At 37.8% G+C, this 144,179-nt stretch overlaps 1 protein-coding gene and 6 long non-coding RNA genes across 9 annotated transcripts; 3 read left to right on the forward strand and 4 right to left on the reverse strand.

Moving 5' to 3' along the window:
* Nucleotides 1-4,632: 4,632 nt before the first annotated feature.
* Nucleotides 4,633-6,560, forward strand: LOC132132343 (mucin-12-like). The gene is made up of 4 exons (XM_059544721.1): nt 4,633-4,730; nt 4,798-4,850; nt 4,932-6,386; nt 6,475-6,560. The coding sequence occupies exons 1-4, from the start codon at nt 4,711-4,713 to the stop codon at nt 6,558-6,560; spliced, it is 1,614 nt and encodes a 537-aa protein (XP_059400704.1). The 5' UTR covers nt 4,633-4,710.
* A 28,396-nt stretch (nt 6,561-34,956) lies between these two features.
* LOC132132766 (uncharacterized) lies at nt 34,957-36,074 on the reverse strand. Its single transcript, XR_009429081.1, has 3 exons — nt 35,965-36,074; nt 35,460-35,543; nt 34,957-35,300 (listed from the first exon to the last, which is right to left on the reverse strand). It is a non-coding gene; the product is annotated as an uncharacterized LOC132132766 (long non-coding RNA).
* An 8,993-nt stretch (nt 36,075-45,067) lies between these two features.
* On the reverse strand, nt 45,068-48,791 carry LOC132132847 (uncharacterized). 2 transcript variants are annotated; one of them, XR_009429093.1, is made up of 4 exons: nt 48,672-48,791; nt 47,842-48,003; nt 47,594-47,679; nt 45,068-45,702 (listed from the first exon to the last, which is right to left on the reverse strand). It is a non-coding gene; the product is annotated as an uncharacterized LOC132132847 (long non-coding RNA). The 2 variants fall into 2 exon arrangements; XR_009429092.1 differs by lacking the exon at nt 45,068-45,702 and having other exon boundaries at nt 47,429-47,679; nt 48,672-48,790.
* A 117-nt stretch (nt 48,792-48,908) lies between these two features.
* On the forward strand, nt 48,909-59,573 carry LOC132132848 (uncharacterized). Its single transcript, XR_009429094.1, has 4 exons — nt 48,909-49,126; nt 58,946-58,967; nt 59,120-59,179; nt 59,493-59,573. It is a non-coding gene; the product is annotated as an uncharacterized LOC132132848 (long non-coding RNA).
* A 32,384-nt stretch (nt 59,574-91,957) lies between these two features.
* LOC132132056 (uncharacterized) lies at nt 91,958-93,075 on the reverse strand. The gene is made up of 3 exons (XR_009428993.1): nt 92,966-93,075; nt 92,461-92,544; nt 91,958-92,301 (listed from the first exon to the last, which is right to left on the reverse strand). It is a non-coding gene; the product is annotated as an uncharacterized LOC132132056 (long non-coding RNA).
* Nucleotides 93,076-102,379: 9,304 nt separating this feature from the next.
* On the reverse strand, nt 102,380-106,064 carry LOC132132058 (uncharacterized). Of its 2 annotated transcripts, XR_009428996.1 has the most exons (4): nt 105,982-106,064; nt 105,153-105,314; nt 104,905-104,990; nt 102,380-103,022 (listed from the first exon to the last, which is right to left on the reverse strand). It is a non-coding gene; the product is annotated as an uncharacterized LOC132132058 (long non-coding RNA). The 2 variants fall into 2 exon arrangements; XR_009428995.1 differs by lacking the exon at nt 102,380-103,022 and having other exon boundaries at nt 104,740-104,990.
* A 242-nt stretch (nt 106,065-106,306) lies between these two features.
* LOC132132061 (uncharacterized) lies at nt 106,307-116,435 on the forward strand. The gene is made up of 4 exons (XR_009428999.1): nt 106,307-106,401; nt 115,808-115,829; nt 115,982-116,041; nt 116,355-116,435. It is a non-coding gene; the product is annotated as an uncharacterized LOC132132061 (long non-coding RNA).
* The last annotated feature ends 27,744 nt before the right edge of the window (nt 116,436-144,179 follow it).

A 144,179-nucleotide genomic window follows, 5' to 3' on the forward strand; every position in this document is an offset into this window, starting at 1 on the left:
GCACCTCTGATTTGCCAGTTTCATCATAACAATTGATTTTTGATATCAGGAATTCACATTTTTAAAGGGATAGTTCACCCAAAAATTTTAAATCTGTCATTAATTACTCACCCTCCACGTCATTTCTATTTTCGAAACACAAATTAATATTTTTCGATGAAATCTGACAGCTCTCTGACCCTCCCGTAGACAACAACTCAACTGTAATGCAGGTCCAGAAACGCAGTAAAGACATGGGTAAAACAGTCCATGTGGCATCAGTGGCTCAACTTCAGTTTTGCAAAGAAAACAAAAATAACAATGTATTCAAACTCCAAGAAGTGATTATGAAAGAATGGGTTGCTATCAGTCAGGATTTGGCCCAGAAGTTGATTGAGAGCATGCCCAGTCGAATTGCAGAGGTCCTGAAAAAGAAGGGCCAACACTGCAAATACTGACTCTTTGCATAAATGTCATGTAATTTTCGATAAAAGCCTTTGAAACGTATGAAGTGCTTGTAATTATATTTCAGTACATCACAGAAACAACTGAAACAAAGATCTAAAAGCAGTTTAGCAGCAAACTTTTTGAAAACTAATATTTATGTAATTCTCAAAACTTTTGGCCACGACTATATGTGGGAAGATTTGCATAACGTCGCCCAAATGTTCACACAAATAAAGGCATAATTTTCATACTCACTGTTGCCGTCGCTACCATGTTGTGGAGTCACTGTGTGTTTTGTTTTGAAAGCAAAACTAATTTGTTTGGCCTTCCAAAAGAGGACATGACTAGAAATCAGTGGTTAAGTTGTAGTTCATCCCATTTAATACAGATGTGTGCAGCGAGGAGCAACAATAATGTACATTATGTGAAAAATGTAAACCACATAAACACATTGAATTGCACCAATTATGCAACAATGTTCTTTTTAGCAATGTCATATGACCCCTTTAAATGCCCAGGAGAAAGATGCAACACTATGGCAATTGCAAAATTGAAGCTTACTTGAACTAGTGGTGATACCTCAAGAGTCACTCTTAACCTATCTTTATCCTATCCATGAAACCCATCCATAAAACTTTTTTTCTTTTAAATCAGTCTTCATTTATGACACTTCAGCTTGTGGTTATGGGTTATTATGGTTTGTAATTGGCAAAATACTTGGATTTTTTTTTATCAGATATATACATGCATAATAATTATGCACACACTGTAGATGTTTAGTCATGTGCTTATTCTGCCTGATGTCAGAAGTTGCAAGACACTTTAATGAATAAAAACCAGCCATTAAAATGAATGTGTCATGTAAAATTATTTAAATTTACCAGTTCCATCATTCTCAGCTCCAGATGTTCCCATGAGCTTCTCCCAGGCAGATGAGCCACAAGATGCTTGGGGTGAACACTCACCTGACATTCAAGGTAAAAAAAAACAATTAGTATTTGGTAAATGAAAACAAAAAGGACAATTACTGTACACACATAAGGTAATTCAGCATGTTATGTGCAATCCATCAGAGAATGCATTTTCTTTGCTGAGACCTTCAAGTTCCAAGCAAGAAAGAACACAGCGTAAGTTGTATGACTCACTTTTGGTAAGTACTGTAGGATTTCATGTAGGTGTACTATAGAAAATGTGCTTGTTTAAAGCAAAAATGTAAAGCTAAATAAGCTAAAATACAAAGAAATAGAGAGCACAATTCAGCAGCAGCAGAATGGGTACCTTTTGTAATGTCAATTAAGCTCATTTAACAGAGAGCTTCTCTCATGCTGACCTCCAACTGGAAACTTGGGAAGAACACCCATCCATCACTCAAGGTAAAAAACATTAATTAGTATATGGAGGAAATCAAAAACACAATTGCAAATGAGTCATGGCCTAACACAACCTAATACAATTTTTTTCACTTTTTCTAATTAGAGAACAAATTCTCTGCCTTAAGACTCTCTCAAGACCAAAGACCATCAACCACACAACAAAGAAGAATGCAAAGTAAAAATAAATAAATAAATAAAAATGTCAATTTCAGTCATTACTAGGGTATCACTAAAAGGGGTCATATGCTATTTTAAAGACCATTATTTTGTATATTTGGTGTAACAGAATATGTTGAGACGCTTTAATATTCAAAAAACATTTTTCAAATACTGTACATTATTGTAGTTCCTCTATGTCCCGCCTCTCTCAAAAACCTCATTTTCAACAAAGTCCCTCCTTCCGACAAGCACAGGCTGCTCTGATTAGCCAACTTACCCAATACATTGTTATTGGCTGAACACCGCAAGCACTCGTCGGAAATGCAACGCCCCTTTCCATAATCGCGAGCTTCATCTTTCAAAGTAAATATCAAGACTGTTAATAATGTCATTAGTTTTACCATCAGTTCAAGCCCGAAAGGGCAACAGAGTCATGTGACAGACACAGTGATGATGCAGTCCACAAGCCACGGTTAAGACAGCTTATGTGCTATGATTTCTGACAATCGGTTTACTCTGCTGTGATGTTACCCTCACACACACACGTAATCACACAACACGTTACTCTACGCTGCGCAAAACTGCGCATTTGAACAGTCAATAGCAAACACTTATACTATTAAGAAAACATACTTAAAAGTAGCGATTCAGAATAAGCACCAGATTCAATTCAAGTTTATTTGTGTAGCGCATTTTACAATACAATCGTTGCAAAGATTGTCATAGCAAAGTCGGAATTTACCTTTTTTTTTTTTTTTTTGGAATAGCCTTTGTGCACAGCCAGCCTTGTACTCTCCTAGGTTCACAAAACTGTCATCCATTAAATGTGTTTTAATGTGTTTTAATGGAAACAAATTTGAACATCTGGGTTGTTCTGTTGTAAATAAATCTTAACAATGAATCTTCATTGCATCTACTTTCGGAAGTCCACATAAAGTGCTTTTGCTTTTGCCTAGAAACACAAAGCGTCTCCCTGACATGAATGCTTCAACACTAACTGCAGTTCCTGAAACCACACCTTTTTTTTGAGTGAACACATCTTGACGTAAATGTGTGGGGGCGTGTTTGAATGAGCCGTTTAGCATGGTATGGATCAGCCTTATCTTTTAGATAGAATAAATCCTTTAGTGGGAGACTTTAAGCTTTGTAACTCTTTAGATCTTATACATGTACAAATACCTACATAACACACTGAAGAAAAGGAAAAATAGAAATCACATTATATGACCCCTTTAGGAGCTCTTGAGCCAGATTTACTAAACAGACCAAATTAGCATTAGAGCGCAATTCCATAAATGTGCCGATGGGAGGGAAAATTATGCGTGTGATTTACTGACAATGCAAACTTTAAAGAACAGACGAAGCCAGATCATTCCCACAATAACCAGTGCAATCTACCAAGAGCAGCGCAAATTACCGTCTGCTTTAAGACATGCCTTTTTTGGGTATTAAAAATTTATCAAATACAAATAATTTGAAGAGCACAAATGTTATTAAATCAATGCGTGATTCATCTTAATACTCACCTCCCATAAATTTTGTGTCTCAAAGGAAAACTACTACAAATGCATATTCAAGGTTAAACGCAAAAACAACTGTCCACATCTTTTCAGCACTAATTCTTTACTGCGCCTCTTTAGTAAATCCTGACAGTACTATTTTAACACCAAAAGAAGGTTTGGCTGGTGCAAGCTGATAGTAAATCTAGCCCATATTGTATCAGTGTCATGCATTGTCTATGGGCCACTCTGCAGACATCTTCAATAGGGAACATTTTCCCCAGAGACTCCATCAGGAAACCTACACAGCCCCATAACTTCCCCGAGCAAGCTTGTGCCCAACTCTGCTCCTGAAAAAAAAAAACAACTCCCCAAAACTTCTCTGAATAGCCCTTTTGTCTTTGGCTTGTAAAGCAGGAAGCCTATGTGAACGCCGCTCCTCTCTCTCGCACCTGCAGTGCATTAGCGCTAATCAGGCCGGACAATGTTTCTGCCACACCCCGGAACTGGAGTAGGAGGTGTTGCACACAAATCGTTCCCTCCAGAAACTCGTGACTTTTCAAGAGGGTTCCGCTCGCTGAGCGTTTTTGTCATCCGTGAGACTTGCTTCATGAAATAAACCTTGATGTAGTTTAAATAATCATGCTGATAGTTATCACATATATTTATTGATGGTTTGGTGTTGATCAGTTTCAATACTGATGTCATTTGTGCAAAAGGATGCATATTCATTTCACTAGGAAATGTAGTTACTTGCTAGCTCAGACAATAAGAAAAGGTAATTGTTTTTATCGCAACCTAATTCAGCATAAAATATATGCCATGCATTTGCAAAAGTATGTACTGCGCAAAAAAAGTAAAAGTTTTGCAAAAAGATATATATTAAAAGATAGAATTTCAAACTAATGATTTTAATATAAAAATGTGTTTGATAAAAGTAATTAGCATGCTATCCTATTAACACATTTGTATTTAATATAATGTATATTTTGTATAAGGTGGGTGTATAATATCTAATGTAGACATTGCACAAAGGGTATCAGAGTTTTCACAAAACAAGCATCAATTGTCTTTTAACCAGTTTCCCAGGTGAACAATATTTCATATAATTAGTCATCTGTGTTAATTGGAATGGTGAAGGTATATAAAATACACTTACTTCCAGTTGCAGGAATGTTTGGATTTGTTGGTTCTGTGTGGTGGTTTGATAACGTGAACATTGGGTTTTTGGGGTACTTGTGGGTTTTTTGGCTATGGATCAAGGTTGGAAAAGGTCAGTTTGCTCATTCAATCTGTGTTTGTGCACACAAACATTTGCTAATGTGTCTTAAAATTTGTAGGTTACCCTTGCTACTAGTCGTCTTGTTTTGGAGGAATGCTGATGGACTTAAAAGTGAGTCGTGCTCTCTCCCTCTTATTTCAAGGAATGTGCTTAGTGAGACTTGTGTAAAAGCCTTCTGTTTTAATTCTATAGGTGGCGCATATTCAGATGCCCATCGTGGGTGGGGTCAGCCTTCTGATGCTCGTTCCCATCATGCAGTCCAGTCTTCCATGTCAGAGGTCCATGTGACTAGGACTTTGCCTGTTGAAGAAGTGGGCTCCAGATTGTTCCCTGCTAAGCCCCTGAAAAGCAAGTCGAAATGGAATCTACCTCAGTTTGTCAAAGGTGGTTCCAGCAGTTATCCGTCAATGTCCCATGCCCAAACTGCTCCAAGCAGCTCTGTCTCAGTTTCCTTGCCTCTGTCCCGGAATCAACAGTCTTCAAGCAGTTTAGCGTTCTCTGGATCAACTGTTCCAGGTGTTGCTGGGGGACTACGTTTGGAGACCCAATATGCTGCAAGTGGTTCTGGACCAGTTTCTACCCTAAGAGAGAGTAGTAGCTATCCTGCCCAGCTTGGTGTTTCTGGCCAATCCACCAGTGATGCTTTGCATGTGTCAAGCTCCCAAGAAACCCAAAGTGCTTTCAGTCAGTCCACCAGTGTCTTGAGTTCCCAGAAGCAATATAGTGCTGCCTCCCAGGTCAGCTCTGGGGCTCAGCTTGGGGCCTCTACTGGTTTGCTCCCGCAGAGAATGAGCAGCTCTTTCAGTGGTTCTGTCCAGTCTCCAGGTACCACAAGTCAGTTTGCCCTTGGGTCTTCCCCATATGCTGCAAGTGTGTCACTGTCCTCCCCACAAGCTGGTCCATCTACTGTTCCGGGTCCTCAGAAGCAGCTGACCTCTACCTACACTGGCAGCTCTGGCACCCAGGCAGGATCCTCTACTCTCTTCACCCTGCATGGAAGCCCTGCTTATGGATCACGTCAGCCTCAAGGTACCACAAGTCTGTCTGCCCCTGTGTCTCCATCCTCATATCCAGGTTTATCCCACTCCTCACCCCAAGGTGTTGCCAGTCAATCTAGTTCACAGAAGCGGCTTACCTCCATCTACCAGGTCAGCTCTGAGGCTCAGCTTGGGGCCTCTACTGGTGTGCACCCTCAGAGAATGAGCAGCTCTTCCAGTGGTTCTGTCCAGTCTCCAGGTACCACAAGTCTGTCTGCCCCTGGGTCTCCATCCTCATATCCAGGTTTATCCCAGTCCTCACCCCAAGGTGTTGCCAGTCAATCTAGTTCACAGAAGCGGCTTACCTCCATCTACCAGATGAGCTCTGGGGCTCAGCTTGGGGCCTCTACTGGTGTGCACCCTCAGAGAATGAGCAGCTCTTCCAGTGGTTCTGTCCAGTCTCCAGGTACCAAAAGTCAGTTTGCCCTTGGGTCTTCCCCATATGCTGCAAGTGTGTCACTGTCCTCCCCACAAGCTGGTCCATCTACTGTTCCGGGTCCTCAGAAGCCGCTGACCTCTACCTACACTGGCAGCTCTGGCACCCAGGCAGGATCCTCTACTCTCTTCACCCTGCATGGAAGCCCTGCTTATGGATCACGTCAGCCTCAAGGTACCACAAGTCTGTCTGCCCCTGGGTCTCCATCCTCATATCCAGGTTTATCCCAGTCCTCACCCAAAGGTGTTGCCAGTCAATCTAGTTCACAGAAGCGGCTTACCTCCATCTACCAGGTCAGCTCTGGGGCTCAGCTTGGGGCCTCTACTGGTGTGCGCCCTCAGAGAATGAGCAGCTCTTCCAGTGGTTCTGTCCAGTCTCCAGGTACCACAAGTCAGTTTGCCCTTGGGTCTTCCCCATATGCTGCAAGTGTGTCACTGTCCTCCCCACAAGCTGGTCCATCTACTGTTCCGGGTCCTCAGAAGCAGCTGACCTCTACCTACACTGGCAGCTCTGGCACCCAGGCAGGATCCTCTACTCTCTTCACCCTGCATGGAAGCCCTGCATATGGATCACGTCAGCCTCAAGGTACCACAAGTCTGTCTGCCCCTGGGTCTCCATCCTCATATCCAGGTTTATCCCACTCCTCACCCCAAGGTGTTGCCAGTCAATCTAGTTCACAGAAGCGGCTTACCTCCATCTACCAGGTCAGCTCTGAGGCTCAGCTTGGGGCCTCTACTGGTGTGCACCCTCAGAGAATGAGCAGCTCTTCCAGTGGTTCTGTCCAGTCTCCAGGTACCACAAGTCTGTCTGCCCCTGGGTCTCCATCCTCATATCCAGGTTTATCCCAGTCCTCACCCCAAGGTGTTGCCAGTCAATCTAGTTCACAGAAGCGGCTTACCTCCATCTACCAGATGAGCTCTGGGGCTCAGCTTGGGGCCTCTACTGGTGTGTACCCTCAGAGAATGAGCAGCTCTTCCAGTGGTTCTGTCCAGTCTCCAGGTACCAAAAGTCAGTTTGCCCTTGGGTCTTCCCCATATGCTGCAAGTGTGTCACTGTCCTCCCCACAAGCTGGTCCATCTACTGTTCCGGGTCCTCAGAAGCAGCTGACCTCTACCTACACTGGCAGCTCTGGCACCCAGGCAGGATCCTCTACTCCCTTCACCCTGCATGGACCACCTGCTTATGGTGGATCAAGTCAACTTCAAGACATGAGTCACTATGCTGCTAGCAGTCCATATGGAAGCTTGTACTGCAAATGTTCATTGTCACCTCAAGGTGTAGACCATCCCTCTACTGTTCAGAGTTCACAAAAGCAGTTTACCTCTAGCTATGGAACCCAGTCAGGGTCTTCACCATTTACCCTGCAAGGAAGTGTCACTTTTGATGGCTCACAGCCTCAAGGTGTTGCCAGTCAATCTGTTCGCGGCTCTCTCAAGCAGCTTCCATCCACCTTCGTAGGCAGCTCTGGAACCCAGGCAGGGTCCTCTACTGCTATCCTGCGGGGAGGCACTACTTATGGTGGATCATCTAAGCCTCAAGATACAAGTGAGTTTGTTCCTGGCTCTCAGTCCTCTTATGCAAGTGTATCATGGTCTTCACCTCAAGATGTTGCTGGTTCTGGTACTGCTCTTTCTCAGAAGCAGTTTATCTCTACCTTCACAGGCACCTCTGGTAAACCGGTATGATTCAAGTGCCTTTCAGAATTGAAACTCCAATAAAGGTTGATTTGCCAAGCAGTTTGTGTGTGGGGTGTTGTGTATGGGTTTTTTTTCTCCTCTGTAGCAGTTAAAGGGAGCAATGTACAGTTTAACCCCTTCATTGTCAAAGATCAGTAACCACTTCCGCTTATGTCCGTCTAACAGCCCTCTTTAATTATACTCTTACTTGATCTAAATAAACCACATTGTTAGGCTCTAGCTTTATTTGACCTCAATTTTGATAAAACATTGCAGTGACCGTAATTTATGACAGGAGTGCAAAATCTGTCATTTAGAATAGAAATTCACCACACCTTCATATTTGGTCACATCTGCTTCATATTTTTCACTGAATTCCTTCAACTAAATGTTGAAAAGACAAAGGATATGCAGATTGATTTTAGGCGAAAGTCATCAACTCCACAGACCACGATTATAAATGGGAAGAGGGTGGAATTCGTAGAAACATAGAAGTATTTCGGCAGTTTGATCGACAATAAGTTAACTTTTACCTCTAACACTGAAATGCTTTGCAAAAGAGGCCAACAAAGACTGTTTTGTCTTCGCAAACTGTCAAAATTTCATGTTGATAAGACTCTCATGACCCTTTTTTATAAATCATACATTGAGTCTGTTTTAACATTTTCATTAATTTGCTGGTATGGTAGTCTCACTGTCAAGGCCAAAACTGCCCTTTCCAATATAGTGAAGGTCAGTAGTAAAATTATAGGTGTCCAGCAGAGTAGCCTGTCTGTCCTGTATGATAGACCGGTAGTTAGGAAGGCCAACGCAGTTATCTCTGATAGCTCCCACCCCCTTCATTCTGAGTTCCAGATATTGCCTTCCGGGTCTCGGTACAGATTACCTTCAGTGAAGAATAACAGATATAAGCATTCATTCGTCCCGAGAGCCATCTTGTTTATGAATTCAGCCCGGAGGAGTAGACAGACTATAACTATTAAATAGTGATGGGGTTATTATTATAATATGTATAGTATTGCTTGTTTTTGATGTTGCTGAAATGGGGATGGTTATGGAAATGTTGCTATACTATGAAATTGTCAGATTTTACTTTAACAAGGGCCTGTTACATTAAGTATTTCTTATGTGTTTTTGTGCATCTGTGACTGTTCTGTGTTTATCATGCTGCAAAACCAATTGCCCTATGGGGACAAATAAAGTCTAAAGTCTAATTCTAAAAGTCTAAGTTCCATCTGCGTATTCAAGCACACATTTGGACTTCGCCAGTCACCCATTCCTAGTACTGTGAAAAATAGACGCTTTCAGTAATAAAGTGCGGACAATTTGCTTTTGTTTTAAATTATGCACTAGCATTACTTAAACATGAATATGTGCTTGGTAGGGCTAATTAAACTCTACCATAATATCTCTTAATAGCCTATAGAGATGTTTCTTGGCCTTTATCATGTGAGAGAGATGCTCATGGCTTTCAAACATCTCCAATGCAACCCACATGCATTTTGCAGGTGGACCTCACTAATGAATCCAAGTGCGGAGATACCAGACGCTTTCAGCCACTGCAAGGTGCAGAGTCCTGCAGACAACTTGTTTCATTTTGAGACTGTCCTCCTTCTAAAAATGACCACATAGGTCGTTTGTGCAAGCAGCGTATTATGACCCATTATTAAGTTTTCAAATCAAGCGGCCTTTTACGACAGTCTCGTTTGTCGGGTGTGTCGTCATCTAATGACCTTTGACTGTCGTTACCATGGTTACCACTCACAAAAAGGAGGAGTGACCCAACAGTTCACCGAGCGTTGTTGTCCAGGTGTGTAAACTATTTTATTTTATGGTTTATTTTTTAAGATACTGTTATGATTCTCTGCAATTAATCTGGAAGTAAGTGCAGTTTGACGTTTTCTTAAAAAATCTTTTGCGAACGCCAGTGAACGAATGTGAAATGCCCAGTGACCAAAACACTTACCATATTATTTACCATGATAACTGTTTTAGTGTGGTATTTGTAGTTATCACATTAACCACAGTGCCATGGCTTTAATACCTTTTTTAATGTAATTGTAATTCAGTGTTTTTTTTTCTGTCTTGCAGTTTCTTCATATCACACACATCTCCAGCTCCTACAACAACATTCAGTGTCCAGCAGCTCTTTATGAAGTTCTCTCTCTCTCTCTCTCTCTCTCTCTCTCTGATTTTCCTTCCCTATTTTTCTGAACTGTAATTCATAATTCATTCAAACGTTTCTTCCTTTCTCTTGTTAATCATGGAATATTTTCAAAGCTCAGAATCAGATTTGGATCATTCTGCCAGAAAGCTGCTAGTATTAAGAGGGAACTTGAACTCGAAGCTCAAGCTGAACTTGAAGAATTTGCAAGCTAAGCTGAAGTCCTTCACATTTCACACTTCACAGGTGATGTTGAAGACATTTAGTTATAACTGATTTACTTTAATTTATTAAGTGTTAATAACCTTCCTTATAGACCTTCCTTTCAAATATTTTGTTCACAGATCATTTCTAGCACACTGTCTCAACATGTATGTATTAAAACAACAACAACATTTCAACTTTTTCTGTATTTAAGTTGAAAAGGAAGACCAAAGGAAGGCCTGTCAAACTCTATTCAGACCCGTCTTGTTTGTGGAGAGGGATGAATTTGACCATCTTGTGTGTTTACGGAGAAGACCAAAAGATGCAAAGGCAAACATTTCCAGTGGTACGTCTTTGTTAGTCTGAGCATCTTGACAGAACTTTACTGCAGTTACATTTTGCACCGAATTTGATGTGTTTTTTTTTCTTTTACATACCCCACAACCCCATCAGCCCGAGCCCTGTGCTACATCAAAGTATTAATAATTGATATTGTATGATATTGTACAAACGTACTCTCCAGTTTTTCCTCCTGCTGTCATTGACCATTGCCTCAACTCTCATGCAGACTGTGCCCATTGTAAGTAGTCAGAGCGTTTATATCCTAAAGAGTCCACTGTATTCTTTATTAGTGCCGTCTCTTCCCGTTGTAACAGTACATGATATCTGTCCACACCTCACAGTCTGCCTTTATTTCCATGTTGATTTTAATTGAACACATCTGTCTAAAAGCAAGTGTGGAAATGCTGTTTAACTTGTTATGTGACACATCAGGTCTTCAGTTAATTTGGCCAAATTAGATCATTTAAAATTGTTCACAAGTTAGTAACTACAATAACTATTTTAGCATCCACACCAACACACAATAAAGTAATGTTTATTATTATAAAAGCTGTAGCGATGTTGTTGTCTGCCACTTTAAATGCCTAAGCTTTTTAAACTCAGGTGCATTCTGATTGGCTGTTTGAATTGTTCATCAGCTAGAAAAGCTGCTCTGTGTCATTAAATGTTAAATAGTTGCGGTATGGACTCATCCTTGGTGTGAAGAGGTCTTTAAACGGCTTACAACAATCCTGCTAGCATGTAATCATGTATAAAATACTTCAGAATAATATAGCTTGAAGATACAGCTTTCTTTCTTATCATTTTGTTAAACTTAAACACAAGATTCTGCCTTTCTCTGCCTGTTTCTCTTCATCTTAGTCCTTTACTCCCTTCACTCACACATTCTCTTTTGCTCTGTTAGGTACAAACAAAAGTTCTCGTCATGATCAGCCCTCTTCAAGTAAGGTTTGTAGAAAATTGTAATCAATATTCATTTAATTCTCTAATCTGTCTTAATTCATATGTTTAACCAGCAACAGTAATTAAACATGGGGTTAATAGACATATTTTTGTTTTACAGCTGAAGAGCAAAAACACAAAGAAAATCAGTCCTGTTGGGGAGGAGGAGTGAACATGGCTCTATTGTGCCCAAACAGAAAAGGTGCTTATTCCCATTGGTATATCTTTATTCAATCAATGCAGTAACACAGCATTTGATGTTGATCTCTGTTCAAATCAGCAATTAACATTTTTCCTAGAATGAACAAATCATCAGTGCATCATTTCTGGAATTTGGGCAGAAAATGACTGAATATGATGAGTACTGACACCTGCACCTGTATTTACCAAAACTATTTTTGTTATGGACTTATAGTTTTTGATTTTTTTAAAGGAGGACAAGTCAGTTGATGAAGAAAGGAAGAATGAGGCATGTTGTATGAAGACATCAGATGCAAAAGCCTTTAAGTTCTATCTGAAATGTTCTTCTAAGAAGAATTTTAGAAGAACATGCAAGAAGCCTTTGCATCTGAAATCTTCATATGTACTACAAGTTTTCAATACATTACTGATTTGTTATGACTGCTTGTATTATGTTCTACTTGTGCAGTCACTGCAGCCTGAAACTGTGAAGACTGCATTCCCAAACAGCTCTTTGACAGCACAGATGTTACGCCCATAAAAGAAACTTCACAAGTGAGAGCCCATACCTCCAACAACCTTCAGCAGGAATCAATGGTATGTCCATTACAACAATTCTAAATAATAATATTATATACTGTTAATTGATTTACAACACCCAAAATGAGTTTGTCTCTCCAGGACATCTATGCAAGGTTGTTGTTTTTTTTCTTTTGAGGAAAGCACAGAGGACCGTCAGAGACTCCATCTACATGAGCCATGGATTGTTCTCACTGTTATCATCAGGCAGACGTAATCACAGAACCAGCGGCAGCAGACTGCAAGACAAGTTCCTTCCACAGGCAATCAGACTGAACTGAACTCGTACAAGTAAAACCACACACACACACACACACACACACACACACACCAGCAGCCTCATATATGCACTGCACTCTATCAGTTACGCTGACTGGACTCTGACTAACTATTATTCTTCTCCCTGACATTCTGTTTGCACTAATTCATACCATACTGCACTGCAAAGGTACAGTGATTGTTGTTTATTATTGTTTTCATTCTCTGTATAGTATAATATTGCACTATATATTATTTTATACCTATATTGAGCTCTTATGTATAGTGTGTATATTTTTAATACTGTATATGTGTTGCAAATATATTCAGTACTTGTCATGCTGCAGAGTTTGCACAAAAGCATTTTACCACCTATATACTTGCATTCATGGTATTGTGATAAAGTGATTTGATTTGAATTGGTCACATGACTTGTTCATCAGTTGTACTGTTGTGCTGCATAACAATTGCAAATTGTTTATGACGCTGAAGAAGATTATGATAGGGACATGGATTTCAAGAAAACCAGGAGAGCGCTGATAAGGAAACTGGATGTGATTCTTTGGTGCTCAAGACATTTCACCATGCTTTCATCTGGGTTTCTTCATCTGATTAAAATAATATGCTTTTAACATAACCCATTAGTGTTGGGCGATATGGTCATTTTTTAAATCGTCATATCGTCAGCCCGTGAGATCGACGATACAGAATATTATCGAGCATGGGTGGAGCAAGAGAGAGACTCTTTGTTCTTGTCATAGCATAACTATTGGGTGTTTTAAACCGCGCAGGTGCGAGAGAGAGAGCCTATGGAGTCACCAATAATAATAAAAAAAAATACTTTCAAACATACTGACTGATTTAACTAACGTTAAATATAAAAATACTGTATTTAAAACAGCTAGTTCATACATAGTCGGATGCAACTGTCATATCGCACGTCCGCATCTGCGCAGGGAAGTTATCAGTCTAAATGTTCTGCAAAATCAGTCAACGGTGAAAATCAATAGTAGATTTAATTTAAAGTCCAACATTTTAACACTTATATTGGGCATAAACGAACATTTAAATATAAAGTATTTAAAACAGATAAGTTGATATATTTGTAGTAAAGTTGAATTGAACTGATGCATCAGTCATACACCGCTCCGGACCGCGCGCCTGACGCACCGCCACAGAAACAAGAATGAGATGCAGTCTAACATAACTGTGGCATTAAACTCAGTTAGTGAGGGCTCGTTTAATATATTGCACATACAGTATATAGGCCGTTTAGTTTACTTGTTAAAGTGCAATGAAATACCTTATATCTGCAGACGATGTACGTCTGTTTGTGGATGGAGACTTTGTAACGGCCAAAAATATGTATTTTACATGCATCACATTATAGTGCGGTGTGCATGAAAATAATAACAAGGCGGCAGATTGAACTTATTATCCGTGGTTCTCACGTAGTCCTTCTACGTCATCACCACATAGTGTGTTTTATAAGTTAAGTGATCAGTCTTTAAGAAAAGGACTACGTGAGAACCATGCACTATGGATGATAAATTCGCTCTGCCGCCTTGTTAATTATTTTGTTTTACTTTATTTGTGACACCAAGAAAGGGTTAATCTCTCATGTATGAGAAGAGCGCGTTGCCGTATACCAGCCATTAAATGTGTGGGACACCAACTCGTCATTTTCTATCTCTTTCATTTCATGGATTTAACAAATTATCCGAGTCAAAGCGTTACTACTTCACCGACTACATGCTGTAATCCTCCTGCGCGTGCGAGGTGTGTGTGTGAAATGCGGGCAGTGAAATTAAGTGAAATAGCTGGGCAGTTTAAAAGTCGAATTATAATAAGCAGCCTAATAAAAATACAAATAATAGTTATTATTACTATAATCTAATACATTAATAGGAAAATGAGCCTAATATCGTCTTGACTATCGACAGAGAATTCTGCTTATGTCGATATCTCTGACGATCGTCGATACACGATACTATCGTCTATCGGCACAACCCTATAACTCATTTTATACTTGAATATCGTTTGTCTTAATATGCTACTTTATTTATGCTGCATGATATTTGGATTTTTCCTCAGAGTCTGCATGAATGAGAAAAGTAAGTATATCTGCTGCATTACTCGTGATGTTGTATTTGTCACCTGTTATTTCTGATATTCGATATGGATGAGAGTTAGGAGTTTAAGGGTCGCTACACTATGGAGCTAGACGAGTCTCAAAAAAGATAAATGCACACACTACAACATACGCACACACAGGATTCATACATGCACACACATGATTCATAAATACACACACAGGATACACAAATGCGCACAAAATTCACAAATGCACACACAAAATGTGAAAAGCACAGACGATTCACAAATGCATACAAAATTCACAAATGCACACGAAATTCATAAATACACACACACAATTCAGAAATGCAAACAACATTTACAAATGCACTCAAGATTTACCAATGCACAGGACAAGATTCAGAAATGTATTTCTGATGCACACACAAATATACCTTGATTTACAAACTGCTTGCGGTCTGTGAACTTCACTGCATTTGTGTGTGAATTTTGAGACTCCCCTGACTTGGCTCGACACACAAATGCATTTTTTTAAACAGAGAATGATCAGCAACCAATCAGATATCTCCCTTGTTTTAGCCAATCACAAGAACGCACCCCACGCGAGGGATTGTTTACTTCTAAGCCAATCACATGAACGAGTTCACACAGCGCGATATGCCTGTGTCGCGAGCGCGAGCTAGCGCGGTGGAGTTCTGTCTTTCAGTTGGTTGAGACCTCAACATGGCTTCTGGCAACGACAGGTGAGCGGTATAACTTAAAGTGTTTAGCTAGTTATCTCCTTGTTGTGAGATGTTGTTTAATTGTTAATGTTAACCGGTTTAATTGTGCAACTACCAACATAAGCTAGCGAGCTGGCTAGGGTCAGGCTAGTATCGTTCCATAAAGTTGACATTCTTGTGAATTAAGTGACTGACAGGGTCTGTCGCCCCAATCCGAGGTAGCAGCTCGGGCTTTTGTGCAGTTATTGGCCCCAATTTTGTGTTGTAACGTTAACTTATGTGAAACAGGTGTTTCTAATTCTGACTCCCATCGCGTGCACGCGCATGGCGTCATACAATGGTGCCAGTTGCGAAAACAGACAGTCGTAAGTAATACATTGCAATTTGTGTATCGGTGTTTGATCGTGTATTTAACTAAACGTATCTGATTTACAGCTTGGACTGTCTAGCTGTGTTTTTGTTGTTTGTGTGTTTTACTGCAGTAAAACAAAAAAAAAACACTGCTCGTTTTCTCTATTGCAATATTCCTTTTCATGAAACAAAATGTGTTTGTTAGAGAGCATAGCAATTTCAGGAGTTTTGTTAAATCTGCCCTAATTACTCTGCCCTAATGTTGATACACTAAGTAGACATCCAAAAGGCCCTTTTTATCGCCACACGTACCGCCGCGGCGGCGGTATAAAGTGCATTTGCAGCCTTTGACCGCTGAGTGGCGCTTTAACCACAAGTTATCAAACAAGCGCATCAAAGCACATTATCGCTAATAGACGTCAGTTTTGCCTCACTGATGTGTTAGATTTGATGGCTTCAGTCAAGGAAAATGAAAGAAAAACACTGTAGTTAAAATATTTAATATTTAATATCCACAGACGAAAGTTAGGTACTTATGAAGTTATGTGCATTTCTTAGAACGAATTCAAGCAGGATGTCAAGCCTGTGCCTGAACCTGTGATTATATTTTCTCTAATCTACATGGTATTAAACCATATTTTAGATTTGACACATTTAAAAGGTGTGCAGTATTATTTATATTATATTATGCGTTATATTATTCAAAATAAATTTTGGTTTACTTTGCATTGGAGCATTAAAAGTGGTAGCCTATTTTAGGGGGGTTGGCTACATGGATTAATATGCAAAATGTCAATATAAGGATTACTTTATCACAGAATATCTGTTTTCGGTGGCACTTGTTTAGTTTAAAAGTAGACATGTCAAGCTTTCTATAGATATCTCTCTCATGTATTTTCATTGAGTATTCACGGAGTTACAGTTCATTTTAATGACGTGTTTGTAAATGAAGATCGGCGCAGACAAAGGCTGCAGACAGCACACCTTGTTTGTTATCTTTATTTTATAAGTGCACAAAGTTTTGTTGTTATTATGTCTGTATCCAAAAAAAAGGAGACCCTTTACAGATTCGATTGATGTATTGCTCTTATCTGTACGATTAAAACTGAAAGTGTAATTTAAGTTCTTTTCGGGATTATCAGGAGAAAATGACTCATAACGCGTATCCGCGTTAATCGACTCCAGAGGGTTAATAAAACAACATGCATTCTTGTTATTCATTACCTGTCCTTTAACTTATTGGGAAAAAGACATTTGTCCGTAAACTGATTAAGAAATTGTTGCATGTTTAAATGTGAAGCACTGTATAATGTCGTTCCCATTATTTAGGCCTAATTTGCCTAAAACAAGAAACGAAATAAAATTAAACCGGCATGATTAAATCTTTGAAACTCTAAAGAATTAATAAAACGTCCTCACAATTAAACTCAAGTTCTCTCATTATAATCAACAACATTCACACGAAGTAAAAAAAAAAGCTTTAGTAATTGACAACTAAAGTAATTTTAAAGGGAACCTTCTTTACTTGTTTTTAAAGTAGGGTAATATCATATAGCCTAAAAAAATCCCTGTTTTTTTTTTTATTTTAGAAAAGAAAATCTGATTTATGATTTAAACCGATTTTTAAATCAATATTCAAATGACGAAGAAATTTTACAAGTTTTAATATAGTTCTTTATCATTTATTTAGCAGTCAAATTTATAACTGCAACAAGATGATAAAAAAAACAGTACTGTTATTACCTTAATGCTGGAAAGAGTCAGTGTCATGGACGGAGGACCTGTTAATATTTTTTCTAGTTTATATTTCCATCTCGTTATGCCACTGGTTTAGATTTTTTATTTTTTTATTTTTTTTCTTATAGAACTTATTTGTAAATAGAGCAGTCACTGTCTGTGTCTACACCGGACGCGTCACGCGAGAGTTGTCATCTGTGCCCCACAGCGAAAAGTGTGTCTAAACTTGATGACATCACACTATAGTGTCAAATCATCTGAACACAGTGTTAGGTACAAACAAAAGTTCTCGTCATGATCAGCCCTCTTCAAGTAAGGTTTGTAGAAAATTGTAATCAATATTCATTTAATTCTCTAATCTGTCTTAATTCATATGTTTAACCAGCAACAGTAATTAAACATGGGGTTAATAGACATATTTTTGTTTTACAGCTGAAGAGCAAAAACACAAAGAAAATCAGTCCTGTTGGGGATGAGGAGTGAACATGGCTCTATTGTGCCCAAACAGAAAAGGTGCTTATTCCCATTGGTATGTCTTTATTCAATCAATGCAGTAACACAGCATTTGATGTTGATCTCTGTTCAAATCAGCAATTAACATTTTTCCTAGAATGAACAAATCATCAGTGCATCATTTCTGGAATTTGGGCAGAAAATGACTGAATATGATGAGTACTGACACCTGCACCTGTATTTACCAAAACTATTTTTGTTATGGACTTATAGTTTTAGATTTTTTTAAAGGAGGACAAGTCAGTTGATGAAGAAAGGAAGAATGAGGCATGTTGTATGAAGACATCAGATGCAAAAGCCTTTAAGTTCTATCTGAAATGTTCTTCTAAGAAGAATTTTAGAAGAACATGTCAGATAGATCTTAGAGGCCTTTGCATCTGAAATCTTCATATGTACTACAAGTTTTCAATACATTACTGATTTGTTATGACTGCTTGTATTATGTTCTACTTGTGCAGTCACTGCAGCCTGAAACTGTGAAGACTGCATTCCCAAACAGCTCTTTGACAGCACAGATGTTACGCCCATAAAAGAAACTTCACAAGTGAGAGCCCATACCTCCAACAACCTTCAGCAGGAATCAATGGTATGTCCATTACAACAATTCTAAATAATAATATTATATACTGTTAATTGATTTACAACACCCAAAATGAGTTTGTCTCTCCAGGACATCTATGCAAGGTTGTTGTTTTTTTTCTTTTGAGGAAAGCACAGAGGACCGTCAGAGACTCCATCTACATGAGCCATGGATTGTTCTCACTGTTATCATCAGGCAGACGTAATCACAGAACTAGCGGCAGCAGACTGCAAGACAAGTTCCTTCCACAGGCAATCAGACTGAACTGAACTCGTACTAGTAAAACCACACACACACACACACACACACACACACCAGCAGCCTCATATATGCACTGCACTCTATCAGTTACGCTGACTGGACTCTGACTAACTATTATTCTTCTCCCTGACATTCTGTTTGCACTAATTCATACCATACTGCACTGCAAAGGTATAGCCTATGTACAGTGATTGTTGTTTATTATTGTTTTCATTCTCTGTATAGTATAATATTGCACTATATATTATTTTATACCTATAATTGAGCCCTTATGTATAGTGTGTATATTTTTAATACTGTATATGTGTTGCAAATATATTCAGTGCTTGTCATGCTGCAGAGTTTGCACAAAAGCATTTTACCACCTATATACTTGCATTCATGGTATTGTGATAAAGTGATTTGATTTGAATTGGTCACATGACTTGTTCATCAGTTGTACTGTTGTGCTGCATAACAATTGCAAATTGTTTATGACGCTGAAGAAGATTATGATAGGGACATGGATTTCAAGAAAACCAGGAGAGCGCTGATAAGGAAACTGGATGTGATTCTTTGGTGCTCAAGACATTTCACCATGCTTTCATCTGGGTTTCTTCATCTGATTAAAATAATATGCTTTTAACATAACCCATTAGTGTTGGGCGATATGGTCATTTTTTAAATCGTCATATCGTCAGCCCGTGAGATCGACGATACAGAATATTATCGAGCATGGGTGGAGCAAGAGAGAGACTCTTTGTTCTTGTCATAGCATAACTATTGGGTGTTTTAAACCGCGCAGGTGCGAGAGAGAGAGCCTATGGAGTCACCAATAATAATAAAAAAAAATACTTTCAAACATACTGACTGATTTAACTAACGTTAAATATAAAAATACTGTATTTAAAACAGCTAGTTCATACATAGTCGGACGCAACTGTCATATCGCACGTCCGCATCTGCGCAGGGAAGTTATCAGTCTAAATGTTCTGCAAAATCAGTCAACGGTGAAAATCAATAGTAGATTTAATTTAAAGTCCAACATTTTAACACTTATATTGGGCATAAACGAACATTTAAATATAAAGTATTTAAAACAGATAAGTTGATATATTTGTAGTAAAGTTGAATTGAACTGATGCATCAGTCATACACCGCTCCGGACCGCACGCCTGACGCACCGCCACAGAAACAAGAATGAGATGCAGTCTAACATAACTGTGGCATTAAACTCAGTTAGTGAGGGCTCGTTTAATATATTGCACATACAGTATATAGGCCGTTTAGTTTACTTGTTAAAGTGCAATGAAATACCTTATATCTGCAGACGATGTACGTCTGTTTGTGGATGGAGACTTTGTAACGGCCAAAAATATGTATTTTACATGCATCACATTATAGTGCGGTGTGCATGAAAATAATAACAAGGCGGCAGATTGAACTTATTATCCGTGGTTCTTACGTAGTCCTTCTACGTCATCACCACATAGTGTGTTTTATAAGTTAAGTGATCAGTCTTTAAGAAAAGGACTACGTGAGAACCATGCACTATGGATGATAAATTCGCTCTGCCGCCTTGTTAATTATTTTGTTTTACTTTATTTGTGACACCAAGAAAGGGTTAATCTCTCATGTATGAGAAGAGCGCGTTGCCGTATACCAGCCATTAAATGTGTGGGACACCAACTCGTCATTTTCTATCTCTTTCATTTCATGGATTTAACAAATTATCCGAGTCAAAGCGTTACAACTTCACCGACTACATGCTGTAATCCTCCTGCGCGTGCGAGGTGTGTGTGTGAAATGCGGGCAGTGAAATTAAGTGAAATAGCTGGGCAGTTTAAAAGCCGAATTATAATAAGCAGCCTAATAAAAATACAAATAATAGTTATTATTACTATAATCTAATACATTAATAGGAAAATGAGCCTAATATCGTCTTGACTATCGACAGAGAATTCTGCTTATGTCGATATCTCTGACGATCGTCGATACACGATACTATCGTCTATCGGCACAACCCTATAACTCATTTTATACTTGAATATCGTTTGTCTTAATATGCTACTTTATTTATGCTGCATGATATTTGGATTTTTCCTCAGAGTCTGCATGAATGAGAAAAGTAAGTATATCTGCTGCATTACTCGTGATGTTGTATTTGTCACCTGTTATTTCTGATATTCGATATGGATGAGAGTTAGGAGTTTAAGGGTCGCTACACTATGGAGCTAGACGAGTCTCAAAAAAGATAAATGCACACACTACAACATACGCACACACAGGATTCATACATGCACACACATGATTCATAAATACACACACAGGATACACAAATGCGCACAAAATTCACAAATGCACACACAAAATGTGAAAAGCACAGACGATTCACAAATGCATACAAAATTCACAAATGCACACGAAATTCATAAATACACACACACAATTCAGAAATGCAAACAACATTTACAAATGCACTCAAGATTTACCAATGCACAGGACAAGATTCAGAAATGTATTTCTGATGCACACACAAATATACCTTGATTTACAAACTGCTTGCGGTCTGTGAACTTCACTGCATTTGTGTGTGAATTTTGAGACTCCCCTGACTTGGCTCGACACACAAATGCATTTTTTTAAACAGAGAATGATCAGCAACCAATCAGATATCTCCCTTGTTTTAGCCAATCACAAGAACGCACCCCACGCGAGGGATTGTTTACTTCTAAGCCAATCACATGAACGAGTTCACACAGCGCGATATGCCTGTGTCGCGAGCGCGAGCTAGCGCGGTGGAGTTCTGTCTTTCAGTTGGTTGAGACCTCAACATGGCTTCTGGCAACGACAGGTGAGCGGTATAACTTAAAGTGTTTAGCTAGTTATCTCCTTGTTGTGAGATGTTGTTTAATTGTTAATGTTAACCGGTTTAATTGTGCAACTACCAACATAAGCTAGCGAGCTGGCTAGGGTCAGGCTAGTATCTTTCCATAAAGTTGACATTCTTGTGAATTAAGTGACTGACAGGGTCTGTCGCCCCAATCCGAGGTAGCAGCTCGGGCTTTTGTGCAGTTATTGGCCCCAATTTTGTGTTGTAACGTTAACTTATGTGAAACAGGTGTTTCTAATTCTGACTCCCATCGCGTGCACGCGCATGGCGTCATACAATGGTGCCAGTTGCGAAAACAGACAGTCGTAAGTAATACATTGCAATTTGTGTATCGGTGTTTGATCGTGTATTTAACTAAACGTATCTGATTTACAGCTTGGACTGTCTAGCTGTGTTTTTGTTGTTTGTGTGTTTTACTGCAGTAAAACAAAAAAAAAACACTGCTCGTTTTCTCTATTGCAATATTCCTTTTCATGAAACAAAATGTGTTTGTTAGAGAGCATAGCAATTTCAGGAGTTTTGTTAAATCTGCCTTAATTACTCTGCCCTAATGTTGATACACTAAGTAGACATCCAAAAGGCCCTTTTTATCGCCACACGTACCGCCGCGGCGGCGGTATAAAGTGCATTTGCAGCCTTTGACCGCTGAGTGGCGCTTTAACCACAAGTTATCAAACAAGCGCATCAAAGCACATTATCGCTAATAGACGTCAGTTTTGCCTCACTGATGTGTTAGATTTGATGGCTTCAGTCAAGGAAAATGAAAGAAAAACACTGTAGTTAAAATATTTAATATTTAATATCCACAGACGAAAGTTAGGTACTTATGAAGTTATGTGCATTTCTTAGAACGAATTCAAGCAGGATGTCAAGCCTGTGCCTGAACCTGTGATTATATTTTCTCTAATCTACATGGTATTAAACCATATTTTAGATTTGACACATTTAAAAGGTGTGCAGTATTATTTATATTATATTATGCGTTATATTATTCAAAATAAATTTTGGTTTACTTTGCATTGGAGCATTAAAAGTGGTAGCCTATTTTAGGGGGGTTGGCTACATGGATTAATATGCAAAATGTCAATATAAGGATTACTTTATCACAGAATATCTGTTTTCGGTGGCACTTGTTTAGTTTAAAAGTAGACATGTCAAGCTTTCTATAGATATCTCTCTCATGTATTTTCATTGAGTATTCACGGAGTTACAGTTCATTTTAATGACGTGTTTGTAAATGAAGATCGGCGCAGACAAAGGCTGCAGACAGCACACCTTGTTTGTTATCTTTATTTTATAAGTGCACAAAGTTTTGTTGTTATTATGTCTGTATCCAAAAAAAAGGAGACCCTTTACAGATTCGATTGATGTATTGCTCTTATCTGTACGATTAAAACTGAAAGTGTAATTTAAGTTCTTTTCGGGATTATCAGGAGAAAATGACTCATAACGCGTATCCGCGTTAATCGACTCCAGAGGGTTAATAAAACAACATGCATTCTTGTTATTCATTACCTGTCCTTTAACTTATTGGGAAAAAGACATTTGTCCGTAAACTGATTAAGAAATTGTTGCATGTTTAAATGTGAAGCACTGTATAATGTCGTTCCCATTATTTAGGCCTAATTTGCCTAAAACAAGAAACGAAATAAAATTAAACCGGCATGATTAAATCTTTGAAACTCTAAAGAATTAATAAAACGTCCTCACAATTAAACTCAAGTTCTCTCATTATAATCAACAACATTCACACGAAGTAAAAAAAAAAGCTTTAGTAATTGACAACTAAAGTAATTTTAAAGGGAACCTTCTTTACTTGTTTTTAAAGTAGGGTAATATCATATAGCCTAAAAAAATCCCTGTTTTTTTTTTATTTTAGAAAAGAAAATCTGATTTATGATTTAAACCGATTTTTAAATCAATATTCAAATGACGAAGAAATTTTACAAGTTTTAATATAGTTCTTTATCATTTATTTAGCAGTCAAATTTATAACTGCAACAAGATGATAAAAAAAACAGTACTGTTATTACCTTAATGCTGGAAAGAGTCAGTGTCATGGACGGAGGACCTGTTAATATTTTTTCTAGTTTATATTTCCATCTCGTTATGCCACTGGTTTAGATTTTTTATTTTTTTATTTTTTTTCTTATAGAACTTATTTGTAAATAGAGCAGTCACTGTCTGTGTCTACACCGGACGCGTCACGCGAGAGTTGTCATCTGTGCCCCACAGCGAAAAGTGTGTCTAAACTTGATGACATCACACTATAGTGTCAAATCATCTGAACACAGTGTTAGGTACAAACAAAAGTTCTCGTCATGATCAGCCCTCTTCAAGTAAGGTTTGTAGAAAATTGTAATCAATATTCATTTAATTCTCTAATCTGTCTTAATTCATATGTTTAACCAGCAACAGTAATTAAACATGGGGTTAATAGACATATTTTTGTTTTACAGCTGAAGAGCAAAAACACAAAGAAAATCAGTCCTGTTGGGGATGAGGAGTGAACATGGCTCTATTGTGCCCAAACAGAAAAGGTGCTTATTCCCATTGGTATGTCTTTATTCAATCAATGCAGTAACACAGCATTTGATGTTGATCTCTGTTCAAATCAGCAATTCACATTTTTCCTAGAATGAACAAATCATCAGTGCATCATTTCTGGAATTTGGGCAGAAAATGACTGAATATGATGAGTACTGACACCTGCACCTGTATTTACCAAAACTATTTTTGTTATGGACTTATAGTTTTAGATTTTTTTAAAGGAGGACAAGTCAGTTGATGAAGAAAGGAAGAATGAGGCATGTTGTATGAAGACATCAGATGCAAAAGCCTTTAAGTTCTATCTGAAATGTTCTTCTAAGAAGAATTTTAGAAGAACATGTCAGATAGATCTTAGAGGCCTTTGCATCTGAAATCTTCATATGTACTACAAGTTTTCAATACATTACTGATTTGTTATGACTGCTTGTATTATGTTCTACTTGTGCAGTCACTGCAGCCTGAAACTGTGAAGACTGCATTCCCAAACAGCTCTTTGACAGCACAGATGTTACGCCCATAAAAGAAACTTCACAAGTGAGAGCCCATACCTCCAACAACCTTCAGCAGGAATCAATGGTATGTCCATTACAACAATTCTAAATAATAATATTATATACTGTTAATTGATTTACAACACCCAAAATGAGTTTGTCTCTCCAGGACATCTATGCAAGGTTGTTGTTTTTTTTCTTTTGAGGAAAGCACAGAGGACCGTCAGAGACTCCATCTACACGAGCCATGGATTGTTCTCACTGTTATCATCAGGCAGACGTAATCACAGAACTAGCGGCAGCAGACTGCAAGACAAGTTCCTTCCACAGGCAATCAGACTGAACTGAACTCGTACTAGTAAAACCACACACACACACACACACACACACACACACCAGCAGCCTCATATATGCACTGCACTCTATCAGTTACGCTGACTGGACTCTGACTAACTATTATTCTTCTCCCTGACATTCTGTTTGCACTAATTCATACCATACTGCACTGCAAAGGTACAGTGATTGTTGTTTATTATTGTTTTCATTCTCTGTATAGTATAATATTGCACTATATATTATTTTATACCTATAATTGAGCCCTTATGTATAGTGTGTATATTTTTAATACTGTATATGTGTTGCAAATATATTCAGTGCTTGTCATGCTGCAGAGTTTGCACAAAAGCATTTTACCACCTATATACTTGCATTCATGGTATTGTGATAAAGTGATTTGATTTGAATTGGTCACATGACTTGTTCATCAGTTGTACTGTTGTGCTGCATAACAATTGCAAATTGTTTATGACGCTGAAGAAGATTATGATAGGGACATGGATTTCAAGAAAACCAGGAGAGCGCTGATAAGGAAACTGGATGTGATTCTTTGGTGCTCAAGACATTTCACCATGCTTTCATCTGGGTTTCTTCATCTGATTAAAATAATATGCTTTTAACATAACCCATTAGTGTTGGGCGATATGGTCATTTTTTAAATCGTCATATCGTCAGCCCGTGAGATCGACGATACAGAATATTATCGAGCATGGGTGGAGCAAGAGAGAGACTCTTTGTTCTTGTCATAGCATAACTATTGGGTGTTTTAAACCGCGCAGGTGCGAGAGAGAGAGCCTATGGAGTCACCAATAATAATAAAAAAAAATACTTTCAAACATACTGACTGATTTAACTAACGTTAAATATAAAAATACTGTATTTAAAACAGCTAGTTCATACATAGTCGGACGCAACTGTCATATCGCACGTCCGCATCTGCGCAGGGAAGTTATCAGTCTAAATGTTCTGCAAAATCAGTCAACGGTGAAAATCAATAGTAGATTTAATTTAAAGTCCAACATTTTAACACTTATATTGGGCATAAACGAACATTTAAATATAAAGTATTTAAAACAGGTAAGTTGATATATTTGTAGTAAAGTTGAATTGAACTGATGCATCAGACACCGCTCCGGACCGCGCGCCTGACGCACCGCCACAGAAACAAGAATGAGATGCAGTCTAACATAACTGTGGCATTAAACTCAGTTAGTGAGGGCTCGTTTAATATATTGCACATACAGTATATAGGCCGTTTAGTTTACTTGTTAAAGTGCAATGAAATACCTTATATCTGCAGACGATGTACGTCTGTGTGTGGATGGAGACTTTGTAACGGCCAAAAATATGTATTTTACATGCATCACATTATAGTGCGGTGTGCATGAAAATAATAACAAGGCGGCAGATTGAACTTATTATCCGTGGTTCTCACGTAGTCCTTCTACGTCATCACCACATAGTGTGTTTTATAAGTTAAGTGATCAGTCTTTAAGAAAAGGACTACGTGAGAACCATGCACTATGGATGATAAATTCGCTCTGCCGCCTTGTTAATTATTTTGTTTTACTTTATTTGTGACACCAAGAAAGGGTTAATCTCTCATGTATGAGAAGAGCGCGTTGCCGTATACCAGCCATTAAATGTGTGGGACACCAACTCGTCATTTTCTATCTCTTTCATTTCATGGATTTAAACAAATTATCCGAGTCAAAGCGTTACAACTTCACCGACTACATGCTGTAATCCTCCTGCGCGTGCGAGGTGTGTGTGTGAAATGCGGGCAGTGAAATTAAGTGAAATAGCTGGGCAGTTTAAAAGCCGAATTATAATAAGCAGCCTAATAAAAATACAAATAATAGTTATTATTACTATAATCTAATACATTAATAGGAAAATGAGCCTAATATCGTCTTGACTATCGACAGAAAATTCTGCTTATGTCGATATCTCTGACGATCGTCGATACACGATACTATCGTCTATCGGCACAACCCTATAACTCATTTTATACTTGAATATCGTTTGTCTTAATATGCTACTTTATTTATGCTGCATGATATTTGGATTTTTCCTCAGAGTCTGCATGAATGAGAAGAGTAAGTATATCTGCTGCATTACTCGTGATGTTGTATTTGTCACCTGTTATTTCTGATATTCGATATGGATGAGAGTTAGGAGTTTAAGGGTCGCTACACTATGGAGCTAGACGAGTCTCAAAAAAGATAAATGCACACACTACAACATACGCACACACAGGATTCATACATGCACACACATGATTCATAAATACACACACAGGATACACAAATGCGCACAAAATTCACAAATGCACACACAAAATGTGAAAAGCACAGACAATTCACAAATGCATACAAAATTCACAAATGCACACGAAATTCATAAATACACACACAATTCAGAAATGCAAACAACATTTACAAATGCACTCAAGATTTAGAAATGCACAGGACAAGATTCAGAAATGTATTTCTGATGCACACACAAATATACCTTGATTTACAAACTGCTTGCGGTCTGTGAACTTCACTGCATTTGTGTGTGAATTTTGAGACTCCCCTGACTTGGCTCGACACACAAATGCATTTTTTTAAACAGAGAATGATCAGCAACCAATCAGATATCTCCCTTGTTTTAGCCAATCACAAGAACGCACCCCACGCGAGGGATTGTTTACTTCTAAGCCAATCACATGAACGAGTTCACACAGCGCAGATACTTTACAGATTCGATTGATGTATTGCTCTTATCTGTACGATTAAAACTGAAAGTGTAATTTAAGTTCTTTTCGGGATTATCAGGAGAAAATGACTCATAACGCGTATCCGCGTTAATCGACTCCAGAGGGTTAATAAAACAACATGCATTCTTGTTATTCATTACCTGTCCTTTAACTTATTGGGAAAAAGACATTTGTCCGTAAACTGATTAAGAAATTGTTGCATGTTTAAATGTGAAGCACTGTATAATGTCGTTCCCATTATTTAGGCCTAATTTGCCTAAAACAAGAAACGAAATAAAATTAAACCGGCATGATTAAATCTTTGAAACTCTAAAGAATTAATAAAACGTCCTCACAATTAAACTCAAGTTCTCTCATTATAATCAACAACATTCACACGAAGTAAAAAAAAAAAAGCTTTAGTAATTGACAACTAAAGTAATTTTAAAGGGAACCTTCTTTACTTGTTTTTAAAGTAGGGTAATATCATATAGCCTAAAAAAATCCCTGTTTTTTTTTTATTTTAGAAAAGAAAATCTGATTTATGATTTAAACCGATTTTTAAATCAATATTCAAATGACGAAGAAATTTTACAAGTTTTAATATAGTTCTTTATCATTCATTTAGCAGTCAAATTTATAACTGCAACAAGATGATAAAAAAAACAGTACTGTTATTACCTTAATGCTGGAAAGAGTCAGTGTCATGGACGGAGGACCTGTTAATATTTTTTCTAGTTTATATTTCCATCTCGTTATGCCACTGGTTTAGATTTTTTATTTGTATTTTTTTTTTCTTATAGAACTTATTTGTAAATAGAGCAGTCACTGTATGTGTCTACACCGGACGCGTCACGCGAGAGTTGTCATCTGTGCCCCACAGCGAAAAGTGTGTCTAAACTTGATGACATCACACTATAGTGTCAAATCATCTGAACACAGTGTCAGAACATTTCATCATAAACAGAACGAGCATCAGTTCACTGATGGGGATCGAGTCCAGTGCATCCATCACTGGGTTCTGTTGTCTTTTGTTGGATCGTTCCACTTGTGTCCGGTGTAGACCTGGCATGCGTTTTTTTATTGTTTTATTTTACAGCCCTGCTTGTTTTAATGTTTTTATTAAATATCTGTATTGACTGCATGGTCATATTATCGAATTATTTACTGCCATGATGCGACCTACAAAAGTAAAGCTTGGCGAGTCGATGAACGAGCATTGCTGCAGGTTGATTTTCGGCGGATGTGCTGTGCTTGTGTTCGCGCGGTCGTCTTCATTTCGTCGGGTGAAACATCTCTCTCACTTGCAGCAGAGTCTGTGTGAAGCAACAACTTCCCCTCCACGCGCTCTGATACCAGAAACATAACATAGCATATAAAATAATAATAATAATAATAAAAAAATAACTGGAGAGTTTCAAAGTGGCTTAAGCTATTTTGTGTTAACTTTTTCCCCTATAGCCTATCACATGCCAAACTAATAACATTGTAAGCATTACATCTTTAATTGCTGCTTTCTGCTGTGAAAATTTTGTTTGTGATGAAAAAAACAGTATATTTTTGTCCGTTTTTTTTTTATCTAAACAGATCGATTAACTTCAAGATTTCAAAATCAGATAGCATGCTGATAATGTAGCACTGTAAGATTACATTTGTTTGAACGCATTATTGCGAAAGCGATTGAGTGTGAATCTGTTTAAATCATGCTTTAACCCGAAAATAATCAGTAAAAGAAACAGACAAACTCTTAACATCCAACAACGCTGTACTCTTGCAGTCAACCTTCTGATCAAGCTAAATATGTTGGCTGTTGGCATGAATTTTACTCGTGATAAGAAGCTCATATTCAAGTGTTTGTGCAAAAATTATTAATGTGCATTAATGACAGGGAGGCGCCGTCTCATCACTTTAATTTTTCATGATAATGAATGTATAATTTTTTAATTAACATAATATCGTTGTGTCTCACATAGGTACATTAAAAATATATCTACTGAAAGCTTGAAATGTTTTTAGACGAAAAGGAATAGTGTAATGTGTGAATGTTGCATTTCTCTCGTCGGAGAGAACCAGCACTGTGAATATAGCCAAAACAACAGTCGTATATAAACCGGTTCAGCAAGTGAAAGCCTCTGTCCATATGAAAGAGCAATTCACACTTTTATCTCGACCCCCACAAGCCATGAATAACTACCCAAAACCCAACCCCCTCCAGCTGAACAGAATTCGGTCTGTGTTTTGGTTCTGAGGAACGATGTGTTACTGGGCTGAAACATGCCTGCACTCAGCAGTAGGCTACTCTTTGTATTCATAATTTTCTCGCAGCCCGTATTATTATTTTCACAAGACCATAATGATAATAACAAATCATCAATTAATAATTAATCATTATTTTACGAAAATCATTGTTATTTGTGATCGTGGATGTTTGCGGGAGGCTTTAAGACCAAGCGGAATCCTCTGTTCCCGCCTCACAGCGCACGGGTCTCGAGGCTTCACTGTCTGCGGTTTGACTTTACTGAATCAGATAGAGGCCAATACAACTTATTGATCATGAGCCCAGGGCCAGCGCAAGCTCAAATGCCGCTATAGGCAGAGGCAGAGCACGATCGTGCCGCCCCCCTCACATTCACAATTACGGATCCTTAAGATGCATGTAAACAATTTTTTTTAAATCTATGAAATTACACGTAAATAAAAACGTGCAAGCATGTTTTCAGAGTTTTTAATTTTTTCATTCTGCAAAAAGGTGAAAAGGGTAGCCTACACAATGCAACAGCTAAGTATAAATTCTGTTTTATAGGCTAATAGATAGTGTACAGAATGAAACTAAACATGTGCACTCAACTTTTTAGCTCACAAAACTGGAGTTTTCGATTGTTTTCTTGACTGATACACACATTCACACACCTTCATTTCAGAAGCGTGCGCGTCGGGCTTTCGCAGCGGCAAACGCTTTGATTGGGTCCTCGAGTTTAACTTGTACTTCGGAGATCATTTTTATCAGTTTAAGCTTTGAGAAACTGCGTTCTCCATAGCTCACAGTGACGGGGAGAGTGAGAAGCACTCTCAATGCTACAAAAACATTTGGAAAATTGTTTTCCATCCCTTTTTCACAGATGAATTTAAGCGCATCCAGTGGTTTAGATCCAGCAACCATGCAGGCGTCTGCCCAAAGCAGTCAGCTTTTCAAACAATTCATGCCCATCAACATTTCGCGAGTCTCCATGAGTCAGGGCCTTTTCCAGTCCTAAGCAATCCTGAAGGCTATTCTATTCTCCTTTTCTTTGAGAGATGCAATGTCATCTAAAAATCCAAATACGCGCCCATGGACTCTAAGCAGCGAAAAGCGCTCTTCCACGGAGGCGATTACTCATGACCAGATAAACTTATTCGGTTTGACATTTTTGAATATACATTAAAGTATTTTGCATACATATAGACCTACTAATAGGGAGCTGCCGTGCGGGAATTTTTATTCGAAATGTAAAGTTTTTTTTATTTATTTATAGCTTTTATTGTATTTATACCTAATGTGAAACAAACAAATAAATTAATTATTCTCTCTCTCTCTCTCTCTCTCTCTCTCTCTCTCTCTCTCTCTCTCTCTCTCTCTCTCTCTCTCTCCTCTCAAGGCAGGAAAATTCTAACGGGAGGAAGACGTATATCATTGAGCTCATGCTGTTAAACAGAGAGAGAGAGAGAGAAACTAGTCTAGGGCTATTCTTAAACTTGGAGCTCATTATATTGAAGTAGCCTACAAATCCAAACACCAGAAACCTTATGCATTTTATGAATAATGAAATGTTATGAAAATTATGCATTTTATTTATTCACACTGTATGGTTGAAATAATATTTTAGTTCACAACTTTAAGTTCCGTTGTTTAAAAAATGCTTTATTGGCTAATGTTTCATAAACCTTCGGTTGCTCTTAAATGCCATTGTTAATTTCTAAAATGTTATGCCATTATTAATTTCACAGTATTTTTACCACCTAAATGACTAATCTTTAAAGTCACAATTCTATAATGGTCAAAATTACTCAGGCCAATGGTATTTTTTTAATGACATTATTTTATTATTATTATTATTATTATTATTTGAATAATTGTAGCTTACATAAATAGATAAAGCAAAACAAATATTAGGATTGTCCCTTATTTTTTCCCTTGTTTTCCTAAAGAATAAACACGTATTTTTTACAAGAACAAACATGATAACATATTATTAATTAATAAAAAATAATTTAAGCAATTAAAACCTTTTTTTAAACTTGAATTTAAATACTATTAAACTAACTTTAAATTCTCAAGGAGTCTAAGTGCAAGTCTACGCATATAATTTAAATATTACGTCCGCAATACAAGCCAACCTGATTTATAATATTATAGCCTAACTATTATGATATATAATCTATCACATTCATTGAAATAAACAATTCTACTCCCCATAAATATAACACCTGATGTTGTCGGGAGCTGACCAATTTTGTGAGATTCAGCTTGAAAGCAATAACACAAAGAAGTTGCGATTGTAACGCCTGTGTCAGTATACTTTCCGCATGAGCAATCCGGATGCAGACACGGCCAGCGCGGACGCAGACTTCTTCAATTTATACTTCTGAATGCGCAGGCTGCTGGTCCGCTCTGCAATTGCCCATAATTATTGCACATCTGACTGTCTTTATATTCTTTTACTGACGGATTGCACAGGTTCGAGTAGCAATGAGCTTCTTCACTCTGCCTGCACATGTGCAATTTTGCTTTTGAAGCCTACTGACCACGCGCACCTGTCCGCGCGCCCAGCTAACACAAATACGTAATTGTTACGTAACTGCAACGTAATCTGGTGACCAAACTTTCGTCGTGGCGACGTAATTAGTTACGTCGTGGCAACCGGAAAAGTGAAATTCCCAGATACGTCGCCACAACGTAACTTTGTGACGTTGTCAGTAAGTAACTGCAACGTCGTGGCAACGTCGCGGATCGGTGGTCGTGTGCTGGTAATCAGTTGGTCATTTTTTATAATTATTCTATGGGCGGACATGCAGTACTTGAACTTAATTTATGTCCTCATATGCCCAAACTAATTTAAAGGCTGTTTCAGCAGCTGTGAATGATGAATACATACTCGAAATGAATTCAGTTAATTTATTAACAAGCAAATATGAACAGTAATACACCCAGATTGTTAATAAAAACATAGGATATACAGCGAAATATGATTGAAAGCATTCAGTCCATACAGAAGCACATAGATTGAGATATATTAATAATAAATACATTTCCATATATTTAAATATCTATACCCTTCTGTAAGCATCCAGGGTCAAAACATTATGCACCAACATGCAAGTCTTAGTAGGCACTCAGTACATTGCTTTTAAATATTAGCATTAACAATGCACACATTCATCAACTAATCACAAGCTCCCACAAATAATACGTCAGCTAATCACACCCTTAACCAAACCACTACAAATAATTCATTGAAAATAATATGCAATAGCTTATGAACAGATGTATTATAGCAAATCAAGTTTAATGAATCTCACACCTATCATACAGCATTATGGCCAGTTCACACTGCCAAAAAAAATATATCTAAAAAAAAATATATGTATATATGTTTAAGCAATTAACATTAAATTCTAAAATCTTAAGTAATTCTTACTTTCTCTATTCTTGCAATATTCAAGTGTTCATGTCCCTGAGTAATATCTGCATCCCCCGAAGTCTGAAGAGAACACAATATGCTAGTAGACAGCAATCCTCATGAGAGAGAGGTCTGGTGTGGAAGGTGGATCTGGAACTGACTTCTCTTGATTATCTGTCTTTACAAACTGCCCTGAAATACAAACATTCAAACATTCAAATCAAACATTAACAATGATTGTTATAAATGTAATGTAAGGCTCTTACATTCATAATGCTCATTTTGGAAATATAGTTAATATCAGTAATATGCAGCATGCACGATACAAGGAAGTGGTCAGTAACAACACTTTGAGGTATGATATCTATATCAGTAAGGCTACCTTTAAGAAAAAATAAAATGAATAAATTGTGTTATGCATTCAAATAGTTAGACATGCTAAAATACAGAATTTGTTAACAATAATAATACAAAATAATATGCTGGGGAAAAAATGAAACATTTCATAGGGCCCTAAACATGTTTTTTTTTTTTTTACTTTTAATAAATTGATGTGAAAATGTATGTACTACGAAAAAGGAGATGAATGAAATGAAATGAAATATTTATTTTATCATTCAAAGTCAAAGTCACCTTTATTTATATATCGCTTTACACAAAATACATTGCGTCAAAGCAACTGAACAACATTCATTAGGAAAACAGTGTCAATAATGCAAAAAAAAAATCATTGAGGATTTCTTTAAAAAAAAAAAAATCTCGTCTCGCTCTCATGAACCCAGTCTCGTGTCTCATCTCGTCTTGTGGGATAAGTGTCTCGTCACACCCCTAGTAGCCAGAGCAAGAGATACATTAGATTTCTTTTGCATGTCTGACAGTGTAACATTAAGCTGAAGTATTTCGAATGAGTTAAACCTGTATCCTGTTTTCTGGGTAACATTGAGAATATCACTATATATTGTTGCAACACCTCAGCCACTACCAGTCTGACGGGGCTCATGCTTATAACAGTAGTTTGGTGGAGTTTAGACTAATGCTAAATCAAAAATGCCTGTCAAAATTAACACTGGAACAAACACAATCTTTATTGATTGGACAGCACAAGTACTTCTATTTGAGCGTGTAGAACAAAATTCATCATAATAGTTATTTGAGAATTGTCTTACTAGTCACATGGAGCGAAGTGTCCTGGAGATGTTGTCAGAGAGCAGCTCCGCTCCGACTCTGCTGGGGTGCAGGCCATCAGCGCGAAACAGCCTAGGACGCTCCCAGAAAAGATTCCAGTTATTAACAAATAGCAGTTTCTGTTCTTTACACCATGACAACAACCATTCATTTAAAGCAACAAGTCTACTGAACCTTTCGTGTCCTCGTCGATACGTGGGCAGTGGTCCTGACACGATGATCGTCGCCGCGGGTGTCGTGCTGCGAACCGTCTCGATCAGGCTCCTGAAGTCCCTCTTCAGCGTGGTGTCGTTAACCCTCTCAGATGATAACAGTGTCGTGTTCTGTCTCGCGAAGTGGAGCTCCTGCAGGTGGAGATCCTGAAGACCGGAGGCGTTGGAAGGAGAGAGGTCATCGCCCAGGTCCTGGCTCATGTCTTACGCTGTGGACATCTGGGAAGATCGCGTCCTGGGTGCACCAAGCTTGTGCTGAGAACCACACAGAGTAGAGGTGGTAGTAGGGTTAGCTGTTTACTTACCCTGGACTTATGAGCGTCAACCCCTGAATGTTTCCAGCACAGCTCTCCACTCTCTCAGCTGGGCCTGCTTCTCCACGAGGTCACGGATCTGCTTCTCCACAGCCTCCAGCTCCTTATTAGAAATAAACAAACTAGAGAATAGGGGAAATGCAGAAAAGAAAAATAGCAAAATGGAAAACATACATATAAATCTTAAAATACCAGTATTCACATTTTTTGATGTTACAGATGCATAATGATATGTTGTGTAAAATAAATATTAAGTTATTTAATAAGCTTCCTCGGATCACCTGTGTTTTCTATCTCTGTCAGCAGCTCCCATTAGAAATTTTCTTGGAACTTCCCCTCTTTTTTAGAGGGTTTTTAAGACACTCCTGAAATCACAGTACAATTTTAATCAATATTTGTTTACAATGAAAAATCAAAACGTGTTTGAAACACTGGTTTGAAATAGTGTCAGCCAAATTTAGACCGCGATTGACGTCACTGATAGACTCTACATTGCAGACTTTTAGTTTTAATTAATTAGCTTACTTCCATTTATCTTTTGACATATTATCATCAAAAACGTTTACAAAGCTATCAAAACCGCTCCTTTAAAATAAGATGTGATTAAAAGCCCAAACGTTCATTAATAAGAGCTCAAATCTATTATGTTATACTTATGGTTCTAAGCTAGCATAATATTTGCTAGCAGACATATCAGATAATTAAGATGCCATAATCACAGAGGTATAAATGTTAACAAATGTACTTAAAGTAGACTGTGGATAATATTAACATATGTTACTTAACCAATCTGTCGCAGTTGTTGAACTTTTCTTTGGTATAACTGACGAGAAACAGAGAAACTGTCGGAGGAGTCCTCTCCTCTCCAGCAGCTGATGTGTCCGCTGTTGCCATGGTAACTCTCAATGGCTAGTAGGCTAATAAAAACAATAATATTAAAAAAGGGTTTTAGCGTCTTTACGGAGATCAAGACTTTTGTTTTATACATTTTATCAACCTCTTTATTTATTATAAATTGTAAGACTCACCTCAGAAAAGCCAATTCTCCTGTCAGACACAGTTGAAGTGAAAAGTACTTCAAACAAACGCGCTGTCCTCCTGATAACGTTACTGTATCTGCGGCAGATGAGATGGTGTAGCCAGTCTGTCATTATTTCACGTTCACAACTCCTTACGAAATAGAAAGTTTCACAACTCCGAAAAATGTATTTCCTCTCTTGTCAATATTGTGCGCGTGGGTGCGTCAGTTGTGGTAGCGCGCGCTGTATGCCACGTCACTATATATTAAAAGCATGTCCATATATCATGACTTGGTGAAAAGAAACACATTTTATCTTTAAGGAACGTTTAATTGTGTGTCTGAAGTTTAATTACACTTTATAAATAGCACTATACTCAGGGAGCATATAAAGAATGTACAAAAATTATGGTAATTAAAATTACGTGCATACGACGTTGTAGTTACGTTGCCAGTAAGTCATGAAGTTACCAATATATTACGAATAGAGGACCTATCTGGGACGTTCTTGGTTATCTTGTTACGTTGGAAGGACGTACTGACGACGTTGTGAGTTGGTAATGTGATGGTAATACAATTACATGCATGCGACGTCGTAGTTACGTTGTCAATTGGTTAGTCATGGAATTACCAAAAATTACCAATACGTTACGTAACTGTTACGTCGTGTGTTAGCAGGGCGGTCGTCTGCTCGTGAGCCTAGGCACACACTCTCCAATGACGATAAGGATTGTTACATAGTGTATGGTGTTTTCCATTTATCTGAACTTCTTCAAGTGAGTTGCGGAGCAAAAAAAAAAAAAAAAAACGAAAATCCAGTACTTCTCCTTCAATAGCTGATACTGCGACTATTCACACTTTGTACATGTTCATTTGCTGGCATTTTTTGGATTTCTTTTTTTTTTCTCCCTTAAAAAACAAATGTGTCCATTCTGATGCGCAATTTTACCTTAAAGGCAATTTACCTAATGGCTGTTGATGACTATTTGAATTTAATTCTGCCAAAGTGCGGCTTGTATTTGTTCGTTAAATGCTTATGCCAGTGCTCATGTCTGAAAATAATATATGAAGAAAAAAAAATCACATAAAAACATTAGGATATAGCTTATATTTCATTAGTAGCATAATTTTTTTTTTAATTGATGTAAATAATAAAATTTTAGAAAATTAAAAAAAAAAAAAATGATTCAGCATGTGGTTCGGGCCTCATTTGAATTCGTCACGGGCTACGGGTAGAGAACCACTGCTTTATTTCAAACATTTTTAAATCGTCCACAGCTGAGTTTTGCGGGAGGCTGATCTGCGCCAGATCGCGTGAAGTGAATGTAATAAACAAAGTCATTTTCAGATGCAATGAAAAAAAAAAAACCCATGGATAACCTAGATTAGTCCCAGGCTCTGTTCTGAAGTAAAATAATTATAATTACTGTTAACCAAGAGTAACACATTTTTAACACATTTTAACGGATTAATCGCCTATTTTCATTTGCTGAATGTTTTCTTTATTTTTTATTTTTTAAACACGCTAAAAATTAAATAAAGTTTGTCAGAGGAAAAAAAATATGAGTTTATGAGAGGAAAAAAATAGGCTATAAGAAAATATTTTACAACAAATCCTTTAAATTTAACAAATTTATCAGAACAAAACAATAATTAAAAATATATAATTCTAATGGATAAATATATTGCAGTATATAATAATATAGGCTTAGTAATAAAACAAAAAAAACAAAATAATAATAATTTAAAGCTAAGCATAAGGTAAGGTTTGGCTTTCTCAATCGGGAGAAATCAAACGTTTCTATATTTGTGATGTTGCCCATTTGAAGCTTAACTATTATTCATGAGGTAAATAGGCTGTGTGCTTTTCAGTATCGAGCAAAAAAAAAAAATCATAATTAACAATGTCAAAGTACTCACGCCGAATGTCTGGTGAACGACTGCTGTTTCCAGTAAATATGTGCGCGAGGCACCAGCACGCTCAAACAGCTGAAACAAATAATACTTAATTTTTGGTCACACATAAGGCATAATTCAAAAATGCTGGTAGTTTGAAAAATCAAGAATAGTAACAGAGTTAATACTAATTATTGCTAAATGCTGGACCGTTCCCATTTCGCTCTGCATATGGAACCTGAAGATTTTTTTAAACCAAGAATGAACCGAAATCAAAAAAAAAAAAAATTCATTTAGCTTATATATATATATATATATATATATATATATAGGCCTTATATTTATTTACTGTTTAATAAAAATAGCATGCATATGATCCTTTGTGTTAAGGTCTTCTTTTAATTTTTGTTTAGTAGACTGTAGCCTAAGACTATCCTACATTTTAAAAATTAACAAATTGTAAAAAAATATGTTTTTTTTTAAATGTTACAATGTTATATCATAATGTTATTGTTGTTTTACTTTCTTCTTTTATCTCATTTTACAGTTACATTCATTTCGCAATCCGTCCCTTTGCGCCACCTGGCGGTAGTTTCGCAAATGATTTTAACACGCGACTGAATTACAGTTACCACCGCGGCACCGCCGTGGCGGTACACGCGGCGGTAAGCCCCAGATAGGATGGCCACCTACTGTAACATTGAAAAGCTGTGAAGACCTTGTGCTTATACATCGAGCGTATCAATAGAATGTCATATGAATTCAGCGAATTCATATTCCCTTCATTAAATGCTTATTATTGAATCTAAACACTTTTTTGCAGATATTCTACAGGATGAGATGTGTCTCCAGTAGGGCTGGATGATTAATCGAAAAATAATCAAAACCGAAATTCATAACCTCTAACCGACGTAATTTTCCCATGTTGGTTATTTCGTTTTTTTAATCCTGTTAACACTTCCCCCTTAAAAGCATACTAGCGCGTGTGTAGCCACATGACTCTGCTCTCCAGTCAGTGGCATAAAAGCAAAGCGGTCTGAGCGGTGAGCTTTGCGTCTTCACTAAACTTTGTCAGTTGTATTTGTTTTATGGTTTGGACATTCAAGTGATTAGATGAACAGATGTGTATTCTTATATCGAGCTGCCATGTTCGCGCAGCTGCATTGTGGCACGAACACATATAAACAGTAGCTATGAAGATTGCGCGCACAGAGGAACACAGAAACTAGTTGTCAGCGCTGTCCTGTGATTTATCACTAAAGTAGCTTAGAATCTCAAAACTTATTATAGCATGTTTGTGTGCAGCGCACATGAAGCAGCACAAGCGAGTGCACAGAGAGCAGCGGTCGCGCTGCGGGTTCCCGGTTTGTGTCCATTCTTGGACTGTTCTGTGTATTTTAACTGTAGAAAAGGTTGTTCCGAGTCGAAACTACGATACAGAAAACTACATCAGTATATCATCATTAACGCAGCCGTTTTTGTCTTACGTGAACGTAAACAGATGAGAAAGAAAACACACATGTATTTTTGCTTAAAGAGACAACAGCTTAGTAAACGCGCTGCCTGTCATTAATGTTAATCAAAGAACAAAAGAAAATCATTCACTGATCTTGACTGAATATATTTAATAACTTTACTTGATTCATCTTTTTTTATTTATAAAAAGAAAACAATGCAGTGTTTTTAAAGTTTTAATTACAGTTTCTGTATACCTGAAATTTAGTTTAGTTGTATTTATTTATGATATTGCTAACTGATTTGTTTGTTCCTTTCTTATTACTGACCTATCTTTTTACTTGTCTTTAACATTTTAATATTTGAAATTTATATAAATCTAGTTTATGTAAATCTAGTTATTTTTGCTCATGTTATTCAGCTGCAACAGAATGCTTTGTAAAAATAATTAATTTTTTTTATATTGGATTTTTTTATCTCATTGGAATCGAAACTAGGAATCGATAAGAATCGGAATCGATAAAATTCAAACGATACCCAACCCTAGTAAGAAATGTTACGGACATAGATAAAATAACTGCTGATAGTCAATCATATTTACAGTACAAACCTTGTCATTGAACTATGAGGGCAAAAAAAAACAAAACCAAATAATCGTTCAATAATCGTAATCGAGGCAAAATGTTCAATTAATCGAGGTTTTGATTTTAGGCCATAATCGTCCAGCCCTAGTCTCCAGAGTTTATTTTGCCCCTGACCTAGTAAACTTGATGCTTTTTTATTTATTTTATAGTTTTATTTGAAAATATTATGTTTGCTTATTGTAATTTCTATTTGATTGTAAAACTGTGTAAACTGTAAATATAAATACTTAATGATTTTCCCATCTCATGTTATTCACAACAGAACTGTGAAATCATAATAAAAATATGATGAAAAGGTGGTACTAAAAGTACATTTATTGGATAACTGCCAACAGAAGAGTAACATAACATGAATTGGGGTTGTGTAAATGGTTCTGTGATGGACAGTATCAGTGTTAGTAGCAAATAAAACAGCTTTTGCCTAAAACAATTCTAAATGGTTAAATATTTTATAAGGGTCAACAGGACACTACAGTCTATAGTCAGAGGTAGCAGAAAGACCTTTATTGCCAAATATGTTTGTAAAGATAATTAAATAATTTCTTGTAACAGAAAGCGCTTTCAAGTACACAGATACAAAAACAGCAGTACACTGAACCAATTACAGTACAGTAAAATAAAATACACAGATATTATGTACATGGTTGTATGCACGTGTGCTTTATACAGCATAACAATATAATTGACATGAAATACATTATTTGACATTTGTCAACTGCCAAATTCATAAATAAACTCATTCTTGAGACACATCTCATCCTCAACACCATCAAACACAAATTGCAATGCATTACTTACGACTGTCTGTTTTCGCAACTGGCGCCATTGTATGACGCCATGCGCGTGCACGTGTGGGGAGTCAGAATTAGAAACACCTGTTTCACATAAGTTAACGTTACAACACAAAATTGGGGCCAATAACTGCACAAAAGCCCGAGCTGCTACCTTGGATTGGGGCGACAGACCCTGTCAGTCACTTAATTCACAAGAATGTCAACTTTATGGAAAGATACTAGCCTGACCCTAGCCAGCTTGCTAGCTTATGTTGATAGTTGCACAATTAAACCGGTTAACATTAACAATTAAACAACATATCACAACAAGGAGATAACTAGCTAAACACTTTAAGTTATACCGCTCCCCTGTCGTTGCTAGAAGCCATGTTGAGGTCTCAACCAAATGAAAGACAGAACTCCACCGCGCTAGCTCGCACTCGCGACACAGGCATATCGCGCTGTGTGAACGCGTTCATGTGATTGGCTTAGAAGTAAACAATCCCCCTCGTGGGGTGCGTTCTTGTGATTGGCTAAAACAAGGGGGAGATATCTGATTGGTTGCTGATCATTCCCCGTTAAAAAAAAATGCATTTGTGTGTCGAGCCAAGTCAGGGGAGTCTCAAAATTCACACACAAATGCAGTGAAGTTCACAGACCGCAAGCAGTTTGTAAATCAAGGTATATTTGTGTGTGCATCAGAAATACATTTCTGAATCTTGTCCTGTGCATTTCTAAATCTTGAGTGCATTTGTAAATGTTGTTTGCATTTCTGAATTGTGTGTGTATTTATGAATTTTGTGTGCATTTGTGAATTTTGTATGCATTTGTGAATCTTCTGTGCTTTTTACATTTTGTGTGTGCATTTGTGAATTTTGTGCGCATTTGTGTATGCTGTGTGTGTATTTATGAATCATGTGTGTGCATGTATGAATCTTGTGTGTGCAAATGTAAATGTAGTGTGTGCATTTATCTTTTTTGAGACTCGTCTAGCTCCATACTACACGACCGTTGTGTTAATTATATCCATGTTCGTATGTTACTTTCTAGCTTAGGTCCACCTAATTCAGTACGTCGGGTTCAAATCTGTCACATCGCGTTAAGACATGTTTTAATTTATTCAATACTTGTTGTTAAGAATGTTAAGTACTTTTTGGATGAGTAAAATATGAAGTGGTGTTAAATATCATTATCTGGACTGCTATTGAGGATTTAAAGTATACCATAGACAACAGTAAGTTCTATCTACGTTATTGGTAACTTAATGCATGTTAGAAAATCTGAGAAGTGTTTGAATCCTTTCTCTCTTCTTACATTTAGAGTTTAAGAGAAATATAGTCATATTCTGACTATATTCTATAATGTGTATTAGTGCTTAAGGAGGAATGAGTGTATGCATATGTTCTTTTATTCATTTGTATTTATTTCTCTCTTTATAGAAACCAGACTCGAAATTACACGCACCTTTAAACTCACTCATACAAGAAAGAGGAAGGAATAAACAGAATAGTTTACCTGGTAATAAACCCAGAATTAGCACCTAGACTGAGTGTCTACTAGGGGTGTAACGATACGCGTATTCGTATTGAACCGTTCGGTACGAGGCTTTTGGTTCGGTACGCGGTACGCATTATGGACCGAACGGTTCGTTGCACTAATTAATTATATTTGAAAAAAAAAAAAAAGTGAAATATAATGATATGCGTTCAACAAGGTAGCCCAATAACCCAACAGGTAACAGGCAACGCCCCTGACACCCCCGAAGAAGAAAAAAACACCAACTTATATGTTTATGTTAGGCTACTCAGTCAGGCGCTCGCTCACTCAGTAATACACGCTGAAGGCTCGTTGCAAAATGGCCAATGCGTTTAACGGACCAGAAATAGAAGATCCTCCAATAACCAACAGGTCTGGTGTTTGGGTGCACTTTGGATTCCCTGTGAGCTATAATGGTGATGTCAAGAGAGTGGTGGATAAAAAAAACAACGATATGTCGCATCTAGGGTACACCAGTGGGAATACAAAAAAAAAAACCACCAGCGGGAATACTTGAAACATGTCAACTCATTTACGCCGACATCACCTTAGTGTGTCATTATCTGGGAAAAGACGGAAAAGAGGAGAAACATACACGCAACAAACTATCCCCGCAGCATTTAGACAGACATTTCCAACGGATTGAAACAGGGCAAAAGACATCACCACGGAGATTGGTAGGCTACATTTACGTTATAGCCGCGGATATGAGACCTTACTACTTACCATTTATTCTATCATCACCATTATAGCTTACAGGGAATCCAAAGTGGACCCAAACACCAGACCTGTTGGTTATTGAAGGATCTTCTATTTCTGGTCTGTAAAACGCTTTAGCCATTTTGCAACGAGCCTTCAGTTTTATACAGTATGCTGCTAAGAAAACACAATAGAAGATGGGTAAAGAATAGCTCCATCATTGTTCAATGTAAAAAAAAAAAACATACTTTGTTAGTTTTAATAAATAAAACATTTTTTAAAAATCAAGGAAATTTATCTGCCAATTTTTTCTTTTTGCTGTATGTAAAACGTACCGAACCGAACCGTGACACCACTGTATTGTATCGAACCGAACCGTGAATTTTGTGAACCGTTACACCCCTAGTGTCTACCCATTATCTTCACTTCAACACTTAACTAAATGTCTTCAACATTACCTGTTAAGTGTTGAACCTGTGAAGGACTTCAGCTTCCCTGACAACTTCTTCAAGTTCAGCTTGAGCTTCGAGTTCAAGTTCCCTGTTAATACTAGCAGCTTTCTGACAGAACTGATGCCATGATCAACAAGAGAAAGAAAGAAACATGTGTGACTGAATTATGAATTACAGTTCAGAAAAATAGGGAAGGAAAATCAGAGAGAGAGAGAGAGAGAGAGAGAGAGAGCTGCTGGACACTGAATGTTGTAGGAGCAGGAGATTTGTGTGATATGAAGAAACTGCAAAACAGACAGAAAAAAAACACTGAATAAACCATAAAATAAAATAGTTTACACACCTGGGCCCATATTCATAAAGATTCTAAGAATCCTCTCAGAAAACTCTTAATTTAGCTTAAAAACTTTTACGTAGGAGTCTTAGCTTAAGAGCGATTCGGGACTGATCTGAGAGCAACTCTGAGTAAGGAAAAGACAAAAACTTTCATCTTAGTGAGGAGGCGGGGTTGACCCCGTTGCTATGTATGACACAATCTTTTGAAGACTGTGATTGGTTGGTTGTCCAAGAAGGAAAAAAAGAGTGATTTTAAGTATAGGGTCTATTCTAATTCTCACTTTGAATTTACATGCGTAATTTTTCCTATTTGATCGTTCTCTCTCTCTCACACACACACACACACACACACACACATTATATGTGTGTATATAAATCCTGATAGCACAGGTACGTCGCGGAGACGTATTTGAAAGATCGTAGCATCTGGTGAACATCGCATTCGATCGAATGTTTTTAGCTGTTAATGAGCCGTCTTCTTTACGTCTATACGACGTCTATACGATGAATCTTCAACATTTGAAATTACGTGCTGCCACGCAGCGCCGATCGGAGCAAGCAGATAAATGAGGAAAGCTAGTTTTTGAAGCACTACCATGTCACACAGACGCGACCGTTGTTGCAAAGAGCTATGCCAGAAATATAACGAGGAATCATTTTCCTGACGGGGATTTGTCAATTCGCCCGCTTGTGTGTAGGCGATATCAGTGATTATCTTATTGCGTTGCATCGCGCCGCTCGCGTCCAACTAGACACATGTATTTATAATCAAATACAAATACAACCATAACTATAAACACACATACACACGAACTATCTTTTGCAGCCGATCATGCACAACCTTTGTTTGCTTGATCCATCCGTAGACAAAAATACATGCAAAAAATGTCAGCCCAGTTTCTTATGTGACTCGTTTCAAGCTAACTGTAATTTTACTTGCGATATCATTGGTTAATATTACTTATCTGTCATCTTGTAGAAAGCACAAATTAAACCTTGTAGCCTACCACACTTGACTGCTGTTTAGAATTTCTAGACAGCAGTCAAGTGTATTTTTAACATTACAAGCTTGATAATTTGAGTAACACTTTAATTTATACCATGTCTGTATGAAGGTCAAAGGTTTGTGTAGTTCTTTGATTCCATGCAATACATTGAAATCCAAAGCCATTTTCATATTCTTATTTTCTTCCAAATAATGATGCTCACAATTTCCAATGAGAAAGTTAAAGGTGACAAAGGCAAAGAAAACCCTTGATGTTTAACTGAATGAGGAAGAAGCCTTCGGATGAAAACCCTATACAAATGTTAATTTGATTCATATTGCCTCAGAATTAATGATACTGACAAAAGTCTCATACTTGATTATGACAGGTAGTACAACACTTTATTTTCTAGTGAAAAAAAATAAACTGAGCCTGTAATAAACTTTAAAACAATCTTTAAATAATAAAACATTAAGGACACACTTTAATGTATTAACTGCTGAAAGCATCGAGGTGGGGGGGGGGGGTTGACTTTATTCACAACATAACAGAGTACATAATAACAGTCTCAAAAAAATAATAGAAAGATCTCTATTAGAATAATCCATAACATTTGCAATGGACAATGTGTAGACCGTGAACTGGTTATGGACTGCACTTAATGAAACTGTTGCAAGATGGATGGAGGGCTATAGGTAGATCTGTGCTAAGGATGTTGTCCTAGGGTGTCTGGTGGAGAAAAGAAGAGGAAAAAAATGTTAGAGCATTTTATAAGGAAATAATGTTACTGAAAACTTACTGTGTAAACAATAATACAATACTGGGCAGTGAACATCATGTGCAATGCACACAATACTGTCAACAACCTCTGTACTAGATACTACACAGCTGTGCCACTGAAATCAGACTCATGAACATGATTCTCAAAATATTTATGTGAATAATGTTTTTGGGTGAACCATCCCTTTAAGGTCCATGTTTGATAGAGATAATTGCTCATTTAGCAGTATTGCTGTGAAAGCTGACAGTAATGAATAAAACTGAACAAAGTTCTGACTACCATACATTAAACAGCACAGAGCAACAAACCCAAAGCTGAACTGTGTATGTGTGCCCAAACTGTGGGCCCCTACATCCTTTCCGATTCTGTCCTCCAAACAATGTGAAAACTGAAGTCAAAGAAAACAAATATAGTGAATGTATTTAAGTTGTGCTACACATTAGCCAAAAAAGGGTTAAAATACAAACATGACATTGTAAAACAAAAAACTCTTTGCTTGCCATTTTAAAGCATAAAACATATTAAAAATCCTAAAAACAAAACACCCATTAAATGTTCACTGTTATGGGGAACATCTATTCACGTTAATATACACGTATATTCTGAATATAGTAAATTAACATAGCAATTGTTTTACGAGTAGTAACTGTAGTAATTACATGTATACCCCATTTAATGCTCTCATAAATATAACATAGAATATTAAACCTACATTTAAAATAAATATTTTAGTACAATGTAAATTTTAGTCAGAATCATTGCACTCCTATTCTCTTCAATTATTTCCAAAATGAGACAAGGACTCATTCAAATGGACCATCAAATGTAAGTTGTGCTCTGGAGAAACATGACTCAGGTCCACACACATCTGTCAAAGCATCTGTCAGAGCAAACTGCAAACAATATTTCTTTACTGAAGCATTTTCTTATCAACTGTGATAAGACTTAGTTGTATGGATGTCGCCATCTTTGATAATACTTTACTATACTACTTTGCTTTAATTAGAGCAGCGGTTCTCAATTCCAGTCCTCGTGCCCACCAGCTCCACATATTTTTGTAAGTCTCTCTTTTTGATTCAGATAATCAGCTTGTTAGAAGAGAGCTCTGTGCATAACCTGTGTTCCCATTGACATGGTCCCTACAAAGTGTTCATTGCTCCCTACACCCTGAGCAGGGGATATCTGTTGAAGTTTAACTCACTTCAGAACATTCATTCATGGATTTGCGCTGCACAACATCTTCACAAACAGACAAGTGTGACTTCATATACCTCTGTAAATAAATACAATTTAAATACTGCTTGACTTTAGTTACTTGTTCACACAGACAGCAATCGAAACACTATTGTAAGCAGTTGTGTGTAGAGAACATTGAGACTCACATCTGTAAGTAGATGCGGATGTTACTCCCAAACAGTGAAGGTGTGAACATAGCCTACCTATGAATAGTAAAAGTTTGTCCTTTTGTTTTCTTTACTTTTTTAAAAAAAAATAATTATTTAGGTTAAACTGGCTTCTGCTTTTCAACTCCGGACAAACTTTATTTTATAATTTATGTTTTATTTTTTTCATGGTCTATCACATATCCTACATTCCAAACATATTTGTTCTTCAATTTGCATTCTCTGAAGACTGGAAATGTTGTGGAATAACTTGCCTTTTTAATATATAAAGAAAATAAAATGTGACATTTTATCAAATTAATCTAAAACATTATTTGATTAAGATAATTGGTTGCAGCCTAAAAATTAACCATTCAAATATAGACAACAGTGTGCTAAACAACTGTTTACATATAGGAAGAGGTTTGGTGGTGAACAGTGGGAGAAAGATCCTCACCCAAAGTTTGGCCTGTAATATCCACAGCTGGTGCATCCTGAGGTTCTGGTGAGCTGGCGGCAGAATGAAGGAGATCCGCTCAAAATCTGCTTTACAACATTAAATCTTGGTTATATGAGGTAATTCTTCTTGAGTGGTCTAATGGTACTCAATGGAAGTTTTTCGACACCCCCTAGATGTTTTGGTATACTAAAATACAGTCAACGTTGTTGAAACAACAACAACAAACAACAACAAAAAATATATACCTGAAAGAGGAGTTTGTGGGAGAAGAGACAACTAGATCTGTATCGATTAGATCATGGTGGTCTCCATAAATAGACCGGTTGCAGAAGAGTGGATGATGGAAGGACTACAGCCAAACATCAGGACAGAAGTCTGCATGAGTCGGGTAAGCAGAATAGATTGCACTGTAAATAAACATCATTAAAACAAATGGTAAAGTCACTAAATTAAATCCCTATAAATCAAAGCAATTTTTAACTAACTATATGACATTATCACACACACAGGTTTTTTAAAGAGCTATATCTTGAGTCTTTTTGTTTATATTTATGCGTGTTATGATGAATCTGGCAATCAAAGATGCAGGATGCTAGTTTTTATTTTTAAATTACAATGTCTTCATTAAGAAATGTTCAAGAAAATGTCCCTTTCATAGCAAAAGGCAATAAATATCATTATTATTATGATTATTCTCTATATTGCACAAGGCTGAGCGAAAAACTTTCTGCATAATGTGCACATGCATGTCTTTAGGTCACAAGGGTTTGGAATTTTATGGATTTATAGTATTGCATACATTTACATGTCTAACAATTATAGAGCATAAAATAATATTTGATTTTTTAAATTTTGCTATGCATTTAACGTGACGTGTATCGGAGTTGATTTGGGATCAAATGTTATGTTTGTTGCTAACTGAACGTGCACCGCGGTTGGTTGCAAAACGCGTTGCTTCAACATATGATCGGGTAAAACTGTTTAAAATTAGTAAACTATTAAAAATCTTTCAACAATCCCACCAATGGCAAACATACTATCATAAAACTATACATTTCCACCTTTCGTACTTTACCTCTCAACCATCACTCCACCACAACTTGCCCTGACGACTTCTTCATCCCTTGGCTCATTGGCGACTCGCGCGCGTACATCGCCACCTATGGGGTTGCCCAATTATATTTAACAAGGAGGAACTCTCAGACTGGGAGGAAAAGAAAGAATTAAAACAAAACAAAAAATTATATGTCTTATATTTTTGGTAACACCATTGCTTTGAATATAATAGGAAAACACTATTATCATTATTATTATTTTTAATGCAAAGTTAACGCAGTGTGTCATTATATCATTGTACATAAAAATAAAAATAAAAAAATATATATATATTTTTCTTAAAACTTAAATTCTTACTCGCGTGCCAAGCCCGCGAAACCGGGCAGCGGGCTTATATAAGCCAGGGTCTGTGCCCACCGCGCGCACAGCCTGACTCCACTTTGAGTGACATCCCCAGCAGTGCGTTTTCCTGAGGTAAATTACTTTTTACTTAACCTATTTAGTTAAATGACTTTTTAAAAGTATGGACCGACAACAAAAGTAAAGGACATTTAAAACTATGAAAAAAGAAAGTAATACATTTTAATTATAATAACAATCTGTCTGAGGGAACAGTTCGTTTTTCTGAGGGTTATACTACTAAAATAAATAGCAGGGGTTTTCACTCATGAAACCAGTTAAATTGTAATAAAAATTGGACTTAATAGAAATTTTTCTTTTCCGTTAAATGTATCACATTTCACAAAGACGATTTTCCGTCGTTTAATATATCGTTACAGTCCGCTCATCAGCGCCGTTAAACACCGAAATGCCGTTACATCCGTGTGACGTCATTGCTGATAGAGCCAATCCGCTCCGTTTGAGAGACGCTCTTTCATTTTAGAGTTATGTCATGTTAACGTTACTTTAAGAGACCAATCATACAATTATTCTTAATAATATCTTCATTATTCACAATTGTATGGAAAGTAGTGCGTTGTCAGGTTTAACTGCGAGCGCGTAAACCCTCTCTCTAACACGCTGGCGCGTGCACTTAGGGCGAGGGCGAGAGAGAAAGAGAGAGAACTCATAAGCTTTGACACATTTATACACTGTAAAAAATGTCTGTGAAATTAACTGTGTAATTCTGTAAAATCGTGACATCAAAATTTTGTAAATAGAAAAACAATGAAATTTTGTTAAATTTACAGTACTATTTTGAAAATAGTACAAATGCTGTTGTAAAATACTGAACCAAACAAAACTGTTGATTTTACAAGAATGTGTTAAAATAATCATATTAATTTGTAGAATGTACAGATTTACAGACTTATGCAATTTAAGCAGAAAAAAAAACTATGCAGAAAGCAACAATGCAGTTAAAATTACAACATGACAGTGTTAAAATATTTTTCGGACATACATATTCTCAATAGCCTATCAACAAGAACCTGTACATTTTATACATGATATATTTTACAGACAAAATATGTTCAAGTACAGCATAACTGTGTTAATATGAATTTTAAAATTCATATTTAAAAACAGGCAATGGGTCTTTTAGGTCCAACAGCACTGTAAAATGACTAGCTAAATATAAACTGGTAGGAATTGCACATTGTAGGCTATCTGTCAACAGTTAAGGGGACATTATACAATAGCCAAACCGTTCACTTGTTATTTTGAACAATTAATTAAATTGTAAATGATCAAATAAAATAATTTCTTTCTTTTTTTCATTTACAGAATAATGTAATTTATTCATATTTATATTTTGTCGATGTAAAATTTACATTCCCATGTAACGTTACATGAACATCTGCGTTTAAATGTCGAGCAGTAGATTTCAGATTATCGCGGGATCACGGATCAGCTGTTTTGATGAACTTCACGACGAGAGTGTGCGCACACCAATTCTGCCAGCAAGTGCGTGGAGTTTTGCATGACATATCAAATCTGGTAAGTGAACGGTTTGTTTTCTACAAACTTGAAATACATTACTTGTAAGACAATTATATGTTATGACTGAGGCTGTTTTGCGTGGACTGGGTTTCATGTTCAACGCACAACTCTTTCAGTTTGTTTCTTTCATGCTGAGAAACGTTAACTAGGATAAAAAAAAGCGATTTTGTTAGTTTGCTCAAAAACGACCAACTGTAGTTTCTGCAGCAAAGCAGGTTTCTGAATATCACGTGATCAGCCGTTTTGACGAACTTCATAAGTGTGAGCGCGCGCCAATTCTGCCAGTGAGCTAGTGGAGTTTTTGCGTGACATCATGTAATATTGCGAGCTCTTGCAGTAAGTGAACAAACAGTTCGTTTTCTTCAAAAACAGTAACGTGAACTGTAGCCTACAAGTATATGTTGATATCTATTTTCCCATCATAATAATGATGCTGACGAAGCTGTTAATGTGGGTTTTATTATCAGCTCAACTCTGTCAGTATTTTTCTTTCATGCTGCGTAACGTTAACTGAGATAAAAAAGAGCGATTTTGTTAGTTTGCTCGAACGACTAACGTTAACGTTTCCTGTTTCTGCAGCAAAGCAGATTGCTGATTATCACGGGATCAGCCATTTTGATGAACTTCACAAGTGAGAGCGCCCGCCATTTGTGATTTGTGCATGACATGTAAAATTGCGATATCTAGCACTGGTAAGTGAACAAACAGTTCGTTTTATTAAAAATAACAGTAGCTGTACAAGCAAGTTATATGTTTTGACTGAGGCTATTTTGCCATCATAATGATGCGGACGATTGGTTGATAAAGGCTGTAACGTTAGACTGGGTTTTATTATCAGCTCAACTCTGTCAGTTTTTATCTTTCATGCGGAGTAACGTTAACTGAGATAAAAAAGAGCGTTTCCTGTCGTTTCTGCAACAAAGCAGATTGCTGATTATCACGGGATCAGCCATTTTGACGAACTTCACAAGTCATTGTGGCGCCCGCCATTTCTGCCAGTGAGCTCAGCTAACGTTAACTGTTAGTGGATTTGTGCATGACACACAATTCCGATCTCTTGCACTGGTAAGTGAACAAACAGTTTGTTTTATTTAAAAAAACAGTAACTGTACAAGTGTATGTTTTGACTGAGGCTATGCCATCATAATGATGCAGACGAACTTTGGTTAATTAGGCTGTTAACGTTAAGCTGTGGGGTTTTTTCAACTTTTTTTCAAAACTTTTTCAGTTTTTTTTCTTTCATGCTGAGTAATGTTAACTAGTTTAAAAAAAGAGCGATTTTGTTAGTTTGCTTCAAGTCGACTAATGTTTACTGTCATTTCTGCAGCAAAGCAGATTTCTGATTATCACAGGATCAGCCATTTTGACGAACTTCATGAGTGGGAGTGCCCGCCAATTCTTCCAGTGAGCTAGTGGAGTTTACATGTAAAATTGCGATCTCTTGCACTGGTAAGTGAACAAACAGTTCGTTTTTTTTATAAAAAAAAAACAGCAACTATACAAGTATATGTTTGTGACTGAGGTTATTTATTCAATGATGCTGATGATTTGGGGTTTAATCAGGGTTTTAGTTTCTTTCATGCTGAGTAAGTAACATTAGGATTAAAAATAACCATTTTTATTAGTTTGTTAAAAAAATGATTAACTGTCGTTATTGCAGCAAAACACTAGAGACATTGAGGGGTTATGTGCTGCATTGTAGAGTTCATAAGAACGAGCCCCGTTGTCTCTTCAAATGTGCTGACGCTGACTGCAAACGGACATTTTGTACTTATGCAGCTTTTAAAGCTCATTTTTATCGGGCTCACAATGAGTCTGAAACCTCTGTTACTGCTGGGGCATTTGTTGCAGATTTTAAGTGTGCCATTTCACTGTGTGATCAACAATTTCACACAGTTAAAGAACTTACGTGCCACTTAAAAGAGCATATAGTGGAGGGGCGACCTGTGGCATGTCCAGTAACAGGATGTAAAAATACATTCATTGTGAAATCATCATTTACTGCTCATATGTCCAGGAAGCATAGATCATGTTCTGTTGATAGCATAAGTGACATTTACAGGGAAACTATTTCTCAGTCATCTACTGCCATTGCATGTGAAGATGCTTCCCAGGTCTTTAATGATGAAACAGATGACAACATTGAATTGCCACAGAATTTTAGGGAGTCCTTTCTTAGGAATGTATGTTTACTGTACCTAAAATTGCAAGGGCAGCTCCTCCTTCCAGTTTCATCAATACAAACGATTGTTGAAGGGATGCAAAATGTACACGAGTTAGGAAGAGAATACACTTTAAGTAAACTGCAGTCACTTTTAAAAAATGACATGCGTCTTACAGATGATATTGTCAGTAAAGTCTGCGATTGTGTAAAGGATTCAGATAGTGTTTTTGCGCAGTGCGTCTGTGTTACATATCACCAGGCGTGTTACACATGACCAGCGTCGGCCAATAGTGAGCCTACGTGGTGATGTGTAACACAGACGCGCTGCGCAAAAACACTACGTAAACTAACTCGAGGCCCAGAGAGAAGGAAATGAATAGTGGAATAAAGTCGTTATTTTTTTGTTTTTGCGCACAAAAAATATTCTCGTCACTTGATAAACTTAAGATTGAGCCACTGGAGTCACTTAGACTATATTAACGATGTCTTTACTAACTTTTCTGGGCCAGCACGTTATAATGTCTTAGAAGCCTATGGAGGAGTGAGACAGCTCTCAGATTTCATCAAAAATATCTTAATTTGTGTTCCGAAGATGAACGAAGGTCTTGCGCGGTTGGAACAACATGAGGGAGAATAATTACTGACAGAATTTTTGGGTGAACTAACCCTTTAAACTGTTATTTGCTTAAGACGAGTTGATGCATGCCTCTCTCATCTCAGTGCGTGCACTCAATCGCTCTGGCGCGTGGTGACAATTTGATAGCACTTAGCTTAGCCCAGTTCATTCATTAGGGACCAAACAGATTAAGTTAGAACCGACAAAACACCTCCACGTTTTCCCTACACTGAAAAAAATGATTGCTGATTTTACTAAAAAAATTATCGTAAGCGGTTGCACTCAATTCATTTTATCTACATTTAAACAAATGCGTTAAGTTGAACTAGTTCAACCTAATGCATTTGTTTAAATGTACTAAAATCAATTGTGTGCAACCAATCACGATACATTTTTTTTTTAGTAAATTCAATGAATAATTTTTTCCCGTGTATTTAAATACAGTTACACGAGTAGTTACACGACCAAGTATGGTGACAAAATAAAACGTGGCGCTTTTCTTAGCGGGTAAAAAGGATAACTATAATGTATGGCGGAATAGCACTTGGGACTCGGGAGCACTTCGACTCGGCGCAGTAATATCGAAGTGCTCCCGAGTCCCAAGTGCTATTCCGCCATACATTATAGTTATCCTTTTTACCCGTCAAGTCAAGAAAAGCGCCACGTTTTATTTTGTTACCATACTTGGTCGTGTAACTACTCGTGTAACTGTAGTTAAATGGGGAAAATGTGGAGTTGTTTGGTCGCTTCTAACTTCATCTCTGTTTGGAACCTTATGAATGAACTGGGCTAAGCTAAGTGCTATCAAAGTGTCGCCGCGCACTAGAGCGATTGAGTGCACGCACTGAGACGAGGGAGGCATGTATCAACTCGTCTTAGTTGAGGGAATAACATAGTTTAATATGAAAAAACGGTGGAGTGTTCCTTTTAATGAAGTTTTTAGTTTTGTTACTGTAATGTTGTAGTATCTTTGAATATTTTTTTTTTTCTTACTTTTAAGGTCGATCCTGTTTTTCAGCGAAACGGTTCATGCTGTGTGTGGATCAAAACATAATACTGGACAACATCTCCTCCTTCATTTCCGCCCTGTGCATGATGTTTGGGAGCTATTATATCTTCAACATCCATTACCCATCAGAGCTGGCATCAACCCTGGAGTTTCTGCAGAGGTATGTCTTTTTGAATAGGCTTTATGCAACAATTTCACTTTATTGAACTTAAATTAAGGTACTCAGACTCTTACGCTGTTGACGTAACATAAACAGTGCAACGCTTCCAGAATGCCGACGCTATTCAGGTGAGCACCACGATGCATGCGTGCGATTCGTTCCTTATTGGAGGACTTGGAAGCGTTGCACTGTTTATGTTACGTCAACAGTGCAAGAGTCTGACACAGGCTAGAAAAAAATTGAATAAAATTGTTATTTTTGTTTGTTTGCCTACAAAAAGTATTCTCGTCGCTTCATAAAATTAAAGGACAACTCTGGCGCAAAATGAACCTAGGGTGTATTAAAGGAGAACTCCGGTCAATTTTAACATTAAGCTCATTTTTTTGTAAATTTAGAGTGCTGTCAGTACAGAGAACAACGACAAATCTGTGTTGGCTACACCATGTTATCCTCTTTTTACAATTTGCACCCTGTTGACTTCAATGGGGCAAGTTTTAAACCTGCTTTTAGCCTCTTAACATCCTTGATGTGTCATTACAAGTGCACCAGCCATGTGAGTGATTCCTTCAGAGTGAACACATTAATAAAAATGTTATTTCAGCCAGCGCACATACCTGTATTTACATCCTGTTTTCGGTCGAAGTCCATAGTAATCGATTGTCGAGTTCACGCGCATAGGTTTAGTTACCTATGATCACGCGCGTGAACTCGACAATCGATTACTGTTATACTTCGCGTCGTGACCGCATTACCACCTCGTGTGTGCATTATTTTTCTAATAATTCAACGGCCTGTCGTCAATTATTCCTTACATAACAGACCGCTGCAAAGTATAACAGACCGTTGCCATGAAAAACAGCGCGTTGCTATGGACTCGGAACGGACTATTTTCTTTGGCGGAAGCAATACAATCGTTTTTAAATCAATAAACTCCTTTTTAAATCAATAATTTGTGGCAAATTATTTATTTATTTTGTATAGCCATGTAATAAGCGGGATAATGTATAGAGAGGCGGTCGTTATAGTGAATAACAAGCCCTTCAGGCTGATTCAAGACCCCTCCGCTTCGGGGTTGTTATTTGCTATAACGACCGCCTCTCTATACATTATCCCTTACATAAACATTGGTCAGCAAACACAAACAAACTCAACCAGGCCTGCTTGACGCACAGGAACAAACCTCATTGGTTCTTGAGAAAGCTCAAACAGGCTGCCTGGTTCTCACATGTCAAGTGAACATGCTTGAGCTTCTATTTACCACAACTGATGTGTAAGCTGATGAATGTTTATTTGTGAATAAGACTAAATTAACTTTGTTCATCATATAAACGATTGTGTCTGCAATTTTTTGGAATAAACCGTTCAATTCAGATTAGTTTTTCAATCTCTTTCAACTTTTTGAAGCAAAGTTTCAGTTGCGTAGCAGTCAATGTAGGGACAGATATCTCAGATTGCATTAAAAAAATCTTATTTTAAGATCTTAAGAAGACTTAAGAAAGAACTAAAGTCTTGCGGGTTTGGAACGACATGAAGGGCGAGTAATCAATGACAGCATTTTTGGATGAACTAACCCTTTAATACCTAAAATATCTTGAATAAAGAAATTTAAGTTATTTTTTTCTGTTAATAAAACTATTTTATAATTAATAAGTTGCCTGTTTTTCTTCTTTCTCAAGGTGTTTTTTCTCCATCAACCCAGAGAAGGGCACCAAAGTGGAGAAGACACAAACTTCACGCCTCAATGTGAACCCAAGAGTCCTTACTTTAATTCAGGAACTTTCAGATCATGAGTGGCGCGATGTCTGAAACTCTATGGACGTTTGTTTGGACTTTACCCTGAATTTTGTTTTAGCTTCTATGCTCAGTTCTTCAAGATCAACCCAGAGAAGGGCACCATTGTGGAGAAGACACAAACTTCACTCAATGTGAACCTTTCAGATCATGAGTGGTGCGATGTCTGAAACTATGGACATTTGTTTGGACATTACTCTGAATAAGGTTAGTTTCAGCTTCTATGCTCTGTTCTGAAGATAACTTTTTCAGGTGAGTTTGTATGCAACTTAGTTTTATTGCTCTTATATTTTGTGATATTGTCCTGTACGTCAGTTCGCAGAGTGATATTGTCCTGTACGTCAGTTCGCAGAGTGATATTGTCCTGCAAGTCAGTTTGCAGAGTGATATTGTCCTGCAAGTCTGTTCGCAGAGTGATATTGTCCTGCAAGTCAGTTCGCAGAGTGATATTGTCCTGCAAGTCAGTTCGCAGAGTGATATTGTCCTGCAAGTCTGTTCGCAGAGTGATATTGTCCTGCAAGTCAGTTCGCAGAGTGATATTGTCCTGCAAGTCAGTTCGCAGAGTGATATTGTCCTGCAAGTCAGTTCGCAGAGTGATATTGTCCTGCAAGTAAGTTCGCAGAGTGATATTGTCCTGCAAGTCAGTTCGCAGAGTGATATTGTCCTGCAAGTCAGTTTGCAGAGTGATATTGTCCTGCAAGTCAGTTTGCAGAGTGATATTGTCCTGCAAGTCTGTTCGCAGAGTGATATTGTCCTGCAAGTCTGTTCGCAGAGTGATATTGTCCTGCAAGTCAGTTCGCAGAGTGATATTGTCCTGCAAGTCAGTTCGCAGAGTGATATTGTCCTGCAAGTCAGTTCGCAGAGTGATATTGTCCTGCAAGTCAGTTCGCAGAGTGATATTGTCCTGCAAGTCAGTTCGCAGAGTGATATTGTCCTGCAAGTCAGTTCGCAGAGTGATATTGTCCTGCAAGTCAGTTCGCAGAGTGATATTGTCCTGCAAGTCTGTTCGCAGAGTGATATTGTCCTGCAAGTCTGTTCGCAGAGTGATATTGTCCTGCAAGTCAGTTCGCAGAGTGATATTGTCCTGCAAGTCAGTTCGCAGAGTGATATTGTCCTGCAAGTCAGTTCGCAGAGTGATATTGTCCTGCAAGTCAGTTCGCAGAGTGATATTGTCCTGCAAGTCAGTTCGCAGAGTGATATTGTCCTGCAAGTCAGTTCGCAGAGTGATATTGTCCTGCAAGTCTGTTCGCAGAGTGATATTGTCCTGCAAGTCAGTTCGCAGAGTGATATTGTCCTGCAAGTATGTTCGCAGAGTGATATTGTCCTGCAAGTCAGTTCGCAGAGTGATATTGTCCTGCAAGTCAGTTCGCAGAGTGATATTGTCCTGCAAGTCAGTTTGCAGAGTGATATTGTCCTGCAAGTCTGTTCGCAGAGTGTTATTGTCCTGCAAGTCAGTTTGCAGAGTGATATTGTCCTGCAAGTCAGTTCGCAGAGTGATATTGTCCTGCAAGTCAGTTCGCAGAGTGATATTGTCCTGCAAGTCAGTTCGCAGAGTGATATTGTCCTGCAAGTCAGTTTGCAGAGTGATATTGTCCTGCAAGTCAGTTTGCAGAGTGATATTGTCCTGCAAGTCAGTTCGCAGAGTGATATTGTCCTGCAAGTCAGTTTGCAGAGTGATATTGTCCTGCAAGTCAGTTTGCAGAGTGATATTGTCCTGCAAGTCAGTTCGCAGAGCGATATTGTCCTGCAAGTCAGTTTGCAGAGTGATATTGTCCTGCAAGTCAGTTTGCAGAGTGATATTGTCCTGCAAGTCAGTTTGCAGAGTGATATTGTCCTGCAAGTCAGTTTGCAGAGTGTTATTGTCCTGCAAGTCAGTTTGCAGAGTGATATTGTCCTGCAAGTCAGTTTGCAGAGATTCATTGTTTAACAAATATTCTTTCTTGCCCTCTCCTTCTCTATTTTTCATTTGTACTCTTTTTCTCGTCTTTGTTTCCTTCCATCTCTTTACCTCCATCTTTCCTCTATCAGTTCCAATGAGATAATTAAGCTGTACATATTACAAATGTGTATGTTGTGCTGCTTTAATATTAATAAAGAAGACAAGACAATGCAGAAAATGGATGTTTTTATGCAGTTTTGTACTAAAATGCAGTTTAAAACAAAGTTGTTTACAATGACTGTCATTTTTACAAATTTATTCTGGCAACCACAGCTGCCAAATTATTTTTGTAAAAACAACAGGATTTTTTTGTATAAACAAACTTAAAGTCTGTATTTCTTACAGTAAATCCCTGTACATTTTACAGGATTTTTTTTACAGTGACCTGTAATTTTTACAAAATTATTCTGGCAACCCAGCTGCCAAATTTTTTTTGTAAAAACGACAGAATTTTTTTTACAGTGTAGAAATCGGTGATTCTCAAGAATGAAAATGCATTTTTACCGTGGCTTATTTGTTAGTGGGCTGTAAGGTCTCATCAGAAACATCGCTCTGCATTCTTCTTCTTATCATGCTTTAACAAATAATATTATACATATCCATCAGAGACTTTATAAACTTTGGGATTTAATAGAGTAACCTCCAGTGAAATTATCTTCTCTCTCTTTTTCAGTGTCGATTGCCGTCTTATTGTTGTAAGTGGAGTCAATGTCATTTCTTATTTGCCAGATTTATCACAACATGTTTAATCAATAATCACTGATGAAAGTGAAAAATTTTTAATGTGTAAAGACATATCTCACTCGTATGCGTTCTTCTTTTTCTCTCTTTTTTTGTTTGTCTACAGCAGCTACATACACCACAACGGCTCTTTTAAGAGCCACATCTTGAGAACGTCTTTGACTTTGTAAGTTAATATTTTAAATGACCACCCATTATTTGGGTTTAGATCAATTACAACAACATCATGCAGCATGTTAGTAATGTCTTAATGAAGACATTAAAGGAATACATAAATAAAGGAATAAAAAATATATATATTAAATGCATGTGTGAATGAAATGGAAACAAAACTAGCATCCTGCATCTGATTTTCCAGATTCATCATAACATCCTAATTAATCAATAATCACTGATGAAAGTGAAAACATTTTAATGTGTACAGACATCTCATTTAAATGCATTCTTCATTTTCTCTTTTTTTTGTTTGTCTACAGCAGCTACATACACCACAACGGCTCTTTTAAGAGCCACATCTTGAGAACGTCTTTGACTTTGTAAGTATATATTTTAAATGACCACCCAGTATTTGGGTTTAGATCAATTACAACAACATCATGCAGCAAGTTAGTAAAGAGATTCTTACATACATAAATACTAGCATCCTGCACCTCTGATTTGCCAGTTTCATCATAACAATTGATTTTTGATATCAGGAATTCACATTTTTAAAGGGATAGTTCACCCAAAAATTTTAAATCTGTCATTAATTACTCACCCTCCACGTCATTTCTATTTTCGAAACACAAATTAATATTTTTCGATGAAATCTGACAGCTCTCTGACCCTCCCGTAGACAACAACTCAACTGTAATGCAGGTCCAGAAACGCAGTAAAGACATGGGTAAAACAGTCCATGTGGCATCAGTGGCTCAACTTCAGTTTTGCAAAGAAAACAAAAATAACAATGTATTCAAACTCCAAGAAGTGATTATGAAAGAATGGGTTGCTATCAGTCAGGATTTGGCCCAGAAGTTGATTGAGAGCATGCCCAGTCGAATTGCAGAGGTCCTGAAAAAGAAGGGCCAACACTGCAAATACTGACTCTTTGCATAAATGTCATGTAATTTTCGATAAAAGCCTTTGAAACGTATGAAGTGCTTGTAATTATATTTCAGTACATCACAGAAACAACTGAAACAAAGATCTAAAAGCAGTTTAGCAGCAAACTTTTTGAAAACTAATATTTATGTAATTCTCAAAACTTTTGGCCACGACTATATGTGGGAAGATTTGCATAACGTCGCCCAAATGTTCACACAAATAAAGGCATAATTTTCATACTCACTGTTGCCGTCGCTACCATGTTGTGGAGTCACTGTGTGTTTTGTTTTGAAAGCAAAACTAATTTGTTTGGCCTTCCAAAAGAGGACATGACTAGAAATCAGTGGTTAAGTTGTAGTTCATCCCATTTAATACAGATGTGTGCAGCGAGGAGCAACAATAATGTACATTATGTGAAAAATGTAAACCACATAAACACATTGAATTGCACCAATTATGCAACAATGTTCTTTTTAGCAATGTCATATGACCCCTTTAAATGCCCAGGAGAAAGATGCAACACTATAGCAATTGCAAAATTGAAGCTTACTTGAACTAGTGGTGATACCTCAAGAGTCACTCTTAACCTATCTTTATCCTATCCATGAAACCCATCCATAAAACTTTTTTTCTTTTAAATCAGTCTTCATTTATGACACTTCAGCTTGTGGTTATGGGTTATTATGGTTTGTAATTGGCAAAATACTTGGATTTTTTTTTATCAGATATATACATGCATAATAATTATGCACACACTGTAGATGTTTAGTCATGTGCTTATTCTGCCTGATGTCAGAAGTTGCAAGACACTTTAATGAATAAAAACCAGCCATTAAAATGAATGTGTCATGTAAAATTATTTAAATTTACCAGTTCCATCATTCTCAGCTCCAGATGTTCCCATGAGCTTCTCCCAGGCAGATGAGCCACAAGATGCTTGGGGTGAACACTCACCTGACATTCAAGATAAAAAAAAACAATTAGTATTTGGTAAATGAAAACAAAAAGGACAATTACTGTACACACATAAGGTAATTCAGCATGTTATGTGCAATCCATCAGAGAATGCATTTTCTTTGCTGAGACCTTCAAGTTCCAAGCAAGAAAGAACACAGCGTAAGTTGTATGACTCACTTTTGGTAAGTACTGTAGGATTTCATGTAGGTGTACTATAGAAAATGTGCTTGTTTAAAGCAAAAATGTAAAGCTAAATAAGCTAAAATACAAAGAAATAGAGAGCACAATTCAGCAGCAGCAGAATGGGTACCTTTTGTAATGTCAATTAAGCTCATTTAACAGAGAGCTTCTCTCATGCAGACCTCCAACTGGAAACTTGGGAAGAACACCCATCTATCACTCAAGGTAAAAAACATTAATTAGTATATGGAGGAAATCAAAAACACAATTGCAAATGAGTCATGGCCTAACACAACCTAATACAATTTTTTTCACTTTTTCTAATTAGAGAACAAATTCTCTGCCTTAAGACTCTCTCAAGACCAAAGACCATCAACCACACAACAAAGAAGAATGCAAAGTAAAAATAAATAAATAAATAAAAATGTCAATTTCAGTCATTACTAGGGTATCACTAAAAGGGGTCATATGCTATTTTAAAGACCATTATTTTGTATATTTGGTGTAACAGAATATGTTGAGACGCTTTAATATTCAAAAAACATTTTTCAAATACTGTACATTATTGTAGTTCCTCTATGTCCCGCCTCTCTCAAAAACCTCATTTTCAACAAAGTCCCTCCTTCCGACAAGCACAGGCTGCTCTGATTAGCCAACTTACCCAATACATTGTTATTGGCTGAACACCGCAAGCACTCGTCGGAAATGCAACGCCCCTTTCCATAATCGCGAGCTTCATCTTTCAAAGTAAATATCAAGACTGTTAATAATGTCATTAGTTTTACCATCAGTTCAAGCCCGAAAGGGCAACAGAGTCATGTGACAGACACAGTGATGATGCAGTCCACAAGCCACGGTTAAGACAGCTTATGTGCTATGATTTCTGACAATCGGTTTACTCTGCTGTGATGTTACCCTCACACACACACGTAATCACACAGTAAACAGTCAATAGCAAACACTTATACTATTAAGAAAACATACTTAAAAGTAGCGATTCAGAATAAGCACCAGATTCAATTCAAGTTTATTTGTGTAGCGCATTTTACAATACAATCGTTGCAAAGATCGTCATAGCAAAGTCGGAATTTACCTTTTTTTTTTTTTTTTGGAATAGCCTTTGTGCACAGCCAGCCTTGTACTCTCCTAGGTTCACAAAACTGTCATCCATTAAATGTGTTTTAATGTGTTTTAATGGAAACAAATTTGAACATCTGGGTTGTTCTGTTGTAAATAAATCTTAACAATGAATTTTCATTGCATCTACTTTCGGAAGTCCACATAAAGTGCTTTTGCTTTTGCCTAGAAACACAAAGCGTCTCCCTGACATGAATGCTTCAACACTAACTGCAGTTCCTGAAACCACACCTTTTTTTTGAGTGAACACATCTTGACGTAAATGTGTGGGGGCGTGTTTGAATGAGCCGTTTAGCATGGTATGGATCAGCCTTATCTTTTAGATAGAATAAATCCTTTAGTGGGAGACTTTAAGCTTTGTAACTCTTTAGATCTTATACATGTACAAATACCTACATAACACACTGAAGAAAAGGAAAAATAGAAATCACATTATATGACCCCTTTAGGAGCCCTTGAGCCAGATTTACTAAACAGACCAAATTAGCATTAGAGCGCAATTCCATAAATGTGCCGATGGGAGGGAAAATTATGCGTGTGATTTACTGACAATGCAAACTTTAAAGAACAGACGAAGCCAGATCATTCCCACAATAACCAGTGCAATCTACCAAGAGCAGCGCAAATTACCGCCTGCTTTAAGACATGCCTTTTTTGGGTATTAAAAATTTATCAAATACAAATAATTTGAAGAGCACAAATGTTATTAAATCAATGCGTGATTCATCTTAATACTCACCTCCCATAAATTTTGTGTCTCAAAGGAAAACTACTACAAATGCATATTCAAGGTTAAACGCAAAAACAACTGTCCACATCTTTTCAGCACTAATTCTTTACTGCGCCTCTTTAGTAAATCCTGACAGTACTATTTTAACACCAAAAGAAGGTTTGGCTGGTGCAAGCTGATAGTAAATCTAGCCCATATTGTATCAGTGTCATGCATTGTCTATGGGCCACTCTGCAGACATCTTCAATAGGGAACATTTTCCCCAGAGACTCCATCAGGAAACCTACACAGCCCCATAACTTCCCAGAGCAAGCTTGTGCCCAACTCTGCTCCTGAAAAAAAAAAAAAAACAACTCCCCAAAACTTCTCTGAATAGCCCTTTTGTCTTTGGCTTGTAAAGCAGGAAGCCTATGTGAACGCCGCTCCTCTCTCTCTCGCACCTGCAGTGCATTAGCGCTAATCAGGCCGGACAATGTTTCTGCCACACCCCGGAACTGGAGTAGGAGGTGTTGCACACAAATCGTTCCCTCCAGAAACTCGTGACTTTTCAAGAGGGTTCCGCTCGCTGAGCGTTTTTGTCATCCGTGAGACTTGCTTCATGAAATAAACCTTGATGTAGTTTAAATAATCATGCTGATAGTTATCACATATATTTATTGATGGTTTGGTGTTGATCAGTTTCAATACTGATGTCATTTGTGCAAAAGGATGCATATTCATTTCACTAGGAAATGTAGTTACTTGCTAGCTCAGACAATAAGAAAAGGTAATTGTTTTTATCGCAACCTAATTCAGCATAAAATATATGCCATGCATTTGCAAAAGTATGTACTGCGCAAAAAAAGTAAAAGTTTTGCAAAAAGATATATATTAAAAGATAGAATTTCAAACTAATGATTTTAATATAAAAATGTGTTTGATAAAAGTAATTAGCATGCTATCCTATTAACACATTTGTATTTAATATAATGTATATTTTGTATAAGGTGGGTGTATAATATCTAATGTAGACATTGCACAAAGGGTATCAGAGTTTTCACAAAACAAGCATCAATTGTCTTTTAACCAGTTTCCCAGGTGAACAATATTTCATATAATTAGTCATCTGTGTTAATTGGAATGGTGAAGGTATATAAAATACACTTACTTCCAGTTGCAGGAATGTTTGGATTTGTTGGTTCTGTGTGGTGGTTTGATAACGTGAACATTGGGTTTTTGGGGTACTTGTGGGTTTTTTGGCTATGGATCAAGGTTGGAAAAGGTCAGTTTGCTCATTCAATCTGTGTTTGTGCACACAAACATTTGCTAATGTGTCTTAAAATTTGTAGGTTACCCTTGCTACTAGTCGTCTTGTTTTGGAGGAATGCTGATGGACTTAAAAGTGAGTCGTGCTCTCTCCCTCTTATTTCAAGGAATGTGCTTAGTGAGACTTGTGTAAAAGCCTTCTGTTTTAATTCTATAGGTGGCGCATATTCAGATGCCCATCGTGGGTGGGGTCAGCCTTCTGATGCTCGTTCCCATCATGCAGTCCAGTCTTCCATGTCAGAGGTCCATGTGACTAGGACTTTGCCTGTTGAAGAAGTGGGCTCCAGATTGTTCCCTGCTAAGCCCCTGAAAAGCAAGTCGAAATGGAATCTACCTCAGTTTGTCAAAGGTGGTTCCAGCAGTTATCCGTCAATGTCCCATGCCCAAACTGCTCCAAGCAGCTCTGTCTCAGTTTCCTTGCCTCTGTCCCGGAATCAACAGTCTTCAAGCAGTTTAGCGTTCTCTGGATCAACTGTTCCAGGTGTTGCTGGGGGACTACGTTTGGAGACCCAATATGCTGCAAGTGGTTCTGGACCAGTTTCTACCCTAAGAGAGAGTAGTAGCTATCCTGCCCAGCTTGGTGTTTCTGGCCAATCCACCAGTGATGCTTTGCATGTGTCAAGCTCCCAAGAAACCCAAAGTGCTTTCAGTCAGTCCACCAGTGTCTTGAGTTCCCAGAAGCAATATAGTGCTGCCTCCCAGGTCAGCTCTGGGGCTCAGCTTGGGGCCTCTACTGGTTTGCTCCCGCAGAGAATGAGCAGCTCTTTCAGTGGTTCTGTCCAGTCTCCAGGTACCACAAGTCAGTTTGCCCTTGGGTCTCCATCCTCATATCCAGCTTTATCCCAGTCCTCACCCCAAGGTGTTGCCAGTCAATCTAGTTCACAGAAGCGGCTTACCTCCATCTACCAGGTCAGCTCTGAGGCTCAGCTTGGGGCCTCTACTGGTGTGCACCCTCAGAGAATGAGCAGCTCTTCCAGTGGTTCTGTCCAGTCTCCAGGTACCACAAGTCTGTCTGCCCCTGGGTCTCCATCCTCATATCCAGGTTTATCCCAGTCCTCACCCCAAGGTGTTGCCAGTCAATCTAGTTCACAGAAGCGGCTTACCTCCATCTACCAGATGAGCTCTGGGGCTCAGCTTGGGGCCTCTACTGGTGTGCACCCTCAGAGAATGAGCAGCTCTTCCAGTGGTTCTGTCCAGTCTCCAGGTACCACAAGTCAGTTTGCCCTTGGGTCTTCCCCATATGCTGCAAGTGTGTCACTGTCCTCCCCACAAGCTGGTCCATCTACTGTTCCGGGTCCTCAGAAACCGCTGACCTCTACCTACACTGGCAGCTCTGGCACCCAGGCAGGATCCTCTACTCTCTTCACCCTGCATGGAAGCCCTGCTTATGGATCACGTCAGCCTCAAGGTACCACAAGTCTGTCTGCCCCTGGGTCTCCATCCTCATATCCAGGTTTATCCCAGTCCTCACCCAAAGGTGTTGCCAGTCAATCTAGTTCACAGAAGCGGCTTACCTCCATCTACCAGGTCAGCTCTGGGGCTCAGCTTGGGGCCTCTACTGGTGTGCGCCCTCAGAGAATGAGCAGCTCTTCCAGTGGTTCTGTCCAGTCTCCAGGTACCACAAGTCAGTTTGCCCTTGGGTCTTCCCCATATGCTGCAAGTTTGTCACTGTCCTCCCCACAAGCTGGTCCATCTACTGTTCCGGGTCCTCAGAAGCAGCTGACCTCTACCTACACTGGCAGCTCTGGCACCCAGGCAGGATCCTCTACTCTCTTCACCCTGCATGGAAGCCCTGCTTATGGATCACGTCAGCCTCAAGGTACCACAAGTCTGTCTGCCCCTGGGTCTCCATCCTCATATCCAGGTTTATCCCACTCCTCACCCCAAGGTGTTGCCAGTCAATCTAGTTCACAGAAGCGGCTTACCTCCATCTACCAGGTCAGCTCTGAGGCTCAGCTTGGGGCCTCTACTGGTGTGCACCCTCAGAGAATGAGCAGCTCTTCCAGTGGTTCTGTCCAGTCTCCAGGTACCACAAGTCTGTCTGCCCCTGGGTCTCCATCCTCATATCCAGGTTTATCCCAGTCCTCACCCCAAGGTGTTGCCAGTCAATCTAGTTCACAGAAGCGGCTTACCTCCATCTACCAGATGAGCTCTGGGGCTCAGCTTGGGGCCTCTACTGGTGTGTACCCTCAGAGAATGAGCAGCTCTTCCAGTGGTTCTGTCCAGTCTCCAGGTACCAAAAGTCAGTTTGCCCTTGGGTCTTCCCCATATGCTGCAAGTGTGTCACTGTCCTCCCCACAAGCTGGTCCATCTACTGTTCCGGGTCCTCAGAAGCAGCTGACCTCTACCTACACTGGCAGCTCTGGCACCCAGGCAGGATCCTCTACTCTCTTCACCCTGCATGGAAGCCCTGCTTATGGATCACGTCAGCCTCAAGGTACCACAAGTCTGTCTGCCCCTGGGTCTCCATCCTCATATCCAGGTTTATCCCACTCCTCACCCCAAGGTGTTGCCAGTCAATCTAGTTCACAGAAGCGGCTTACCTCCATCTACCAGGTCAGCTCTGGGGCTCAGCTTGGGGCCTCTACTGGTGTGCGCCCTCAGAGAACGAGCAGCTCTTCCAGTGGTTCTGTCCAGTCTCCAGGTACCACAAGTCAGTTTGCCCTTGGGTCTTCCCCATATGCTGCAAGTGTGTCACTGTCCTCCCCACAAGCTGGTCCACCTACTGTTCCAGGTCCTCAGAAGCAGCTGACCTCTACCTACACTGGCAGCTCTGGCACCCAGGCAGGATCCTCTATTCCCTTCACCCTGCATGGACCACCTGCTTATGGTGGATCAAGTCAACTTCAAGACATGAGTCACTATGCTGCTAGCAGTCCATATGGAAGCTTGTACTGTAAATGTTCATTGTCACCTCAAGGTGTAGACCATCCCTCTACTGTTCAGAGTTCACAAAAGCAGTTTACCTCTAGCTATGGAACCCAGTCAGGGTCTTCACCATTTACCCTGCAAGGAAGTGTCACTTTTGATGGCTCACAGCCTCAAGGTGTTGCCAGTCAATCTGTTCGCGGCTCTCTCAAGCAGCTTCCATCCACCTTCGTAGGCAGCTCTGGAACCCAGGCAGGGTCCTCTACTGCTATCCTGCGGGGAGGCACTACTTATGGTGGATCATCTAAGCCTCAAGATACAAGTGAGTTTGTTCCTGGCTCTCAGTCCTCTTATGCAAGTGTATCATGGTCTTCACCTCAAGATGTTGCTGGTTCTGGTACTGCTCTTTCTCAGAAGCAGTTTATCTCTACCTTCACAGGCACCTCTGGTAAACCGGTATGATTCAAGTGCCTTTCAGAATTGAAACTCCAATAAAGGTTGATTTGCCAAGCAGTTTGTGTGTGGGGTGTTGTGTATGGGTTTTTTTTCTCCCCTGTAGCAGTTAAAGGGAGCAATGTACAGTTTAACCCCTTCATTGTCAAAGATCAGTAACCACTTCCGCTTATGTCCGTCTAACAGCCCTCTTTAATTTATACTCTTACTTGATCTAAATAAACCACATTGTTAGGCTCTAGCTTTATTTGACCTCAATTTTGATAAAACATTGCAGTGACCATAATTTATGACAGGAGTGCAAAATCTGTCATTTAGAATAGAAATTCACCACACCTTCATATTTGGTCACATCTGCTTCATATTTTTCACTGAATGGTGGCAATGGCTTATTGTCCAAAGATGCATATACAAGGAGAGGTTTGCTCATTGTTGTTTTGTCCTCCTATGCAAGTGTCTCCGTGTCCTCTCCTCAAAGCTGTTGCTGGTACTGCTTGGTTTACAGAAGCAGTTTCTCTACCCCCACAGGCAGCTATAGTAAACTGGCATGATGCAGGTGTCTTTCAGAATTGAAACTCCGATAAAGATTGGAAGAAAGGCGTGTTTTTCTCTGTCTCTGTCTGTCTCTCTCTGTATGTTAAGGAGTCCCTTTTTTAAATATCAGTGAAATTGGTATCCGTTCAATCATGGTAATAAAATGTCAGGGATCTGTATTCACTACAGTTCTTTTATTAGTGCAGCTTTCAGAGTAGTAAAAGCAGAAATTTTAAATCTGTGATCTACTTCTGTAGGTACGACTAGGGAATTTGATTTACCACCAGAAACCCATTTAGTGGGTTCACTTTGTAGTTAATTTAATATTTTCAAAAGAATTTCTGAAAACTTTCAAGAGTGTACAAGAAACCGTTCCGGCTCACAGCTTTCACAAAATAGACCATAAAAAAGGTAAACGTAAAACCAATTATTTTAGAAAAGGGAAACAAAAGTATACACAGAGCTGGAGATGCAATTTTAATCTCACAGCTTTGTATTTCTCAGTGTATAATTATCCTCCCTGCTATACTACGTACTTTTGTTTCATGGTTGCTGTAAGGAAAAAAAACTATTCAAAACTCTGCACTACAAAAATACAGCCGACACCCAAAACAAAAAAAATACTATAAAATGTGATACACTACAGAGAAATTATCACTCTAAAAACGCATGTTATTACCAACCCGTTCTCATCTCAGGGCCTCATATAAGGCCGTTTTGTCACGTCCTTCGGCGATGTATGCCCACGCATATGGTACCCTTTTACGTTTGATGACACGCACATGGCTTTCAACCAACTTCAATGTAAAACCATCCGCAATGTTATTACACTCAGGGCTTCGCCAGTCATCAATTTACCTCATCATTGACTACACGTAACAGACGTTTCCCCCAACAACGACTTACGTTTGATCTATGATTAAGATTGCCTGCACCTGGAGGTCAATGTTTTCCATTATTTATCTTTCAAGAGGAGTCTTTTTGACACTTCCAACACCCTTACCGTCTGTGAGAGACGCTCTGCTTAACCACCTCCAATGCAACCCACCCGTGTGTTACAGGATGCAGTTGGACTTTGCCAGCCAATCCAAGTGCGTGATATCAGGCGCTTTCAGCAACAGTAGCGTGCTTGGGCTACAATTTCGTTTAGTTTTAAATTAGCCTGTTGTAGCTTACTCAATTTAAACGTGAATGTGTGCTAGGTATCCTAACTAAAAACACGACAATATAGGTTCCTATTATTCCTTACTATCAGATGTGGGTAGAGTACCCAAAAACTGTACTCAAGTAAAAGTAAAAGTACTTCTAGAAATATTTACTCAAGTAAAAGTAAAAGTAAAAGTACTAGTCTTGAATAGTTACTTGAGTAAGAGTAAAAGAGTATCAGATAAAAAATCTACTCAAGTAGTTAGTTACTAGTTACTTTGGGTCATATATACTGAGCCTATTTTTATTTAGATATATAGATAAAATGTATGTAATGTATGTGTGCGTGTATAAATGTATATATTTCATCAGCCTTTACTCCAATTTATGTAATTTATTATAAAACCCTGTCTGTTTACTTAAGTAACAGATATAGGTGTCATGCCATAACATATTTTTAATACGACTGACTTTATATTAAATGTGAATTTAACATTGAAAGTTAATGTGATATAAATATTGCTACTAATCTTTCATTGTTCAGAAAGAGAGCAAATAACATTTACATTATTAAAGATCATTTTCACTGACAGTCTAGATTTCAATCACTCTCAGAAACTCCCATTAAAATCACTGAAACTGTTAACACTGTGAAATCAATATCTTAATTAAAGATTCGTACACACATCTGCACTTTGTTGTTTCTGACGAGAGAATTCGCCAGAAAGAGGTATTCAGTCAGTGAGTGAGTGAAGGAAGACAGGCATTTTAGCGATGACTCATCGGAACACCTCTGATTGGCCAATGCTTTAATAAGCTCAAAAGAATCATGTGTGATTGGTTATAATGCGCAGTGCTGTAAAAACGCATCTATCTCTGGCTCAGCGCCAGCAAGCAATCACAGATCTGAATTTAGCAGCTGATGATATCACTTGCTGAACGTACTCGCACCGATGTGATTGTATTAAAATTAATAAAGTCTTAATCGGCTATTTTTTGTCTTTTGGAAGCTGCATTCAACTTGACTCCCCTCTGTTATAAGCCACACACGTACAACAAACTAATGTCACAGTGGTATCGTGTACTGTAATCGAATGTAGCCCAAGTTATTACCTGTTAAACAGTAGACAGCACAAGTGGTGTTCATCTAATAAGGATCTCCATCGCTAGCAAATAATAGCCTTTGCAGATTTGCTTTCAATTCAATGCAGTTCCAGCCACGTTTTCAACGCTGCTGATGTTCTTAAACGTTACAACTCCGAGTGAACCGCTTCAGACGCTCAGCGCGCGCGGCAGGGAACTGAACGAATCATTCAAACTGATTCATGAACCAATTCACTTGTTTGCCAATTGGTTTGATCAAGCCTTTGAACAGAATTGACTCAAAAGAATGAATCATTCGCGAATTGGCATCGCTCATTGCCCAGAGAAAAGTAAACGGCGCGTTTGGAATAAACTGAAGCATTTATAACATTTATTGCATTAAGATAAAGTAATGAGAGGAGCGTCGCCCACAGTAACGAAGTAAAAGTACAGATTTTTCCCCAAAAATTTACTCAAGTAATAGTATAAATTACCCATCTTTAAATATACTCCGAAAAGTATTAGTTACCCGAAAAAATTACTCAAGTAAATGTAACGAAGTAAATGTAAATCGTTACTACCCACCTCTGCTTACTATTCAAACATCTTGAAGGTAGTAAAACACACGCAAGGATTTTATTTGTTGATTTTTCATCGGCTTTTAATACAATCCAACCACATATTTTAGTTGATAAGCTCTTAAAGAACTTTGACCTCGATTTTAATATTGTGGGATGGATTCTTGATTTTTTAACCGACAGAACTCAGAGATTGAGGGTGAATGGTTGCTTGTCTGAGGAGATGTCATCATCCACTGGGTCTCCTCAGGGGTGTGTCCTCTCACCTCTCCTTTATATTCTTTATTATGACGATTGCCGCAGCCAGCATGAAAATAGACATATTTTAAAATTTGCCGATGACTCTGCTATTGTCAGTCTCCTCTCTAATGAGGAAAGTGACCATGGTCCTGTTGTGGATGATTTTGCACTTTGGTGTGATAGGGCATTCCTTCAACTAAATGTTGAAAAGACAAAGGATATGCAGATTGATTTTAGGCGAAAGTCATCAACTCCACAGACCACTATTATAAATGGGAAGAGGGTGGAATTCGTAGAAACATAGAAGTATTTCGGCAGTTTGATCGACAATAAGTTAACTTTTACCTCTAACACTGAAATGCTTTGCAAAAGAGGCCAACAAAGACTGTTTTGTCTTCGCAAACTGTCAAAATTTCATGTTGATAAGACTCTCATGACCCTTTTTTATAAATCATACATTGAGTCTGTTTTAACATTTTCATTAATTTGCTGGTGTGGTAGTCTCACTGTCAAGGCCAAAACTGCCCTTTCCAATATAGTGAAGGTCAGTAGTAAAATTATAGGTGTCCAGCAGAGTAGCCTGTCTGTCCTGTATGATAGACAGGTAGTTAGGAAGGCCAACGCAGTTATCTCTGATAGCTCCCACCCCCTTCATTCTGAGTTCCAGATATTGCCTTCCGGGTCTCGGTACAGATTACCTTCAGTGAAGAATAACAGATATAAGCATTCATTCGTCCCGAGAGCCATCTTGTTTATGAATTCAGCCCGGAGGAGTAGACAGACTATAACTATTAAATAGTGATGGGGTTATTATTATTATAATATGTATAGTATTGCTTGTTTTTGATGTTGCTGAAATGGGGATGGTTATGGAAATGTTGCTATACTATGAAATTGTCAGATTTTACTTTAACAAGGGCCTGTTACATTAAGTATTTCTTATGTGTTTTTGTGCATCTGTGACTGTTCTGTGTTTATCATGCTGCAAAACCAATTGCCCTATGGGGACAAATAAAGTCTAAAGTCTAATTCTAAAAGTCTAAGTTCCATCTGCGTATTCAAGCACACATTTGGACTTCGCCAGTCACCCATTCCTAGTACTGTGAAAAATAGACGCTTTCAGTAATAAAGTGCGGACAATTTGCTTTTGTTTTAAATTATGCACTAGCATTACTTAAACATGAATATGTGCTTGGTAGGGCTAATTAAACTCTACCATAATATCTCTTAATAGCCTATAGAGATGTTTCTTGGCCTTTATCATGTGAGAGAGATGCTCATGGCTTTCAAACATCTCCAATGCAACCCACATGCATTTTGCAGGTGGACCTCACTAATGAATCCAAGTGCGGAGATACCAGACGCTTTCAGCCACTGCAAGGTGCAGAGTCCTGCAGACAACTTGTTTCATTTTGAGACTGTCCTCCTTCTAAAAATGACCACATAGGTCGTTTGTGCAAGCAGCGTATTATGACCCATTATTAAGTTTTCAAATCAAGCGGCCTTTTACGACAGTCTCGTTTGTCGGGTGTGTCGTCATCTAATGACCTTTGACTGTCGTTACCATGGTTACCACTCACAAAAAGGAGGAGTGACCCAACAGTTCACCGAGCGTTGTTGTCCAGGTGTGTAAACTATTTTATTTTATGGTTTATTTTTTAAGATACTGTTATGATTCTCTGCAATTAATCTGGAAGTAAGTGCAGTTTGACGTTTTCTTAAAAAATCTTTTGCGAACGCCAGTGAACGAATGTGAAATGCCCAGTGACCAAAACACTTACCATATTATTTACCATGATAACTGTTTTAGTGTGGTATTTGTAGTTATCACATTAACCACAGTGCCATGGCTTTAATACCTTTTTTAATGTAATTGTAATTCAGTGTTTTTTTTTCTGTCTTGCAGTTTCTTCATATCACACACATCTCCAGCTCCTACAACAACATTCAGTGTCCAGCAGCTCTTTATGAAGTTCTCTCTCTCTCTCTCTCTCTCTCTCTCTCTCTCTGATTTTCCTTCCCTATTTTTCTGAACTGTAATTCATAATTCATTCAAACGTTTCTTCCTTTCTCTTGTTAATCATGGAATATTTTCAAAGCTCAGAATCAGATTTGGATCATTCTGCCAGAAAGCTGCTAGTATTAAGAGGGAACTTGAACTCGAAGCTCAAGCTGAACTTGAAGAATTTGCAAGCTAAGCTGAAGTCCTTCACATTTCACACTTCACAGGTGATGTTGAAGACATTTAGTTATAACTGATTTACTTTAATTTATTAAGTGTTAATAACCTTCCTTATAGACCTTCCTTTCAAATATTTTGTTCACAGATCATTTCTAGCACACTGTCTCAACATGTATGTATTAAAACAACAACAACATTTCAACTTTTTCTGTATTTAAGTTGAAAAGGAAGACCAAAGGAAGGCCTGTCAAACTCTATTCAGACCCGTCTTGTTTGTGGAGAGGGATGAATTTGACCATCTTGTGTGTTTACGGAGAAGACCAAAAGATGCAAAGGCAAACATTTCCAGTGGTACGTCTTAGTCTGAGCATCTTGACAGAACTTTACTGCAGTTACATTTTGCACCGAATTTGATGTGTTTTTTTTTCTTTTACATACCCCACAACCCCATCAGCCCGAGCCCTGTGCTACATCAAAGTATTAATAATTGATATTGTATGATATTGTACAAACGTACTCTCCAGTTTTTCCTCCTGCTGTCATTGACCATTGCCTCAACTCTCATGCAGACTGTGCCCATTGTAAGTAGTCAGAGCGTTTATATCCTAAAGAGTCCACTGTATTCTTTATTAGTGCCGTCTCTTCCCGTTGTAACAGTACATGATATCTGTCCACACCTCACAGTCTGCCTTTATTTCCATGTTGATTTTAATTGAACACATCTGTCTAAAAGCAAGTGTGGAAATGCTGTTTAACTTGTTATGTGACACATCAGGTCTTCAGTTAATTTGGCCAAATTAGATCATTTAAAATTGTTCACAAGTTAGTAACTACAATAACTATTTTAGCATCCACACCAACACACAATAAAGTAATGTTTATTATTATAAAAGCTGTAGCGATGTTGTTGTCTGCCACTTTAAATGCCTAAGCTTTTTAAACTCAGGTGCATTCTGATTGGCTGTTTGAATTGTTCATCAGCTAGAAAAGCTGCTCTGTGTCATTAAATGTTAAATAGTTGCGGTATGGACTCATCCTTGGTGTGAAGAGGTCTTTAAACGGCTTACAACAATCCTGCTAGCATGTAATCATGTATAAAATACTTCAGAATAATATAGCTTGAAGATACAGCTTTCTTTCTTATCATTTTGTTAAACTTAAACACAAGATTCTGCCTTTCTCTGCCTGTTTCTCTTCATCTTAGTCCTTTACTCCCTTCACTCACACATTCTCTTTTGCTCTGTTAGGTACAAACAAAAGTTCTCGTCATGATCAGCCCTCTTCAAGTAAGGTTTGTAGAAAATTGTAATCAATATTCATTTAATTCTCTATTCTGTCTTAATTCATATGTTTAACCAGCAACAGTAATTAAACATGGGGTTAATAGACATATTTTTGTTTTACAGCTGAAGAGCAAAAACACAAAGAAAATCAGTCCTGTTGGGGAGGAGGAGTGAACATGGCTCTATTGTGCCCAAACAGAAAAGGTGCTTATTCCCATTGGTATGTCTTTATTCAATCAATGCAGTAACACAGCATTTGATGTTGATCTCTGTTCAAATCAGCAATTAACATTTTTCCTAGAATGAACAAATCATCAGTGCATCATTTCTGGAATTTGGGCAGAAAATGACTGAATATGATGAGTACTGACACCTGCACCTGTATTTACCAAAACTATTTTTGTTATGGACTTATAGTTTTTGATTTTTTTAAAGGAGGACAAGTCAGTTGATGAAGAAAGGAAGAATGAGGCATGTTGTATGAAGACATCAGATGCAAAAGCCTTTAAGTTCTATCTGAAATGTTCTTCTAAGAAGAATTTTAGAAGAACATGCAAGAAGCCTTTGCATCTGAAATCTTCATATGTACTACAAGTTTTCAATACATTACTGATTTGTTATGACTGCTTGTATTATGTTCTACTTGTGCAGTCACTGCAGCCTGAAACTGTGAAGACTGCATTCCCAAACAGCTCTTTGACAGCACAGATGTTACGCCCATAAAAGAAACTTCACAAGTGAGAGCCCATACCTCCAACAACCTTCAGCAGGAATCAATGGTATGTCCATTACAACAATTCTAAATAATAATATTATATACTGTTAATTGATTTACAACACCCAAAATGAGTTTGTCTCTCCAGGACATCTATGCAAGGTTGTTGTTTTTTTTCTTTTGAGGAAAGCACAGAGGACCGACAGAGACTCCATCTACATGAGCCATGGATTGTTCTTACTGTTATCATCAGGCAGACGTAATCACAGAACCAGCGGCAGCAGACTGCAAGACAAGTTCCACAGGCAATCAGACTGAACTGAACTCGTACTAGTAAAACCACACACACACACACACACACACACACACACACACACACACACACCAGCAGCCTCATATATGCACTGCACTCTATCAGTTACGCTGACTGGACTCTGACTAACTATTATTCTTCTCCCTGACATTCTGTTTGCACTAATTCATACCATACTGCACTGCAAAGGTACAGTGATTGTTGTTTATTATTGTTTTCATTCTCTGTATAGTATAATATTGCACTATATATTATTTTATACCTATATTGAGCTCTTATGTATAGTGTGTATATTTTTAATACTGTATATGTGTTGCAAATATATTCAGTACTTGTCATGCTGCAGAGTTTGCACAAAAGCATTTTACCACCTATATACTTGCATTCATGGTATTGTGATAAAGTGATTTGATTTGAATTGGTCACATGACTTGTTCATCAGTTGTACTGTTGTGCTGCATAACAATTGCAAATTGTTTATGACGCTGAAGAAGATTATGATAGGGACATGGATTTCAAGAAAACCAGGAGAGCGCTGATAAGGAAACTGGATGTGATTCTTTGGTGCTCAAGACATTTCACCATGCTTTCATCTGGGTTTCTTCATCTGATTCAAATAATATGCTTTTAACATAACCCATTAGTGTTGGGCGATATGGTCATTTTTTAAATCGTCATATCGTCAGCCCGTGAGATCGACGATACAGAATATTATCGAGCATGGGTGGAGCAAGAGAGAGACTCTTTGTTCTTGTCATAGCATAACTATTGGGTGTTTTAAACCGCGCAGGTGCGAGAGAGAGAGCCTATGGAGTCACCAATAATAATAAAAAAAAATACTTTCAAACATACTGACTGATTTAACTAACGTTAAATATAAAAATACTGTATTTAAAACAGCTAGTTCATACATAGTCGGACGCAACTGTCATATCGCACGTCCGCATCTGCGCAGGGAAGTTATCAGTCTAAATGTTCTGCAAAATCAGTCAACGGTGAAAATCAATAGTAGATTTAATTTAAAGTCCAACATTTTAACACTTATATTGGGCATAAACGAACATTTAAATATAAAGTATTTAAAACAGATAAGTTGATATATTTGTAGTAAAGTTGAATTGAACTGATGCATCAGTCATACACCGCTCCGGACCGCGCGCCTGACGCACCGCCACAGAAACAAGAATGAGATGCAGTCTAAAATACTGTGGCATTAAACTCAGTTAGTGAGGGCTCGTTTAATATATTGCACATACAGTACATAGGCCGTTTAGTTTACTTGTTAAAGTGCAATGAAATACCTTATATCTGCAGACGATGTACGTCTGTTTGTGGATGGAGACTTTGTAACGGCCAAAAATATGTATTTTACATGCATCACATTATAGTGCGGTGTGCATGAAAATAATAACAAGGCGGCAGATTGAACTTATTATCCGTGGTTCTCACGTAGTCCTTCTACGTCATCACCACATAGTGTGTTTTATAAGTTAAGTGATCAGTCTTTAAGAAAAGGACTAGCTACGTGAGAACCATGCACTATGGATGATAAATTCGCTCTGCCGCCTTGTTAATTATTTTGTTTTACTTTATTTGTGACACCAAGAAAGGGTTAATCTCTCATGTATGAGAAGAGCGCGTTGCCGTATACCAGCCATTAAATGTGTGGGACACCAACTCGTCATTTTCTATCTCTTTCATTTCATGGATTTAACAAATTATCCGAGTCAAAGCGTTACAACTTCACCGACTACATGCTGTAATCCTCCTGCGCGTGCGAGGTGTGTGTGTGAAATGCGGGCAGTGAAATTAAGTGAAATAGCTGGGCAGTTTAAAAGTCGAATTATAATAAGCAGCCTAATAAAAATACAAATAATAGTTATTATTACTATAATCTAATACATTAATAGGAAAATGAGCCTAATATCGTCTTGACTATCGACAGAGAATTCTGCTTATGTCGATATCTCTGACGATCGTCGATACACGATACTATCGTCTATCGGAACAACCCTATAACTCATTTTATACTTGAATATCGTTTGTCTTAATATGCTACTTTATTTATGCTGCATGATATTTGGATTTTTCCTCAGAGTCTGCATGAATGAGAAAAGTAAGTATATCTGCTGCATTACTCGTGATGTTGTATTTGTCACCTGTTATTTCTGATATTCGATATGGATGAGAGTTAGGAGTTTAAGGGTCGCTACACTATGGAGCTAGACGAGTCTCAAAAAAGATAAATGCACACACTACAACATACGCACACACAGGATTCATACATGCACACACATGATTCATAAATACACACACAGGATACACAAATGCGCACAAAATTCACAAATGCACACACAAAATGTGAAAAGCACAGACGATTCACAAATGCATACAAAATTCACAAATGCACACGAAATTCATAAATACACACACACAATTCAGAAATGCAAACAACATTTACAAATGCACTCAAGATTTACCAATGCACAGGACAAGATTCAGAAATGTATTTCTGATGCACACACAAATATACCTTGATTTACAAACTGCTTGCGGTCTGTGAACTTCACTGCATTTGTGTGTGAATTTTGAGACTCCCCTGACTTGGCTCGACACACAAATGCATTTTTTTAAACAGAGAATGATCAGCAACCAATCAGATATCTCCCTTGTTTTAGCCAATCACAAGAACGCACCCCACGCGAGGGATTGTTTACTTCTAAGCCAATCACATGAACGAGTTCACACAGCGCGATATGCCTGTGTCGCGAGCGCGAGCTAGCGCGGAGGAGTTCTGTCTTTCAGTTGGTTGAGACCTCAACATGGCTTCTGGCAACGACAGGTGAGCGGTATAACTTAAAGTGTTTAGCTAGTTATCTCCTTGTTGTGAGATGTTGTTTAATTGTTAATGTTAACCGGTTTAATTGTGCAACTACCAACATAAGCTAGCGAGCTGGCTAGGGTCAGGCTAGTATCTTTCCATAAAGTTGACATTCTTGTGAATTAAGTGACTGACAGGGTCTGTCGCCCCAATCCGAGGTAGCAGCTCGGGCTTTTGTGCAGTTATTGGCCCCAATTTTGTGTTGTAACGTTAACTTATGTGAAACAGGTGTTTCTAATTCTGACTCCCATCGCGTGCACGCGCATGGCATCATACAATGGTGCCAGTTGCGAAAACAGACAGTCGTAAGTAATACATTGCAATTTGTGTATCGGTGTTTGATCGTGTATTTAACTAAACGTATCTGATTTACAGCTTGGACTGTCTAGCTGTGTTTTTGTTGTTTGTGTGTTTTACTGCAGTAAAACAAAAAAAAAACACTGCTCGTTTTCTCTATTGCAATATTCCTTTTCATGAAACAAAATGTGTTTGTTAGAGAGCATAGCAATTTCAGGAGTTTTGTTAAATCTGCCTTAATTACTCTGCCCTAATGTTGATACACTAAGTAGACATCCAAAAGGCCCTTTTTATCGCCACACGTACCGCCGCGGCGGCGGTATAAAGTGCATTTGCAGCCTTTGACCGCTGAGTGGCGCTTTAACCACAAGTTATCAAACAAGCGCATCAAAGCACATTATCGCTAATAGACGTCAGTTTTGCCTCACTGATGTGTTAGATTTGATGGCTTCAGTCAAGGAAAATGAAAGAAAAACACTGTAGTTAAAATATTTAATATTTAATATCCACAGACGAAAGTTAGGTACTTATGAAGTTATGTGCATTTCTTAGAACGAATTCAAGCAGGATGTCAAGCCTGTGCCTGAACCTGTGATTATATTTTCTCTAATCTACATGGTATTAAACCATATTTTAGATTTGACACATTTAAAAGGTGTGCAGTATTATTTATATTATATTATGCGTTATATTATTCAAAATAAATTTTGGTTTACTTTGCATTGGAGCATTAAAAGTGGTAGCCTATTTTAGGGGGGTTGGCTACATGGATTAATATGCAAAATGTCAATATAAGGATTACTTTATCACAGAATATCTGTTTTCGGTGGCACTTGTTTAGTTTAAAAGTAGACATGTCAAGCTTTCTATAGATATCTCTCTCATGTATTTTCATTGAGTATTCACGGAGTTACAGTTCATTTTAATGACGTGTTTGTAAATGAAGATCGGCGCAGACAAAGGCTGCAGACAGCACACCTTGTTTGTTATCTTTATTTTATAAGTGCACAAAGTTTTGTTGTTATTATGTCTGTATCCAAAAAAAAGGAGACCCTTTACAGATTCGATTGATGTATTGCTCTTATCTGTACGATTAAAACTGAAAGTGTAATTTAAGTTCTTTTCGGGATTATCAGGAGAAAATGACTCATAACGCGTATCCGCGTTAATCGACTCCAGAGGGTTAATAAAACAACATGCATTCTTGTTATTCATTACCTGTCCTTTAACTTATTGGGAAAAAGACATTTGTCCGTAAACTGATTAAGAAATTGTTGCATGTTTAAATGTGAAGCACTGTATAATGTCGTTCCCATTATTTAGGCCTAATTTGCCTAAAACAAGAAACGAAATAAAATTAAACCGGCATGATTAAATCTTTGAAACTCTAAAGAATTAATAAAACGTCCTCACAATTAAACTCAAGTTCTCTCATTATAATCAACAACATTCACACGAAGTAAAAAAAAAAGCTTTAGTAATTGACAACTAAAGTAATTTTAAAGGGAACCTTCTTTACTTGTTTTTAAAGTAGGGTAATATCATATAGCCTAAAAAAATCCCTGTTTTTTTTTTTATTTTAGAAAAGAAAATCTGATTTATGATTTAAACCGATTTTTAAATCAATATTCAAATGACGAAGAAATTTTACAAGTTTTAATATAGTTCTTTATCATTTATTTAGCAGTCAAATTTATAACTGCAACAAGATGATAAAAAAAACAGTACTGTTATTACCTTAATGCTGGAAAGAGTCAGTGTCATGGACGGAGGACCTGTTAATATTTTTTCTAGTTTATATTTCCATCTCGTTATGCCACTGGTTTAGATTTTTTATTTTTTTATTTTTTTTCTTATAGAACTTATTTGTAAATAGAGCAGTCACTGTCTGTGTCTACACCGGACGCGTCACGCGAGAGTTGTCATCTGTGCCCCACAGCGAAAAGTGTGTCTAAACTTGATGACATCACACTATAGTGTCAAATCATCTGAACACAGTGTTAGGTACAAACAAAAGTTCTCGTCATGATCAGCCCTCTTCAAGTAAGGTTTGTAGAAAATTGTAATCAATATTCATTTAATTCTCTAATCTGTCTTAATTCATATGTTTAACCAGCAACAGTAATTAAACATGGGGTTAATAGACATATTTTTGTTTTACAGCTGAAGAGCAAAAACACAAAGAAAATCAGTCCTGTTGGGGATGAGGAGTGAACATGGCTCTATTGTGCCCAAACAGAAAAGGTGCTTATTCCCATTGGTATGTCTTTATTCAATCAATGCAGTAACACAGCATTTGATGTTGATCTCTGTTCAAATCAGCAATTAACATTTTTCCTAGAATGAACAAATCATCAGTGCATCATTTCTGGAATTTGGGCAGAAAATGACTGAATATGATGAGTACTGACACCTGCACCTGTATTTACCAAAACTATTTTTGTTATGGACTTATAGTTTTAGATTTTTTTAAAGGAGGACAAGTCAGTTGATGAAGAAAGGAAGAATGAGGCATGTTGTATGAAGACATCAGATGCAAAAGCCTTTAAGTTCTATCTGAAATGTTCTTCTAAGAAGAATTTTAGAAGAACATGTCAGATAGATCTTAGAGGCCTTTGCATCTGAAATCTTCATATGTACTACAAGTTTTCAATACATTACTGATTTGTTATGACTGCTTGTATTATGTTCTACTTGTGCAGTCACTGCAGCCTGAAACTGTGAAGACTGCATTCCCAAACAGCTCTTTGACAGCACAGATGTTACGCCCATAAAAGAAACTTCACAAGTGAGAGCCCATACCTCCAACAACCTTCAGCAGGAATCAATGGTATGTCCATTACAACAATTCTAAATAATAATATTATATACTGTTAATTGATTTACAACACCCAAAATGAGTTTGTCTCTCCAGGACATCTATGCAAGGTTGTTGTTTTTTTTCTTTTGAGGAAAGCACAGAGGACCGTCAGAGACTCCATCTACACGAGCCATGGATTGTTCTCACTGTTATCATCAGGCAGACGTAATCACAGAACCAGCGGCAGCAGACTGCAAGACAAGTTCCTTCCACAGGCAATCAGACTGAACTGAACTCGTACTAGTAAAACCACACACACACACACACACACACACACACACACACACACACACCAGCAGCCTCATATATGCACTGCACTCTATCAGTTACGCTGACTGGACTCTGACTAACTATTATTCTTCTCCCTGACATTCTGTTTGCACTAATTCATACCATACTGCACTGCAAAGGTACAGTGATTGTTGTTTATTATTGTTTTCATTCTCTGTATAGTATAATATTGCACTATATATTATTTTATACCTATAATTGAGCCCTTATGTATAGTGTGTATATTTTTAATACTGTATATGTGTTGCAAATATATTCAGTGCTTGTCATGCTGCAGAGTTTGCACAAAAGCATTTTACCACCTATATACTTGCATTCATGGTATTGTGATAAAGTGATTTGATTTGAATTGGTCACATGACTTGTTCATCAGTTGTACTGTTGTGCTGCATAACAATTGCAAATTGTTTATGACGCTGAAGAAGATTATGATAGGGACATGGATTTCAAGAAAACCAGGAGAGCGCTGATAAGGAAACTGGATGTGATTCTTTGGTGCTCAAGACATTTCACCATGCTTTCATCTGGGTTTCTTCATCTGATTAAAATAATATGCTTTTAACATAACCCATTAGTGTTGGGCGATATGGTCATTTTTTAAATCGTCATATCGTCAGCCCGTGAGATCGACGATACAGAATATTATCGAGCATGGGTGGAGCAAGAGAGAGACTCTTTGTTCTTGTCATAGCATAACTATTGGGTGTTTTAAACCGCGCAGGTGCGAGAGAGAGAGCCTATGGAGTCACCAATAATAATAAAAAAAAATACTTTCAAACATACTGACTGATTTAACTAACGTTAAATATAAAAATACTGTATTTAAAACAGCTAGTTCATACATAGTCGGACGCAACTGTCATATCGCACGTCCGCATCTGCGCAGGGAAGTTATCAGTCTAAATGTTCTGCAAAATCAGTCAACGGTGAAAATCAATAGTAGATTTAATTTAAAGTCCAACATTTTAACACTTATATTGGGCATAAACGAACATTTAAATATAAAGTATTTAAAACAGGTAAGTTGATATATTTGTAGTAAAGTTGAATTGAACTGATGCATCAGTCATACACCGCTCCGGACCGCGCGCCTGACGCACCGCCACAGAAACAAGAATGAGATGCAGTCTAACATAACTGTGGCATTAAACTCAGTTAGTGAGGGCTCGTTTAATATATTGCACATACAGTATATAGGCCGTTTAGTTTACTTGTTGAAGTGCAATGAAATACCTTATATCTGCAGACGATGTACGTCTGTGTGTGGATGGAGACTTTGTAACGGCCAAAAATATGTATTTTACATGCATCACATTATAGTGCAGTGTGCATGAAAATAATAACAAGGCGGCAGATTGAACTTATTATCCGTGGTTCTCACGTAGTCCTTCTACGTCATCACCACATAGTGTGTTTTATAAGTTAAGTGATCAGTCTTTAAGAAAAGGACTACGTGAGAACCATGCACTATGGATGATAAATTCGCTCTGCCGCCTTGTTAATTATTTTGTTTTACTTTATTTGTGACACCAAGAAAGGGTTAATCTCTCATGTATGAGAAGAGCGCGTTGCCGTATACCAGCCATTAAATGTGTGGGACACCAACTCGTCATTTTCTATCTCTTTCATTTCATGGATTTAACAAATTATCCGAGTCAAAGCGTTACAACTTCACCGACTACATGCTGTAATCCTCCTGCGCGTGCGAGGTGTGTGTGTGAAATGCGGGCAGTGAAATTAAGTGAAATAGCTGGGCAGTTTAAAAGCCGAATTATAATAAGCAGCCTAATAAAAATACAAATAATAGTTATTATTACTATAATCTAATACATTAATAGGAAAATGAGCCTAATATCGTCTTGACTATCGACAGAAAATTCTGCTTATGTCGATATCTCTGACGATCGTCGATACACGATACTATCGTCTATCGGCACAACCCTATAACCCATTTTATATCACTTGAATATCGTTTGTCTTAATATGCTACTTTATTTATGCTGCATGATATTTGGATTTTTCCTCAGAGTCTGCATGAATGAGAAGAGTAAGTATATCTGCTGCATTACTCGTGATGTTGTATTTGTCACCTGTTATTTCTGATATTCGATATGGATGAGAGTTAGGAGTTTAAGGGTCGCTACACTATGGAGCTAGACGAGTCTCAAAAAAGATAAATGCACACACTACAACATACGCACACACAGGATTCATACATGCACACACATGATTCATAAATACACACACAGGATACACAAATGCGCACAAAATTCACAAATGCACACACAAAATGTGAAAAGCACAGACAATTCACAAATGCATACAAAATTCACAAATGCACACGAAATTCATAAATACACACACAATTCAGAAATGCAAACAACATTTACAAATGCACTCAAGATTTAGAAATGCACAGGACAAGATTCAGAAATGTATTTCTGATGCACACACAAATATACCTTGATTTACAAACTGCTTGCGGTCTGTGAACTTCACTGCATTTGTGTGTGAATTTTGAGACTCCCCTGACTTGGCTCGACACACAAATGCATTTTTTTAAACAGAGAATGATCAGCAACCAATCAGATATCTCCCTTGTTTTAGCCAATCACAAGAACGCACCCCACGCGAGGGATTGTTTACTTCTAAGCCAATCACATGAACGAGTTCACACAGCGCAGATACTTTACAGATTCGATTGATGTATTGCTCTTATCTGTACGATTAAAACTGAAAGTGTAATTTAAGTTCTTTTCGGGATTATCAGGAGAAAATGACTCATAACGCGTATCCGCGTTAATCGACTCCAGAGGGTTAATAAAACAACATGCATTCTTGTTATTCATTACCTGTCCTTTAACTTATTGGGAAAAAGACATTTGTCCGTAAACTGATTAAGAAATTGTTGCATGTTTAAATGTGAAGCACTGTATAATGTCGTTCCCATTATTTAGGCCTAATTTGCCTAAAACAAGAAACGAAATAAAATTAAACCGGCATGATTAAATCTTTGAAACTCTAAAGAATTAATAAAACGTCCTCACAATTAAACTCAAGTTCTCTCATTATAATCAACAACATTCACACGAAGTAAAAAAAAAAAAGCTTTAGTAATTGACAACTAAAGTAATTTTAAAGGGAACCTTCTTTACTTGTTTTTAAAGTAGGGTAATATCATATAGCCTAAAAAAATCCCTGTTTTTTTTTTTATTTTAGAAAAGAAAATCTGATTTATGATTTAAACCGATTTTTAAATCAATATTCAAATGACGAAGAAATTTTACAAGTTTTAATATAGTTCTTTATCATTCATTTAGCAGTCAAATTTATAACTGCAACAAGATGATAAAAAAAACAGTACTGTTATTACCTTAATGCTGGAAAGAGTCAGTGTCATGGACGGAGGACCTGTTAATATTTTTTCTAGTTTATATTTCCATCTCGTTATGCCACTGGTTTAGATTTTTTATTTTTATTTTTTTTTTCTTATAGAACTTATTTGTAAATAGAGCAGTCACTGTCTGTGTCTACACCGGACGCGTCACGCGAGAGTTGTCATCTGTGCCCCACAGCGAAAAGTGTGTCTAAACTTGATGACATCACACTATAGTGTCAAATCATCTGAACACAGTGTCAGAACATTTCATCATAAACAGAACGAGCATCAGTTCACTGATGGGGATCGAGTCCAGTGCATCCATCACTGGGTTCTGTTGTCTTTTGTTGGATCGTTCCACTTGTGTCCGGTGTAGACCTGGCATGCGTTTTTTTATTGTTTTATTTTACAGCCCTGCTTGTTTTAATGTTTTTATTAAATATCTGTATTGACTGCATGGTCATATTATCGAATTATTTACTGCCATGATGCGACCTACAAAAGTAAAGCTTGGCGAGTCGATGAACGAGCATTGCTGCAGGTTGATTTTCGGCGGATGTGCTGTGTTTGTGTTCGCGCGGTCGTCTTCATTTCGTCGGGTGAAACATCTCTCTCACTTGCAGCAGAGTCTGTGAGAAGCAACAACTTCCCCTCCACGCGCTCTGATACCAGAAACATAACATAGCATATAAAATAATAATAATAATAATAAAAAAATAACTGGAGAGTTTCAAAGTGGCTTAAGCTATTTTGTGTTAACTTTTTCCCCTATAGCCTATCACATGCCAAACTAATAACATTGTAAGCATTACATCTTTAATTGCTGCTTTCTGCTGTGAAAATTTTGTTTGTGATGAAAAAAACAGTATATTTTTTTCCGTTTTTTTTTTATCTAAACAGATCGATTAACTTCAAGATTTCAAAATCAGATAGCATGCTGATAATGTAGCACTGTAAGATTACATTTGTTTGAACGCATTATTGCGAAAGCGATTGAGTGTGAATCTGTTTAAATCATGCTTTAACCCGAAAATAATCAGTAAAAGAAACAGACAAACTCTTAACATCCAACAACGCTGTACTCTTGCAGTCAACCTTCTGATCAAGCTAAATATGTTGGCTGTTGGCATGAATTTTACTCGTGATAAGAAGCTCATATTCAAGTGTTTGTGCAAAAATTATTAATGTGCATTAATGACAGGGAGGCGCCGTCTCATCACTTTAATTTTTCATGATAATGAATGTATAATTTTTTAATTAACATAATATCGTTGTGTCTCACATAGGTACATTAAAAATATATCTACTGAAAGCTTGAAATGTTTTTAGACGAAAAGGAATAGTGTAATGTGTGAATGTTGCATTTCTCTCGTCGGAGAGAACCAGCACTGTGAATATAGCCAAAACAACAGTCATATATAAACCGGTTCAGCAAGTGAAAGCCTCTGTCCATATGAAAGAGCAATTCACACTTTTATCTCGACCCCCACAAGCCATGAATAACTACCCAAAACCCAACCCCCTCCAGCTGAACAGAATTCGGTCTGTGTTTTGGTTCTGAGGAACGATGTGTTACTGGGCTGAAACATGCCTGCACTCAGCAGTAGGCTACTCTTTGTATTCATAATTTTCTCGCAGCCCGTATTATTATTTTCACAAGACCATAATGATAATAACAAATCATCAATTAATAATTAATCATTATTTTACGAAAATCATTGTTATTTGTGATCGTGGATGTTTGCGGGAGGCTTTAAGACCAAGCGGAATCCTCTGTTCCCGCCTCACAGCGCACGGGTCTCGAGGCTTCACTGTCTGCGGTTTGACTTTACTGAATCAGATAGAGGCCAATACAACTTATTGATCATGAGCCCAGGGCCAGCGCAAGCTCAAATGCCGCTATAGGCAGAGGCAGAGCACGATCGTGCCGCCCCCCTCACATTCACAATTACGGATCCTTAAGATGCATGTAAACAATTTTTTTTAAATCTATGAAATTACACGTAAATAAAAACGTGCAAGCATGTTTTCAGAGTTTTTAATTTTTTCATTCTGCAAAAAGGTGAAAAGGGTAGCCTACACAATGCAACAGCTAAGTATAAATTCTGTTTTATAGGCTAATAGATAGTGTACAGAATGAAACTAAACATGTGCACTCAACTTTTTAGCTCACAAAACTGGAGTTTTCGATTGTTTTCTTGACTGATACACACATTCACACACCTTCATTTCAGAAGCGTGCGCGTCGGGCTTTCGCAGCGGCAAACGCTTTGATTGGGTCCTCGAGTTTAACTTGTACTTCGGAGATCATTTTTATCAGTTTAAGCTTTGAGAAACTGCGTTCTCCATAGCTCACAGTGACGGGGAGAGTGAGAAGCACTCTCAATGCTACAAAAACATTTGGAAAATTGTTTTCCATCCCTTTTTCACAGATGAATTTAAGCGCATCCAGTGGTTTAGATCCAGCAACCATGCAGGCGTCTGCCCAAAGCAGTCAGCTTTTCAAACAATTCATGCCCATCAACATTTCGCGAGTCTCCATGAGTCAGGGCCTTTTCCAGTCTTAAGCAATCCTGAAGGCTATTCTATTCTCCTTTTCTTTGAGAGATGCGATGTCATCTAAAAATCCAAATACGCGCCCATGGACTCTAAGCAGCGAAAAGCGCTCTTCCACGGAGGCGATTACTCATGACCAGATAAACTTATTCGGTTTGACATTTTTGAATATACATTAAAGTATTTTGCATACATATAGACCTACTAATAGGGAGCTGCCGTGCGGGAATTTTTATTCGAAATGTAAAGTTTTTTTTATTTATTTATAGCTTTTATTGTATTTATACCTAATGTGAAACAAACAAATAAATTAATTATTCTCTCTCTCTCTCTCTCTCTCTCTCTCTCTCTCTCTCTCTCTCTCTCTCTCTCCTCTCAAGGCAGGAAAATTCTAACGGGAGGAAGACGTATATCATTGAGCTCATGCTGTTAAACAGAGAGAGAGAGAGAGAGAAACTAGTCTAGGGCTATTCTTAAACTTGGAGCTCATTATATTGAAGTAGCCTACAAATCCAAACACCAGAAACCTTATGCATTTTATGAATAATGAAATGTTATGAAAATTATGCATTTTATTTATTCACACTGTATGGTTGAAATAATATTTTAGTTCACAACTTTAAGTTCCGTTGTTTAAAAAATGCTTTATTGGCTAATGTTTCATAAACCTTCGGTTGCTCTTAAATGCCATTGTTAATTTCTAAAATGTTATGCCATTATTAATTTCACAGTATTTTTACCACCTAAATGACTAATCTTTAAAGTCACAATTCTATAATGGTCAAAATTACTCAGGCCAATGGTATTTTTTTAATGACATTATTTTATTATTATTATTATTATTATTATTTGAATAATTGTAGCTTACATAAATAGATAAAGCAAAACAAATATTAGGATTGTCCCTTATTTTTTCCCTTGTTTTCCTAAAGAATAAACACGTATTTTTTACAAGAACAAACATGATAACATATTATTAATTAATAAAAAATAATTTAAGCAATTAAAACCTTTTTTTAAACTTGAATTTAAATACTATTAAACTAACTTTAAATTCTCAAGGAGTCTAAGTGCAAGTCTACGCATATAATTTAAATATTACGTCCGCAATACAAGCCAACCTGATTTATAATATTATAGCCTAACTATTATGATATATAATCTATCACATTCATTGAAATAAACAATTCTACTCCCCATAAATAAAACACCTGATGTTGTCGGGAGCTGACCAATTTTGTGAGATTCAGCTTGAAAGCAATAACACAAAGAAGTTGCGATTGTAACGCCTGTGTCAGTATACTTTCCGCATGAGCAATCCGGATGCAGACACGGCCAGCGCGGACGCAGACTTCTTCAATTTATACTTCTGAATGCGCAGGCTGCTGGTCCGCTCTGCAATTGCCCATAATTATTGCACATCTGACTGTCTTTATATTCTTTTACTGACGGATTGCACAGGTTCGAGTAGCAATGAGCTTCTTCACTCTGCCTGCACATGTGCAATTTTGCTTTTGAAGCCTACTGAACACGCGCACCTGTCCGCGCGCCCAGCTAACACAAATACGTAATTGTTACGTAACTGCAACGTAATCTGGTGACCAAACTTTCGTCGTGGCGACGTAATTAGTTACGTCGTGGCAACCGGAAAAGTGAAATTCCCAGATACGTCGCCACAACGTAACTTTGTGACGTTGTCAGTAAGTAACTGCAACGTCGTGGCAACGTCGCGGATCGGTGGTCGTGTGCTGGTAATCAGTTGGTCATTTTTTATAATTATTCTATGGGCGGACATGCAGTACTTGAACTTAATTTATGTCCTCATATGCCCAAACTAATTTAAAGGCTGTTTCAGCAGCTGTGAATGATGAATACATACTCGAAATGAATTCAGTTAATTTATTAACAAGCAAATATGAACAGTAATACACCCAGATTGTTAATAAAAACATAGGATATACAGCGAAATATGATTGAAAGCATTCAGTCCATACAGAAGCACATAGATTGAGATATATTAATAATAAATACATTTCCATATATTTAAATATCTATACCCTTCTGTAAGCATCCAGGGTCAAAACATTATGCACCAACATGCAAGTCTTAGTAGGCACTCAGTACATTGCTTTTAAATATTAGCATTAACAATGCACACATTCATCAACTAATCACAAGCTCCCACAAATAATACGTCAGCTAATCACACCCTTAACCAAACCACTACAAATAATTCATTGAAAATAATATGCAATAGCTTATGAACAGATGTATTATAGCAAATCAAGTTTAATGAATCTCACACCTATCATACAGCATTATGGCCAGTTCACACTGCCAAAAAAAATATATCTAAAAAAAAATATATGTATATATGTTTAAGCAATTAACATTAAATTCTAAAATCTTAAGTAATTCTTACTTTCTCTATTCTTGCAATATTCAAGTGTTCATGTCCCTGAGTAATATCTGCATCCCCCGAAGTCTGAAGAGAACACAATATGCTAGTAGACAGCAATCCTCATGAGAGAGAGGTCTGGTGTGGAAGGTGGATCTGGAACTGACTTCTCTTGATTATCTGTCTTTACAAACTGCCCTGAAATACAAACATTCAAACATTCAAATCAAACATTAACAATGATTGTTATAAATGTAATGTAAGGCTCTTACATTCATAATGCTCATTTTGGAAATATAGTTAATATCAGTAATATGCAGCATGCACGATACAAGGAAGTGGTCAGTAACAACACTTTGAGGTATGATATCTATATCAGTAAGGCTACCTTTAAGAAAAAATAAAATGAATAAATTAAGTTGTGTTATGCATTCAAATAGTTAGACATGCTAAAATACAGAATTTGTTAACAATAATAATACAAAATAATATGCTGGGGAAAAAATGAAACATTTCATAGGGCCCTAAACATGTTTTTTTTTTTTTTACTTTTAATAAATTGATGTGAAAATGTATGTACTACGAAAAAGGAGATGAATGAAATGAAATGAAATATTTATTTTATCATTCAAAGTCACCTTTATTTATATATCGCTTTACACAAAATACATTGCGTCAAAGCAACTGAACAACATTCATTAGGAAAACAGTGTCAATAATGCAAAAAAAAAATCATTGAGGATTTCTTTAAAAAAAAAAAAAATCTCGTCTCGCTCTCATGAACCCAGTCTCGTGTCTCATCTCGTCTTGTGGGATAAGTGTCTCGTCACACCCCTAGTAGCCAGAGCAAGAGATACATTAGATTTCTTTTGCATTTCTGACAGTGTAACATTAAGCTGAAGTATTTCGAATGAGTTAAACCTGTATCCTGTTTTCTGGGTAACATTGAGAAAATCACTATATATTGTTGCAACACCTCAGCCACTACCAGTCTGACGGGGCTCATGCTTATAACAGTAGTTTGGTGGAGTTTAGACTAATGCTAAATCAAAAATGCCTGTCAAAATTAACACTGGAACAAACACAATCTTTATTGATTGGACAGCACAAGTACTTCTATTTGAGCGTGTAGAACAAAATTCATCATAATAGTTATTTGAGAATTGTCTTACTAGTCACATGGAGCGAAGTGTCCTGGAGATGTTGTCAGAGAGCAGCTCCGCTCCGACTCTGCTGGGGTGCAGGCCATCAGCGCGAAACAGCCTAGGACGCTCCCAGAAAAGATTCCAGTTATTAACAAATAGCAGTTTCTGTTCTTTACACCATGACAACAACCATTCATTTAAAGCAACAAGTCTACTGAACCTTTCGTGTCCTCGTCGATACGTGGGCAGTGGTCCTGACACGATGATCGTCGCCGCGGGTGTCATGCTGCGAACCGTCTCGATCAGGCTCCTGAAGTCCCTCTTCAGCGTGGTGTCGTTAACCCTCTCAGATGATAACAGTGTCGTGTTCTGTCTCGCGAAGTGGAGCTCCTGCAGGTGGAGATCCTGAAGACCGGAGGCGTTGGAAGGAGAGAGGTCATCGCCCAGGTCCTGGCTCATGTCTTACGCTGTGGACATCTGGGAAGATCGCGTCCTGGGTGCACCAAGCTTGTGCTGAGAACCACACAGAGTAGAGGTGGTAGTAGGGTTAGCTGTTTACTTACCCTGGACTTATGAGCGTCAACCCCTGAATGTTTCCAGCACAGCTCTCCACTCTCTCAGCTGGGCCTGCTTCTCCACGAGGTCACGGATCTGCTTCTCCACAGCCTCCAGCTCCTTATTAGAAATAAACAAACTAGAGAATAGGGGAAATGCAGAAAAGAAAAATAGCAAAATGGAAAACATACATATAAATCTTAAAATACCAGTATTCACATTTTTTGATGTTACAGATGCATAATGATATGTTGTGTAAAATAAATATTAAGTTATTTAATAAGCTTCCTCGGATCACCTGTGTTTTCTATCTCTGTCAGCAGCTCCCATTAGAAATTTTCTTGGAACTTCCCCTCTTTTTTAGAGGGTTTTTAAGACACTCCTGAAATCACAGTACAATTTTAATCAATATTTGTTTACAATGAAAAATCAAAACGTGTTTGAAACACTGGTTTGAAATAGTGTCAGCCAAATTTAGACCGCGAGTGACGTCACTGATAGACTCTACAGTGCAGACTTTTAGTTTTAATTAATTAGCTTACTTCCATTTATCTTTTGACATATTATCATCAAAAACGTTTACAAAGCTATCAAAACCGCTCCTTTAAAATAAGATGTGATTAAAAGCCCAAACGTTCATTAATAAGAGCTCAAATCTATTATGTTATACTTATGGTTCTAAGCTAGCATAATATTTGCTAGCAGACATATCAGATAATTAAGATGCCATAATCACAGAGGTATAAATGTTAACAAATGTACTTAAAGTAGACTGTGGATAATATTAACATATGTTACTTAACCAATCTGTCGCAGTTGTTGAACTTTTCTTTGGTATAACTGACGAGAAACAGAGAAACTGTCGGAGGAGTCCTCTCCTCTCCAGCAGCTGATGTGTCCGCTGTTGCCATGGTAACTCTCAATGGCTAGTAGGCTAATAAAAACAATAATATTAAAAAAGGGTTTTAGCGTCTTTACGGAGATCAAGACTTTTGTTTTATACATTTTATCAACCTCTTTATTTATTATAAATTGTAAGACTCACCTCAGAAAAGCCAATTCTCCTGTCAGACACAGTTGAAGTGAAAAGTACTTCAAACAAACGCGCTGTCCTCCTGATAACGTTACTGTATCTGCGGCAGATGAGATGGTGTAGCCAGTCTGTCATTATTTCACGTTCACAACTCCTTACGAAATAGAAAGTTTCACAACTCCGAAAAATTTATTTCCTTTCTTGTCAATATTGTGCGCGTGGGTGCGTCAGTTGTGGTAGCACGCGCTGTATGCCACGTCACTATATATTAAAAGCATGTCCATATATCATGACTTGGTGAAAAGAAACACATTTTATCTTTAAGGAACGTTTAATTGTGTGTCTGAAGTTTAATTACACTTTATAAATAGCACTATACTCAGGGAGCATATAAAGAATGTACAAAAATTATGGTAATTAAAATTACGTGCATACGACGTTGTAGTTACGTTGCCAGTAAGTCATGAAGTTACCAATATATTACGAATAGAGGACCTATCTGGGACGTTCTTGGTTATCTTGTTACGTTGGAAGGACGTACTGACGACGTTGTGAGTTGGTAATGTGATGGTAATACAATTACATGCATGCGACGTCGTAGTTACGTTGTCAATTGGTAAGTCATGGAATTACCAAAAATTACCAATACGTTACGTAACTGTTACGTCGTGTGTTAGCAGGGCGGTCGTCTGCTCGTGAGCCTAGGCACACACTCTCCAATGACGATAAGGATTGTTACATAGTGTATGGTGTTTTCCATTTATCTGAACTTCTTCAAGTGAGTTGCGGAGCAAAAAAAAAAAAAAAAAAAAAAGAAAATCCAGTACTTCTCCTTCAATAGCTGATACTGCGACTATTCACACTTTGTACATGTTCATTTGCTGGCATTTTTTGGATTTCTTTTTTTTTCTCCCTTAAAAAACAAATGTGTCCATTCTGATGCGCAATTTTACCTTAAAGGCAATTTACCTAATGGCTGTTGATGACTATTTGAATTTAATTCTGCCAAAGTGCGGCTTGTATTTGTTCGTTAAATGCTTATGCCAGTGCTCATGTCTGAAAATAATATATGAAGAAAAAAAAATCACATAAAAACATTAGGATATAGCTTATATTTCATTAGTAGCATAATTTTTTTTTTAATTGATGTAAATAATAAAATTTTAGAAAATTAAAAAAAAAAAAAAATGATTCAGCATGTGGTTCGGGCCTCATTTGAATTCGTCACGGGCTACGGGTAGAGAACCACTGCTTTATTTCAAACATTTTTAAATCGTCCACAGCTGAGTTTTGCGGGAGGCTGATCTGCGCCAGATCGCGTGAAGTGAATGTAATGAACAAAGTCATTTTCAGATGCAATGAAAAAAAAAAAACCCATGGATAACCTAGATTAGTCCCAGGCTCTGTTCTGAAGTAAAATAATTATAATTACTGTTAACCAAGAGTAACACATTTTTAACACATTTTAACGGATTAATCGCCTATTTTCATTTGCTGAATGTTTTCTTTATTTTTTATTTTTTAAACACGCTAAAAATTAAATAAAGTTTGTCAGAGGAAAAAAAATATGAGTTTATGAGAGGAAAAAAATAGGCTATAAGAAAATATTTTACAACAAATCCTTTAAATTTAACAAATTTATCAGAACAAAACAATAATTAAAAATATATAATTCTAATGGATAAATATATTGCAGTATATAATAATATAGGCTTAGTAATAAAACAAAAAAAACAAAATAATAATAATTTAAAGCTAAGCATAAGGTAAGGTTTGGCTTTCTCAATCGGGAGAAATCAAACGTTTCTATATTTGTGATGTTGCCCATTTGAAGCTTAACTATTATTCATGAGGTAAATAGGCTGTGTGCTTTTCAGTATCGAGCAAAAAAAAAAAATCATAATTAACAATGTCAAAGTGCTCACGCCGAATGTCTGGTGAACGACTGCTGTTTCCAGTAAATATGTGCGCGAGGCACCAGCACGCTCAAACAGCTGAAACAAATAATACTTAATTTTTGGTCACACATAAGGCATAATTCAAAAATGCTGGTAGTTTGAAAAATCAAGAATAATAACAGAGTTAATACTAATTATTGCTAAATGCTGGACCGTTCCCATTTCGCTCTGCATATGGAACCTGAAGATTTTTTTAAACCAAGAATGAACCGAAATCAAAAAAAAAAAAAATTCATTTAGCTTATATATATATATATATATATATATATATATATATATATATATATATATATATATATATAGGCCTTATATTTATTTACTGTTTAATAAAAATAGCATGCATATGATCCTTTGTGTTAAGGTCTTCTTTTAATTTTTGTTTAGTAGACTGTAGCCTAAGACTATCCTACATTTTAAAAATTAACAAATTGTAAAAAAATATATGTTTTTTTTTAAATGTTACAATGTTATATCATAATGTTATTGTTGTTTTACTTTCTTCTTTTATCTCATTTTACAGTTACATTCATTTCGCAATCCGTCCCTTTGCGCCACCTGGCGGTAGTTTCGCAAATGATTTTAACACGCGACTGAATTACAGTTACCACCGCGGCACCGCCGTGGCGGTACACGCGGCGGTAAGCCCCAGATAGGATGGCCACCTACTGTAACATTGAAAAGCTGTGAAGACCTTGTGCTTATACATCGAGCGTATCAATAGAATGTCATATGAATTCAGCGAATTCATATTCCCTTCATTAAATGCTTATTATTGAATCTAAACACTTTTTTGCAGATATTCTACAGGATGAGATGTGTCTCCAATAGGGCTGGACGATTAATCGAAAAATAATCAAAACCGAAATTCATAACCTCTAACCGACGTAATTTTCCCATGTCGGTTATTTCGGTTTTTTAATCCTGTTAACACTTCCCCCTTAAAAGCATACTAGCGCGTGTGTAGCCACATGACTCTGCTCTCCAGTCAGTGGCATAAAAGCAAAGCGGTCTGAGCGGTGAGCTTTGCGTCTTCACTAAACTTTGTCAGTTGTATTTGTTTTATGGTTTGGACATTCAAGTGATTAGATGAACAGATGTGTATTCTTATATCGAGCTGCCATGTTCGCGCAGCTGCATTGTGGCACGAACACATATAAACAGTAGCTATGAAGATTGCGCGCACAAAGGAACACAGAAACTAGTTGTCAGCGCTGTCCTGTGATTTATCACTAAAGTAGCTTAGAATCTCAAAACTTATTATAGCATGTTTGTGTGCAGCGCACATGAAGCAGCACAAGCGAGTGCACAGAGAGCAGCGGTCGCGCTGCGGGTTCCCGGTTTGTGTCCATTCTTGGACTGTTCTGTGTATTTTAACTGTAGAAAAGGTTGTTCCGAGTCGAAACTACGATACAGAAAACTACATCAGTATATCATCATTAACGCAGCCGTTTTTGTCTTACGTGAACGTAAACAGATGAGAAAGAAAACACACATGTATTTTTGCTTAAAGAGACAACAGCCTAGTAAACGCGCTGCCTGTCATTAATGTTAATCAAAGAACAAAAGAAAATCATTCACTGATCTTGACTGAATATATTTAATAACTTTACTTGATTCATCTTTTTTTATTTATAAAAAGAAAACAATGCAGTGTTTTTAAAGTTTTAATTACAGTTTCTGTATACCTGAAATTTAGTTTAGTTGTATTTATTTATGATATTGCTAACTGATTTGTTTGTTCCTTTCTTATTACTGACCTATCTTTTTACTTGTCTTTAACATTTTAATATTTGAAATTTATATAAATCTAGTTTATGTAAATCTAGTTATTTTTGCTCATGTTATTCAGCTGCAACAGAATGCTTTGTAAAAATAATTAATTTTTTTTATATTGGATTTTTTTATCTCATTGGAATCGAAACTAGGAATCGATAAGAATCGGAATCGATAAAATTCAAACGATACCCAACCCTAGTAAGAAATGTTACGGACATAGATAAAATAACTGCTGATAGTCAATCATATTTACAGTACAAACCTTGTCAGTGAACTATGAGGGCAAAAAAAAAAAAAACCAAAAACCAAATAATCGTTCAATAATCGTAATCGAGGCAAAATGTTCAATTAATCGAGGTTTTGATTTTAGGCCATAATCGTCCAGCCCTAGTCTCCAGAGTTTATTTTGCCCCTGACCTAGTAAACTTGATGCTTTTTTATTTATTTTATAGTTTTATTTGAAAATATTATGTTTGCTTATTGTAATTTCTATTTGATTGTAAAACTGTGTAAACTGTAAATATAAATACTTAATGATTTTCCCATCTCATGTTATTCACAACAGAACTGTGAAATCATAATAAAAATATGATGAAAAGGTGGTACTAAAAGTACATTTATTGGATAACTGCCAACAGAAGAGTAACATAACATGGATTGGGGTTGTGTAAATGGTTCTGTGATGGACAGTATCAGTGTTAGTAGCAAATAAAACAGCTTTTGCCTAAAACAATTCTAAATGGTTAAATATTTTATAAGGGTCAACAGGACACTACAGTCTATAGTCAGAGGTAGCAGAAAGACCTTTATTGCCAAATATGTTTGTAAAGATAATTAAATAATTTCTTGTAACAGAAAGCGCTTTCAAGTACACAGATACAAAAACAGCAGTACACTGAACCAATTACAGTACAGTAAAATAAAATACACAGATATTATGTACATGGTTGTATGCACGTGTGCTTTATACAGCATAACAATATAATTGACATGAAATACATTATTTGACATTTGTCAACTGCCAAATTCATAAATAAACTCATTCTTGAGACACATCTCATCCTCAACACCATCAAACACAAATTGCAATGCATTACTTACGACTGTCTGTTTTCGCAACTGGCGCCATTGTATGACGCCATGCGCGTGCACGTGTGGGGAGTCAGAATTAGAAACACCTGTTTCACATAAGTTAACGTTACAACACAAAATTGGGGCCAATAACTGCACAAAAGCCCGAGCTGCTACCTTGGATTGGGGCGACAGACCCTGTCAGTCACTTAATTCACAAGAATGTCAACTTTATGGAAAGATACTAGCCTGACCCTAGCCAGCTTGCTAGCTTATGTTGATAGTTGCACAATTAAACCGGTTAACATTAACAATTAAACAACATATCACAACAAGGAGATAACTAGCTAAACACTTTAAGTTATACCGCTCCCCTGTCGTTGCTAGAAGCCATGTTGAGGTCTCAACCAAATGAAAGACAGAACTCCACCGCGCTAGCTCGCACTCGCGACACAGGCATATCGCGCTGTGTGAACGCGTTCATGTGATTGGCTTAGAAGTAAACAATCCCCCTCGTGGGGTGCGTTCTTGTGATTGGCTAAAACAAGGGGGAGATATCTGATTGGTTGCTGATCATTCCCCGTTAAAAAAAAATGCATTTGTGTGTCGAGCCAAGTCAGGGGAGTCTCAAAATTCACACACAAATGCAGTGAAGTTCACAGACCGCAAGCAGTTTGTAAATCAAGGTATATTTGTGTGTGCATCAGAAATACATTTCTGAATCTTGTCCTGTGCATTTCTAAATCTTGAGTGCATTTGTAAATGTTGTTTGCATTTCTGAATTGTGTGTGTATTTATGAATTTTGTGTGCATTTGTGAATTTTGTATGCATTTGTGAATCTTCTGTGCTTTTTACATTTTGTGTGTGCATTTGTGAATTTTGTGCGCATTTGTGTATGCTGTGTGTGTATTTATGAATCATGTGTGTGCATGTATGAATCTTGTGTGTGCAAATGTAAATGTAGTGTGTGCATTTATCTTTTTTGAGACTCGTCTAGCTCCATACTACACGACCGTTGTGTTAATTATATCCATGTTCGTATGTTACTTTCTAGCTTAGGTCCACCTAATTCAGTACGTCGGGTTCAAATCTGTCACATCGCGTTAAGACATGTTTTAATTTATTCAATACTTGTTGTTAAGAATGTTAAGTACTTTTTGGATGAGTAAAATATGAAGTGGTGTTAAATATCATTATCTGGACTGCTATTGAGGATTTAAAGTATACCATAGACAACAGTAAGTTCTATCTACGTTATTGGTAACTTAATGCATGTTAGAAAATCTGAGAAGTGTTTGAATCCTTTCTCTCTTCTTACATTTAGAGTTTAAGAGAAATATAGTCATATTCTGACTATATTCTATAATGTGTATTAGTGCTTAAGGAGGAATGAGTGTATGCATATGTTCTTTTATTCATTTGTATTTATTTCTCTCTTTATAGAAACCAGACTCGAAATTACACGCACCTTTAAACTCACTCATACAAGAAAGAGGAAGGAATAAACAGAATAGTTTACCTGGTAATAAACCCAGAATTAGCACCTAGACTGAGTGTCTACTAGGGGTGTAACGATACGCGTATTCGTATTGAACCGTTCGGTACGAGGCTTTTGGTTCGGTACGCGGTACGCATTATGGACCGAACGGTTCGTTGCACTAATTAATTATATTTGAAAAAAATAAAAAAGTGAAATATAATGATATGCGTTCAACAAGGTAGCCCAATAACCCAAACGACGTAACAGGCAACGCCCCTGACACCCCCGAAGAAGAAAAAAACACCAACTTATATGTTTATGTTAGGCTACTCAGTCAGGCGCTCGCTCACTCAGTAATACACGCTGAAGGCTCGTTGCAAAATGGCCAATGCGTTTAACGGACCAGAAATAGAAGATCCTCCAATAACCAACAGGTCTGGTGTTTGGGTGCACTTTGGATTCCCTGTGAGCTATAATGGTGATGTCAAGAGAGTGGTGGATAAAAAAAACAACGATATGTCGCATCTAGGGTACACCAGTGGGAATACAAAAAAAAAAAACACCAGCGGGAATACTTGAAACATGTCAACTCATTTACGCCGACATCACCTTAGTGTGTCATTATCTGGGAAAAGACGGAAAAGAGGAGAAACATACACGCAACAAACTATCCCCGCAGCATTTAGACAGACATTTCCAACGGATTGAAACAGGGCAAAAGACATCACCACGGAGATTGGTAGGCTACATTTACGTTATAGCCGCGGATATGAGACCTTACTACTTACCATTTATTCTATCATCACCATTATAGCTTACAGGGAATCCAAAGTGGACCCAAACACCAGACCTGTTGGTTATTGAAGGATCTTCTATTTCTGGTCTGTTAAACGCATTAGCCATTTTGCAACGAGCCTTCAGCGCATACTGAGTGAGCGAGCGCCTAGGTTTTAAGAACATGCTTATTGTAATTGAGCTCCGTCACAATATTCCTTCACGAGCCCATTTCAGACAGACCGTAATTCCTGCTTTGTTCCAAAATACATAAGCCCTATAGAGAACCAATTGAGTAAAAACACACTCAATATAGAGTTATAGAGTTCCATATAAAAAGTTACATCTTTGTATTTGTTCATAACCAATATAACATTTTCATTTTTTTTTTATAAGGAGCTGTTTTTGTTTTATACAGTATGCTGCTAAGAAAACACAATAGAAGATGGGTAAAGAATAGCTCCATCATTGTTCAATGTAAAAAAAAAAAACATACTTTGTTAGTTTTAATAAATAAAACATTTTTTAAAAATCAAGGAAATTTATCTGCCAATTTTTTCTTTTTGCTGTATGTAAAACGTACCGAACCGTACCGAACCGAACCGTGACACCACTGTATTGTATCGAACCGAACCGTGAATTTTGTGAACCGTTACACCCCTAGTGTCTACCCATTATCTTCACTTCAACACTTAACTAAATGTCTTCAACATTACCTGTTAAGTGTTGAACCTGTGAAGGACTTCAGCTTCCCTGACAACTTCTTCAAGTTCAGCTTGAGCTTCGAGTTCAAGTTCCCTGTTAATACTAGCAGCTTTCTGACAGAACTGATGCCATGATCAACAAGAGAAAGAAAGAAACATGTGTGACTGAATTATGAATTACAGTTCAGAAAAATAGGGAAGGAAAATCAGAGAGAGAGAGAGAGAGAGAGAGAGAGAGCTGCTGGACACTGAATGTTGTAGGAGCAGGAGATTTGTGTGATATGAAGAAACTGCAAAACAGACAGAAAAAAAAACACTGAATAAACCATAAAATAAAATAGTTTACACACCTGGGCCCATATTCATAAAGATTCTAAGAATCCTCTCAGAAAACTCTTAATTTAGCTTAAAAACTTTTACGTAGGAGTCTTAGCTTAAGAGCGATTCGGGACTGATCTGAGAGCAACTCTGAGTAAGGAAAAGACAAAAACTTTCATCTTAGTGAGGAGGCGGGGTTGACCCCGTTGCTATGTATGACACAATCTTTTGAAGACTGTGATTGGTTGGTTGTCCAAGAAGGAAAAAAAGAGTGATTTTAAGTATAGGGTCTATTCTAATTCTCACTTTGAATTTACATGCGTAATTTTTCCTATTTGATCGTTCTCTCTCTCTCACACACACACACACACACACACACACACACATTATATGTGTGTATATAAATCCTGATAGCACAGGTACGTCGCGGAGACGTATTTGAAAGATCGTAGCATCTGGTGAACATCGCATTCGATCGAATGTTTTTAGCTGTTAATGAGCCGTCTTCTTTACGTCTATACGACGTCTATACGATGAATCTTCAACATTTGAAATTACGTGCTGCCACGCAGCGCCGATCGGAGCAAGCAGATAAATGAGGAAAGCTAGTTTTTGAAGCACTACCATGTCACACAGACGCGACCGTTGTTGCAAAGAGCTATGCCAGAAATATAACGAGGAATCATTTTCCTGACGGGGATTTGTCAATTCGCCCGCTTGTGTGTAGGCGATATCAGTGATTATCTTATTGCGTTGCATCGCGCCGCTCGCGTCCAACTAGACACATGTATTTATAATCAAATACAAATACAACCATAACTATAAACACACATACACACGAACTATCTTTTGCAGCCGATCATGCACAACCTTTGTTTGCTTGATCCATCCGTAGACAAAAATACATGCAAAAAATGTCAGCCCAGTTTCTTATGTGACTCGTTTCAAGCTAACTGTAATTTTACTTGCGATATCATTGGTTAATATTACTTATCTGTCATCTTGTAGAAAGCACAAATTAAACCTTGTAGCCTACCACACTTGACTGCTGTTTAGAATTTCTAGACAGCAGTCAAGTGTATTTTTAACATTACAAGCTTGATAATTTGAGTAACACTTTAATTTATACCATGTCTGTATGAAGGTCAAAGGTTTGTGTAGTTCTTTGATTCCATGCAATACATTGAAATCCAAAGCCATTTTCATATTCTTATTTTCTTCCAAATAATGATGCTCATAATTTCCAATGAGAAAGTTAAAGGTGACAAAGGCAAAGAAAACCCTTGATGTTTAACTGAATGAGGAAGAAGCCTTCGGATGAAAACCCTATACAAATGTTAATTTGATTCATATTGCCTCAGAATTAATGATACTGACAAAAGTCTCATACTTGATTATGACAGGTAGTACAACACTTTATTTTCTAGTGAAAAAAAATAAACTGAGCCTGTAATAAACTTTAAAACAATCTTTAAATAATAAAACATTAAGGACACACTTTAATGTATTAACTGCTGAAAGCATCGAGGTGGGGGGGGGGGGGTTGACTTTATTCACAACATAACAGAGTACATAATAACAGTCTCAAAAAAATAATAGAAAGATCTCTATTAGAATAATCCATAACATTTGCAATGGACAATGTGTAGACCGTGAACTGGTTATGGACTGCACTTAATGAAACTGTTGCAAGATGGATGGAGGGCTATAGGTAGATCTGTGCTAAGGATGTTGTCCTAGGGTGTCTGGTGGAGAAAAGAAGAGGAAAAAAATGTTAGAGCATTTTATAAGGAAATAATGTTACTGAAAACTTACTGTGTAAACAATAATACAATACTGGGCAGTGAACATCATGTGCAATGCACACAATACTGTCAACAACCTCTGTACTAGATACTACACAGCTGTGCCACTGAAATCAGACTCATGAACATGATTCTCAAAATATTTATGTGAATAATGTTTTTGGGTGAACCATCCCTTTAAGGTCCATGTTTGATAGAGATAATTGCTCATTTAGCAGTATTGCTGTGAAAGCTGACAGTAATGAATAAAACTGAACAAAGTTCTGACTACCATACATTAAACAGCACAGAGCAACAAACCCAAAGCTGAACTGTGTATGTGTGCCCAAACTGTGGGCCCCTACATCCTTTCCGATTCTGTCCTCCAAACAATGTGAAAACTGAAGTCAAAGAAAACAAATATAGTGAATGTATTTAAGTTGTGCTACACATTAGCCAAAAAAGGGTTAAAATACAAACATGACATTGTAAAACAAAAAACTCTTTGCTTGCCATTTTAAAGCATAAAACATATTAAAAATCCTAAAAACAAAACACCCATTAAATGTTCACTGTTATGGGGAACATCTATTCACGTTAATATACACGTATATTCTGAATATAGTAAATTAACATAGCAATTGTTTTACGAGTAGTAACTGTAGTAATTACATGTATACCCCATTTAATGCTCTCATAAATATAACATAGAATATTAAACCTACATTTAAAATAAATATTTTAGTACAATGTAAATTTTAGTCAGAATCATTGCACTCCTATTCTCTTCAATTATTTCCAAAATGAGACAAGGACTCTACCATCAAATGTAAGTTGTGCTCTGGAGAAACATGACTCAGGTCCACACACATCTGTCAAAGCATCTGTCAGAGCAAACTGCAAACAATATTTCTTTACTGAAGCATTTTCTTATCAACTGTGATAAGACTTAGTTGTATGGATGTCGCCATCTTTGATAATACTTTACTATACTACTTTGCTTTAATTAGAGCAGCGGTTCTCAATTCCAGTCCTCGTGCCCACCAGCTCCACATATTTTTGTAAGTCTCTCTTTTTGATTCAGATAATCAGCTTGTTAGAAGAGAGCTCTGTGCATAACCTGTGTTCCCATTGACATGGTCCCTACAAAGTGTTCATTGCTCCCTACACCCTGAGCAGGGGATATCTGTTGAAGTTTAACTCACTTCAGAACATTCATTCATGGATTTGCGCTGCACAACATCTTCACAAACAGACAAGTGTGACTTCATATACCTCTGTAAATAAATACAATTTAAATACTGCTTGACTTTAGTTACTTGTTCACACAGACAGCAATCGAAACACTATTGTAAGCAGTTGTGTGTAGAGAACATTGAGACTCACATCTGTAAGTAGATGCGGATGTTACTCCCAAACAGTGAAGGTGTGAACATAGCCTACCTATGAATAGTAAAAGTTTGTCCTTTTGTTTTCTTTACTTTTTAAAAAAAAAAAAATTATTTAGGTTAAACTGGCTTCTGCTTTTCAACTCCGGACAAACTTTATTTTATAATTTATGTTTTATTTTTTTCATGGTCTATCACATATCCTACATTCCAAACATATTTGTTCTTCAATTTGCATTCTCTGAAGACTGGAAATGTTGTGGAATAACTTGCCTTTTTAATATATAAAGAAAATAAAATGTGACATTTTATCAAATTAATCTAAAACATTATTTGATTAAGATAATTGGTTGCAGCCTAAAAATTAACCATTCAAATATAGACAACAGTGTGCTAAACAACTGTTTACATATAGGAAGAGGTTTGGTGGTGAACAGTGGGAGAAAGATCCTCACCCAAAGTTTGGCCTGTAATATCCACAGCTGGTGCATCCTGAGGTTCTGGTGAGCTGGCGGCAGAATGAAGGAGATCCGCTCAAAATCTGCTTTACAACATTAAATCTTGGTTATATGAGGTAATTCTTCTTGAGTGGTCTAATGGTACTCAATGGAAGTTTTTCGACACCCCCTAGATGTTTTGGTATACTAAAATACAGTCAACGTTGTTGAAACAACAACAACAAACAACAACAAAAAATATATACCTGAAAGAGGAGTTTGTGGGAGAAGAGACAACTAGATCTGTATCGATTAGATCATGGTGGTCTCCATAAATAGACCGGTTGCAGAAGAGTGGATGATGGAAGGACTACAGCCAAACATCAGGACAGAAGTCTGCATGAGTCGGGTAAGCAGAATAGATTGCACTGTAAATAAACATCATTAAAACAAATGGTAAAGTCACTAAATTAAATCCCTATAAATCAAAGCAATTTTAACTAACTATATGACATTATCACACACACAGGTTTTTTAAAGAGCTATATCTTGAGTCTTTTTGTTTATATTTATGCGTGTTATGATGAATCTGGCAATCAAAGATGCAGGATGCTAGTTTTTATTTTTAAATTACAATGTCTTCATTAAGAAATGTTCAAGAAAATGTCCCTTTCATAGCAAAAGGCAATAAATATCATTATTATTATGATTATTCTCTATATTGCACAAGGCTGAGCGAAAAACTTTCTGCATAATGTGCACATGCATGTCTTTAGGTCACAAGGGTTTGGAATTTTATGGATTTATAGTATTGCATACATTTACATGTCTAACAATTATAGAGCATAAAATAATATTAGATTTTTTAAATTTTGCTATGCATTTAACGTGACGTGTATCGGAGTTGATTTGGGATCAAATGTTATGTTTGTTGCTAACTGAACGTGCACCGCGGTTGGTTGCAAAACGCGTTGCTTCAACATATGATCGGGTAAAACTGTTTAAAATTAGTAAACTATTAAAAATCTTTCAACAATCCCACCAATGGCAAACATACTATCATAAAACTATACATTTCCACCTTTCGTACTTTACCTCTCAACCATCACTCCACCACAACTTGCCCTGACGACTTCTTCATCCCTTGGCTCATTGGCGACTCGCGCGCGTACATCGAGGAACTCTCAGACTGGGAGGAAAAGAAAGAATTAAAACAAAACAAAAAATTATATGTCTTATATTTTTGGTAACACCATTGCTTTGAATATAATAGGAAAACACTATTATCATTATTATTATTTTTAATGCAAAGTTAACGCAGTGTGTCATTATATCATTGTACATAAAAATAAAAATAAAAAAAAATATATATATTTTTCTTAAAACTTAAATTCTTACTCGCGTGCCAAGCCCGCGAAACCGGGCAGCGGGCTTATATAAGCCGGGGTCTGTGCCCACCGCGCGCACAGCCTGACTCCACTTTGAGTGACATCCCCAGCAGTGCGTTTTCCTGAGGTAAATTACTTTTTACTTAACCTATTTAGTTAAATGACTTTTTAAAAGTATGGACCGACAACAAAAGTAAAGGACATTTAAAACTATGAAAAAAGAAAGTAATACATTTTAATTATAATAACAATCTGTCTGAGGGAACAGTTCGTTTTTCTGAGGGTTATACTACTAAAATAAATAGCAGGGGTTTTCACTCATGAAACCAGTTAAATTGTAATAAAAATTGGACTTAATAGAAATTTTTCTTTTCCGTTAAATGTATCACATTTCACAAAGACGATTTTCCGTCGTTTAATATATCGTTACAGTCCGCTCATCAGCGCCGTTAAACACCGAAATGCCGTTACATCCGTGTGACGTCATTGCTGATAGAGCCAATCCGCTCCGTTTGAGAGACGCTCTTTCATTTTAGAGTTATGTCATGTTAACGTTACTTTAAGAGACCAATCATACAATTATTCTTAATAATATCTTCATTATTCACAATTGTATGGAAAGTAGTGCGTTGTCAGGTTTAACTGCGAGCGCGTAACCCTCTCTCTAACACGCTGGCGCGTGCACTTAGAGCGAGGGCGAAAGCGAGAGAGAGAAAGAGAGAGAACTCATAAGCCTTGACACATTTATACACTGTAAAAAATGTCTGTGAAATTAACTGTGTAATTCTGTAAAATCGTGACATCAAAATTTTGTAAATAGAAAAACAATGAAATTTTGTTAAATTTACAGTACTATTTTGAAAATAGTACAAATGCTGTTGTAAAATACTGAACCAAACAAAACTGTTGATTTTACAAGAATGTGTTAAAATAATCATATTAATTTGTAGAATGTACAGATTTACAGACTTATGCAATTTAAGCAGAAAAAAAAACTATGCAAAAAGCAACAATGCAGTTAAAATTACAACATGACAGTGTTAAAATATTTTTCGGACATACATATTCTCAATAGCCTATCAACAAGAACCTGTACATTTTATACATGATATATTTTACAGACAAAATATGTTCAAGTACAGCATAACTGTGTTAATATGAATTTTAAAATTCATATTTAAAAACAGGCAATGGGTCTTTTAGGTCCAACAGCACTGTAAAATGACTAGCTAAATATAAACTGGTAGGAATTGCACATTGTAGGCTATCTGTCAACAGTTAAGGGGACATTATACAATAGCCAAACCGTTCACTTGTTATTTTGAACAATTAATTAAATTGTAAATGATCAAATAAAATAATTTCTTTCTTTTTTTCATTTACAGAATAATGTAATTTATTCATATTTATATTTTGTCGATGTAAAATTTACATTCCCATGTAACGTTACATGAACATCTGCGTTTGAATGTCGAGCAGTAGATTTCAGATTATCGCGGGATCACGGATCAGCTGTTTTGATGAACTTCACGACGAGAGTGTGCGCACACCAATTCTGCCAGCAAGTGCGTGGAGTTTTGCATGACATATCAAATCTGGTAAGTGAACGGTTTGTTTTCTACAAACTTGAAATACATTACTTGTAAGACAATTATATGTTATGACTGAGGCTGTTTTGCGTGGACTGGGTTTCATGTTCAACGCACAACTCTTTCAGTTTGTTTCTTTCATGCTGAGAAACGTTAACTAGGATAAAAAAAAGCGATTTTGTTAGTTTGCTCAAAAACGACCAACTGTAGTTTCTGCAGCAAAGCAGGTTTCTGAATATCACGTGATCAGCCGTTGAGACGAACTTCATAAGTGTGAGCGCGCGCCAATTCTGCCAGTGAGCTAGTGGAGTTTTTGCGTGACATCATGTAATATTGCGAGCTCTTGCAGTAAGTGAACAAACAGTTCGTTTTCTTCAAAAACAGTAACGTGAACTGTAGCCTACAAGTATATGTTGATATCTATTTTCCCATCATAATAATGATGCTGACGAAGCTGTTAATGTGGGTTTTATTATCAGCTCAACTCTGTCAGTATTTTTCTTTCATGCTGCGTAACGTTAACTGAGATAAAAAAGAGCGATTTTGTTAGTTTGCTCGAACGACTAACGTTAACGTTTCCTGTTTCTGCAGCAAAGCAGATTGCTGATTATCACGGGATCAGCCATTTTGATGAACTTCACAAGTGAGAGCGCCCGCCATTTGTGATTTGTGCATGACATGTAAAATTGCGATATCTAGCACTGGTAAGTGAACAAACAGTTCGTTTTATTAAAAATAACAGTAGCTGTACAAGCAAGTTATATGTTTTGACTGAGGCTATTTTGCCATCATAATGATGCGGACGATTGGTTGATAAAGGCTGTAACGTTAGACTGGGTTTTATTATCAGCTCAACTCTGTCAGTTTTTATCTTTCATGCGGAGTAACGTTAACTGAGATAAAAAAGAGCGTTTCCTGTCGTTTCTGCAACAAAGCAGATTGCTGATTATCACGGGATCAGCCATTTTGACGAACTTCACAAGTCATTGTGGCGCCCGCCATTTCTGCCAGTGAGCTCAGCTAACGTTAACTGTTAGTGGATTTGTGCATGACACACAATTCCGATCTCTTGCACTGGTAAGTGAACAAACAGTTTGTTTTATTTAAAAAAACAGTAACTGTACAAGTGTATGTTTTGACTGAGGCTATGCCATCATAATGATGCAGACGAACTTTGGTTAATTAGGCTGTTAACGTTAAGCTGTGGGGTTTTTTCAACTTTTTTTCAAAACTTTTTCAGTTTTTTTTTCTTTCATGCTGAGTAATGTTAACTAGTTTAAAAAAAGAGCGATTTTGTTAGTTTGCTTCAAGTCGACTAATGTTTACTGTCATTTCTGCAGCAAAGCAGATTTCTGATTATCACAGGATCAGCCATTTTGACGAACTTCATGAGTGGGAGTGCCCGCCAATTCTTCCAGTGAGCTAGTGGAGTTTACATGTAAAATTGCGATCTCTTGCACTGGTAAGTGAACAAACAGTTCGTTTTTTTTATAAAAAAAAAAACAGCAACTATACAAGTATATGTTTGTGACTGAGGTTATTTATTCAATGATGCTGATGATTTGGGGTTTAATCAGGGTTTTAGTTTCTTTCATGCTGAGTAAGTAACATTAGGATTAAAAATAACCATTTTTATTAGTTTGTTAAAAAAATGATTAACTGTCGTTATTGCAGCAAAACACTAGAGACATTGAGGGGTTATGTGCTGCATTGTAGAGTTCATAAGAACGAGCCCCGTTGTCTCTTCAAATGTGCTGACGCTGACTGCAAACGGACATTTTGTACTTATGCAGCTTTTAAAGCTCATTTTTATCGGGCTCACAATGAGTCTGAAACCTCTGTTACTGCTGGGGCATTTGTTGCAGATTTTAAGTGTGCCATTTCACTGTGTGATCAACAATTTCACACAGTTAAAGAACTTACGTGCCACTTAAAAGAGCATATAGTGGAGGGGCGACCTGTGGCATGTCCAGTAACAGGATGTAAAAATACATTCATTGTGAAATCATCATTTACTGCTCATATGTCCAGGAAGCATAGATCATGTTCTGTTGATAGCATAAGTGACATTTACAGGGAAACTATTTCTCAGTCATCTACTGCCATTGCATGTGAAGATGCTTCCCAGGTCTTTAATGATGAAACAGATGACAACATTGAATTGCCACAGAATTTTAGGGAGTCCTTTCTTAGGAATGTATGTTTACTGTACCTAAAATTGCAAGGGCAGCTCCTCCTTCCAGTTTCATCAATACAAACGATTGTTGAAGGGATGCAAAATGTACACGAGTTAGGAAGAGAATACACTTTAAGTAAACTGCAGTCACTTTTAAAAAATGACATGCGTCTTACAGATGATATTGTCAGTAAAGTCTGCGATTGTGTAAAGGATTCAGATAGTGTTTTTGCGCAGTGCGTCTGTGTTACATATCACCAGGCGTGTTACACATGACCAGCGTCGGCCAATAGTGAGCCTACGTGGTGATGTGTAACACAGACGCGCTGCGCAAAAACACTACGTAAACTAACTCGAGGCCCAGAGAGAAGGAAATGAATAGTGGAATAAAGTCGTTATTTTTTTGTTTTTGCGCACAAAAAATATTCTCGTCACTTGATAAACTTAAGATTGAGCCACTGGAGTCACTTAGACTATATTAACGATGTCTTTACTAACTTTTCTGGGCCAGCACGTTATAATGTCTTAGAAGCCTATGGAGGAGTGAGACAGCTCTCAGATTTCATCAAAAATATCTTAATTTGTGTTCCGAAGATGAACGAAGGTCTTGCGCGGTTGGAACAACATGAGGGAGAATAATTACTGACAGAATTTTTGGGTGAACTAACCCTTTAAACTGTTATTTGCTTAAGACGAGTTGATGCATGCCTCTCTCATCTCAGTGCGTGCACTCAATCGCTCTGGCGCGTGGTGACAATTTGATAGCACTTAGCTTAGCCCAGTTCATTCATTAGGGACCAAACAGATTAAGTTAGAACCGACAAAACACCTCCACGTTTTCCCTACACTGAAAAAAATGATTGCTGATTTTACTAAAAAAATTATCGTAAGCGGTTGCACTCAATTCATTTTATCTACATTTAAACAAATGCGTTAAGTTGAACTAGTTCAACCTAATGCATTTGTTTAAATGTACTAAAATCAATTGTGTGCAACCAATCACGATACATTTTTTTTTTAGTAAATTCAATGAATAATTTTTTCCCGTGTATTTAAATACAGTTACACGAGTAGTTACACGACCAAGTATGGTGACAAAATAAAACGTGGCGCTTTTCTTAGCGGGTAAAAAGGATAACTATAATGTATGGCGGAATAGCACTTGGGACTCGGGAGCACTTCGACTCGGCGCAGTAATATCGAAGTGCTCCCGAGTCCCAAGTGCTATTCCGCCATACATTATAGTTATCCTTTTTACCCGTCAAGTCAAGAAAAGCGCCACGTTTTATTTTGTTACCATACTTGGTCGTGTAACTACTCGTGTAACTGTAGTTAAATGGGGAAATTGTGGAGTTGTTTGGTCGCTTCTAACTTCATCTCTGTTTGGAACCTTATGAATGAACTGGGCTAAGCTAAGTGCTATCAAAGTGTCGCCGCGCACTAGAGCGATTGAGTGCACGCACTGAGACGAGGGAGGCATGTATCAACTCGTCTTAGTTGAGGGAATAACATAGTTTAATATGAAAAAACGGTGGAGTGTTCCTTTTAATGAAGTTTTTAGTTTTGTTACTGTAATGTTGTAGTATCTTTGAATATTTTTTTTTTTCTTACTTTTAAGGTCGATCCTGTTTTTCAGTGAAACGGTTCATGCTGTGTGTGGATCAAAACATAATACTGGACAACATCTCCTCCTTCATTTCCGCCCTGTGCATGATGTTTGGGAGCTATTATATCTTCAACATCCATTACCCATCAGAGCTGGCATCAACCCTGGAGTTTCTGCAGAGGTATGTCTTCTTGAATAGGCTTTATGCAACAATTTCACTTTATTGAACTTAAATTAAGGTACTCAGACTCTTACGCTGTTGACGTAACATAAACAGTGCAACGCTTCCAGAATGCCGACGCTATTCAGGTGAGCACCACGATGCATGCGTGCGATTCGTTCCTTATTGGAGGACTTGGAAGCGTTGCACTGTTTATGTTACGTCAACAGTGCAAGAGTCTGACACAGGCTAGAAAAAAATTGAATAAAATTGTTATTTTTGTTTGTTTGCCTACAAAAAGTATTCTCGTCGCTTCATAAAATTAAAGGACAACTCTGGCGCAAAATGAACCTAGGGTGTATTAAAGGAGAACTCCGGTCAATTTTAACATTAAGCTCATTTTTTTGTAAATTTAGAGTGCTGTCAGTACAGAGAACAACGACAAATCTGTGTTGGCTACACCATGTTATCCTCTTTTTACAATTTGCACCCTGTTGACTTCAATGGGGCAAGTTTTAAACCTGCTTTTAGCCTCTTAACATCCTTGATGTGTCATTACAAGTGCACCAGCCATGTGAGTGATTCCTTCAGAGTGAACACATTAATAAAAATGTTATTTCAGCCAGCGCACATACCTGTATTTACATCCTGTTTTCGGTCGAAGTCCATAGTAATCGATTGTCGAGTTCACGCGCATAGGTTTAGTTACCTATGATCACGCGCGTGAACTCGACAATCGATTACTGTTATACTTCGTGTCGTGACCGCATTACCACCTCGTGTGTGCATTATTTTTCTAATAATTCAACGGCCTGTCGTCAATTATTCCTTACATAACAGACCGCTGCAAAGTATAACAGACCGTTGCCATGAAAAACAGCGCGTTGCTATGGACTCGGAACGGACTATTTTCTTTGGCGGAAGCAATACAATCGTTTTTAAATCAATAAACTCCTTTTTAAATCAATAATTTGTGGCAAATTATTTATTTATTTTGTATAGCCATGTAATAAGCGGGATAATGTATAGAGAGGCGGTCGTTATAGTGAATAACAAGCCCTTCAGGCTGATTCAAGACCCCTCCGCTTCGGGGTTGTTATTTGCTATAACGACCGCCTCTCTATACATTATCCCTTACATAAACATTGGTCAGCAAACACAAACAAACTCAACCAGGCCTGCTTGACGCACAGGAACAAACCTCATTGGTTCTTGAGAAAGCTCAAACAGGCTGCCTGGTTCTCACATGTCAAGTGAACATGCTTGAGCTTCTATTTACCACAACTGATGTGTAAGCTGATGAATGTTTATTTGTGAATAAGACTAAATTAACTTTGTTCATCATATAAACGATTGTGTCTGCAATTTTTTGGAATAAACCGTTCAATTCAGATTAGTTTTTCAATCTCTTTCAACTTTTTGAAGCAAAGTTTCAGTTGCGTAGCAGTCAATGTAGGGACAGATATCTCAGATTGCATTAAAAAAATCTTATTTTAAGATCTTAAGAAGACTTAAGAAAGAACTAAAGTCTTGCGGGTTTGGAACGACATGAAGGGCGAGTAATCAATGACAGCATTTTTGGATGAACTAACCCTTTAATACCTAAAATATCTTGAATAAAGAAATTTAAGTTATTTTTTTCTGTTAATAAAACTATTTTATAATTAATAAGTTGCCTGTTTTTCTTCTTTCTCAAGGTGTTTTTTCTCCATCAACCCAGAGAAGGGCACCAAAGTGGAGAAGACACAAACTTCACGCCTCAATGTGAACCCAAGAGTCCTTACTTTAATTCAGGAACTTTCAGATCATGAGTGGCGCGATGTCTGAAACTCTATGGACGTTTGTTTGGACTTTACCCTGAATTTTGTTTTAGCTTCTATGCTCAGTTCTTCAAGATCAACCCAGAGAAGGGCACCATTGTGGAGAAGACACAAACTTCACTCAATGTGAACCTTTCAGATCATGAGTGGTGCGATGTCTGAAACTATGGACATTTGTTTGGACATTACTCTGAATAAGGTTAGTTTCAGCTTCTATGCTCTGTTCTGAAGATAACTTTTTCAGGTGAGTTTGTATGCAACTTAGTTTTATTGCTCTTATATTTTGTGATATTGTCCTGTACGTCAGTTCGCAGAGTGATATTGTCCTGTACGTCAGTTCGCAGAGTGATATTGTCCTGCAAGTCAGTTTGCAGAGTGATATTGTCCTGCAAGTCTGTTCGCAGAGTGATATTGTCCTGCAAGTCAGTTCGCAGAGTGATATTGTCCTGCAAGTCTGTTCGCAGAGTGATATTGTCCTGCAAGTTAGTTCGCAGAGTGATATTGTCCTGCAAGTCAGTTCGCAGAGTGATATTGTCCTGCAAGTCAGTTCGCAGAGTGATATTGTCCTGCAAGTCAGTTCGCAGAGTGATATTGTCCTGCAAGTCAGTTCGCAGAGTGATATTGTCCTGCAAGTCAGTTCGCAGAGTGATATTGTCCTGCAAGTCAGTTCGCAGAGTGATATTGTCCTGCAAGTCAGTTCGCAGAGTGATATTGTCCTGCAAGTCTGTTCGCAGAGTGATATTGTCCTGCAAGTCTGTTCGCAGAGTGATATTGTCCTGCAAGTCAGTTCGCAGAGTGATATTGTCCTGCAAGTCAGTTCGCAGAGTGATATTGTCCGGCAAGTCAGTTCGCAGAGTGATATTGTCCTGCAAGTCTGTTCGCAGAGTGATATTGTCCTGCAAGTCAGTTCGCAGAGTGATATTGTCCTGCAAGTATGTTCGCAGAGTGATATTGTCCTGCAAGTCAGTTCGCAGAGTGATATTGTCCTGCAAGTCTGTTCGCAGAGTGTTATTGTCCTGCAAGTCAGTTTGCAGAGTGATATTGTCCTGCAAGTCAGTTTGCAGAGTGATATTGTCCTGCAAGTCAGTTCGCAGAGTGATATTGTCCTGCAAGTCAGTTCGCAGAGTGATATTGTCCTGCAAGTCAGTTCGCAGAGTGATATTGTCCTGCAAGTCAGTTTGCAGAGTGATATTGTCCTGCAAGTCAGTTCGCAGAGTGATATTGTCCTGCAAGTCAGTTTGCAGAGTGATATTGTCCTGCAAGTCAGTTTGCAGAGTGATATTGTCCTGCAAGTCAGTTTGCAGAGTGATATTGTCCTGCAAGTCAGTTTGCAGAGTGATATTGTCCTGCAAGTCAGTTTGCAGAGTGATATTGTCCTGCAAGTCAGTTTGCAGAGTGTTATTGTCCTGCAAGTCAGTTTGCAGAGTGATATTGTCCTGCAAGTGTTTGCAGAGTGATATTGTCCTGCAAGTCAGTTTGCAGAGATTCATTGTTTAACAAATATTCTTTCTTGCCCTCTCCATCTCTATTTTTCATTTGTACTCTTTTTCTCGTCTTTGTTTCCTTCCATCTCTTTACCTCCATCTTTCCTCTATCAGTTCCAATGAGATAATTAAGCTGTACATATTACAAATGTGTATGTTGTGCTGCTTTAATATTAATAAAGAAGACAAGACAATGCAGAAAATGGATGTTTTTATGCAGTTTTGTACTAAAATGCAGTTTAAAACAAAGTTGTTTACAATGACTGTCATTTTTACAAATTTATTCTGGCAACCACAGCTGCCAAATTATTTTTGTAAAAACAACAGGATTTTTTTGTATAAACAAACTTAAAGTCTGTATTTCTTACAGTAAATCCCTGTACATTTTACAGGATTTTTTTTACAGTGACCTGTAATTTTTACAAAATTATTCTGGCAACCCAGCTGCCAAATTTTTTTTGTAAAAACGACAGAATTTTTTTTACAGTGTAGAAATCGGTGATTCTCAAGAATGAAAATGCATTTTTACCGTGGCTTATTTGTTAGTGGGCTGTAAGGTCTCATCAGAAACATCGCTCTGCATTCTTCTTCTTATCATGCTTTAACAAATAATATTATACATATCCATCAGAGACTTTATAAACTTTGGGATTTAATAGAGTAACCTCCAGTGATATTATCTTCTCTCTCTTTTTCAGTGTCGATTGCCGTCTTATTGTTGTAAGTGGAGTCAATGTCATTTCTTATTTGCCAGATTTATCACAACATGTTTAATCAATAATCACTGATGAAAGTGAAAAATTTTTAATGTGTAAAGACATATCTCACTCGTATGCGTTCTTCTTTTTCTCTCTTTTTTTGTTTGTCTACAGCAGCTACATACACCACAACGGCTCTTTTAAGAGCCACATCTTGAGAACGTCTTTGACTTTGTAAGTTAATATTTTAAATGACCACCCATTATTTGGGTTTAGATCAATTACAACAACATCATGCAGCATGTTAGTAATGTCTTAATGAAGACATTAAAGGAATACATAAATAAAGGAATAAAAAATATATATATTAAATGCATGTGTGAATGAAATGGAAACAAAACTAGCATCCTGCATCTGATTTTCCAGATTCATCATAACATCCTAATTAATCAATAATCACTGATGAAAGTGAAAACATTTTAATGTGTACAGACATCTCATTTAAATGCATTCTTCATTTTCTCTTTTTTTTGTTTGTCTACAGCAGCTACATACACCACAACGGCTCTTTTAAGAGCCACATCTTGAGAACGTCTTTGACTTTGTAAGTATATATTTTAAATGACCACCCAGTATTTGGGTTTAGATCAATTACAACAACATCATGCAGCAAGTTAGTAAAGAGATTCTTACATACATAAATACTAGCATCCTGCACCTCTGATTTGCCAGTTTCATCATAACAATTGATTTTTGATATCAGGAATTCACATTTTTAAAGGGATAGTTCACCCAAAAATTTTAAATCTGTCATTAATTACTCACCCTCCACGTCATTTCTATTTTCGAAACACAAATTAATATTTTTCGATGAAATCTGACAGCTCTCTGACCCTCCCGTAGACAACAACTCAACTGTAATGCAGGTCCAGAAACGCAGTAAAGACATGGGTAAAACAGTCCATGTGGCATCAGTGGCTCAACTTCAGTTTTGCAAAGAAAACAAAAATAACAATGTATTCAAACTCCAAGAAGTGATTATGAAAGAATGGGTTGCTATCAGTCAGGATTTGGCCCAGAAGTTGATTGAGAGCATGCCCAGTCGAATTGCAGAGGTCCTGAAAAAGAAGGGCCAACACTGCAAATACTGACTCTTTGCATAAATGTCATGTAATTTCCGATAAAAGCCTTTGAAACGTATGAAGTGCTTGTAATTATATTTCAGTACATCACAGAAACAACTGAAACAAAGATCTAAAAGCAGTTTAGCAGCAAACTTTTTGAAAACTAATATTTATGTAATTCTCAAAACTTTTGGCCACGACTATATGTGGGAAGATTTGCATAACGTCGCCCAAATGTTCACACAAATAAAGGCATAATTTTCATACTCGCTGTTGCCGTCGCTACCATGTTGTGGAGTCACTGTGTGTTTTGTTTTGAAAGCAAAACTAATTTGTTTGGCCTTCCAAAAGAGGACATGACTAGAAATCAGTGGTTAAGTTGTAGTTCATCCCATTTAATACAGATGTGTGCAGCGAGGAGCAACAATAATGTACATTATGTGAAAAATGTAAACCACATAAACACATTGAATTGCACCAATTATGCAACAATGTTCTTTTTAGCAATGTCATATGACCCCTTTAAATGCCCAGGAGAAAGATGCAACACTATAGCAATTGCAAAATTGAAGCTTACTTGAACTAGTGGTGATACCTCAAGAGTCACTCTTAACCTATCTTTATCCTATCCATGAAACCCATCCATAAAACTTTTTTTCTTTTAAATCAGTCTTCATTTATGACACTTCAGCCTGTGGTTATGGGTTATTATGGTTTGTAATTGGCAAAATACTTGGATTTTTTTTTATCAGATATATACATGCATAATAATTATGCACACACTGTAGATGTTTAGTCATGTGCTTATTCTGCCTGATGTCAGAAGTTGCAAGACACTTTAATGAATAAAAACCAGCCATTAAAATGAATGTGTCATGTAAAATTATTTAAATTTACCAGTTCCATCATTCTCAGCTCCAGATGTTCCCATGAGCTTCTCCCAGGCAGATGAGCCACAAGATGCTTGGGGTGAACACTCACCTGACATTCAAGGTAAAAAAAAACAATTAGTATTTGGTAAATGAAAACAAAAAGGACAATTACTGTACACACATAAGGTAATTCAGCATGTTATGTGCAATCCATCAGAGAATGCATTTTCTTTGCTGAGACCTTCAAGTTCCAAGCAAGAAAGAACACAGCGTAAGTTGTATGACTCACTTTTGGTAAGTACTGTAGGATTTCATGTAGGTGTACTATAGAAAATGTGCTTGTTTAAAGCAAAAATGTAAAGCTAAATAAGCTAAAATACAAAGAAATAGAGAGCACAATTCAGCAGCAGCAGAATGGGTACCTTTTGTAATGTCAATTAAGCTCATTTAACAGAGAGCTTCTCTCATGCAGACCTCCAACTGGAAACTTGGGAAGAACACCCATCTATCACTCAAGGTAAAAAACATTAATTAGTATATGGAGGAAATCAAAAACACAATTGCAAATGAGTCATGGCCTAACACAACCTAATACAATTTTTTTCACTTTTTCTAATTAGAGAACAAATTCTCTGCCTTAAGACTCTCTCAAGACCAAAGACCATCAACCACACAACAAAGAAGAATGCAAAGTAAAAATAAATAAATAAATAAAAATGTCAATTTCAGTCATTACTAGGGTATCACTAAAAGGGGTCATATGCTATTTTAAAGACCATTATTTTGTATATTTGGTGTAACAGAATATGTTGAGACGCTTTAATATTCAAAAAACATTTTTCAAATACTGTACATTATTGTAGTTCCTCTATGTCCCGCCTCTCTCAAAAACCTCATTTTCAACAAAGTCCCTCCTTCCGACAAGCACAGGCTGCTCTGATTAGCCAACTTACCCAATACATTGTTATTGGCTGAACACCGCAAGCACTCGTCGGAAATGCAACGCCCCTTTCCATAATCGCGAGCTTCATCTTTCAAAGTAAATATCAAGACTGTTAATAATGTCATTAGTTTTACCATCAGTTCAAGCCCGAAAGGGCAACAGAGTCATGTGACAGACACAGTGATGATGCAGTCCACAAGCCACGGTTAAGACAGCTTATGTGCTATGATTTCTGACAATCGGTTTACTCTGCTGTGATGTTACCCTCACACACACACGTAATCACACAGTAAACAGTCAATAGCAAACACTTATACTATTAAGAAAACATACTTAAAAGTAGCGATTCAGAATAAGCACCAGATTCAATTCAAGTTTATTTGTGTAGCGCATTTTACAATACAATCGTTGCAAAGATCGTCATAGCAAAGTCGGAATTTACCTTTTTTTTTTTTTTTTGGAATAGCCTTTGTGCACAGCCAGCCTTGTACTCTCCTAGGTTCACAAAACTGTCATCCATTAAATGTGTTTTAATGTGTTTTAATGGAAACAAATTTGAACATCTGGGTTGTTCTGTTGTAAATAAATCTTAACAATGAATCTTCATTGCATCTACTTTCGGAAGTCCACATAAAGTGCTTTTGCTTTTGCCTAGAAACACAAAGCGTCTCCCTGACATGAATGCTTCAACACTAACTGCAGTTCCTGAAACCACACCTTTTTTTTGAGTGAACACATCTTGACGTAAATGTGTGGGGGCGTGTTTGAATGAGCCGTTTAGCATGGTATGGATCAGCCTTATCTTTTAGATAGAATAAATCCTTTAGTGGGAGACTTTAAGCTTTGTAACTCTTTAGATCTTATACATGTACAAATACCTACATAACACACTGAAGAAAAGGAAAAATAGAAATCACATTATATGACCCCTTTAGGAGCCCTTGAGCCAGATTTACTAAACAGACCAAATTAGCATTAGAGCGCAATTCCATAAATGTGCCGATGGGAGGGAAAATTATGCGTGTGATTTACTGACAATGCAAACTTTAAAGAACAGACGAAGCCAGATCATTCCCACAATAACCAGTGCAATCTACCAAGAGCAGCGCAAATTACCGCCTGCTTTAAGACATGCCTTTTTTGGGTATTAAAAATTTATCAAATACAAATAATTTGAAGAGCACAAATGTTATTAAATCAATGCGTGATTCATCTTAATACTCACCTCCCATAAATTTTGTGTCTCAAAGGAAAACTACTACAAATGCATATTCAAGGTTAAACGCAAAAACAACTGTCCACATCTTTTCAGCACTAATTCTTTACTGCGCCTCTTTAGTAAATCCTGACAGTACTATTTTAACACCAAAAGAAGGTTTGGCTGGTGCAAGCTGATAGTAAATCTAGCCCATATTGTATCAGTGTCATGCATTGTCTATGGGCCACTCTGCAGACATCTTCAATAGGGAACATTTTCCCCAGAGACTCCATCAGGAAACCTACACAGCCCCATAACTTCCCAGAGCAAGCTTGTGCCCAACTCTGCTCCTGAAAAAAAAAAAAAAACAACTCCCCAAAACTTCTCTGAATAGCCCTTTTGTCTTTGGCTTGTAAAGCAGGAAGCCTATGTGAACGCCGCTCCTCTCTCTCTCGCACCTGCAGTGCATTAGCGCTAATCAGGCCGGACAATGTTTCTGCCACACCCCGGAACTGGAGTAGGAGGTGTTGCACACAAATCGTTCCCTCCAGAAACTCGTGACTTTTCAAGAGGGTTCCGCTCGCTGAGCGTTTTTGTCATCCGTGAGACTTGCTTCATGAAATAAACCTTGATGTAGTTTAAATAATCATGCTGATAGTTATCACATATATTTATTGATGGTTTGGTGTTGATCAGTTTCAATACTGATGTCATTTGTGCAAAAGGATGCATATTCATTTCACTAGGAAATGTAGTTACTTGCTAGCTCAGACAATAAGAAAAGGTAATTGTTTTTATCGCAACCTAATTCAGCATAAAATATATGCCATGCATTTGCAAAAGTATGTACTGCGCAAAAAAAGTAAAAGTTTTGCAAAAAGATATATATTAAAAGATAGAATTTCAAACTAATGATTTTAATATAAAAATGTGTTTGATAAAAGTAATTAGCATGCTATCCTATTAACACATTTGTATTTAATATAATGTATATTTTGTATAAGGTGGGTGTATAATATCTAATGTAGACATTGCACAAAGGGTATCAGAGTTTTCACAAAACAAGCATCAATTGTCTTTTAACCAGTTTCCCAGGTGAACAATATTTCATATAATTAGTCATCTGTGTTAATTGGAATGGTGAAGGTATATAAAATACACTTACTTCCAGTTGCAGGAATGGGTGGGTGGTGGGTGAGACTACGGTGGTGGCAGGTGGAGGTGTGGAGTGATGATGGAAGGAAGTAGCGTAGATTCCGGAAGTGATCCGGAAATGGAGGATGTGGATAGTGGAGGCGGCGAGAATGGAAGTAGTAAGTGGAGTGTAGTAGAAAATCGGAAAAGAAAGAAACAATCTTCAGAATCGGGTAGTGAGAAAGGAAATCTCCAGACTAGAAGAAGGAAAGAGGAATATAAGGTATTGTTGAAGTTTGTTGACTCTGTAAATGCGATTAATCCGTTGAAGCTGACGAAAACATTGAAAGAAATGATAGGGACAGTTGAAAGCATTACGACTTTGAGGGATGGCAATCTGTTGTTGTTTTGTAAAGACAGTAGGCAGCAAAAATCAGCTCTGGGTATAAAATCGATGATTGGACATAAGGTGTTGTGCTCGATACCGGAAGAAAAGAATTGGGTTAGAGGTGTTGTAACAGGGATTCCGACAGATGTCACGGAGGAGAAGATTAAAAGAAATATCACGGGAGCAGCAGTAAAGTTTGTTAAACGGCTCAAGTGTGTTAGAAATAACGAGAAGATGGATAGCCTCTCAGTAATGATAAACTTTGATGAAAATAAAATGCCAGAGAAAGTTTATTTAGGATTTGTAAGATATGCAGTAAGACCATACGTTCCTCCGCCGCTAAGATGTTATAAGTGTCAAAAATTCGGTCATGTAGCGGCAGTATGCAGAGGTAAGCAGAGATGTGCGCGGTGTGGAGGTGAACATGAGTACGGCAAATGTGGGCAAGGTGTAAATCCTAAATGCTGCAACTGTGGTGGGGATCATAGTGCAGGATACGGTGGTTGTCAGGTACGGAAAAAGGCAGTCAAGGTTCAAAATGTTAGAACGACAGAAGGAATAACATACGCTGAGGCATTGAAGAAAGTAAACCAGATTCCTAAAACAAATGAAAATATGAATGAAGAAATTCATTCAAAACAACAGAGTAAAGAACAAAGAGATGAAAAGGTAGTAGTGGATGATAAAGTGGCATTTGTAACATTTATCGCTGAAGTAGTGAACTGTTCAGCTCAAACTGAAAGCAGGACTGAAAGAATTAAAATCATTATCAGAGCTGCAGAAAAGTACTTGGATCTGGGGAATGTTACTGTTGACATGATAAATGAAAGGCTCAAGATTCCAACATTAAATAGTCAAGCAGTAAATAGTCAGACAACATGTGGTGGATCTTAATGGTGTTATATATTTTGCAATGGAATGCAAGAAGTTTGATTGCAAATGGACAGGAGTTTAAGAAATTTATAGCAGACCAAGAGAAAGGCCCAGATATTATATGTATACAGGAAACTTGGCTTAAGTCACAATATAACTTTCTAATACATGGATATACTACTATTCGGAGGGATAGACAACAAGGGAATGGAGGTGGAGTAGCTACTTTTATAAAGCAAGGAATCGGGTATAAAACAGTTGAGGTAGATGGGGAAGTAGAAGTTGTGGTGGTGGAAATATGGGAAGGATCAAGGTGTATTAGAGTAATTAATTTTTACAATCCATGTGATAGGTTAAGCAAGGATATTCTAGAAAGTATAGGAGGAAATGAAAGTCAAAAAATGGTGTGGTGTGGTGATTTTAACGCTCATAGTTCAATATGGGGAAGCGCAAAAACAGATTATAATGGTAAGATCATTGAAGATATGCTAGATTGGGGAAGATTAGTGTGCATTAATGATGGAAGTCATACTAGAATTGATTTGAATAAGGGAAGGCATTCGGTATTAGACTTGACAATAGTATCTGAAAGTTTAGCGAGTAAATGTGAATGGAAAGTACTAAAACAAAGTACTGTAGGAAGTGATCATTTTCCTATTTGCAGTAAAGTTGGAGTAGATATAGAACAAAGAGTGGGGGAAAGAATGCCTAGGTGGAGGTTCAAGTCAGCGGATTGGGATAAGTATAAGGAGTTATGTGGAAGCAAAATGAAGGACATTAGTAAATGTATAGAAGATGTTGATGTTTTTAATGATGAAATATGCAAGGTTCTTCAGAGTACAGCAGTAGAAGTAATAGGTAAGAGGAAGGCAGGCAGCAGGAAGAAAGTTATGCCATGGTGGAACGAGGAGTGTAGTGAGGCAACAAAAAGGAGAAATAAAGCACTCAAGAAGGTAAGAAGGTCACTTAATTATAATGATTTAATAAGTTATAAAAGGGCACAAGCTATAGTGAGAAGAGTCATTCGGACATCTAAAAGAAATTATTGGAGGGAATTTTGTAATAGAATAGGGGAAGACATTGAAATAAGTGAGTTATGGAATATGATACGAAAGATGGGAGGGATACAAAGAGGTTACAACATACCTGTATTAGAATATAATAATAGACAAATTATATCTGAAAGCGGTAAAGCAGAGGTATTTGCAGAAACATTCGTTAAAATTCATAGTAATTCGAATTTATCAGAGGATGCGAGGAAAACTAGGGACCAGATACTAAGTAAATATCCTCATTTATTGGAGGAAAAGGGACTTTCAGGAAGTACAATGGATTCAGAGTTTAATTTGTACGAATTGAAAAAAGCGCTTGCAGGGGTTAAGCAAACATCTCCAGGCAGAGATGACATTTGTTATGAGATGGTAAAACATTTATCAGAGACAGCATTAGAGACAATTTTGAGGCTTTTTAATAAGGTTTGGGAGTTAGGAAAGTTACCAAATGACTGGAAGCATGGTGTCATAGTGCCAATTCCAAAACCAGGCAAAGATCATACACAGCCAAATAATTATAGACCTATAGCTTTAACGTCTAATCTATGCAAAATAATGGAGCGTATGGTCATGAGTAGATTAGTATATGTCATTGAAAGGGATAATATTTTATCACCTTATCAAAGTGGATTTAGGAAAGGACGTAATACAATGGACTCAGTACTGTGCCTGGAATCTGAAATAAGAAAGGCTCAGGTAAATAAGGAAGCTTTAGTTGGGGTATTTTTTGATGTTGAAAAAGCTTATGACATGATGTGGAAAGAGGGACTTTTAATTAAGTTAGAAAAAATGGAAATTAAAGGAAGAATGTATAACTGGATCAGGGATTTCCTGTTTAACAGAACTATACAAGTAAGAGTAAGTACTGCTTTTTCTCAGATACACACAATAGAGAATGGAACACCTCAGGGAAGCGTTAGTAGTCCAATTCTGTTTAATATTATGATTAACGACATCTTTACAAAGGTTGATAGGGGCATTGGAAGATCTTTATATGCGGATGATGGAGCACTGTGGAAAAGAGGGCGTAATGTAAAGAATGTGGAAAGATGTTTGCAGAATGCCGTTAAAATGGTAGAAAATTGGGCAAATGAATGGGGATTTCGGTTTTCAGTAGATAAAACGCAGGTAATTTGTTTTGCAAAAAGGAAAAGTAACCCTACCATTAACATCAGATTGTATGGACAAGAAGTGAAGCAAACAGCAGTTGTGAGGTTTCTGGGTATATGGATGGATTTGAAATTGAATTTTAGTATGCATATCCAGAAACTGGTTGACAAATGCAAAAAAGCATTAAATATCATGAGGTGTTTAGCAGGAGTTGATTGGGGAGCATGTCGCCAGTCTCTTAAAATAATATATTGTGCTCTAATAAGATCAGCAATAGATTATGGCAGTATGGTATATTGCACTGCATCCAAAACACAACTCGTAAAAATAGAGGCAATTCAGTCACAAGCTTTGCGAGTTTGTTGTGGAGCGTTTAGATCCTCTCCAATAACAGCAGTGCAAGTAGAGATGGGTGTAATGCCTCAAGTAATTCGTAGGCTCAAGTTAAAGATGAGGTATTTTATAAGTATAAAGGGACACTTGGACAGTCACCCAGTTAAAATGGTGTTGGAGGATTGTTGGGAATATGGACATAAAAAGTTATCAAGTTTTGGATGGAAGGCCAGTGAGGAAGCCCGGAGAATGGGATTAAGTGACTTCAATGTTGCTCCTACTGTGGCTAGGTCAGCAATTCCTCCTTGGTTTTTCCCAATGCCTTTGATTGATACTCAATTGCTTAAAGAAAAGCATAACAATACAAATGGATTAGGAAATTTTAATATACAGCAATACATTGATCAAAGTTATTATAGTGCAGTTCAAATATACACTGATGGTTCAAAAGATCCAGAATCTGGGAAAACAGCAGTAGCGGTATATATTCCACTTTTTAACATTAGAATAGCAAAAAGAATATCAGATTATCTTTCAGTATTCTCTGCAGAAATTATTGCAATATGTCTAGCGCTTCAGTGGATAGAAGAAATCCAACCAACAAGGGTAGTGATATGTACAGATTCTTTATCCGCACTAAATAGCTTGGAAAGTGGAACATCATCAGCAAGGCAAGACATGATAAATGAAGTAATGCAGAGTCTTTACAGAACAAGACAGTATGGACTTCTGGTGAATCTTGTATGGGTTCCATCGCATATGGGTGTGAAAGGAAATGAGGAGGCTGATAATCAGGCTAAACAGGCATTAAATCATTCACAAATTGACATTGAAGTGGCATTAAGTAAAACAGAAATTAAAGTGATAATAGCTAAACAAATACAGGAAATTTGGCAGAAAGAATGGAATGAAGGAAAGAAAGGTAGACATTTTTACTGCATTCAAGGAAAAGTTGGGTCAGAGAGAAGAAGATTCGGAAACCGGAAAGAGGATGTTTTAATAACAAGAATGCGTATTGGACATTGTTTATTAAATCAAAGCTTACAAAGAATTGGTAAACATGAGAATGGAAATTGTGACAAATGTGGGTTAGTTGAAAATATAGAGCATGTCCTTTTAGAATGCGAAGCTTATGAAAGAGAGCGGTCCCAGTTAAGACATGCTTTAAGAAGTGTAGGAATCAATGAGTTGACACTTCAGGTTCTCCTAGGACAAGGTGCTAAACAATCAAGAGTTTATCATGAGTTATTTATATTTTTAAAGGAAACAGGATTATTTAATAGGATTTAAAACTCCATTATGTGTAAATTTTATATGGATATATATATATAATTTTTTTTTTTTTTTTTTTTTTTTTTTTTTTTTTTTTTTTTTTTTTTTTTTTTTTTTTTTTAAAGAGTAGATCTAGTTTAAACTTCCTTTCCAAATATGCGCTTCACACTCCATATCAGTAGGTGGCGGGAATGCACCTTTTAAGTTGGTTTGCCAACCGCCATTAAATCCTAGAAGAAGAAGAAGAAGAAGAAGTTGCAGGAATGTTTGGATTTGTTGGTTCTGTGTGGTGGTTTGATAACGTGAACATTGGGTTTTTGGGGTACTTGTGGGTTTTTTGGCTATGGATCAAGGTTGGAAAAGGTCAGTTTGCTCATTCAATCTGTGTTTGTGCACACAAACATTTGCTAATGTGTCTTAAAATTTGTAGGTTACCCTTGCTACTAGTCGTCTTGTTTTGGAGGAATGCTGATGGACTTAAAAGTGAGTCGTGCTCTCTCCCTCTTATTTCAAGGAATGTGCTTAGTGAGACTTGTGTAAAAGCCTTCTGTTTTAATTCTATAGGTGGCGCATATTCAGATGCCCATCGTGGGTGGGGTCAGCCTTCTGATGCTCGTTCCCATCATGCAGTCCAGTCTTCCATGTCAGAGGTCCATGTGACTAGGACTTTGCCTGTTGAAGAAGTGGGCTCCAGATTGTTCCCTGCTAAGCCCCTGAAAAGCAAGTCGAAATGGAATCTACCTCAGTTTGTCAAAGGTGGTTCCAGCAGTTATCCGTCAATGTCCCATGCCCAAACTGCTCCAAGCAGCTCTGTCTCAGTTTCCTTGCCTCTGTCCCGGAATCAACAGTCTTCAAGCAGTTTAGCGTTCTCTGGATCAACTGTTCCAGGTGTTGCTGGGGGACTACGTTTGGAGACCCAATATGCTGCAAGTGGTTCTGGACCAGTTTCTACCCTAAGAGAGAGTAGTAGCTATCCTGCCCAGCTTGGTGTTTCTGGCCAATCCACCAGTGATGCTTTGCATGTGTCAAGCTCCCAAGAAACCCAAAGTGCTTTCAGTCAGTCCACCAGTGTCTTGAGTTCCCAGAAGCAATATAGTGCTGCCTCCCAGGTCAGCTCTGGGGCTCAGCTTGGGGCCTCTACTGGTTTGCTCCCGCAGAGAATGAGCAGCTCTTTCAGTGGTTCTGTCCAGTCTCCAGGTACCACAAGTCAGTTTGCCCTTGGGTCTCCATCCTCATATCCAGCTTTATCCCAGTCCTCACCCCAAGGTGTTGCCAGTCAATCTAGTTCACAGAAGCGGCTTACCTCCATCTACCAGGTCAGCTCTGAGGCTCAGCTTGGGGCCTCTACTGGTGTGCACCCTCAGAGAATGAGCAGCTCTTCCAGTGGTTCTGTCCAGTCTCCAGGTACCACAAGTCTGTCTGCCCCTGGGTCTCCATCCTCATATCCAGGTTTATCCCAGTCCTCACCCCAAGGTGTTGCCAGTCAATCTAGTTCACAGAAGCGGCTTACCTCCATCTACCAGATGAGCTCTGGGGCTCAGCTTGGGGCCTCTACTGGTGTGCACCCTCAGAGAATGAGCAGCTCTTCCAGTGGTTCTGTCCAGTCTCCAGGTACCACAAGTCAGTTTGCCCTTGGGTCTTCCCCATATGCTGCAAGTGTGTCACTGTCCTCCCCACAAGCTGGTCCATCTACTGTTCCGGGTCCTCAGAAACCGCTGACCTCTACCTACACTGGCAGCTCTGGCACCCAGGCAGGATCCTCTACTCTCTTCACCCTGCATGGAAGCCCTGCTTATGGATCGCGTCAGCCTCAAGGTACCACAAGTCTGTCTGCCCCTGGGTCTCCATCCTCATATCCAGGTTTATCCCAGTCCTCACCCAAAGGTGTTGCCAGTCAATCTAGTTCACAGAAGCGGCTTACCTCCATCTACCAGGTCAGCTCTGGTGGCTCAGCTTGGGGCCTCTACTGGTGTGCGCCCTCAGAGAATGAGCAGCTCTTCCAGTGGTTCTGTCCAGTCTCCAGGTACCACAAGTCAGTTTGCCCTTGGGTCTTCCCCATATGCTGCAAGTTTGTCACTGTCCTCCCCACAAGCTGGTCCATCTACTGTTCCGGGTCCTCAGAAGCAGCTGACCTCTACCTACACTGGCAGCTCTGGCACCCAGGCAGGATCCTCTACTCTCTTCACCCTGCATGGAAGCCCTGCTTATGGATCACGTCAGCCTCAAGGTACCACAAGTCTGTCTGCCCCTGGGTCTCCATCCTCATATCCAGGTTTATCCCACTCCTCACCCCAAGGTGTTGCCAGTCAATCTAGTTCACAGAAGCGGCTTACCTCCATCTACCAGGTCAGCTCTGAGGCTCAGCTTGGGGCCTCTACTGGTGTGCACCCTCAGAGAATGAGCAGCTCTTCCAGTGGTTCTGTCCAGTCTCCAGGTACCACAAGTCTGTCTGCCCCTGGGTCTCCATCCTCATATCCAGGTTTATCCCAGTCCTCACCCCAAGGTGTTGCCAGTCAATCTAGTTCACAGAAGCGGCTTACCTCCATCTACCAGATGAGCTCTGGGGCTCAGCTTGGGGCCTCTACTGGTGTGTACCCTCAGAGAATGAGCAGCTCTTCCAGTGGTTCTGTCCAGTCTCCAGGTACCAAAAGTCAGTTTGCCCTTGGGTCTTCCCCATATGCTGCAAGTGTGTCACTGTCCTCCCCACAAGCTGGTCCATCTACTGTTCCGGGTCCTCAGAAGCAGCTGACCTCTACCTACACTGGCAGCTCTGGCACCCAGGCAGGATCCTCTACTCTCTTCACCCTGCATGGAAGCCCTGCTTATGGATCACGTCAGCCTCAAGGTACCACAAGTCTGTCTGCCCCTGGGTCTCCATCCTCATATCCAGGTTTATCCCACTCCTCACCCCAAGGTGTTGCCAGTCAATCTAGTTCACAGAAGCGGCTTACCTCCATCTACCAGGTCAGCTCTGGGGCTCAGCTTGGGGCCTCTACTGGTGTGCACCCTCAGAGAATGAGCAGCTCTTCCAGTGGTTCTGTCCAGTCTCCAGGTACCACAAGTCAGTTTGCCCTTGGGTCTTCCCCATATGCTGCAAGTGTGTCACTGTCCTCCCCACAAGCTGGTCCATCTACTGTTCCGGGTCCTCAGAAACCGCTGACCTCTACCTACACTGGCAGCTCTGGCACCCAGGCAGGATCCTCTACTCTCTTCACCCTGCATGGAAGCCCTGCTTATGGATCACGTCAGCCTCAAGGTACCACAAGTCTGTCTGCCCCTGGGTCTCCATCCTCATATCCAGGTTTATCCCAGTCCTCACCCAAAGGTGTTGCCAGTCAATCTAGTTCACAGAAGCGGCTTACCTCCATCTACCAGGTCAGCTCTGGGGCTCAGCTTGGGGCCTCTACTGGTGTGCGCCCTCAGAGAATGAGCAGCTCTTCCAGTGGTTCTGTCCAGTCTCCAGGTACCACAAGTCAGTTTGCCCTTGGGTCTTCCCCATATGCTGCAAGTTTGTCACTGTCCTCCCCACAAGCTGGTCCATCTACTGTTCCGGGTCCTCAGAAGCAGCTGACCTCTACCTACACTGGCAGCTCTGGCACCCAGGCAGGATCCTCTACTCTCTTCACCCTGCATGGAAGCCCTGCTTATGGATCACGTCAGCCTCAAGGTACCACAAGTCTGTCTGCCCCTGGGTCTCCATCCTCATATCCAGGTTTATCCCACTCCTCACCCCAAGGTGTTGCCAGTCAATCTAGTTCACAGAAGCGGCTTACCTCCATCTACCAGGTCAGCTCTGAGGCTCAGCTTGGGGCCTCTACTGGTGTGCACCCTCAGAGAATGAGCAGCTCTTCCAGTGGTTCTGTCCAGTCTCCAGGTACCACAAGTCTGTCTGCCCCTGGGTCTCCATCCTCATATCCAGGTTTATCCCAGTCCTCACCCCAAGGTGTTGCCAGTCAATCTAGTTCACAGAAGCGGCTTACCTCCATCTAACAGATGAGCTCTGGGGCTCAGCTTGGGGCCTCTACTGGTGTGCGCCCTCAGAGAACGAGCAGCTCTTCCAGTGGTTCTGTCCAGTCTCCAGGTACCACAAGTCAGTTTGCCCTTGGGTCTTCCCCATATGCTGCAAGTGTGTCACTGTCCTCCCCACAAGCTGGTCCACCTACTGTTCCAGGTCCTCAGAAGCAGCTGACCTCTACCTACACTGGCAGCTCTGGCACCCAGGCAGGATCCTCTACTCCCTTCACCCTGCATGGACCACCTGCTTATGGTGGATCAAGTCAACTTCAAGACATGAGTCACTATGCTGCTAGCAGTCCATATGGAAGCTTGTACTGTAAATGTTCATTGTCACCTCAAGGTGTAGACCATCCCTCTACTGTTCAGAGTTCACAAAAGCAGTTTACCTCTAGCTATGGAACCCAGTCAGGGTCTTCACCATTTACCCTGCAAGGAAGTGTCACTTTTGATGGCTCACAGCCTCAAGGTGTTGCCAGTCAATCTGTTCGCGGCTCTCTCAAGCAGCTTCCATCCACCTTCGTAGGCAGCTCTGGAACCCAGGCAGGGTCCTCTACTGCTATCCTGCGGGGAGGCACTACTTATGGTGGATCATCTAAGCCTCAAGATACAAGTGAGTTTGTTCCTGGCTCTCAGTCCTCTTATGCAAGTGTATCATGGTCTTCACCTCAAGATGTTGCTGGTTCTGGTACTGCTCTTTCTCAGAAGCAGTTTATCTCTACCTTCACAGGCACCTCTGGTAAACCGGTATGATTCAAGTGCCTTTCAGAATTGAAACTCCAATAAAGGTTGATTTGCCAAGCAGTTTGTGTGTGGGGTGTTGTGTATGGGTTTTTTTTCTCCCCTGTAGCAGTTAAAGGGAGCAATGTACAGTTTAACCCCTTCATTGTCAAAGATCAGTAACCACTTCCGCTTATGTCCGTCTAACAGCCCTCTTTAATTTATACTCTTACTTGATCTAAATAAACCACATTGTTAGGCTCTAGCTTTATTTGACCTCAATTTTGATAAAACATTGCAGTGACCATAATTTATGACAGGAGTGCAAAATCTGTCATTTAGAATAGAAATTCACCACACCTTCATATTTGGTCACATCTGCTTCATATTTTTCACTGAATGGTGGCAATGGCTTATTGTCCAAAGATGCATATACAAGGAGAGGTTTGCTCATTGTTGTTTTGTCCTCCTATGCAAGTGTCTCCGTGTCCTCTCCTCAAAGCTGTTGCTGGTACTGCTTGGTTTACAGAAGCAGTTTCTCTACCCCCACAGGCAGCTATAGTAAACTGGCATGATGCAGGTGTCTTTCAGAATTGAAACTCCAATAAAGATTGGAAGAAAGGCGTGTTTTTCTCTGTCTCTGTCTGTCTCTCTCTGTATGTTAAGGAGTCCCTTTTTTAAATATCAGTGAAATTGGTATCCGTTCAATCATGGTAATAAAATGTCAGGGATCTGTATTCACTACAGTTCTTTTATTAGTGCAGCTTTCAGAGTAGTAAAAGCAGAAATTTTAAATCTGTGATCTACTTCTGTAGGTACGACTAGGGAATTTGATTTACCACCAGAAACCCATTTAGTGGGTTCACTTTGTAGTTAATTTAATATTTTCAAAAGAATTTCTGAAAACTTTCAAGAGTGTACAAGAAACCGTTCCGGCTCACAGCTTTCACAAAATAGACCATAAAAAAGGTAAACGTAAAACCAATTATTTTAGAAAAGGGAAACAAAAGTATACACAGAGCTGGAGATGCAATTTTAATCTCACAGCTTTGTATTTCTCAGTGTATAATTATCCTCCCTGCTATACTACGTACTTTTGTTTCATGGTTGCTGTAAGGAAAAAAAACTATTCAAAACTCTGCACTACAAAAATACAGCCGACACCCAAAACAAAAAAAATACTATAAAATGTGATACACTACAGAGAAATTATCACTCTAAAAACGCATGTTATTACCAACCCGTTCTCATCTCAGGGCCTCATATAAGGCCGTTTTGTCACGTCCTTCGGCGATGTATGCCCACGCATATGGTACCCTTTTACGTTTGATGACACGCACATGGCTTTCAACCAACTTCAATGTAAAACCATCCGCAATGTTATTACACTCAGGGCTTCGCCAGTCATCAATTTACCTCATCATTGACTACACGGAACAGACGTTTCCCCCAACAACGACTTACGTTTGATCTATGATTAAGATTGCCTGCACCTGGAGGTCAATGTTTTCCATTATTTATCTTTCAAGAGGAGTCTTTTTGACACTTCCAATACCCTTACCGTCTGTGAGAGACGCTCTGCTTAACCACCTCCAATGCAACCCACCCGTGTGTTACAGGATGCAGTTGGACTTTGCCAGCCAATCCAAGTGCGTGATATCAGGCGCTTTCAGCAACAGTAGCGTGCTTGGGCTACAATTTCGTTTAGTTTTAAATTAGCCTGTTGTAGCTTACTCAATTTAAACGTGAATGTGTGCTAGGTATCCTAACTAAAAACACGACAATATAGGTTCCTATTATTCCTTACTATCAGATGTGGGTAGAGTACCCAAAAACTGTACTCAAGTAAAAGTAAAAGTACTTCTAGAAATATTTACTCAAGTAAAAGTAAAAGTAAAAGTACTAGTCTTGAATAGTTACTTGAGTAAGAGTAAAAGAGTATCAGATAAAAAATCTACTCAAGTAGTTAGTTACTAGTTACTTTGGGTCATATATACTGAGCCTATTTTTATTTAGATATATAGATAAAATGTATGTAATGTATGTGTGCGTGTATAAATGTATATATTTCATCAGCCTTTACTCCAATTTATGTAATTTATTATAAAACCCTGTCTGTTTACTTAAGTAACAGATATAGGTGTCATGCCATAACATATTTTTAATACGACTGACTTTATATTAAATGTGAATTTAACATTGAAAGTTAATGTGATATAAATATTGCTACTAATCTTTCATTGTTCAGAAAGAGAGCAAATAACATTTACATTATTAAAGATCATTTTCACTGACAGTCTAGATTTCAATCACTCTCAGAAACTCCCATTAAAATCACTGAAACTGTTAACACTGTGAAATCAATATCTTAATTAAAGATTCGTACACACATCTGCACTTTGTTGTTTCTGACGAGAGAATTCGCCAGAAAGAGGTATTCAGTCAGTGAGTGAGTGAAGGAAGACAGGCATTTTAGCGATGACTCATCGGAACACCTCTGATTGGCCAATGCTTTAATAAGCTCAAAAGAATCATGTGTGATTGGTTATAATGCGCAGTGCTGTAAAAACGCATCTATCTCTGGCTCAGCGCCAGCAAGCAATCACAGATCTGAATTTAGCAGCTGATGATATCACTTGCTGAACGTACTCGCACCGATGTGATTGTATTAAAATTAATAAAGTCTTAATCGGCTATTTTTTGTCTTTTGGAAGCTGCATTCAACTTGACTCCCCTCTGTTATAAGCCACACACGTACAACAAACTAATGTCACAGTGGTATCGTGTACTGTAATCGAATGTAGCCCAAGTTATTACCTGTTAAACAGTAGACAGCACAAGTGGTGTTCATCTAATAAGGATCTCCATCGCTAGCAAATAATAGCCTTTGCAGATTTGCTTTCAATTCAATGCAGTTCCAGCCACGTTTTCAACGCTGCTGATGTTCTTAAACGTTACAACTCCGAGTGAACCGCTTCAGACGCTCAGCGCGCGCGGCAGGGAACTGAACGAATCATTCAAACTGATTCATGAACCAATTCACTTGTTTGCCAATTGGTTTGATCAAGCCTTTGAACAGAATTGACTCAAAAGAATGAATCATTCGCGAATTGGCATCGCTCATTGCCCAGAGAAAAGTAAACGGCGCGTTTGGAATTAAACTGAAGCATTTATAACATTTATTGCATTAAGATAAAGTAATGAGAGGAGCGTCGCCCACAGTAACGAAGTAAAAGTACAGATTTTTCCCCAAAAATTTACTCAAGTAATAGTATAAATTACCCATCTTTAAATATACTCCGAAAAGTATTAGTTACCCGAAAAAATTACTCAAGTAAATGTAACGAAGTAAATGTAACTCGTTACTACCCACCTCTGCTTACTATTCAAACATCTTGAAGGTAGTAAAACACACGCAAGGATTTTATTTGTTGATTTTTCATCGGCTTTTAATACAATCCAACCACATATTTTAGTTGATAAGCTCTTAAAGAACTTTGACCTCGATTTTAATATTGTGGGATGGATTCTTGATTTTTTAACCGACAGAACTCAGAGATTGAGGGTGAATGGTTGCTTGTCTGAGGAGATGTCATCATCCACTGGGTCTCCTCAGGGGTGTGTCCTCTCACCTCTCCTTTATATTCTTTATTATGACGATTGCCGCAGCCAGCATGAAAATAGACATATTTTAAAATTTGCCGATGACTCTGCTATTGTCAGTCTCCTCTCTAATGAGGAAAGTGACCATGGTCCTGTTGTGGATGATTTTGCACTTTGGTGTGATAGGGCATTCCTTCAACTAAATGTTGAAAAGACAAAGGATATGCAGATTGATTTTAGGCGAAAGTCATCAACTCCACAGACCACTATTATAAATGGGAAGAGGGTGGAATTCGTAGAAACATAGAAGTATTTCGGCAGTTTGATCGACAATAAGTTAACTTTTACCTCTAACACTGAAATGCTTTGCAAAAGAGGCCAACAAAGACTGTTTTGTCTTCGCAAACTGTCAAAATTTCATGTTGATAAGACTCTCATGACCCTTTTTTATAAATCATACATTGAGTCTGTTTTAACATTTTCATTAATTTGCTGGTATGGTAGTCTCACTGTCAAGGCCAAAACTGCCCTTTCCAATATAGTGAAGGTCAGTAGTAAAATTATAGGTGTCCAGCAGAGTAGCCTGTCTGTCCTGTATGATAGACAGGTAGTTAGGAAGGCCAACGCAGTTATCTCTGATAGCTCCCACCCCCTTCATTCTGAGTTCCAGATATTGCCTTCCGGGTCTCGGTACAGATTACCTTCAGTGAAGAATAACAGATATAAGCATTCATTCGTCCCGAGAGCCATCTTGTTTATGAATTCAGCCCGGAGGAGTAGACAGACTATAACTATTAAATAGTGATGGGGTTATTATTATTATAATATGTATAGTATTGCTTGTTTTTGATGTTGCTGAAATGGGGATGGTTATGGAAATGTTGCTATACTATGAAATTGTCAGATTTTACTTTAACAAGGGCCTGTTACATTAAGTATTTCTTATGTGTTTTTGTGCATCTGTGACTGTTCTGTGTTTATCATGCTGCAAAACCAATTGCCCTATGGGGACAAATAAAGTCTAAAGTCTAATTCTAAAAGTCTAAGTTCCATCTGCGTATTCAAGCACACATTTGGACTTCGCCAGTCACCCATTCCTAGTACTGTGAAAAATAGACGCTTTCAGTAATAAAGTGCGGACAATTTGCTTTTGTTTTAAATTATGCACTAGCATTACTTAAACATGAATATGTGCTTGGTAGGGCTAATTAAACTCTACCATAATATCTCTTAATAGCCTATAGAGATGTTTCTTGGCCTTTATCATGTGAGAGAGATGCTCATGGCTTTCAAACATCTCCAATGCAACCCACATGCATTTTGCAGGTGGACCTCACTAATGAATCCAAGTGCGGAGATACCAGACGCTTTCAGCCACTGCAAGGTGCAGAGTCCTGCAGACAACTTGTTTCATTTTGAGACTGTCCTCCTTCTAAAAATGACCACATAGGTCGTTTGTGCAAGCAGCGTATTATGACCCATTATTAAGTTTTCAAATCAAGCGGCCTTTTACGACAGTCTCGTTTGTCGGGTGTGTCGTCATCTAATGACCTTTGACTGTCGTTACCATGGTTACCACTCACAAAAAGGAGGAGTGACCCAACAGTTCACCGAGCGTTGTTGTCCAGGTGTGTAAACTATTTTATTTTATGGTTTATTTTTTAAGATACTGTTATGATTCTCTGCAATTAATCTGGAAGTAAGTGCAGTTTGACGTTTTCTTAAAAAATCTTTTGCGAACGCCAGTGAACGAATGTGAAATGCCCAGTGACCAAAACACTTACCATATTATTTACCATGATAACTGTTTTAGTGTGGTATTTGTAGTTATCACATTAACCACAGTGCCATGGCTTTAATACCTTTTTTAATGTAATTGTAATTCAGTGTTTTTTTTTCTGTCTTGCAGTTTCTTCATATCACACACATCTCCAGCTCCTACAACAACATTCAGTGTCCAGCAGCTCTTTATGAAGTTCTCTCTCTCTCTCTCTCTCTCTCTCTCTCTCTGATTTTCCTTCCCTATTTTTCTGAACTGTAATTCATAATTCATTCAAACGTTTCTTCCTTTCTCTTGTTAATCATGGAATATTTTCAAAGCTCAGAATCAGATTTGGATCATTCTGCCAGAAAGCTGCTAGTATTAAGAGGGAACTTGAACTCGAAGCTCAAGCTGAACTTGAAGAATTTGCAAGCTAAACTGAAGTCCTTCACATTTCACACTTCACAGGTGATGTTGAAGACATTTAGTTATAACTGATTTACTTTAATTTATTAAGTGTTAATAACCTTCCTTATAGACCTTCCTTTCAAATATTTTGTTCACAGATCATTTCTAGCACACTGTCTCAACATGTATGTATTAAAACAACAACAACATTTCAACTTTTTCTGTATTTAAGTTGAAAAGGAAGACCAAAGGAAGGCCTGTCAAACTCTATTCAGACCCGTCTTGTTTGTGGAGAGGGATGAATTTGACCATCTTGTGTGTTTACGGAGAAGACCAAAAGATGCAAAGGCAAACATTTCCAGTGGTACGTCTTTGTTAGTCTGAGCATCTTGACAGAACTTTACTGCAGTTACATTTTGCACCGAATTTGATGTGTTTTTTTTTCTTTTACATACCCCACAACCCCATCAGCCCGAGCCCTGTGCTACATCAAAGTATTAATAATTGATATTGTATGATATTGTACAAACGTACTCTCCAGTTTTTCCTCCTGCTGTCATTGACCATTGCCTCAACTCTCATGCAGACTGTGCCCATTGTAAGTAGTCAGAGCGTTTATATCCTAAAGAGTCCACTGTATTCTTTATTAGTGCCGTCTCTTCCCGTTGTAACAGTACATGATATCTGTCCACACCTCACAGTCTGCCTTTATTTCCATGTTGATTTTAATTGAACACATCTGTCTAAAAGCAAGTGTGGAAATGCTGTTTAACTTGTTATGTGACACATCAGGTCTTCAGTTAATTTGGCCAAATTAGATCATTTAAAATTGTTCACAAGTTAGTAACTACAATAACTATTTTAGCATCCACACCAACACACAATAAAGTAATGTTTATTATTATAAAAGCTGTAGCGATGTTGTTGTCTGCCACTTTAAATGCCTAAGCTTTTTAAACTCAGGTGCATTCTGATTGGCTGTTTGAATTGTTCATCAGCTAGAAAAGCTGCTCTGTGTCATTAAATGTTAAATAGTTGCGGTATGGACTCATCCTTGGTGTGAAGAGGTCTTTAAACGGCTTACAACAATCCTGCTAGCATGTAATCATGTATAAAATACTTCAGAATAATATAGCTTGAAGATACAGCTTTCTTTCTTATCATTTTGTTAAACTTAAACACAAGATTCTGCCTTTCTCTGCCTGTTTCTCTTCATCTTAGTCCTTTACTCCCTTCACTCACACATTCTCTTTTGCTCTGTTAGGTACAAACAAAAGTTCTCGTCATGATCAGCCCTCTTCAAGTAAGGTTTGTAGAAAATTGTAATCAATATTCATTTAATTCTCTATTCTGTCTTAATTCATATGTTTAACCAGCAACAGTAATTAAACATGGGGTTAATAGACATATTTTTGTTTTACAGCTGAAGAGCAAAAACACAAAGAAAATCAGTCCTGTTGGGGAGGAGGAGTGAACATGGCTCTATTGTGCCCAAACAGAAAAGGTGCTAATTCCCATTGGTATGTCTTTATTCAATCAATGCAGTAACACAGCATTTGATGTTGATCTCTGTTCAAATCAGCAATTAACATTTTTCCTAGAATGAACAAATCATCAGTGCATCATTTCTGGAATTTGGGCAGAAAATGACTGAATATGATGAGTACTGACACCTGCACCTGTATTTACCAAAACTATTTTTGTTATGGACTTATAGTTTTTGATTTTTTTAAAGGAGGACAAGTCAGTTGATGAAGAAAGGAAGAATGAGGCATGTTGTATGAAGACATCAGATGCAAAAGCCTTTAAGTTCTATCTGAAATGTTCTTCTAAGAAGAATTTTAGAAGAACATGCAAGAAGCCTTTGCATCTGAAATCTTCATATGTACTACAAGTTTTCAATACATTACTGATTTGTTATGCTTGTATTATGTTCTACTTGTGCAGTCACTGCAGCCTGAAACTGTGAAGACTGCATTCCCAAACAGCTCTTTGACAGCACAGATGTTACGCCCATAAAAGAAACTTCACAAGTGAGAGCCCATACCTCCAACAACCTTCAGCAGGAATCAATGGTATGTCCATTACAACAATTCTAAATAATAATATTATATACTGTTAATTGATTTACAACACCCAAAATGAGTTTGTCTCTCCAGGACATCTATGCAAGGTTGTTGTTTTTTTTCTTTTGAGGAAAGCACAGAGGACCGACAGAGACTCCATCTACATGAGCCATGGATTGTTCTCACTGTTATCATCAGGCAGACGTAATCACAGAACCAGCGGCAGCAGACTGCAAGACAAGTTCCTTCCACAGGCAATCAGACTGAACTGAACTCGTACTAGTAAAACCACACACACACACACACACACACACACACACACACACACACACACCAGCAGCCTCATATATGCACTGCACTCTATCAGTTACGCTGTCTGGACTCTGACTAACTATTATTCTTCTCCCTGACATTCTGTTTGCACTAATTCATACCATACTGCACTGCAAAGGTACAGTGATTGTTGTTTATTATTGTTTTCATTCTCTGTATAGTATAATATTGCACTATATATTATTTTATACCTATATTGAGCTCTTATGTATAGTGTGTATATTTTTAATACTGTATATGTGTTGCAAATATATTCAGTACTTGTCATGCTGCAGAGTTTGCACAAAAGCATTTTACCACCTATATACTTGCATTCATGGTATTGTGATAAAGTGATTTGATTTGAATTGGTCACATGACTTGTTCATCAGTTGTACTGTTGTGCTGCATAACAATTGCAAATTGTTTATGACGCTGAAGAAGATTATGATAGGGACATGGATTTCAAGAAAACCAGGAGAGCGCTGATAAGGAAACTGGATGTGATTCTTTGGTGCTCAAGACATTTCACCATGCTTTCATCTGGGTTTCTTCATCTGATTCAAATAATATGCTTTTAACATAACCCATTAGTGTTGGGCGATATGGTCATTTTTTAAATCGTCATATCGTCAGCCCGTGAGATCGACGATACAGAATATTATCGAGCATGGGTGGAGCAAGAGAGAGACTCTTTGTTCTTGTCATAGCATAACTATTGGGTGTTTTAAACCGCGCAGGTGCGAGAGAGAGAGCCTATGGAGTCACCAATAATAATAAAAAAAAATACTTTCAAACATACTGACTGATTTAACTAACGTTAAATATAAAAATACTGTATTTAAAACAGCTAGTTCATACATAGTCGGACGCAACTGTCATATCGCACGTCCGCATCTGCGCAGGGAAGTTATCAGTCTAAATGTTCTGCAAAATCAGTCAACGGTGAAAATCAATAGTAGATTTAATTTAAAGTCCAACATTTTAACACTTATATTGGGCATAAACGAACATTTAAATATAAAGTATTTAAAACAGATAAGTTGATATATTTGTAGTAAAGTTGAATTGAACTGATGCATCAGTCATACACCGCTCCGGACCGCGCGCCTGACGCACCGCCACAGAAACAAGAATGAGATGCAGTCTAACATAACTGTGGCATTAAACTCAGTTAGTGAGGGCTCGTTTAATATATTGCACATACAGTACATAGGCCGTTTAGTTTACTTGTTAAAGTGCAATGAAATACCTTATATCTGCAGACGATGTACGTCTGTTTGTGGATGGAGACTTTGTAACGGCCAAAAATATGTATTTTACATGCATCACATTATAGTGCGGTGTGCATGAAAATAATAACAAGGCGGCAGATTGAACTTATTATCCGTGGTTCTCACGTAGTCCTTCTACGTCATCACCACATAGTGTGTTTTATAAGTTAAGTGATCAGTCTTTAAGAAAAGGACTAGCTACGTGAGAACCATGCACTATGGATGATAAATTCGCTCTGCCGCCTTGTTAATTATTTTGTTTTACTTTATTTGTGACACCAAGAAAGGGTTAATCTCTCATGTATGAGAAGAGCGCGTTGCCGTATACCAGCCATTAAATGTGTGGGACACCAACTCGTCATTTTCTATCTCTTTCATTTCATGGATTTAACAAATTATCCGAGTCAAAGCGTTACAACTTCACCGACTACATGCTGTAATCCTCCTGCGCGTGCGAGGTGTGTGTGTGAAATGCGGGCAGTGAAATTAAGTGAAATAGCTGGGCAGTTTAAAAGTCGAATTATAATAAGCAGCCTAATAAAAATACAAATAATAGTTATTATTACTATAATCTAATACATTAATAGGAAAATGAGCCTAATATCGTCTTGACTATCGACAGAGAATTCTGCTTATGTCGATATCTCTGACGATCGTCGATACACGATACTATCGTCTATCGGCACAACCCTATAACTCATTTTATACTTGAATATCGTTTGTCTTAATATGCTACTTTATTTATGCTGCATGATATTTGGATTTTTCCTCAGAGTCTGCATGAATGAGAAAAGTAAGTATATCTGCTGCATTACTCGTGATGTTGTATTTGTCACCTGTTATTTCTGATATTCGATATGGATGAGAGTTAGGAGTTTAAGGGTCGCTACACTATGGAGCTAGACGAGTCTCAAAAAAGATAAATGCACACACTACAACATACGCACACACAGGATTCATACATGCACACACATGATTCATAAATACACACACAGGATACACAAATGCGCACAAAATTCACAAATGCACACACAAAATGTGAAAAGCACAGACGATTCACAAATGCATACAAAATTCACAAATGCACACGAAATTCATAAATACACACACACAATTCAGAAATGCAAACAACATTTACAAATGCACTCAAGATTTACCAATGCACAGGACAAGATTCAGAAATGTATTTCTGATGCACACACAAATATACCTTGATTTACAAACTGCTTGCGGTCTGTGAACTTCACTGCATTTGTGTGTGAATTTTGAGACTCCCCTGACTTGGCTCGACACACAAATGCATTTTTTTAAACAGAGAATGATCAGCAACCAATCAGATATCTCCCTTGTTTTAGCCAATCACAAGAACGCACCCCACGCGAGGGATTGTTTACTTCTAAGCCAATCACATGAACGAGTTCACACAGCGCGATATGCCTGTGTCGCGAGCGCGAGCTAGCGCGGAGGAGTTCTGTCTTTCAGTTGGTTGAGACCTCAACATGGCTTCTGGCAACGACAGGTGAGCGGTATAACTTAAAGTGTTTAGCTAGTTATCTCCTTGTTGTGAGATGTTGTTTAATTGTTAATGTTAACCGGTTTAATTGTGCAACTACCAACATAAGCTAGCGAGCTGGCTAGGGTCAGGCTAGTATCTTTCCATAAAGTTGACATTCTTGTGAATTAAGTGACTGACAGGGTCTGTCGCCCCAATCCGAGGTAGCAGCTCGGGCTTTTGTGCAGTTATTGGCCCCAATTTTGTGTTGTAACGTTAACTTATGTGAAACAGGTGTTTCTAATTCTGACTCCCATCGCGTGCACGCGCATGGCATCATACAATGGTGCCAGTTGCGAAAACAGACAGTCGTAAGTAATACATTGCAATTTGTGTATCGGTGTTTGATCGTGTATTTAACTAAACGTATCTGATTTACAGCTTGGACTGTCTAGCTGTGTTTTTGTTGTTTGTGTGTTTTACTGCAGTAAAACAAAAAAAAAACACTGCTCGTTTTCTCTATTGCAATATTCCTTTTCATGAAACAAAATGTGTTTGTTAGAGAGCATAGCAATTTCAGGAGTTTTGTTAAATCTGCCTTAATTACTCTGCCCTAATGTTGATACACTAAGTAGACATCCAAAAGGCCCTTTTTATCGCCACACGTACCGCCGCGGCGGCGGTATAAAGTGCATTTGCAGCCTTTGACCACTGAGTGGCGCTTTAACCACAAGTTATCAAACAAGCGCATCAAAGCACATTATCGCTAATAGACGTCAGTTTTGCCTCACTGATGTGTTAGATTTGATGGCTTCAGTCAAGGAAAATGAAAGAAAAACACTGTAGTTAAAATATTTAATATTTAATATCCACAGACGAAAGTTAGGTACTTATGAAGTTATGTGCATTTCTTAGAACGAATTCAAGCAGGATGTCAAGCCTGTGCCTGAACCTGTGATTATATTTTCTCTAATCTACATGGTATTAAACCATATTTTAGATTTGACACATTTAAAAGGTGTGCAGTATTATTTATATTATATTATGCGTTATATTATTCAAAATAAATTTTGGTTTACTTTGCATTGGAGCATTAAAAGTGGTAGCCTATTTTAGGGGGGTTGGCTACATGGATTAATATGCAAAATGTCAATATAAGGATTACTTTATCACAGAATATCTGTTTTCGGTGGCACTTGTTTAGTTTAAAAGTAGACATGTCAAGCTTTCTATAGATATCTCTCTCATGTATTTTCATTGAGTATTCACGGAGTTACAGTTCATTTTAATGACGTGTTTGTAAATGAAGATCGGCGCAGACAAAGGCTGCAGACAGCACACCTTGTTTGTTATCTTTATTTTATAAGTGCACAAAGTTTTGTTGTTATTATGTCTGTATCCAAAAAAAAGGAGACCCTTTACAGATTCGATTGATGTATTGCTCTTATCTGTACGATTAAAACTGAAAGTGTAATTTAAGTTCTTTTCGGGATTATCAGGAGAAAATGACTCATAACGCGTATCCGCGTTAATCGACTCCAGAGGGTTAATAAAACAACATGCATTCTTGTTATTCATTACCTGTCCTTTAACTTATTGGGAAAAAGACATTTGTCCGTAAACTGATTAAGAAATTGTTGCATGTTTAAATGTGAAGCACTGTATAATGTCGTTCCCATTATTTAGGCCTAATTTGCCTAAAACAAGAAACGAAATAAAATTAAACCGGCATGATTAAATCTTTGAAACTCTAAAGAATTAATAAAACGTCCTCACAATTAAACTCAAGTTCTCTCATTATAATCAACAACATTCACACGAAGTAAAAAAAAAAGCTTTAGTAATTGACAACTAAAGTAATTTTAAAGGGAACCTTCTTTACTTGTTTTTAAAGTAGGGTAATATCATATAGCCTAAAAAAATCCCTGTTTTTTTTTTTATTTTAGAAAAGAAAATCTGATTTATGATTTAAACCGATTTTTAAATCAATATTCAAATGACGAAGAAATTTTACAAGTTTTAATATAGTTCTTTATCATTTATTTAGCAGTCAAATTTATAACTGCAACAAGATGATTAAAAAAACAGTACTGTTATTACCTTAATGCTGGAAAGAGTCAGTGTCATGGACGGAGGACCTGTTAATATTTTTTCTAGTTTATATTTCCATCTCGTTATGCCACTGGTTTAGATTTTTTATTTTTTTATTTTTTTTCTTATAGAACTTATTTGTAAATAGAGCAGTCACTGTCTGTGTCTACACCGGACGCGTCACGCGAGAGTTGTCATCTGTGCCCCACAGCGAAAAGTGTGTCTAAACTTGATGACATCACACTATAGTGTCAAATCATCTGAACACAGTGTTAGGTACAAACAAAAGTTCTCGTCATGATCAGCCCTCTTCAAGTAAGGTTTGTAGAAA

Source organism: Carassius carassius, chromosome 49 (assembly GCF_963082965.1).
Source record: "Carassius carassius chromosome 49, fCarCar2.1, whole genome shotgun sequence".
Lineage (NCBI taxonomy): Eukaryota > Metazoa > Chordata > Actinopteri > Cypriniformes > Cyprinidae > Carassius > Carassius carassius.

Excerpts from the sequence above, each read along its gene's own strand:
- LOC132132343 (XM_059544721.1), top strand. The coding sequence starts at position 4,711 with ATGGATCAAGGTTGGAAAAG. Across the intron at positions 4,731-4,797 it reads ATGGATCAAGGTTGGAAAAG|GTTACCCTTGCTACTAGTCG; the intron begins GTCAGTTTGCTC and ends TAAAATTTGTAG. Across the intron at positions 4,851-4,931 it reads GAATGCTGATGGACTTAAAA|GTGGCGCATATTCAGATGCC; the intron begins GTGAGTCGTGCT and ends TTAATTCTATAG.